We start from the raw sequence: 144179 nt of genomic DNA on the forward strand, positions 1-144179 counted from the left end.
TAAAGCTTTTGAACATATGAATAATAACTTCAAAGTGATGTGAAATATCTACTTCCATTCATTTTTCATTAAATAAGAAATGCTTGGCTGGGGAGGAAATCAAGATCAGTGAAGTGGTAAATCCCCATCCAGAAGTGGTGGTGTACTTGAAACCTGCAGCTAGCAAGACCAGGGGACCAAGTTCTGCGTGACAATGCTTCAGACTAGGCAGAGCAACATATTCTGAGAAATCACTGCACTGAGAACCACAAACTGTTAGAGAGGTGCTACGGTCTGAGCACCACACACAAGTGTCTCTCTATTTCTGCAGGTGGAGACATTTCTACAAATGACAGAAAGCTCAGAGTCCTCATCCCCATGGATCTTGAGGACTGGCTGAGGATTCTCAAAATTCCGTTGTGACCATGATGGTTTCTGGAGACTACTTCGTTCTTCAGATAAGACCACGTATCGAACTAAGCCTTCCTTGGAAACTCACTAAAAAGTGCAGAACTGTTTCTTCCTTTTATGTATTCTAACAACTTAAAAGGCCATGAAATTACTTTAAGTTTTATATTTTTTATAAGATATTATTAAATCTACAGTATTTTGATTTTTATACACTTTGAAAATTAAAGATATTTTTCTTTATTTAGTACATTAGAGGATTTGGCAGACCTGTGGAGTTGAACACTGGATTCTGAAGTAGCATGAGTAGCTGGTAATTGGCCTGTGGTTGGGTCTGAATTTTCCCAGTCTCCTTTAATTTGTGTCTCCTGCAGAGTGATCCTAGTGGTATGACTGAGCAGTATCCATCCTGAGGTAATGTGCTAACCAATCAGTGGATAGGTTTCCTTCTTATAAGTGGTTGCAGATCAGAGGCGGTTTCCCTACAAATGTCCGGAAGTGGTTTTACTGTGATTCTGCCAGGTGATGCTGTGTACCAGTCTCACCCACTGCTATCCATTGCTCTCATCCTCTATTTTATTTCACTCATGGAAACCTTGGACTTTCCACAATGGTATTGTTTCTCTCAAAGCTCTTCTATATTGTTAACATGTTGTAACTTTTTTCTTCTTTTATTCTTCTGTCACATCATCAGAGACAGGTCTGAACTCCCTCTGTTGTGGCCTGAGGTTTTGCTGTAGTTTTGATGCTGTCCTGTGACACTGAGTCCTTATGCTGCTCATCACTGGACCACTCAAGCACATCCCACCTCTCAACTCTTGTTCGTAACCACTGATTTTAACCACAATTTGTAATGCAAAATACAAAGCTAGAACTGTGATCAGAAGTGTCTAAGTTCTCATCTCTTCTCTTCATTTTATTTCTACATGTTTGTATGATCCTGGAGCTTGAGCTAAAAGTTGTTTTGAGCCTTCTAATAGTGGTACTAGAAGTCAAACTTGGATTCTCTGGAAAATTACTAATGACTTTGCCTGCAGAATCATTTCTCTAGCCCTTGTCATCTGTTCTTTTTCATTTCAGCATATAAATAAATGCAAAATGCCAGAAATAGGGCTTGATAATTCTCATGGAAATATTCTTTCTTTTAAACCTGTGGTAATGAGGATATGTAACTTCTATGATTTTTTTTTTTACTAAGATAGTTCTCTTTAGTGAACATGCTAGCCTTTCAACTCTTATTTATTCAGTATTTATTTGGTAGTATTGATAAAATAAAGTTCACAGAATCACACAACTTTAAAGCATTAATGTTCAATGGTTTCTAGTTTTTCCATCAAGAGTAAACAAGACTTCAAGTCATCTTTACATTCTAACCAGTTAAAAATCTAAATAAACTCTACACCCAAGGACTTATTTGTCAGCCAACTGAGGTCACAGAGCAAGCTGCTGTTTCTAGAGTAGAAGGGTAGACAAGTGGGTCCAGGGAATGGCATAACGGAGTACAGCCTCTCTGGAGAACCTCCATAGGCTGCAAGAAAGACTGAAGAAAGTTATACTCATGAGATGAGTAGGGGATCCTGCGGGGCAAGTCTGAGACAGACAGATTCCAAGGAAAACTCAGGTTGGTGAAATGCCCCTCCCACCTTTGTGAGTTCCACTCTGAGGAATTTTCAGATCAAAAAAAAAAAAAAAAAGGGTCCCTTTTCCAGTTAACATTAGGGAAAGTGAGCTACCAAACTCTATGGGTTTCTTTCACAAGACCTGTCCTGCCAAAGCCAATGTGATCATGGTTGCATAAGAGCCTAATTGAAAATGATGTTCATTTTCTTTCTGTTTCAGGTTTCCTGTGTGAGAAGCAAATATGGCGACTGAACTGTGGCTGCCCATTTTACACCTGCTATATGAGCAGGTACCACTTGGGAAGTTCAAGTCCAAAGGTGCAGGCCTTCTAAAAGACTAGGATAAAATTAGAGGATTATGGAATGTTTTATTCGTCCTGTACCCCACATTACACTTTTCACTACCTTAGTAAAGGGATGCTTGATGTAGGGTTTTAGAATGAAAAATCACTATGCAATTATAAAGTAAATTTTTACAAGGCAAAACTTGAGAAACAGTCTAAGGTTGGAAACAGATATTGATGTTGGGCATAATCACGTACAAGTATAAAAATGTATGAAAAATTGTTAAGGCCTCTGGTGAAAAAAGCAGATGATCCAGAATATTTGGAGAGCAAAGTGAAGTATTCTATCAAAGTGTTTGAAATAAGTTTTAGAGAGAAAAAAAAAAAAACAGCCAGGCATAGTGGCTAATACTGTTTCCCCCTGGCATACTATTTTTTTATTATTATTATTATTTGGGAATGTAGTATAAAGCACCCTGGTCACACTTGCTTCACATTCCTCTCATGTTCACCATCCACCACTGCACCTCCAAAATCAAGCAAACAAAACCCACCAAGTCCAGTTTGTGTTGCCCATACACTCATTGGAGAATGGTCAAACTCCCAGTAATCAGTTCCTAAAAGAAAACTGAGTCTCCCCCTCCCCCCAGAAACTATGACCTGTGAAGAGTTACACTTCAGCATCTTTATTATACTTGTTAAGGACTCTCATCCATAGCTTTTTGCTTAGACTGCTTTTCTTTGCGCAGGCAGGTGGAGGTTGTCACAAAGGCCTTCAAAATCTCCCATTCTCAGTTATGAATCTGCAGTCATCAACACCATTGCTAAAGTGTCTACTGTGTGGTACAATCCTAGTACTGGGAAGATGAAACAGGAGAATTTATGTTTGAAGCCAACGTGGATTGAATTCTAGTTCAGCCGGGGATACCAGGTAGACCCTTTCTCACAAAATGAGAGAGAATGACAATGAAAGAGACAGAACACTGAGCAGAAGGAAGTCCTGCATGGACTCCTTGGAGGATTGGTGTGCCAGAGAAAGGAATCTTTAAACAGATTTGCAGCAGTAGCAACTCATCAAACTAAAAAGGAGACAGAAAAATGACAGCAATACAGATATGAAATACATGTAGAAAAGTTAAAATCTCTAATAAGTTATAAAGTATAAATCTAAGCAGCAGCCTATTCAAGATTGTGGTTGATAAAACTTAGTATTACTGTCAATTTGGCTGTATTGTGCTGGTATACACAAAGAGATATCACCTAGATGCTGGTTCCTTAATTGAGGGCAGAGACAAAACTCATAAAGACGGAAAGTAAATTTTTAATAAAAAAGATATAAAAAACAAAACAAACAAATGAAAAAGATTAGATGAACAGACAAAGCACCAAAGATTAGATGAACAGACAAAGCACCAAGATCAGTTAACACAACATGAAAGGGGAAGAAGAACACATGGAAACTGGAAGACTAACATTTCCTGTAGAAGGTTGACAAGATACTTACTGATGCAAGAATGGCCCTAGGCAAACAGATTTTGATAGTTGTTTCTCTATTACTGTGATAAAACACGATGACCAAAAATAACTTATGGATGAGAAAGTTTATTTTGGCTGATGAGTTCAAGAGATGAGTCCATAAGTGGTACAGAAAACAAGCAAAAGGCAGTCAGAGTAAGAATCCCAGAGGTCAAATATTTAACTGTGATCAAGATGCAGAAAGAATGATCTGAAACATAGATGTGACTACAAACTCTAAGTGTCTGAACCCAGTGATACATTTCTGCCAGTAAGAAGGCACCACCTCGCTGAACAGTTAAACCATTTGAGGATCAAGTATTCAACTATCTGTGACTGTGACTGAAATATTCTTATTCAAATTTCACATCGACAAATGTAGCATAATAGGGAGCTCATAAGTAAACTCACATAAAAACCCTAACCATATTTGTCTTGGTAACAAAGTCACTACATTGGGAAAACAAGCCTTTTAAACAATATTCCTGAAATAACCGGATGTTCACATACAAACAAAGAGAATGTGTTTAAACATGGATCTTACATTCTTCACAACATTGACTTTAAATGAACAATATAAAATGATAAACCCCATGAAGTATTAACATAGGAGAAAATCTGATTAACAGTTAGCTCCGGAGACTTGAAGAATGGAGTAAATACTAATTAAAACAATATAATTGGTCTTAGTGAAATTAAAAAAAAAACACTTGAAATATACATTCATACAAAATGAAAAGATAAGCCTAGAGACATGGCTCAGCAGGCAAAGATGTTTGCTGCCAAACTTGGTGCTTGAGTTCAATCCCATTTTCCCTGGATTCTCCTAATATTACTCTCTCCCCCTTCTTTTTTTAATATTATTAATTTTCTTACCTCCCAGGAAGTACAATTATTGCTGGTGCTTGTACATGGGTGAGGGGCCATCCCCAGGTGAATGGGCAAACTACCTGTAATCATATTCCCAATTAAAATGAGTCTGTTTTCCCCAGTACCAACTGCCAATATCTCTTCAGCTAAAGGTGGAGCCACATGAGGCCCTCTCTGCTCTGGGCTGGAATGTTGATTGGCTTGTGTGGGTTTTGTGTAGGTAGCGCTATCTGTTGTGAGTTCATGAGTTCAAAGGCCATGTCAGAAAAATGTTTCACAGCACCCTTCTTAAATCCTGAAATGTAGTGAGGAGGCGAGTAGGCCTGCTTTTCATCCCACCCAACTCCCACATAGCTAGCTTTACACCCAAAGTAACAACACACAGATTGTATTCGTTTGAACACTGCCTGACCCATTAGTTCTAGCCTATTCTTGGCTAACTTTCACATCTTGCTTAACCCAATTCTAATAATCTGTGTAGCACTACAAGGTGGTGGCTTACAGGGAAAGATTCAGCATGTCTGACCTGGTGGCTGGCTCCATGATGGCTTCCTGACTCTGCTTCTTTCTCCCAGCATTCTGTTCTGTCTACTCCACCTATCTAAATCCTGCTCTATCAAAAAGCCAAGGCAGTTTCTTTATTAACCAATGAGAGTAACACATAGACAGATGACTCTCCTCCATCACTGAAAATCTTACAGTTTTTCTTTCACCTCTTTCATGTTTCTTGAGTATTAGAGATATTGATATTGTGTTCTCTGGTTTTATGTCAACTTTACATAAGCTAAAGCCATCTGAATGGAGGCAACCTCAGTTAAGAAAATGCCTCCATGAGGTCCAGACGTAAGGCATTCTCTCAATTAGTGATCCACCAGGAAAGACCCAGCCCATTGTCTGTGGTTCTATTCCTGAGCCAATGGTCCTTGGATTTATAAGAAAGCAGGTTGAACAAACCAGGAAGAACATGTCAGTAAGCAGCACTCCTCCATGGTCACAGCAACAGCTCCTGCCTCTAGGTTCCTGCCGTTAGAGTTCTATTCTATCTTCTTTCAGACTATGGCTTGAAAGTGTAAGCCAAATAAATCCTTCCCTCCCCAACTTGCTATTTGTTCTTGGTGTTATATCACAGTAATAGAAACACTGATTAAGACAAGATATAAATATCAGTTTTAGGACTGAGAATTGAACAATTACTTATTCTCTGTACTTTGGTCAATAATTAGTCTCTCAATATGTTGTTACCTAATGCTAAAAGGAAATTTGTAGTTCATTAGCCCAGGGGTGAGAACAGTCCGTATACATACATAATACATACATACATACATACATACATACATACATACATTTATACACACACATACACATATGGATATTTAAAAGGCAGTTTAACAACATGCTCATCTAGAAAATCAACTATAGGTTCACTGGTAGGGTTTGTGAACTCCCTGGCATTTTGTCTAGAATTATAGCAACAGACATGGAATCACTACTATGAAGAAGGACTGAACTCCAAAAAAAAAAAAAAATGATTATGGGGTTGTATAGAAGATTTGGCAGTTAAGAGCATGGGCTGCTCTTTTAGAGGATAAAGGTTTGATACCCAGCATACATATGTTCACTTACAACTACCATGTAACTCCACTTCCAGAGACTTGACACCCTCTTCTGAACTCTTTATGTGTTAGGCATGTACATGGTACATAGACATGCATGCTGACAAAATACCTGCCTTGTTTTGCTGATATCCCAGGAAGGCCTGGTCTTTTCTCACGGGAAACTGAGAAGTAGTTGATCTGTAGGTTAAAGAAGTATAAAACAGGAATTGGGAGGAGTGAAGGGAGGAGAAGCCACTTTGTAATGTATTGCATGAGAGAAGAATAAATAAAAAGCATAAAAAACTCCACAGGAATCCAACTGATATGTTTTAGATCTTTCACAGTTTTAGGAAGACAGTTTCAAGATCTTAAGTGAGGCAGTTGAAATGATTGCAAAAATACACATATATAATACTTATGTATATGTAAGCATAATTTCATAGGTTTCATATATATTTATGTGCATAGATTGTATTTATGCTTGAGAACTAAATTTCACACTAATAGATCAAATGAGTTTTGCTGTTTGAAAGCATTTAAGTCTAACTCTAAGATGGAGAGTTTCACTTATTCAAAAAAATGTTTATTTCTTATGAGTATGTGTGTCCCAGCATCTATGTATGTCTGTAGGGACCAGAAGAGGGTGTTTGTCAAATCCTATCAAACTGGAATTATAGGCAGATCTGATCCACCAGATGTGGGTACTCAGAGTAGAACTCAGGTACTTGGAAATGTGGCCAGTTTTCTTAACTGATGAGTCATCTCCTTAGAGCCATGATTTCCACTTTGTACTGCTGTTCTAAATATTTCTACTTTTTGAATTAAATAGGGAGAAAGAAATGACTGAAAGCAAAATGTGAAAAAAATCATCTGCATATGCACCATACTGCCAAATTATTGTTACAAAACATTTTTAATAGTTTTTATAAAAATAAATGACAAATGTGTTATAATTGTGTGAGATACTTCATCCCTGATGTAGTATATTGACATCATTTTTGACTTCCTAACAATTCTTATAACAACTCTTTAATTTTTCATATTCCAAACAAGAATAAACAGAAGTCAGCAAAGATACCAGCTTGAAAACAAACAGATAAATAAATAAAGCTCTGAATTGTTATGTAAGTTTAAAGGCAAAACTGTAGTAGGAGCTGCGGGCCGACCTGTTTTTCGTTCGCCCGGCTCCCGCATGGTTAGCTTTACACCCGAAATAACAACACACAAACTGTATTCATATAAACACTGCTTGACCCATTATATCTAGCCTCTTCTTGGTTAATTCTCACATCTGGACTAACCCATTTCTAATAATCTGTGTAGCACCACGAGGGAGTAGCTTACCAGAATGTATTCAGCATGTCTGGCTCCATTGCATCTGACCTGGAGAGGAGAGGCATGGCGTCTGGCTCACTTCCCTTCTTCCCAGCATTCTGTTATTCTGTTCTGTCTACTCCACATACCTAATTTTATAACCTATCAGGCCAAACAGTTTTCTTTATTGATTAACCAATGAAACAACAGATTGACAAATGACCTTCCCACATCACAAAACTATCCCAAAATTCTTGAAAATTAACTTTCCATACACAACACTTTGCAAAACAATATTTTTTGAAAAATAATATTATAAAACATTAGCAGACTGAGGAGGTAGTAAGAAAAGTTATTGTCTAGCATTCATGAGTCCCTTGGCTCAGTCCCAGCACCACATGGGTACCACAATAGTACTCTCTCAAGAGGTAGTTGCCGGAGTTCAGCACCATCCTTAGCTACTTAGAAAGTTTGAAGCCAGACTGTATTGCATGAGTTCTTGTCTCAACAAATAAATTAATAAATGAATAAGTTAAAATAAACAATTATAACATATTTTGGGTATGTTTGAGTTCCCAACATGATTTAAAAGCTTTATGCTTAAGATTTATTGATTTTCCTTTATATATAGAAACTAGAAACCATTTATGAAAATTAAAGACCTAATAATATTGGTAAGTATTTTTGAATCTCAAACTGGCAGGGAACACATCCAAATGGCCGGCAAACATCAGGGGAGCCCCAACTCTACCTGGGTTCAGCATGAGATGATAAGTATTTTTGATGCCCAGGTAGTTAGGTTTCTCAACCCATGCAGTAAGCCGAATTGAACTGAATTAAAAGGTAGAGGACCAGGTTTAATCTGAGCAAAGCACTCCTATGTGATAGTGGGGGTTGGGGAAAGGAAGAGGAGAACTCACATGGCAGGTCTATGGACAAGTGCTTAAATACCCTGTAAGCATGGTCTTGAGCAGCTCTGGGGGAAAAGTTGTCACCTGGCAGGCTTGCCGAGGGGCAGGGTTTGAAGAGGCAGGAAGAAGGCTGGGGTGAAGCTTCTAATGGAACAAATACAATGTTCATTAATAAGATAATGTAGAATATAGGTGATTGAAATGAGTTATTCTGAAAAGTAATTTTTGAACTCATCTTTCTCATGTAAAGTCACCTGATTGATACCTTTATGGATAAAACAATAACTCAATCATTGAAACAAAATTTGATGAAACTTACTCTACAGACAAATACAGGGACCGTGTTTTATATATCTAAGTGAACTGTTTTCTTTTAACAGTTATGGTACAATCATATGTCTATCAAGTTTATTAATGTATACTCAAACCATAATTATTTTTAGAAATATTTTAGTTTTGTCTTATTTTGGTACTGGGTGTACTGAACTTTTCTAAGAATGTGTCTTAAATTTTCTTCTATTATTATGTTTTTTTCTATTTACTTTTAGTTCTAGGATTTTAACTTTTCAAAATATTTTATAATATCTGATCACACACTAATATTATTAGTATATCTTAGTGTGTTAGGAAATCTTCTATAATTTGAAACTACCAGTTTTGGGGCTGGAGACAGAGCTCAGTTTGTTGAGTACTTGGTCCACATTCATAATAGTCTGGGATTAATCCTTAGCAAAACCAGGTGAGGTGGTACATGCTTTCAGTAAGTAGAGTCAGGAGTGTCACAAGTTCAGAAAGTTCATGTCCAATTTACATGGTGTTAGGTTTGAGCCCAGGGATTCATGAATGTTAGTCAATAGCTTTTTTTTTTTAATGCTGGGATAAATGTAAAGAATTTTAATATATCCTTTTTTTTAATTTATTTATTTATTAAGGATTTCTGCCTCGTCCCCACAACCGCTTCCCATTTCCCTCCCCCTCCCCCGATCAAGTCCCCCCCCCCTCATCTGCTCGAAGAGCAATCAGGGTTCCCTGACCTGTGGGAAGCCCAAGGACTGCCCACCTCTATCCAGGTCTCGTAAGGTGAGCATTCAAACTGCCTAGGCTCCCACAAAGCCAGTACGTGCAGTAGGATCAAAAACCCACTGCAATTGTTCTTGAATTCTCAGTATTCCTCATTGTCCGCTATGTTCAGCTAGTCCGGATTTATCCCATGCTTTTTCAGACCTAGGCCAGCTAGTCTTGGTGAGATCCCAATAGAACATCCCCATTGTCTTAGTGTGTGGGTGCACCCCTCGTGGTCCTGAGTTCCTTGCTCGTGCTCCGTCTCCTTCTGCTCCTGATTTGGACCTTGAGATTTCTGTCCGGTGCTCCCATGTGGGTCTCTGTCTCTGTCTCCTTTCATTGCCTGATGAAGGTTAATATTCAATAGCTTTTTGAATTCAGTTAATAGGCTACACAGAAAAGCCCTAAAGATACATAAAGTTCTGTTTAAGAGGACCTACTTACGAAAAAGCTCTCTTAACTTTTATTGTATTAAGTATAATGCATTAAAGTCTAATGAACAGAACTGAACCTCTTACTTCTGTTGGGGCATTAGATTCTAGCAAGATATGTATTTTATCTTACTCCATACTTAATATAATTGTTCATATATTGATGTTCAAGTCTCCCTTTCGTCTCTACTTCTTACTTGTTTTGTTTTTCCTAAAGCATGCTTTCATTTTAAAGAGTATTTTTAATGATGGTTCATAACCTTAATTTAGCATGCTAATGGATAATGCTTTTGGCTGGAATAACTTATCCAGATTTTAACTTGATTTTCATTCCATAAGCAGTTTGGGGTCAATTAGGGATCCTTGTATCTAAAATAATTAGATCTAGTTTTTGTTAGAATTCCTTGGGGCACTTCAAAGATTAGGCTATCAAGATGCTAGGTTCATTGAAAACAAAGTCCTATTTTCTTTTTTTTAATGTGTTTTTAAAAAGTATTTACATTGGTCTTGACATACTGATGGTGAAGTATTCTGAATGTTGTAATCTGGAAATTAATCAATAGATTTACAGACTCTACCTTTATAATTTTGTGCCATTGTTCATAATAGGTGACCCTGCTGCTGAAAAGACCAATTGAGGGCTATCATTGAAGAACATACCTTTTTCTTCCCCTTTCTTGCTGTCTGTAATAAGCACAGTAAAAATGCCTTTTAGGCATCTCAGGATCTCCACTACTCCCATGACTTCACCTGATAACCAGAACTTAGTGGTATTACTCACTCAAGATAACTGGACACAGCCTGAGAAGTCCATGATGGACAGTATATAAGCAGAAACTAAGCATTGCTATACTCTGCAGATCTGGAGAGACACCACTGTGATTTTTGCTGGGGGGGTCAAAGCCCCCTCCCCAGGGAGTTGCCTCGGTCTAAACTCCACCTCCGAGAAAGCCCATCAAATGGTAACCCCTCCCCAGGGAGGGTCAAGACCACTCCCACAGGCTATTTAAACTGCCTCCCAGAGAATGAACACATGGTCTCACCTTTTCCAACTCCCTGTTTTCCTGGGGGAGGCATCCAGGAGCACTGGCAAACATTAAACCTGGGCTTCTTCTACTTCAGTCTGATTTGGTTTGATTTGGATTATTGCATCAGCAGAGAGGTTTACCAGGCCGAAATATCATTTGGAGGTTCTGCTGAGTTGGTTTTTTTTTTTTTCCCCTCTGGCTCAGGGCTATGTGTTAGAAAACTACTTTCTCACCTGTGCTCTGTGCCAAGCTAAGATAGCTCCCCTTTTTCAAGTACATGTCCCTAGGGTCCTGGGCCCATATGTTTGTCAGGTCATCTGTTGAAGTCACGGTTGTGCCAGGCACCCAAACCTACCAGCAGCAAGGCAGTCCTTGCTGAGGTGGGACTGCCCGTGATGGAGGCATTCACCCATGAAATTCTCACACACTTCTTTTTTTTTTTTTTTACTCAAGATTCTTACCACAGTAGACACATTGTGGTAGGCATTGAATCCTGAGAATTGGCATAGATGTATAAATGGACACTTACAATTCAAGGCCTGATCTCCAAACACCCTTGGGCTGCCTTTTACAAAAATCCTTTTAAATTGGGGCTATCTAACACCTGACATAAAACAAAGTTTCATATTCCCATGGTTTCTGGATGCTATGCTCCCACTTCCATTGCTTTTCCCTGCTCCCCTTCCTAACTTCTCTGTTTATTGTTTGTCTCCATTCCTAGCATTAATCTGGTCACACTGGGACTCTACAATGGATCCAGATCCATGTATCTCCATCCTTCCCCTTTAAAACGGTATAGGTATTCCATCCTTTGTTTCTGTTCCCTCTTGCAGCCTCTGCTAATCTGGTCCTTAATGGGACCACCTGTGTGCTTCCCTGGCATCTGCCACCTGCCTACACCAGGATTTTTAAGATGGTCAGCTGGCACAGGTTCCAAAAAAGTTTTATTTGTTTCTCTGTTAAAGTAGTGTGGCCACACTATTATGTCTATATGTGTATTTGTGTTTGTTTCTATAGTATATTTGTCTTTTTTTGTGTGTGTACATGTGCATGTTTTAAGATTTTTAAAACTTGTCACTCCAGATTAAAACAGCTGTAAAAGATACAAACACGTGGGTAGCCTCCATTTTGACCTCACCGCCATCTTGGGTAAGAGTACCCAAGTGTGTGTGTGCTGGTATTCTTTGACTTACTAACATGTTTCTTTTAATCTTCTTACATTTATTAGCATGGGTAAGATGTAACTAATTGGATAAAATTCATGTATAAATTTAACTTATATGTCTAATTTAAATATAACTAAAAAGTAATGATACCTAATTGTCACATGCCTTTACAGATCTGAGAGTATGGCATTTAACAAAAAGACTTCTAACACAGAGACAAAGCAGCTCCTGCAGCATCCTATAGCTCCTCTAAGAAGATGAATGGTTACAAAAGACCTATCTGGAGGCTTGCCTTTGGGTATGGCAAAGTCACCCATACAACAAAAAACAGTCTTCCACCTCATTAGCCTTTTCTGACCTGACAAATTTGTCCCATGATGCAATAATCCAAATCAGACCAAATCAAACTGAATTGAAAAAAGCCCAGGTTTAATGGGTGCCAACACTCCTGGGTGGCCTTCTGGGAAAACACAGAGAGGGGAAAGGGGAAATCATGTGTTCATTCTCTGGGGGGCAGTCTTGACCCTCCCTGGCTTGGGGTCACCATTTGGTGGGTTGTCTTGGAGGTAGAGTCTAGTCTGTGGCCACTCCCATGGGAGGAGGCTTGGAACTTTCCACCAAACATTTAAGACTCCATATATATGGATGACAGTGGGCTGGGATGACACTTCCAACCAAACATTCCAGACTCATTTTGGATAAGGATGTTAGGGGATGGGTTGATGCTTCCAACCAAGCAATCTTCCCTATGTCTAGAGAATCACCCTCAGAACCCACACCCCCTGAATCAGAGACGTCTCTTAGGGATTATACCTGACCTTTAGATAATATACTTCATACAAGTGAGCAGTCTTGAGGAGACAGGCGTGGGACCATAGCTAGGAATTTAGAGTGTGAGCCTTGTGCGATGATCTTCAGCATAATAACTTTTGTTATATTAGCTATGTGTATTCCTTTCTTGTTTGTGACACTGTCTTTCTGCTTTCTTACTATAAAGAGGTGGACATCTTCCTCCCACTCATTCCTGTCAGGACAGTGCCTTAATATGTGCATCACTTGCAGCTTATTCCTGTTATCTGACTCCCTTTTGCAGCTGTATTTTATTTTTCTATGCTTGATATTCTTTGATTGGATTCCAGGTGTTATATTTTAAAATTATTGAACTAACTTGAGGTTATAGTATAGCCAATAAAAAAGTATACTATTTTTCCCCAGAGAGAAAGAGAATTTCCCTTTACTGGTAGTAGAGTTAAACTCTAAATACCACATTCCTGGAGAACATTGATGCATCTATAGAATACTTCCTTGAGCATTTCCTTGAGTCAATCTTGCTTGTAGGATCCTGACTTCAATGTTTGCTGTCCATACTCCATAACAAAAAATTTGTGACCCTGTTCTGCTAACCCTTTTGGAAATAGTGATTATTCAAGGGAAACAAATAATTTCTTTGGAATTCCAAAGCTACAACTTCCTTGCTGGCTAGGTTTTTTGATAAGTTGACGTAAGCTAGAATCATCATGGGGAAGGGAATCTTAATTGAAAAACTAAGTCTGTGTAAGATTGGCCTGTAGGCAAGTCTTTAGGGCATTGTATTCATTTTCTTGGTTAATAGTTCATGTGTGAAGGCACATCCTTATTGTGGGTAGTGTTACCCAGGTGAGCAGCCCCAGGATGTGTAAGAAAACAATATTGTTTGCCTGGAGTAGCAAGATAATAAACAGCAACCCCCCCCCCCACTTCTTCTTCAGGTCCTGCCTCCAGGTTACTGCCTTGAAATCCCCACCACCACTATCCCCTTCTCCTGGTCTTCCCTTAGTAAGAGACTAAGGTTAAGCAGAAACAAACTCTTTCTTTACTCTCCAAGTTAGGCTTGGTCATTGTGTTTATCACATCAATAGAAACTAAAGCAATCTGTAATCACATGTACATTGTTATTGAGGATAAAGCTTATTAAAACTAATTTTCTTATTAACAAATAAAAACTATAGCTTTTCATTCATTTTTAAGAGCAACATATTATACTTTTTATTTTGCTTCTAAATCTAGCAAATTTTAGTGAGTATTTTTAAAAGACTTACAAAGTGAGTAATTATGTTTTCAGGACATAAATTGAATTATTGAACAAATGTCTTAATCTCTAAACTAATTTTGATAATCTAATAAATTAATTTATATGTTAAATGGATTGAAGTTATATTAAATTTTTGAAACTGTTTAAGGGTCATAAGGTTACAACTTCAAATATGCACATTGATTTTTATTACATACTTTAAATTAGAATTACATGCTAATGTTATAAAGCAATATAACAAATCTTAAAATAACAAGTAATCACATTTCTGCATACTATAATATAGGAATAATTATACTAAATACTTTTTTACTAGCTTACATTAATGCATAGTTTTAAATCTTTCTACTGATATATTTACATATAATGTTTTCTATCTAAAATATTTTTAAGGTTCATTTTCTAGAAAATTGCTTGGGCATATTTGCAACTTTTTGAGTGGTATATTGACTGGAATTTTCATTTATGCTTACGAGTTAGAGTTGTAGATATAATGGCAGAAAAGCTGAGCCCCACTTTCAAGTTGTATGCGAACATAATTAAAAATCTTATACCATTTAAATAAAGTGTTCTGCATATATATTCCCAAGTAAAGAAACTATTTCATTAATATGCTTTAAGTAATATCAAAACCATACAAAAATATCGCCCTCCCCCCATTTCTATAGATTTTGTGTCAACAGCTCCAGTGATATATCAAAACTTCCTTAAGTTATTTTTCTCAAGCCGGGCTGTGGTGGTGCACGCCTTTAATCCCAGCACTCGGGAGGCAGAGGCAGGCGGATCTCTGTGAGTTTGAGACCAGCCTGGTCTACAAGAGCTAGTTCCAGGACAGGCTCCAAAACCACAGAGAAACCCTGTCTCGAAAAAACCAAAAAAAAAAAAAAAAAAAAAAAAAAGAAAGAAAAAGTTATTTTTCTCTTACGTTGTTTTCTTTCTTTCTTTCTTTCTTTTTTGTTTTTGAGGCCAGGTTTCCTTATGCAGCTATGGTCCATGTTATCTTTGAAATCATGATCCTCTGTTTTTTCAATTTCTCAATTCTGGGGCAAGTATTTTGTAATACAGGTACCAAGGTAGCCTCTCTAGTCTTACCATAAGCAGCCTGAAGAATTCTCCTAGAGTTTTAGGTGCCTAGATGCAGGCCAAAGCAATATTTGTGGTTTCAGGCTTAAAAAAGTTTCAGCACATTCCTGATTATGAAGCACAGTTGGAAACGAATACAGGTTTAAGCATGAGCATTGTGGGGGGAGGCACTCATAAGAAAGTAAAATTCCCCCATACTCACACCCAGAGTGTATGTGGGCTTCTCAAAGAGCAGTAGCAGCTCATTGCTTTACGACAGTCATATATAGGTCTTTACTTCTGTTTGAAGTTACTCTCTTATCAGTGGGTGGTTCCTGTGGGTATTTGTCTGGGAAAAGTCTAGCCTTCGGGGATGCAGGCTTTCTTTGCTGTGAACAAAGTTAAGTTTAGTTGTTGAGATTCTCAGGTAATCGTCATGGAAAGGATTGAGGCCCTATTCCAAGTCATAAAGATCCAGACCTTAAACTTGGCTCACAACAGAAAATGTGTATATAATAGGAATGTGGAGGAAGTCTTGATAGAAAATGTTGCTAATATGCTGGAGTTTTTGTTTCTCAACTATCAAAGTCTGCAATGAAGGGTCCTTCTCTTTTAGAATGCTTTCACAGTTTTTTTTTTTAATTTGTTTGATTTTTATCATTTTATCCTGTTTTACTGAGGTTACATAAAAAAAGAAAAATCGAAAATGGTACCATGAAAATACCATAATTAAGCATAATTTATTGTCTGAGGCATAGGGAAGACTAAGTCAAGAAGGCAATCAGTTTATCAAAATGATGGTCAAGCCGGGCGGTGGTGGTGCACGCCTTTAATCCCAGCACTCGGGAGACAGAGGCAGGCGGATCTCTGTGAGTTCAAGACCAGCCTGGTCTACAAGAGCTAGTTCCAGGACAGGCTCCAAAACCACAGAGAAATCCTGTCTTGAAAAACCAAAAAAAAAACAAAAAAAAAAACAAAAAAAAAAACAAAATCATCAGGTCTAGATTGCTAGCACAAGGAGTAAGTTTGGGGTCACATAGGAGGCCACCACTGCAATTAAGGTGTCCTGAGAAGGGAAAACTATTCTCTTGATCAAGATGATTTGCTGTGCACAGAAGAGAGGCCATGAGCACACCAGGGCGGGAAGTGTGATAAGTTTCTACTCCACACAGGATCTACTCCACGGTGATCCTGTCTTTTATTCATTGATGGCGTCTGTTCTCATCTTCTTTCCAGATTTGCTCTTTGCCCCCACCTTTTTTACCCCCCTTTTTTTGTTTTTGTTTTTAGAGACAGGGTTTCTCTTCATAGTTTTGTTCTTTAGACCAGGTAAACCTCGAACTTACAGAGATCTGCCTGTCTCTGCCTCCTGAGTGCTGGGATTAAAGGACTGCACCACCACTATTTGGACAGATTTGCTCTTCTTAAAGAGGAATCTGCACAAAGAAAATGAAGAAAAGAGGGAAAAGTTCACGTTTCTAGGTTATTGAGTTTTGGAATACAGAGGTAAAACAGGGGCATGTGAGGGGTGTGGGTAGGAGGAGTATAGGGTTGATGTTGTGTTAGATGGGGCACTGTGTAAATTATATTTATATATATAATTTTGTTTATATATAATAAATAAATATATATTTGTTTCTTTGAGACAAGCCTGTTCTGGCACTAGCTCTTGTATACCTGGCTGGCCTCAAACTCACTGAGATCTGCCTACCTCTGCCTCCCAGGTGTTGGGATTAAAAGCATGCACCACCACTGCCTGGCTCATAAATAATATTTTTATAGGATGCAAATCTTAAAACATTTGCATAATGATCTTACACGATAAGGGAGAAAAATTGAATTCTTTGTCCTAAACCAAAGTATTGTAGTGTTTGGCAGAAAATACTTAATATTTCTTGTAATAGGAAGTTGATGACATGGATTCTAAGTATACAGAATAAAATTTTGCAAAAGTGAAACATGAAAAAAGCAGTAATCATGTTGAAAGAATTTAATCACATTTTTCAGTATATCACAGATTAAAATCAATAAGGAAAGAGGAGAAATCACAGCTTGAAATTGAAAAACCCACAGACACATAAAAAGCACTAACAACAAAAGGAATCTATAGTTTTGCAAATATACACAAACATTTATCAATATTGACTACCTGGTTCTTGAAATATATTCCAGTAGTTTCAGAGGGCTGGGACAAGTCAAAGTATTATGAACTCCAGTACAATAAGTGATGTTGGGGGATGCTGTCCCTAAGCAGTCAGGCAAGGCCACTGCCCTTTTACACTCCCAGCAATGAGCTTACTTGCAGAATACAGAAGATTGAGCTCAGTAGTATTCTGTCACTGGAGGAGGGATTCTCAAGGCCCTCCTCTACCCAATTATAATCAAGGCAAATGTTTTTTGAAGGGAGGGAGATTTTCCTTCTATGGCTTAGCTATCATAAGTAGCCCGTACTTTTTAATGGAACTCCTCCCCTGTTTTACTGTAAGTAACCTCAATTAAACCCATGGTTTGCCTAGCTAAACTTTTTCTTTTTGTCTAGTCTAGACATCACTATGTATCTTATAGTTAGTGGATAGAGATGGCAACCATATTCACAAGTAAGAAACTTTTAAAGTTGTTAAGACATCAATCCTTTTCAGAGTGAGTTGATCAGACATTGATATACACAAAAGGAAACAAAACCCTTAGTCACATAAGAAGTACATTTCAGAATATGAAAAGCAAAGTATCAAAGCTATGGAGTGAGGTCAAACAAGACTAAAGTAGTTGGTTAGTTTAAATAAAGAGATTTAAGCAAAAAAAAGCAGTCAAATAAGCTACCCGCGTGTTTGAAGTTATTTACAATGAATCTATCTGGCAATTTTTCATTAGAAGACAGAAAGAAAGGTAATAAATCAAATAAAATGTGGACAAAGTAATATAAAGTGGACAAGTATTATATAGGTACTTTATAAAAAGAGCTGTCCATTGTGTCAATGCACATTAAAAAAAACAGGACTCAAATTCATAGTTATCAATCAGGAAAATGGAATTTAACAGTACCTCACAATACAAGTCCACATGGCAATGAATAGCTGCAAAAAAAGAGCTGAAAATGTCTTATGTTCCTGACAATGTAGAGCTAGTTGAAAGATTAAATATTGTCAATGGACTTGTTTAAAAATTACTATGGAAAAATATTTTTAGGATGACTTTTGCTAAATGAACATCCATGTATGTATGTATGTAAATGTATATAAATATATAGATATAAAGACCATTACTGTGATAATTTAACTTCTAGATAGATAACCTAACAGAATGGGCACAAAATGTTTTTCAACAAACATAGGAACATCATTACCACTAGTTTCAAACCAGGGCCTACCTCACTGTGATACATTTTATATATATATATATATATATATATATATATATATATATATATATATGCAATACTAAAGCAGTAAGATGAATGAGCCAATCACAGAAACACATTTATCACAAAGGCATGGATTTGAGCAAAATATGTGATACACAAAAGGATAGAAAATATATAGAAGAGAGTTCAAAAATAGTCAAAACTCATTAATGGTATTAGAACTGAAAAGAGTGTTTATGGTATTTCAACTGGTATATACCAAGGACTTTGGGACATAAATAATCTTTTATTTCTCAACATGAATACTTTATTTATGGAAATTAATCTATGTTTATGTTTCAATCTATGTATGAGGGTTTGTAATACAATTTAAAAATTTATAAATCAAAATATCAGGATTTTGTCAATGGGAATGGTCTACTTGCCTGTTTAAAGGATGACAACTTGGCAAAATATGTAAAATTGCTCTCTGAGACATTGAACTGCAGCAAGCATAGAATAATGTGCCTCTGAAAGGGAGTCAGGTGATGTGAGTCTTGTAATCCCCCAGCATTTTGCCTGCAGGAAGAGTCTAGTCATGTAGACCATGATATAGATAGGAGCATCCAAACCATAGCATGAAGTTCTTAAGAGACCTGAAGACAGATCAGAAGAAAGGATGGTGGAGATGCTGATAGTTATTAATATATCGTATTTCTCCTCATAGTATATCTACAAAGCATTGCTTTCTTTTCCAAATTACTTCTTCCATGGTACAAGCCCAACACTGAACACCCATGTAGATCATTCAACATACACAAATTATGTATCATAAATTAGTTTCTCTTAGCAATGAATAAAAGAGTTTAATGCTGAAAATATACTCTGCTTTGGACTTCCATAGGAATATGTTTTAAGGTTTGTGCAACTGATTTGCTTTTCTGAGGATTTATTTTTTCCAACATCTCAATACTTCATCAACCAAATAAATCAATCCCTCCCTGCCCACTGTGCACTTTGAGGGATACACAGCAGTGGCTTTTAATTTAGGGTCTGTGGCATCTGTAACATATGAATCAGCTGAGCATCAGAGAGACTCTGTGCCGACCTCAGTCATTTTGTTGTGTCATTCTTCAAAGCAGGCCAGGGGCTCACTGCTGAACACACTTAACAGTACTGATGCTTGTGAAATGAAAACATTTCAGAAGGGAATTCTATTTCCCTGAGTGAGTTTCTAAGCACTAAACTCCCTTTTGAATTATAAAAGAGGTTGGAGACTAATTTAGGAAAGAGATTCAATTCTTCAGTGTGTAATTAATAGATACAAATCAGAGATAAAGTACATGAACAAGGAAAACAAAATGGATAGTGGATTTAAAACTAGTGTTCTAATGGAAAAAAAATGATATTCTCTATAAGACGGTGGTATTTTTTAAAAATTTAGCTACCAATAATAGGATCATACATGGACAAAAAGTGAGCAATACAGTGCTATATAAGTTATTTAAAATTTTTCAGCAAAATCAAATAGACAATTATTTCTGTTTTCATCTCTCTGTTGTTATTGTGTACCTTCAGTGATTTCTGTGCACTCCATGTCATTATAGAAATAGTTACACCGAATGTTAAGCTGTTCTGTATCCTTCTACCAGTTATAGCAACAAAAGCAACAGGAAACAGCTAATAATCAACATTGTGAAACACCCAATTGTGAGGAAACATACCCAATTTTAGTTTTTATGTGGGCATATATAATGATAATTTTTGTGAGTATTTGATCAGTTTCATTAAAGTTCACAATTTTATTCATATTGCCTGTCTTTGATATAAGATCTCATAAGACACAAACCAAATGAAAGTTTAATTTTTTCATGAAACTAATAGATTCCATGGCAATACATGTATATATGGCCATAACCAATATGTTGATCTTACTTAGGTCATGAAACCTGAAAATGTCACTTGAAAATATTCAAGCTTTCTGAATTAATTTATAGAAAAAAGGAAGTTACTCCAGGGGATGACAAAAACAGACTCAAGATAGAGATAAAATTTTATCTCTCTCAAATTACAAGGGAAAATATACTTCAAATATCATAATTGGTTCTAGCATACAACGAGGCATAAGAACCCAAACATGCAAGAACCAACCAAAGGTTTGAGTTTGTTGTGAAGCAGTAGCTGTGACTGTTATATAAAAGGCCTAGAAGAAGAAATGAAGAGAAAATGAAAGTAGAAAAGTAAGAGAAAAAAAGTTGGACAAGAGAAAGGAATTAGAAAAGAGGTAATGCTAAAATAATGATAATCAGAGACACAAAGGAAAAGGACAAATTAGAAAAATATTTCCATCCCAGTCTATAAATATTTGTTGAAGCACTTGTACAATTTTTGAAGGAACAATTTATCAGTGGTTGCCATGATTTTACTATGCATGTTATTTCCTTCTGAGCAACTGAATAAACTAATAAGCACTCCATGGAAAGTGACTAAGTGTGGCATCAATTCAAGCATGAGAATCAGGAAAAACAGCAACAACACAGAACATTCCATGGTAGCCACATCTAAATATTAACACAAAGCATTTCAGTGTCTGATATCCATTGTGAAGGCTGATGTCAGTCCACTGGGTTAGATCTTACGGATGTTCACTGAAGGACTACACAGGACTAATGACTGTTTTTCCAAAGGACCCAGGTTTGGGTCTCATCTCCTGCAAAGAATCACTTATCTCTAATTCCGGTTTCAAGGGATGCAATATCCTCTTCTGCACCCCCAGAGTACCAGGCACACACATTGTACACAGATATACATGCAGGCAAAACACCCATACACATGAAATTTAAAAGTGAAAGATGAGACGGTTTGAAAATGAAGATGACTTCCTTTTGTGAGTTGCCCGCGCCCTGAATGCAGTTAATTTCACAGTATTTACCTTCCAAAATAACTTGCATTCTAGTATCCAAATTATTCATGCATTTCTCATTAGTGGTTTTTGGTTTAAAACCAAAAGTTGTAGTGAAGGTATTAATGCCATTGGATAAACTTACTATGTTTGCTTCCATTTAAATGTACCTATTAAAAGGATTTTGTTTGTTTTTTTGGCAAAGTTTGAAACATCTGTCATGTTCTTCTTAGAGGATAAACACCTTAATTTCTGCAAGCAATACCAATAGCAGAAACTGCACCCAAGATTCCATGAGATACAAAATTTGCCTGTAAGTTCATGATATGGAAATGCTTTTGGTTTCTCTGTCACAGGATATTCTAAACATGATCCTCTAACCACTTTTAACAGCTGGGCCATTTGTCCACCTCCCAATCCCCTAATTTTTATGTAAAATATTTGTAAGCTGTTAACATGATGACAGGTTTGTGTGTGTGTGTGTGTGTGACAAAATATCCCCTAGCATGCCACTACATAGGCACCCTCACTGTAGCTTCTGTTCCCTCGTGTGTGCCTTGGTGGTCATCTTAATCAGCACAATTCCTAAGTGCCAGGAATTCTTAGTTGTCTTGTATCTTCTGAGAACAGAAGAACTGATGAAACCACAGTCTTTCCACAGTTCTTGTCTCCTCAAGAACATGAGACTCTGATGTTATACGAGTAGGGGATTATTAAAATGTTTTCCAATTTTTCCCTTTTCTTTTTCAGTCTTGAACGCCTCACTTGGGAGCCTTACTATATTGCCCACTTTAGGAAGACTTTGGTCTTTCTAAGTGAAATAAATGTAAAGTGTATCTAGGCACCCACACCACTGAGCCGATCTGAGGTCATGCTACAACCTACCGAAAAGAGATCTGGCCAGGTAGGTTTAAATACCCTGACAGAATTAATGCCTTTCACAGGTAAAAGTGAAATTCCTCTCAAAGATCAGGAGACTAAACAATTAGGGCTTAAAGGCAGTATCAATGTGAGGAAAAGGAGTGTGCCTCTTCAAACAGCAGCAATAGTATTTAAAGATAAATTAAGAAAGAGAAAAAGCAAAAATGAATTCTAATAACTATAAAGAAACATTGGGTCAAATTTGTCACACATATACAGTCCTAGCATTCGGGATGCTGAAACAGGACAATTGGGAAGGCCCAACAAAGCTAAACAATCAGACTCTGTCTCAAATGATCCAGGCTGGAACACACACAGCACAGTGTTGGAGAACTTGCCTAGCATGAAGTTGTCCCTGATCTGATCAGCTTTGCAAAGATAACTAGTGCATTTATGATGGAGGACGGTCATTGGTTAATTAATAAAGAAACTGCTTGGTCTCATAGGTTAGGGCATAGGTGGGTGGAATAAACAGAACAGAATGCTGGGAGGAAGAGGAAGTGAGGTAAGATGCCTCAGACAGACTCGATAGCTCTCTTCTCTGGGACAGACACAATGAAGCTCCTACCCAGGATGGACGTAGGCTAGAATCTTCCCGGTAAGCGCACCTTGGTGTGTTACACACATTAATAGCAATGGGCCAAGCAGTGCTTAAAAGAATACAGTTTATGTGTTGTTATTTTGGGGCATAAGCTAGCCAGGCGGCCGGGAGCTGGGTGGCAGGAATGCAGCCTGCAGCTCCTTCAACACATTTAATTCAGCCAAGATGGAGATAAAAGAATGAATTGCTTTAGTCCTATGAAGACCCATATATGGAGAAACAGATAAGCCTTGTGCTGTGCCTTTCATGTGTGATGTACATGCTGTGCTGTATTTAATCAAGGGTTTGAAAAATAATGGTTTTTTCCCAGGCTTTTTCAGACCCAGGCCAGCTGGCCTTGGTGAGTTCCCAATAGAACATCCCCATTGTCTCAGTGTGTGGGTGCACCCCTCACGGTCCTGAGTTCCTTGCTCGTGCTCTCTCTCCTTCTGCTCCTGATTTGGACCTTGAGATTTCTGTCCGGTGCTCTGATGTGGGTCTCTGTCTCTGTCTCCTTTCATCGCCTGATGAAGGTTACCGGACTTGCTGAACATAGCAGACAATGAGGACTACTGAGAACTCAAGAACAACGGCAATGGGTTTTTGATCCTACTGCACGTACTGGCTTTGTGTGAGCCTAGGCAGTTTGGATGCTCACCTTACTAGACCTGGATGGAGGTGGGTGGTCCTTGGACTTCCCACAGGGCAGGGAACCCTGATTGCTCTTTGGGCTGACGAGGGAGGGGGACTTGATTGGGGGAGGGGGAAGGAAATGGGAGGCGGTGGCGGGGAAGAGACAGAAATCTTTAATAAATAAATAAATAAAAAGAAAAAATAATGGTTTTTCATTCATTTATACACTATCTTTAATCTTTTGAGGATGGTAAATTCAGTCTATTTATTGATTATTTATTTTTTCTCTATATTTTAATTATGTATTCTAGATGTTACTCTTTGTTTCATAGACAACTAGAAGTTTATCTTTGAGGTCATATGCATCCTTCATTCAGTTCATAGGGTTCTTTGCCATGCAGGTGGTTTTATATTTTACACAACTGCACTTGTTAGTTCTTCTTACTAGCTTCCAGGTTACAGGTAATCTCTTTAGAAGGTCCTTGCCTATGTCCACATCTTACTGTTTCTGCTGTTTCAGACACCACCTCTAACAACAAGGTCTTTCTCCTTTGATACCGATTTTTGGAGAGAATGGGAGATGGGAATGTGGTTTCAATTTTCCACAAGTGGAAGACTTCCCAGCATCCTTTGTCAAAGAGGATCCTTTCCCTATTATGCCTTTGCTTTCACTGTCAAAAGCAGGGGTTATCTGTAGTTGTGTGAATTTATTTCTGTGTGTCCTTCATCTATTCCATTGGTAAGTTTCCATACCAGTATATAAAGCTCAGTATTATAGTTTGGAAGGTTGCGATACTTCCAGCATTTTAAAAAGAAATTTAGTCTTTTCTAGGGATTTTTTTAATTTTATTGCAGTCTTATTGCTTCTGTCTGAATTTTATGATAGTTTTTACTTCTGTGGTGAATGTCACTGGAATTTTGTTGAATAATACATCGAGCCTATGGATTACTTTTGGTCTGATACCAATTTTGTGATATTAATTTTGTTGATCCCTATGTCACTGAATCTGTCTTTTTCAATCTTTTTCTTCAGTTTTAAAGTTTTCCCTGTGATGGACTTTCACTTCCTTGGCTGGGTTTATTCCTAGGCATTTTTAAAGCTACTGTGAAAGAAATGGCTCCATTTGTTTTCTTAGCGTGTTCATCATTGGTTTGTGAGAAAAATGATGGCTTGTATATGTTGGTTTTGTGTCTTCTTACTTCGCTGAAAGTGTTTATCAATCCTAACAGTTTTCTTGTAACATCTTTAGTATTTGACAAATAGATGATTTGATTTTTTCTTTCTTATTTTACTTCTGTTTCATTCTTTTTCCCTGCTTCTCTAGTTAATACTTCAAACACTCTTTTGAGTAATAGTGGAGAGTGGACACCTGTGCCTTTTTCCAGAATTTTATACAGTATGCTTTGAACATTCCTAGTTTGTATAATGTTGCTACATCAGGTTTATCACTATATATATATATATATATATATATATATATATATATATGTGTGTGTGTGTGTGTGTGTGTGTTTATGTATTTATAATCACACACACATATACACACACTTTATTTTGTTTTCATTTTTCTCCAGCCCCACTGTTGTTATTTTGACACCTAGTTAATAGGGCTCATATCTTTATTACTTATTTTTTGATAATGTAATTACTTCATTTTCTCTTTTACCTTCTTCTGTTCAAATCCTCCCATGTTCTTTTCATCCTCTCTTTCAAATTAATGGCACCTTATACATATTCTGATTAATGCCATACTCTTTAGCTCTCTGAAGACCATCTATCTAAAATATATCTGTTTGACATTGAAATTATATCTAACATGACTACAAGTTTAATTGTTATCTTAATTATTTTAAATAGTTTTTAATAGTAGCTTTCAAGAACTAGAACTTTACACTACAATTGTGAATGAGTTGCATAGGTACAACACCTTACATTATGTTGTAACAAAATAACCTTAAATTTGTATCAATATACAGAAATACATACCAATGCAGAATATTTGATATTAGTAGCCTAAAAGTAGATTTAATAACCTGCCATTTTATTCTATTGTTCCTAAATCCTACTTTTATTTATTTTTATTTTTATTTTTTTTTAGAATTAGGTCCCTGATTTTAATTTCCTTTGCTTAATTTCCTTCCTGACCATGACCAATAACAACTTGTGACCAACCCCCCTTAACTGATGACAAATATCCATTGAATGGCCAAGAACCACCCACTCCTACTTCTTGGGAATGTGGGCATTGTGTTCTTGGTTATTTCATTCTGACAAAGGGAAGTGGCATCTTTAGGGGACCTTGAAAAAACCGACATAAAGATCAAGTTCGGAGACAACTAACTATTGTCCAATTTTGGGGTGATGAGAGGGTGCAATGCATATCTGAAGTTTTGCCTGGAGGAGTCTACGAGGCTGGACCATCTTAACTAACTGTTTTGAAGTTTTCTTGAGCATCTTTAGTCCAAAGATGATTTTGGATGGTGTTTGTCAGCTTAATGGTATTACCACAATCCAAGTGGATTCATTATTGTGGGGTCCCAACAGAAATCAAGTCTGGAGGCATATTAAAAACCTAAAATTAAACTATCAGATAATACAGCATAACTACTTCCAGTAATATAACTTTTGGTTAAGGAATTCTAAGTGAACGTCCTAATGTAATGATACCTGCCTGTCCATGCTTATTGTAATGTTATTAGAATATCATTTTTATGGAATAAACCTAGATTATGTATAAGGGAAATGATGTCACTTGCAGGTAAGTGCATAGAACTGGACATTATCATATCAAATTAACCAAATTCAGAAACACTTATATCAGCCAGGCGGTGGTGGCGCACACTTTTAATCCCAGCACTTGGGAGGCAGAGGCAGGCGGATCTCTGTGAGTTCGAGACCAGCATGGTCTACAGGGCTAGTTCCAGGACAGGCTCCAAAGCCACAGAGAAACCCTGCCTCAAAAATCCAAAAAAAAAAAAAAAAAAAAAACAAAACAAAAAACAAAAAACAGAAACACTTATATCGGAAGTTTCTCTCATATGCGTCTTAGATTGTATATATACATAAAGTCATTTCTGTATCTGTGATAGATAAGTAGAAGCAAAACTATGGGAGAAGAAAGGAGCAGAGCAGGAGGGGAGAAGAGGAAATGAAGGGAAGGAGGCAGGGACCTAAAATGGCTTATACTCATGATGTACTTGAGTAAAAATGCCTTAATGAGAACTATCACCAGCAAGGTGAATAACTATGGAGCAGGAGAGAGAGTGCAGTCATTAAGAGTACTTGTTGCTTTTCCAGATGATATGGGTTTAATAACCATTACCCACTAAGTGGAGGCTCACAACTGCCTGTAACTCCAGTTCCTGAGGGATTTCATGCCCTCTTCTGGCTTCCATGGGTACCAGGCACAAAAAGGGTACACAGACTTATACAAAATAATTATTTTAAAAAGATGAATAAATACAAAAATTCTTTTAAAAGATATAAAAAAGTTATTTCATGTTACTTTCAATTATCTACACAAAAGTATTTGAAGTACTTTTCACTTCTACTTAGGTGTTTCAAACAGGAACAGTTGGTCTAGAGGTTGAATTTTTCAAACTTGTCTGTTGAACAGACTCTGAAATGAAGCCAAGCAAGTATTCTTCCCTTGAGCTGTCTCTTCCATCCGTCTTCTGAAAGATCTGGTTAAAGCTAGTCAAAGAACTTCTGGAGGCTTGCTTAAAGGGGCTACCATTTTACCTAACTTATGATAAATTGTTAAATGCATATCAGAGTTTCCCCAATTAAACAATAAAAATACCCCTTCACAAGAGGTACAAAAGCAAACTGCCTTATTTAGTGTATATTTCACAGTGCTATATATTCCAATGTACCTCTTTGGATGGACACCCTTTAAGTTGAGGTTATATTATCATTGACTACAAACAAGCTATAGAATATATCAATCATACAACAGAATAAAACTGACAGGCAATATTAATATGATCACCAAACAATCCCACAGACCATTGCTTTCTGCCCATGCCTGCACTTTATTGCCTGTGACCACAGCGTAAAGCTGTAAGATTTGAGAGGTCTGCACACGTAAAGCAAAGGAGGGATATGCGGGCTTAGAGCTCATCTCGCATTCAAAGAGGTAAACTAACTCTGCAATTAGAACAAAACAGAATGTTATGAAGAAACAACGTGCAGGTAGAACAAAGAAAACTCACCAAACTGTTCCCCTCTCCAACTCTCTTGTATGTTTTATGTGTATATATCTTTGTACATGCCAATATGTAGAAGTACCAGAATCGGAAAGTGGTGCCGTGTACATGTGCATGTGCGTAAGACAGAGGTAGTGATGAATCCTTAAGAATGTTACAGTTACCGAAATTCAACTTCCCGTTTTTTTCTTCTGATTTAATTTTTATTTTGAAAATTAGCATGGAAAGTATTAGGCATCATCATCGCATTTGCAAGGGAATGTATTATAGAGGGCTCTCTCTCCTAGCACCTCTCTTCTTTACCCTCTAATCCCCCTCAGTCAGCTTTATGGTTTTAACTTTTTTGTTCTTATCATACTTTTCATCTTCACCTTTTTCATTAGATTTACTTGGAAGGAAATCCTACTTGAACACTGATTGTTTTTTCTACAATAACCTTTTAATCTCAGAGACAGCAAAGCTTAAGACAGGAAATTCGTTTCACCCTGTCTCTCTGGCTTTTACAAGATGAAACCGATCATGATCTTTGGAAGGAGGCAATTGGTGAGTGTTACCTGAACTCTGTTATTATCACTGTTACACACATCATCCTGAGGTGTCAAAATCAGGCTAACAAGTGATTTTATGCTAGAAGTATGAGCCAACATCAAACATATAAAACCAAGGGTCAAGATGGCTGTGCCTGCACTCTTGTGGATATAATTATAACAACTTAACTTTCTCTGCCACAGGCTCTGAATATCTGCAAACCGAGACTAGCCTGTGTATTCTAGAAAATGCACTTCCAGGAGGTTAAATTCTTATTTTTTTTAAGCAAATGTGTAAGCATATTCATCAAAACTTTTTCTAATTTCTGTGTAGTTTTTCTGTAGTCTGGAATGTAGCTGAATTTAATAGGTCAGTAATAGTGGTTTATTCTCTACAATGTGCATTTTTGAAACAATGGTGAGAAACTGTAAATATGAGATATATGTTATGAATATGCAAAACAAAATTACTAGCATATCATTCACTTGTTTAGGAAAAAACATTTTGTTCTAAAGAATGTTCTTCAATTAAAAAGCTACTTTCTATTACCATAAACTGAGAGGCCATTTTTCCCTATACCAAATCTATTCTAAACAAAATATTTGAATGTGAGAGAAAATAAGATCACCATCTTCTTTTATCTGTTATTGTACTAGAAACTCTACAAAAATTGATCATTGCAGGCCAAGATCTGATAACATAGAAATTTAATATACACTCAGTTAAGAATTTAACAATTTCTAAACAGACATCACTCTGTTTGGCCCATGCGATCCTGCCATTTTTAGAAGCATACTTTTCTTGCTAATGGAACAGCTTGACAATTTTCAGAATCCCAGAGCGCTTGAGTGAAAATTCAATGAGAAAGTTAAGAATACAAATGGTAACCAGGCCTTAGGGAGGCTACAGAATTGAAACACAACTTTTTCTTGACAGTTTGTAGTGTAGCTCTGGTGGTCTGTTTCAAAAATCTGTCAGAGAAAATGATAACTGGACTTAGGAGTTTAGTTTGATTCTTAAACCAAATAATCGGACAGGCTGCCTGGCCTTACTGCCTTTGGCCATCAATGAAACAAGAAGGAAATTTGAGTTCAGAGAAGCAAAATGACTAAAATCATCCAATTTCTGATTTATCCTGGCAGGATCATTTCCTATGTTTCATGCTATGAACACACAGCCAGGGAAATCAGATGCTGAAGGTGTCTTCCTTGATGTCAACTGGGATCCACAGTGAACACATCCCCAAGGAAACACTCTTTAACACCCTTGTCATCCCACGTGGGAGCCACCTTTAGCCTCCACTCATGCAGTACTGAGTTTTCTCTTGGCTTCTCAACCTCTAACACATGAACTCACTCCACAGCTGGTGTACCACACCCACAGTTCACATTGAGGGACTGATGTGAATAGCTCCATTGTTTCTCAGTTCCGAGGGGTTGACTGGGACCAGATGGGGAAAGAGAAAATTGCGTTCCAAGTTCTCACTATGAATAGTGTGTGTACGTATTCAGAAGTGGAGTTCATAATACCTATCACAGAGGCTTTATACATAGGTTTTAATATGTCTTAAATGTTACCTAATTTTATAGTGTTTTACTTCTGTTTTCTACAATATTTGTATATATTTTCTATATTTAGCCGTGAAACAATGCAATTACTTTATTAGTTGAGAAAAATATCAACCCATGGTAGGTGATAGTTCTTACATTTCTTCTCTGTAGCGAATATTGCACTGAGTTGTCTCCATTTTCATTTGATCCTCAGATGGCTTCTATTAAATGACTTCTATTAATAACTGTATTCGCAGACAGACAAAGGACAGAGAGACTTCCTGACTTTGAAAGGTCACATAGCATTTCAGAGGTCATTGACTCATGGCTAACCTGGATGGCATAGAAATATTTAGTAGGTTTATGGAAGAATCATGCAAAAAAATATTTATGAAATGCCTATCCGATGCACTTTAGAAGAGATCTGAAGTGAACTTGTAAAATTAAAAAATAAAATCATTGTCTGTTTCCGTAGACATTTATATCAATTCAATAATATAAACAAATTATCAAGGAAGTCACCTGCCTCCCGTATTGCCTTCATACCCCAGTCCTGTGGCCATCACCCTCAAGGCACATGTCACTCATAGGAAGTAGGCAAGAGGGTGATAAATCTTAACTCAGGGGATTAGCATACAGAAACCAAGCTGGCAAACACAGTCATGGTGTGCACTTTGTGCACAGAGGGAGAAAGGAAGACAGCTGTAAGGGGACAGTAAGTTCAGGGCATGAAGGATCTTTCGGGAAGAAAGTGCCCTTGTTTTCCTCACGGCTGACAGTACTTCTTGCTCTACTCAGTCTGGGCTCTTTCTATGCACATTTGGATGCTGAGAATAGGAACTTAAGAAAATCATGTAGCTGTAGAGGGGGCCTCCCCACCCCCAAACTAGACCAGAGATCTCCAATGGCAGAATTGGAAGGCATTGTCAAGTATGGTAAGACTTAGCAGTTAACATCAGCAATTATTCCACAGTATACTGTATGCCCACATTTTACATCTGTGCCTACAAGTCTTATTAGAGAATGTTGCATATTGCATTTAAAATTTCACCAAGGATCTACATTTAAAAAGAGTATCTTGACAAATAAGGTGTGGAGGATTCAGATATTTAACGTGATTGTTTCAAAAGAAAGAAGGAAGGAAGGAAGGAAATAAATAAAGAAAAGAAGGAAGGAAGGAAAGAAAGAAAGAAGGAAATAAAGAAAAGAAGGAAGGAAGAAAGGAAGGAAGGAAAGAAAGAAAGAAAAGAAGGAAAGCAGGAAAAAAGTAAGAAAGAAAGAATGAAGGAAAAAAAGAAAAAATCTTAGAAATACAGGAAAGTGTTTTCCACAGGCCATAACATGAAGTATTAGATTGCATTATATACGTATAGAAAAGGGAAGATGATAAATGTGGCTTCAGTGTTAGACCTTGTGAAAATAATTTCTTTCAATTTATTAATCAGTGTTTAGATGACATATTTTCAGTGAAAACTTATGAAAAAAAAAGCATCTGTCTCACTGAGGAACCAGCTTAGCTATTGTTATTTCCGGGTAGGGGACTTCACCCAGAGCTCCTGGGAATCAAGCTGCTCCTGGCAATTGCTGGTCTTCGTTTTACTTTGCTGTGTGGGACCTTGATCTGGAAAGTGTTTGGACCAAGGAAAGAGCTTGCTATTCCAGAGCCGAGCAAGTCTTTCTTCCTCCTCCAGACACAGTGGAAGCAGTTAGGTGGTTAGACAAGGAGCCCCACTTCCCTTTCCTCCTCTGCTCTCCTCAGTACACTCCAACTTTCAAATCTTAATAGGATTTAAGTTGTGCTTTTCTTACACCATACGTACAAATTTCTTCATGCCAAATATGGATACAGAAATTTATGTAATCAGAGTGTGTGTCAGAAAAAGGCAATGAGCTGTTATGTTGGTTTAAGGGGTGTTGTTCCAAATAAACACCATTGAGTATGTCGTGGGCAGGTTGAGGAAAATGAAAACTTCCTAAAATTCAATTGCTTTTTAGGACTACAAGAATGTTTTGTAAAAAATTAAGCATTTTTAATTTTTTTTTTGACACGAGAAATTCATTTCATTTTAATATACTCCAGACAAATCTCATTAATCCATAGCCTGTCTTTCTCCTTCTTACCCCACTACTTCCTACCATGCATGTCTGCAGGTGTGTACACGGAGTCAGGCACACACAGTCTCATGAATATAGTCTTACTATTGATATCCCATTGGGTCATCAGCTCACTGAGTTTAAAACCTCCATTCTTCTCCCACCCCTCTCAACTCAACCTTGTACTCCCCAGTCTGTCCTTAGTGTCCCCTTAGCTCCCGTGTCCCTCTGTGCTGGCATTTTTAAATACGTATGTCCACAAGTCCTGTCGCTTCTTAAATTTCATACTTGCATTTTTCCATCATCTTCATTTGAGTGTGTCTTAGAAGTCTTCTAAGCAGGGCTTTAGCTTTAGTATCACGTTTCCCCTGATCCAGTCCTCAGGTTGGGACACGCCCACTCGCCACTCCCTGTACGAGACCTCTGGCTGCCCCCTCTCTCACACACCTTAGACAATGTTTACACCACCTGCTTCACACAGATCCTCACAGTCGGTTCGTTACCCTTAATCTTTCAGAGAAATTATTTGGAAACTTCAGAGTGAGGCTTGCTTTGTTCTTTCAATGTATTTTTTTTTTACATTAACTTCAATGATTTTATTATCTATGGTAACACTTCTATCAAGAATGACTTTTCTTCCATTTTCTTTAATATTCTGTGATTTTTCAACTATTTCAGTTACTCATCAGATTATATAGAAATGAGTTGTCAGTATTATTCAGAATGGATCTTACTGCATGTTGCTCAAGAGACAGTTTTCTTGTGTCTAATGCTTCTATAAATTTTAGCCCTCCATTTAAGGATTCACTTTCTGACTCCAACAAAAACATTGGTACATTTTAAGTATATTCTGATAATTTTAATTTTTTTCATAATTATTTTAGGCTCCTTAAATGTCATATGCAGGACTGGAGAGATTGTTCAGTGGTTGAGGATTCCCTGTTCAACAGGATCAGTTTGGATGCCAGCTCTCACACCTGGGAGCTCACAACCCCTGTTAACTCCGACTCCTGAGGAGCTAATGTCAGACATCTAACCACCATTATCATGCACACACACACAATGCACACACACACATGTACACACACATAATAAAAAGTCATGTGCTAGTAAAAAGAAGTTTCTTATTTGGATTGTAATTTTTACACACTCAAATGTATCTTTCTAATTCTTGTACCATTATTTCAAGTCCACTTGTCAATCAGAGCAAACGTGTTTTCTTTTCCACAGCTTTTCTTAGGGATGAATGTTATCTTCTGGGATCTTTGCTGAGGTGATGATCTTCAGACTCTTGTACATGTTGTACAAATTGCTAGTGCTTTTTCTTAGTCCCACAATCAAGTCATTTAAACATTTTTCTTAACTTTTTTATTAAAAAATATTTGAGATTTAGTTTCTCCCTTTTTTCTCCCTTCAAGCTGTCTCATATGCCTGTCCCTGCTCTGTTTTAAATTCATGACATCTTTTTGTAAACTTGAACTTAATTGCTGTTGCTTGCACATATGTTCATACATATATATTCCTAAATATGAACTAGTCAGTCTGTGTAATATTACTTGTATGTGTGTTCTCAGGGCAGACTTTTGGCACTAATTGACTGATTGATGGGCCCTTCCCTGAGAAGATCACATCTCCTGTGTCTAACTATAATCAGTTGCTTGTACTTCTTTGTATACGGTTGAGTCCTCATTGGCTTTTCTCCATCGAATTTGGCATGTTCTTTTGTGTCATTTAGTGATTGTATTCAATTGCTCATCATAGTTAGGACTTTTGGTAAGAATGAGTCATTCCCAGGCATCTTTCTGTCTGTTCTCTCTCTTCCATTTTCTGATTTTTTCATCATTTAAACCTTTCCATGAAGTATGGCTCTTAGAGCAGAGCAGAAGCTCCTCCCATAATGGCATTTAATTTTTTAATCTTTATTTATTTGAGAGAGAGAGAGAGAGAGAGAGGAAAGAGAGAAAGAAAACTTATGAGTGTCATGTAATACTTGTAGAAGTATTTTAAATTCTCTGTTTCCTCCATATAGGTTCAGGGAACAAGCTCAGGATGTCGCACTTGGTGGCCTCTATTAGTTCAGCTATCCCAGGGAGTCCAGAGTGATTTATTTAATATGGTTACATAGGGAAAGAGACAATGTTTTATTTTCTGGTAGCTACATTTAATTGTAAGCAAAATTTGATTACTGACTTAAAAGTTAATGCTTGACTATTTATTCTGGATTACTATTAATTTTAATTATTATTATTAAACTTATTTATAAGTTATATTTTCTTACATTATTGTTCATTCTGTTTAAAATTGGTTGACATAATATAGACAAGTGCCCTTTATCTTTAAAATTTTTGCTTATAGAACACATTTGCTTTTCTGAATTTTCCCTCTGTTTGTACAACTGTTTAATCATCCATATGCCATTAAAATCAATAACAAAATGCCAGATTTAGATTGGGGCAATCATATTTTTCATAATTTTATATTTTATCTTATCTTTCTTTTATGTTTTATTGTATCACATCACCAATTTCTCTAATATATTGAAATAAATGTTTGGACCATTAATGTTCAATCTTCTATTATTTTTCAATATAAATATTGTGTTTATAGAATCTTAGCCTGTAAACTTTTATTAGTAGTTATCCACAGGTCCGTATATCTGATGGCATTATCCTTTAGCCACAAGTAGTTTACAATCCTTATCACTGATTTCTTATTTAATAGTAGAATTTATTATTGTAGGGATGCAGTCCAAAAATGGAGTCATGTGAGGGGAATTCTGAATGCTTGTAAGAAAACTAGAAGATAACAAGTCAGGAGTCTTGTGACTAGTTTCTACAAAACACAGAATTCTTCTTGGAATATGCTCTCGAGCTCCTTGCAGGTGCAGCAGATAGGCGGGAGCTTACTTCAGCTATTGTTATTCATATGCCTCTACAGAAAAACACATTATCGCCATAAGTGGTTTATCCCTGTGATAGAACACCTTGCTCTTTTGTTTTTTCTTGATTTCCAGAGTATAAATTGCCTGATGCTCTGAATAAAGTTAACTATTGTGTGAGACTCTCATTGACTTTATATTTAGGCTTTATTTCCCAAATTCACAACAGTAAGCAAGTTAGAACAGTAAGCAAGTGGTGCCACATATTTGGGACCTGAAATCATCTGTGAGATGAGAGTGGTGCCTACATTTTGTCTCTGGGTTTTTACATTGCTCTATTCTATACACCTCTTTTTCCTTCTTGCTACATAATTGTCTGTGTGACTGGGTGTCGGGCCCCTGGCATGCCCTTCTTCTTCTTCTTCTTCTTCTTCTTCTTCTTCTTCTTCTTCTTCTTCTTCTCCATTCCTCCCTCCTCTCTCTTCTATTTATTCTCTCTGCCGGGTAGCTCCACCTATTTTTTGCTCCTGGCTAGCAATTAACAATTCAGCTATTTATTAAACCAATCAGTTATTTTAGGTAGGCATGGCAACACAGCTTTACAGAGTTGAACAAACACAATATAAAAGAAAGCCATGCAACTTTGCATCATTAAAAAACTATTCCACAGCAAAAATGAATGCAGCTTATCTCAAACTAACATTCCACAATAAACTGAAATTTCAGCAAAGACAAAAAAGGAGTTTTTCCCATTAAAACAAAATTGAAAGTAAAATCAGTGCCATCAACAACTACTCTGGTGACAACTCCTTAGGTCCCTTGGTAGACAGAGGCTGCTTGTTTGTTTCCTGGATGCCCAGACATAAAACAGTCACACAGAAACTATATTAATTACAACACTGCTCGGCCTAATAGCTTAGGCTTCTTATTAACTAATTTTTACATCTGAAATTAAAACATTACTTTTTTTTTTATTTTACCACAAAGCTCATCACTTTGCAGTGAAGTTCTGAGACTTCTGTCTCATTTGGCAGCTACATGGCACCTCAGTGACTGCCTTCTTTTCTCCACTATCTCTGCTTGGAATTTACTGCTTTGTTTTTTCTGCACTGCCATAGGCCCAAAGCAGCTTCTTTATTAACCAATAGTACTAAAAAATATTCACAGCATACAGAGTAAACACACATCACCTCCCATTTTCTGTCTAAATAAAAAAGAACCTCTTTTCCAAAGCAACATATCCTTAGGCCCTTATTTTGAAGTCCAGATACCTTTAAAGTATATGTAGGTTTAGCTTAGCAGCCCGTACAATAAAATATCTTTCTGTATTTAGCTCATTCACAGTCAAAAATTTCACATAAAACATAATAATATAGATAATCTAGGCTCTCTGTGTATTATTCATCTTTATATGGCTTATTTTTCTTTACTCCTTTAATCTATTACTGTACTCTATTTAAAGACTTTACTTTTTTTTTTTTTAAAAAAAAAAAAGAAAACCATTTACTTCTTTTTCTGACTACTTCTTCTCTCTCCCAAGCCTACATACATTTATCTAACATTGTGATCCATTTAGAGGTCTTTTTCATCTGAATCTGTCTTTACATTAAATGCTAAGCAGGCATGGCAAGGACCAGTTCTATGGCCCTGCATGTTGGCTCCACCTAGTCCAATACGGTGGAGGTATGCTCACTGCCTCTGTGAGCCATGCACACTGCCCCAGCCCCAGGGTTGCAGAGGTTCTAAGTTGTCATTAAGCAATTTGTAACACGCTGCTCACATACTCCATTTAAGTGTTTCACCTCCTGAAAGAGCAAGAGAGCAAGAGCTATTTATTCATGCAAGTAGCATGAACCAGGAAGTCCTCCCCTAAAGAAGAAGCTCAGTCTTTGCTGTCAATGCAGAGTCCTCTCTTAAAATAGCCGTGGCACCCCTGATCACTGCCAGCAAACAGAGCCCATCCAAAACAAATTTACCAAGAATCTGTGCTAAACTCTCTGTGTGTGTGTGTGTGTGTGTGTGTGTGTGTGTGTGTGTGTCTAGAATTCCTTTTTAAGCTCTCTCACATTTTATGTGGATGTAGTCAGCCCACACTGGCATACCAATTTGTACACAGAGACTGCTTGATCTTTTCCCTACCAACCAGACCTAGAATAATCACACAGAAATTATTTTAATTACAACATTGCTCAGCCTATTACCTCAGGCTTTTTATTGACTAACTCTTACATATGAAATTAACAAATTTCTATTATTTTGTATTTTACCACAAAGCTTGTAGTTTACCAGTAAGGTTACAGAGTGTCTGTCTCCTATGGCAGATAGGTGGCATCTCCCTGACTCTGCCTCCTTTTCTTCTCTATCTCTGCTTGAAATTACTGCTCTGCTCTATTCTGTACTACCATAGGCCCAAAGCAGCTTTTTTATTAACCAATGGTAATAAAACATATTCACAACATATAGAGGGGAATCCCACACCATCCTTTACTGGAGTCTCCTTTATCTTTTCTATTGCCTGAAAATGCCCCTGAAGTAAGTAGTGAAGGATTTTATAATCAATATAATTTTGAATTCTCTCCATTTTTTTGATGAAAACTTAGTAGAGCCTATGAAACAACTAACTTTACAACCTAGGCAAACTAGGTCATGACAGAGAAAAGGAATTTGTTTCCCAATTCCTCCCAGAATATATGAGTTGTTTTTGGTGTTTTCAGTGCAATTTAGCAAAATCAACATGTTTAATTTTGAACTAACCAATCTACTTAAAATGCTAGGAGAGATGGCATTGGAAAGTCCTCTCATATGATCTTGAGAGGCATAAAAAGAACTGAAGCTCCTTGAATCCAGACTAAAGGAGGCATTTGTATATTGAGTAGTTCCTTCACTGCCTTAATCTTACTTATTTTCCCCACTAAATTGTCTCCCACATATATTTTAGCACAAGAGGCTAAACCTTTGGAATGGGCTTGTTTACACCACAAGTGCCATGACATACTATATGCTTACCTTCCTCAATTAGTATATCAAGGACGGATTTAAAATCATGTCAACAATTATATGGTTTTGATCCTAGCTGTATTATATTAACCTTAACTAACAATCAATTTTTAAGAGTTTTATAGAACTCTACTGTTGTGTTACAAGCGGCAGGGCTGCGTCCCTGGCATGCGGCCGCCCGCATGGCTAGCTTTACCCGAAATAATTATACAGAAACTGTATTCTTTTAAACACTGCCTGACCCATTAGTTTCAGTTTCTTATTGGCTAGCTCTTACATATTGATCTAACCCATTTCTATTAATCTGTGTAGCCCATGAGCTGGCTTACCAGGAAAGATCTTAACCTGCGTCTGTCTGGAGTGGGAGAATCATGGCGACTCCCTGACTCAGCTTCTTTCTCCCAGCATTCCGTTCTGTTTACTCCGCCTACCTAAGGGTTGGCCTATCAAATGGGTCTAGGCAGTTTCTTTATTAATAAGAAATCACTCCCACATCACTCTACAAATTTTCAAATTACAGTTGCAGATTATCATGGAAGGATAGGAAATCATTATCCAGCTGGCAAGTAATAGGATTTTCTCACACATACTAAATTTGTGATTACAAAAATTACCTAACATTTCCATTTCATAGACAGATATTCATTTTATTGATGGTTCACCAAAAGACATAGGGGGTATTCATGGTCCAGATATTGATCAGCCTACTAGTACTTCTTTTTCATCACCACAATGGGTGGAACTGGATGTTTTGATTCATTTATTACAGTTAATTGATAAACACCTAAATATCATTTCAAAATCTGTTTATGTTGTAGGATTATTTCCATCAATAAACTTCAATTCATGTACATTCTAACCTCCCTAGTTTTATTGCAAAAGGAAATAAGCAAGCTGATATGTTAACTTGCCAGGTTTTTGCTTCTCCAGAGGAAAGCTGGAGAGGTATGCATCTGTCATTGCCAGTGGATTCACAGAAGTCTTAGGGATGCTTCTTCAGCTCCTCAAGTCCTGGGCCATCAAGGCCAGTGGCAGAGGATAAGCAAACAGTGGAAGATAGCAAACCTTCCATTAAACAGCAAGAAGACATATGGATCATATCATCAGAGATCAAGTCCACTCACCTGGACACCTAGTTAAGATCTAATGCATCAAGGGAGAAGCGACCCCACTAATGACTCTGTGTTTATGGTATATGATTGAACCTTTGGACCATGATAGACTCTGTCTTTCATCCGAAGAAGGGACTGCATTTAATTTTGCCTTGGAATTTGAATCACTTCCCATTTGCATAAGACATCATAACATTTGTATTCCTATTAAAGTGAAATATGGGTTTAGATTCTATCAGATACCAGAAATACTCATAATATGGGTTTTTTTCAAGCTATTATCTAGTTTGTTGTTGTTATTGTGTTATTGGTTTTTGGCTTTATTTTACTTTGTTTTTTTTTTTTTTGTTGTTGTTCTTTGTATTTTTTTTTTATTTTGAGACAGAGTTTCTCTATAGCTTTGGGCCCTGTCCTGAAATTAGCTCTAGTAGACAAGTCTAGTCTCAAACTCATAGCAATGTGCCTGCCTTTGCCTTCCAAGCATTGGGAAAAAAGGCATGCATAACCATAGCCTGGCTGTTTCCTAGGTCTTTTTTTTAAATATGATAATGTAACTAATAGTATCATACGTAGTTTAAATCTATGTTCTTAGTGGCAGAGTATTAAACACAAAGTTTTCACTGTTCTAGAGTTACAGTTGACTTGCTAATAGGACAATTATATTTATCTACTACACTTCAAAATAAATTTAAAAAAAAACCTCTGGATATCCTGCTATTAAGACATAAAAATGGGGGTAAATGTAAGAACATACTCCAAGACTGGATTTAAAAAATTAAGACATAAAAAATCTCAGGTTCTGAATTTATTACTCAATTTTAATTTTACTCACAATTTACCACTTGCTTTTGGCATTTTAGAGAATCCTTTGAATGTGTATTGATGTAGATTTATCCATAGTTCACTGTAACTTTTTGATAGTTTCATACACAGAGCATCTTCCCCCGAGTTCTTTATCTTTTTCAGCCCAGTTCTCAATGATCATGTTGCTGCTTGAGTCAGTCTGAAACTGATATCCTCTCCCCTATGTGGTTAGTGAAATATCATTAAATGTTAAACCTTTATTGTGCATCCCTCAAAGTATTAATATTTTAATGAACATTAATATTTCCACAATTATAGTGTTGTTTAATATTTTGCATAGTTCCCTTAGTGATCATTATACCTAAATTTCATCCTACACTTATTAAAATTGTAGATGTAGCCTCAGTTTCAGTAACACAAAACAACACAGACATTGAACCGTAGCTACTCCGCACTGCATTCCATCCATAACACTGTCTATTACTGGGCTTTTTATTCCCTTTTAATCTTCCTAAAACAATTATTCTTTGTGTGGCCAATATTTGTTTGAATACTATTATACATTTATAGGTTTTCGGCTTCTTTCTTAGTAAGTTGATGCTTAATATTTCAGTGTCAAAAAAGTATATTACTTTAGATTCTGTCTGAAATATCTTCACTTTTATTTTCTCTAATAACCATTTAAATTAATATTAAATTCTAGGCTGAGATTTTTTCCTCAGTATTTGAATTATTAATTTGTTTGGTTCCTGATATCTTTTTGTTTATAAGAATTATTCTTCATCTAATTTTCATGAATATTTTGTATTAAATTGGGGCTTTTCTAGTTAGATTTACTTTGAGATTTGTAGCTCAAAAAGTAAACAATCAATTAAACATGAGTTTAGTATAGAAATTGTTCAGGGGAGAGCCGTCTTGGGGTGAGTGAGTGTGGCGGCAGCAGGGATCAGGGAACTCAGACATTTCTCATCCCTCCTCCACTTCCTGGTCATCATGCAGGGGCTATACTGCCCAATACCTCCTCTCTTCTCCTATCCCACCCAGCTTACATCCAGAACCCCCTACCCTCTGTCTCCCTCCCTCCCTCCCCTCTTCATCAGCATAGCACCTCCCAGCTCAGCCTGCTCAGGCACTGGGACTGAACCCAAATCCGGAGGGCAAAAGGGAGGGCGGTAGTTCCTTTGTCTCCATAGCCTGCCTGCAGCAAGCAGGGTGGACCCTTTGCTTGTGAGCTACCCAAGCAGCATGGAGTTTCGATCTGGGCACCAGGAGAGCCATCATTGGGCTACCCAAGCAGCAAAGAGATCCGATCTGGACACCAGGAGAACCATCACTGGGGAGTGACATCACTGGGAAGGTACATCAGTGGGCAAGAAGACCTGATCCTGTAAAAGAAGATCCATAGGGGAGTAATCAGGGGAAGAGATGGGCAGGCGCCAATGCAAGAATTCTCCCAACAATCTGAAAAAACAACATGAAACAACCAGAACCCAGTGACCTCACAGCAGGAGGACATGAACACCTTAATTAAGAAGAAGTAGAAAAAAACTGACTTTATGAAAGTGATAGAGGCCCTTAAACAGCATATAAAAAACGCCCTTATAGAAATGGATGAGAAATATAACAGAAAGTTTGAGGAATTGAGTAAATTAGTGAATGATACCCTAGGAAACCAAGGAAAAACTATCAAGCAGATAATGGAAACAGTTAAAGACTTGAAAGCTGAAATGGAGGCAAAGAAGAAAACACAAACAGAGGGCCAGCTGGACATGGAAAATCTAGATAAACGAAAGGAGACTACAGAAACAAGCATAACCAGCAGAATACAATAGCTATCTATCTTCAGTTTCTGAAGATAATATAGAGAAAATAAACACACTGATCAAAGAAAACAGCAAGTCCAACAAACTCACATCAAAAAACATTCAGGAAATCTGGGACACAATAAAAAGACCAAACCTAAGAATAATTGGAGTAGAAGAAGGAGAAGAAGTGAAGCTCAACAGTCCAGAAAATATACTTAATAAAATTATAGAAGAAAACTTTCCCAACCTGAAGAAAGATGTACCTATGAAGGTTCAAGAAGCATACAGAGCACCGGATAGGCTGGTTTAAAAAAAAATCCCCTCGCCATATAATAATCAAAACACAAAGCATACAGAATAAAGAAAGAGGGGCTAGAGAGATGGCTCAGTGGTTAAGAGCATTTCCTGTTCTTCCAAAGGTGCTGAGTTCAATTCCCAGCAACCACATGGTGGCTCACAACCATCTGTAATTAGGTCTGGTGCCCTCTTGCAGCCTGCAGGTGTACACACAGACAGAATACTGTATAAATAATAAATAAATAAATAAATAATTACAAAAAAAGATTAAAGAAAGAATATTAAGAGCCGCAAAGGAAAAAGGCCAAGTTACTGATAAGGGTAAACCTATCAGACTTACACCTGACTTCTCTATGGAAACCATGAAAGCCAGAAGGTCCTGGATAGATGTACTGCAAAAAGTAAGAGACCATGGATGCAAGCCCAGACTACTATACACAGCCAAGCTTTTATTCACTATAAATGGAGAAAACAAAATTTTCCAGGATAAAAACAAATTTAAACAATATATAGCCACAAATCCAGCCTTACAGAAAATAATAGAAGGAAAATCACTAACCAAGGAGTCCAACATTGACCACAATAACTCAAACATCTTGAGACCCTTCACCAGCACAACTCAAAGAAGGGAAACACACAAAGCCTACTACTAAAAAAGTGACCGGAGTTAACAACCACTGGTCATTAATATCACTTAATGTCAATGGGCTCAACTCACCTATAAAAAGGCACAGGCTAAGAGATTGGATATGAAAACAGGATCCAACATTCGGCTGTTTACAAGAAACACACCTCAACCACAAAGACAGGCACCTACTCAGAGTAAAGGGCTGGGAAAAGGCTTATCAAGCAAATGGACCTAAGAAACAAGCAGGTGTGGCCATACTAATCTCTAAAAAAGTTGGCTTCAAACTTAAAACAATCAGAAGAGATGGAGAGGGACATTTTATACTTATAACAGGAACAATTCATCAGGATGAAGTCTCAATCCTGAATATCTATGCCCCTAATATAAAAGCACCCACTTACGTAAAAGAAACATTACTAAAACTCAAGGCAGCCATCAAACCACACACACTAATAGTAGAAGACTTCAACACTCCTCTCTCACCAATGGACAGGTCAATCAGACAGAAACGTAACAGAGAAATTAGAGAATTAATGGAGGTAATGAAGCAAATGGACTTAACAGACATCTATATATTATTCCACCCAAAGAGGAAAGAATATACCTTCTTCTCTGCAGCTCATGGAACCTTCTCGAAAATTGACCACATACTAGGAAACAAAGCTAACTTACACAGTTACAAAAAAATATTAGTAACCACCTGTGTCATATCAGATCACCATGGATTAAAGTTAGAATTCAACAACAATGCTACCCCCAGAAAGCCTACAAACTCATGAAAACTGAACAGTCAACTTCTGAACCATACCTGGATTAAGGAAGAAATAAAGAAAGAAATTAAAGTCTTCCTTGAATCTAATGAAAATAAAGAAACAACATACTCGAACTTATCGAACACTATGAAGGCAGTCCTAAGAAGAAAGTTCATAGCACTAAGTGCCCACTTAAAGAAAACAGAGAAAGCACATATTGGAGACTTAACAGCCCACCTGAAAGCTCTTGAAAAAAAAGAAGCAGACTCACCTAGGAGGAGTAGAAGAATGGAAATAATCAAACTGAGGGCTGAAATCAACAAAATAGAAACACAGAAAACAATCCAAAGAATCAAAAAATAAAAAAGCTGGTTCCTGGAGAAAATCAACAAGATTGATGAACCCCAATACAAACTAATCAAATGGCAGAGAGAGAATATGCAAATTAATAAGATCAGAAATGAAAAGGGAGACATAACCACAGACACAGAGGAAATTCAGAGAATCATTAGATCTTACTACAAAAGCCTATATGCCACAAAACTGGAAAATGTAAAGGAAATGGACACTTTTTTAGATAAATACCATATACCAAAGTTAAACCAGGACCAGGTGAACAATCTAAATAGACCTGTTAAATGCAAAGAATTAGAAGAGGTTATCAAAAACCTCCCTACCAAAAAAAGCCCAGGACCAGATGGTTTCAATGCGGAATTCTACCAGAACTTCCAAGAAGACCTAATACCTATACTCCTTAATGTATTTCACAAAATAGAAACAGAAGAGGCATTGCCAAATTCCTTTTATGAAGCTACAGTTACTCTGATACCAAAACCGCACAAAGACTCAAACAAGAAAGAAAATTATAGACCAATCTCACTCATGAACATCGATGCAAAAATCCTCAACAAAATACTGGCAAACCTAATCCAAGAGCACATTAGAAAATCCATCATATAAATAAGCTGAAAGAAAAAAAAAACCATATGATCATTTATTAGATGCTGAAAAAGCATTTGACAAAATTCAACATCCCTTTATGATAAATGTATTGGAGAGATTAGGGATACAAGGGTCATACCTAAATATAATAAAAGCTATATACAGCAAGCCGACAGCTAACATCAAACTAAACGGAGAGAAATTCAAAGCCATCCCGCTAAACTCAAAAACACAACAAGGCTGTCCACTCTCGCTATACATCTTCAATATAGTGCTTGAAGTTCTAGCAGTGGCAATAAGACAACATAATGGGATCAAGGGGATTCGAATTGGAAAGGAAGAAGTTAAACTTTCGTTATTTGCAGATGATATGATAGTGTACATAAGCGACCCCCAAAACTTCACCAAAGAACTTTTACAGCTGATAAACACCTTTAGTAATGTGGCAGGATACAAGATCAACTCCAAAAAATCAGTCGCCCTCTTATACACAAATGATATGGAAGCAGAGAGGGAAATCAGAGAAGCTTCACCTTTCACGATAGCCACAAATAGCATAAAATATCTTGGGGTCAATCTAACCAAGGAAGTGAAAGATCTATTTGACAAGAACTATAAGGCATTGAAGAAAGAAATTGAAGAGGATACCAGAAAATGGAAGAACCTCCCTTGCTCTTGGATTGGGAGGATCAACATAGTAAAAATGGGAATTCTACCAAAGGCAATTTATAGATTCAATGCAATCCCCATCAAGATCCAATCAAAATTCTTCACACATCGTGAGAGGACAATAATCAACTTTATATGGAAAAACAAAAAACCCAGTATCGTCAAAACAATCCTATACAATAAAGGATCTTCCGGAGGCATTACCATCCCTGACTTCAAACTCTATTACAGAGAAAAAGTAATGAAAACAGTGTGGTACTGGCATAAAAACAGAGAAGTCGGCCAATGGAATTGAATAGAAGACCCGAATTTTAACCCACAATCCTATGAACACCTCATTTTCGATAAAGGAGCCAAAAGTATACAATGGAAGAAAGAAAGCATCTTCAACAAATGGTGCTGGCACAACTGGATGTCAACCTGTAGAAGAATGTAAATAGACCCATATCTATCACCATGCACAAAACTCAAGTCCAAATGGATTAAAGATCTCAATATCAGCCAGAACACACTGAACCTGATAGAAGAGAAAGTGGGAAGATCCCTACAACAGATGGGCACAGAGATCGCTTTCTATGTATATCCCCAGCAGCACAGACATTAAGGGCAACATTGAATAAATGGGACCTTCTAAAACTGAGAAGCTTCTGTAAAGCAAAGGACACTGTCACTAAGACAAAAAGGCAACCTACTGATTGGGAGAAGATCTTCACCAACCCCGCAACAGACAAAGGTCTGATCTCCAAAATATATAGCGAACTCTAGAAACTAGACTTTAAAATGCTAATCAACCCAATTAAAAAATGGGGCACTGAACTGAACAGAGAATTCTCATAAAGGAAGTTCAAATGGCTAAAAGACACTTAAGGTCATGCTCAACCTCCTTAGCAATCAGGGAAATGCAAATCAAAACAAATTTGAGATATCATCTTACACATGTCAGAATGGCTAAAGTCAAAAACACCAAGGATAGCCTTTGCTGGAGTTGCTGTGGAGGAAGGGGTACCCTCATCCATTGCTGGTGCGAATGCAATCTTGTGCAACCTCTGTGGAAATCATTGTTTCTGTTTCTCAGGATATTCGGGATCAACCTACCCCTGGACCCAGCAATACCATTCTTGGGAATATACCCAAGAGATGCCCTATCATATGACAAAAGTATTTGTTCAACTATGTTCATAGCAGTATTATTTGTAATAGCCAGAACCTGGAAACAACCTAGATGCCCTTCAATGGAAGAATGGATGAAGAAAGTATGGAATATACATTAGAGTACTACGCTGCGGTAAAAAAACAATGAGTTCTCGAATTTTGCATGCAAATGGATGGAAATAGAAAACACTATCCTGAGTGAGGTATCCCAGACCCAAAAAGATGAACATGGGATGTACTCACTCATAATTGGTTTCTAGCCATAAATAAGGGTCATGGAGACTACAATTGGTGAACCTAAAGAAGCTAAATAAGAAGGCTAACCCATGGAAAAACATATAGTTATTCTCTTGGCTATGGGAAATAGACAAAATTGCTGGGGAGAAAATTGGGATCTTGGGGGTGTGGTGGGATGGGTTTAAGGGGAGATGGGGAGAGAAAAGTGAGACGGGAAGGAGAGGGGGAAGTTGGGGAACCAGGAGGATTGGGATAAAGGAAGGTTGGACAGGGGAGCACGGAAGCACAATTCTTAGTTAAGGGATCCACCTTAGGGTTGGCAAGAGACTTGACACTAGAGTGGCTCCCTGGAGCCCATGGTGATGTCCCCACTTAGTTCCTTGGGCAGCTGAGGATAGGGAACCTGAAATGACCCTATCCTATAGCAATACTGATGAATATCTTGCATATCACCATAGAACCTTCATCTGGTGATGGATGGAGATAGAGACAGAGACCCACACTGGAGCACTGGACTGAGCTCCCAAGGTCCCAATGAGGAGCGGAAGGAGGGAGAAGATGAGCTAGGAAGTCAGGACCACTAGGGGTGCACCCACACATTGGGACAATGGGGCTGATCTATTGGGAGCTCACCAAGTCCAGCTGGACTGTGACTGGAAAATCATGGGATAAAACCGGACTCTCTGAACATGGCGAACAATGAGGACTGATGAGAAGCCAAGTACAATGGCACAGGGTTTTGACCCTACTTCATGTTTGACTTTGTGGGAGCCTAGCCAGTTTGGATGTTCACCTTCCTAGACATGGACAGAGTGGGGCGGACCTTGGACTTTCCACTGGGCAGTGAACCCTGACTGCTCTTTGTACTGGAGAGGGAGGAGGAGTGAAGTTTGGGGGAGGGGGAGAAGGGTGGGAGGAGGGGGAGGGAAATGGGAGGTTGGGAGGAGGCGGATACTTTTCTTTCCTTTTCTCAATAAAAAAAATGAAAAAATAAAAAAAAAGAAATTGTCCATATTCACATTATTGCATTGTCTACTATTTATTGTTCTTATATATAACCACACCGTATTTTTAAGTCATTGCTCTAAGGGTTTGAATATAGTTTCTACTTTAAAATATTCTTTGATAATTTCAGTTATATTCAAAGTATTTGGGTCATATTTAGCCCCTTCAAATTCTGCTAGAACCTCACCTATATCCACCTCTCTCTCTCTCTCTCTCTCTCTCTCTCTCTCTCTTCCTCCCTCCCTCCCTCCGTGTGTGTGTCTTTCTTTTTAATACACTGAACACTTTCGTGCACCCTATGCATACATGTAAGGCCGGTCACTGAAACATGAACAATGTAATAGGGGCCACGCCCTTGAAAAGAACTGAGTCTCATTCATCCAGCAGCCATGATCTACCATTAACATCTCAGCTAGGGATGAGACACTTGAACCCCTCCCCATTCCCCATTCATGCAGGAATGTGACTAGTTTGATCATCTGCAGGTCATGGGCAAGGCTACCATAAAAGCTGGGAATTTATGAACAAAATGGCCTTGCCTTTTGTTCTACGTTTAGCAATCTAGGGACCAGTAATACAGTGAGGCTTCATGTAAAATGCAGGGGTCTCTTGCCACTCTGTAGGTGATTCAGTCCTGAGCCACAGAGTTGTTCAGACTGCAGCTGACTCCATTTGCAGGAGTTAGAAACCTAAGAAGATAATGATATTAACCTCCAAAGAGTCACTGTCACGTTGTCTTCATGCTTGCTCATTCAAGTTTAGTTTTAGATGCCGTTTTCTTTTGCTCTAGAAGGTACCTGTTAGATAAGAGATAAATGCTCTTGCCATTATCTAAAGATAATTTTGTTTTATATTAAATTAAATTTTGGGAAATTTTTCTCTTGTCACTATGTTTTGGCCTTTTTAGTTTATGGTAATGTGTTCCTAATTTAATTGCAGTTTCCTTGTTTGTGATATTTCACTTTGTTTTGTCTGCTTTCAAGATTTTTCTTCCATTTAGTTATGAGCAGATCGACCATGCATGTCTAGCCATGATTTAATTCCATTTATGCTGTCAGGGATGTACCCATTCTTTAAAAATATTTCAAAAATTTGCACCAAATTTGGGGACTGTTTAACAATTATATGCATCCCTATGTATCTACAGCTTTATGCTATCACTTCACAGTCCATATAGCTCCCTCTTACTTTTGAATGCCTTTGTACTTTTCAATTGATTTAATTTCTGTGATTTATCTTCAAATTTCCTCACTTTTTGGACATTATTGTCATTCTGATCTGAGACTTACAGTGTATTTTCTAGGACATTTCCACACTGTGCTGAAATTACTAAAAATATAATTATAAACATGTGTCTATGTACTGTCTTAGCTGCTATTCCTTGCTGTGAAGAGACACCATCTAAAGTGAGAAATATTTAATTGTGGGCATGCTTAATGTTTCAGACAGTTGATCCATGATCATCTTGGTGTCAAGCATGGCAGCAGGCAGGCAATTATGGTGCTGGAGCGGTTGCTGAGAGCTTCCATCTTATCAGCAAGATGGAAGCAGAGGGAGAAATTGGGCCTGACATGTGATTTTGAAACCCCAAAGCCGACCCCAGTGACACAATTCCTTTAACAAGGTCATACCTCCTTATCCTTCCTAATCAATCTACTAGTTGGGTCTCAAACAGTCAAGTTTATACACATATGGGGTGGTTCATTCTTGTTCAAACCACCATATTATACTCCTTGGTGCCCACAGGCTTGTATCCATACAATGCAAAATGTATTCACTTCAACTTCAAAAATCCCCGTAGTCTTTCAATCTCAACATAGGTTTAAAGTCCAAGATCAAAATATCTTCAGACACTCTCTTAACTGCAAAATGTAAGTGTACCTAAATCCAGAAGGAAAAGCTCCTCTTAGTGAGTTACATGACACTTCAGGTCTGCTCCTTCCAGCTTTGTTGACTGCAGCACCTGTCTGTCTCAAGCTAGGGCCACATCCTGTCTACTCTTCACCTTTCAAGTATCTCGTTCCTCTGCCATCTCCAACATCTTGGGGTCCAGGCTTCACCATCACCTCTTTCTGCAAAGGCCTCTCTGGGCCACCATACACATGTGACCTCAGAGGCTTTCCTTAACTCTGAGGAAGAGCCCACAACCACTTTAATTCTGTATCCTTGATGACACCAGAAGTTCTGCTGCCTGCTGCAGCTCAGTCCTGGCGCCATCCTTGAATCACACTGTTCTAGTTTTGAGCTTTTTCCTTCACAGTTTGCAGGATGAGCCATGTGGAGTCTAACCCGGAGGGCCCAACTCTTCTATTCTAGTCAGCAGTAGGCCTTTTTTTTAAAAAAAAAAAATCTTATCTTCTTGTGTGCAGGACTTGGTTCCAAGATTGCATGCCTGGTAGTTTTTTTCTCCTCAAGCTGTACATTTTGCATCTTCGTCCCTGCTTACTCTGTTTCATTGTAGATGAGCATAAGAGTGATTGCTAATAACCACAGGACACGACACAGTCAATAGGAGCATCTACTCTGCCAATACCACCTGTCCTAAACTCTTTAAGTGAGCTTCTGTCACAGCTTTTTGGGTGAGGCTAGAAAGCATCCACATCTTTTTTTTTAAAAAACATCACAAAAATGATCTCTAACCTGACTGATAATATTGCCTCTCTCTGAATCATCTTGAGTTGTATCTATATATTCCACATTGCTTTCAACACTGCTGTGTAGCGTGAGTGGCAGACTTGTTGGAGTTTCTGTCCTGCCAAGTTCCCGCAGCCATTTAGCCCCAAAGAAAATCACACAGAGATCTCCATAATATTATAAACTGATTGGCCCATTAGCTCAGGCTCCTTATTAGCTCTTATAGCCTATATTAACCCATTATTCTTATCTATGTTAGCTACATGGCTCAGTACTTTTTTCAGTGGCGCAGATCACATCCTGCTTCTTCAGTGGTCTAGGCAGTACTTGGAGGAATGGGCTTCCTTCTTCCCAGAATATTTCTGTTCTCATTTTGCCACCTCTACTTCCTGTCTTGTTTTCCTGCCTTTACTTCCTGCCTGGCTATCAATCAATCAGCATTTATTTAAAACATAACTGACAGATACAGAATCATCCTCCTGCACAAATGCTGTCTTCCATGCTTTTTCTTGGATGGCCCACTAAGACATGCTTACAATGTTCAACTGCTATTCTAGTCTAAAGTCCCAAAGTCTTCCCTACCCCCCCCCACCCAAACAGCATTTCAGACCTAACCCAGCAACATCCCAGTCCCTGGTACTAACTTTTATCTTAGTTACTATTAAATTGCTGTCAAGATTGGGGACCTTCTGATTCAAATCCTTACACATACATTTCTTTGTGGGTGTACGTGCACTTGAGTGCAGTTACTGGCAGAGACCAGATGAGGAGCTGGAACTACAGCTTGCTGGGAGAATCCAACATGGGTACTAGAAACTGAATTGAGGTCCTCTGGAAGAGGATTGTTACACTTAGTTTTTGTTAACTTGTTACACTTGAGAAAAGGGAAACTCAACTGAGGGTTTACCCCATTACCCTGGCCTATTGGCATGGCATGTATGGTTGTTTGAATGAGAATTACTCCATAGGCTTTGTCAAGTGAATACTTGGTCCACTGGTTGATGGGCTATTTGAAAAGGTTGAGTAGGTGTGACCCTGTTGGAGATTTGTCACTGAGGGTAGGCTTGAAGATTTCAAGCCTCAAAGACTCACACAATCCGTTCTGTGTCCTGCTCTGCCTGCTGTTTGTGGGTTGAGATGTGAGTTCTCAGATATTCCTGCTGACATGCCTCTGCTCCACAACCATGGACTTAACCCTCTGAAACCATAAGCCCGGGTAAATGCTGTCGTTCATAAGTCATGTTGGTCATGGTGCTTGGTCAGAGCAAAAGAAAAGTAACTAAGATGATATGGCTGTGGGATGTTGTAACCATTGACGTTGCATGTGGGGTGCTCCAATTCACAGTGTCAACTCTAGGCAAGTGGGTCCTGGGTTGAATAGGAAAGAAAGTTGAGCCAAATATGAGAGCAACCAAGCAGGCAGTATTCTTCTGTGTTCTCTGCTTTAGTTGTTTCCTTCATGATCCTGCCTTCATGAGCTCCTGCCCTGCCTTCCTTGGAAGGTGGACTGACTTGTAAGCCAAATAAAATTTTCTCTCCTCAAGCTGCTGATAAATACAGAAGAAAGCAAATGAGAATGCATGATGATTGCTTTTTAACTGTCAAACCATTTTGCTATCATCTGCGCTTTAACTTTTTAGCTTTGTATTTTATTTGGCAGTTTCCTTACGACCACCATAACAACTTATGGCAAAGTGGTGTCTTAAAACAATAGAAAGGTATTCTTTTTTACCCTTTAGATTAGGAATCTGAAATCCCAGATTTTGCAGAGTTAGGGTGAGAAATCCTTCTTAGACTCTGCTACCTTTTTACAACTGCAAATGTTTGGGCTTCAGGCCTCCACCGTCGTCTTTGCCACCATTCTTTGCTGGAACTCCCCTGCATCTTATTCTTTGCATGCAGATATCGGTTATGATTACATTTGCATTTGACCTGACCCTAGTCTGACTTTATTTTACTGAGCTGCCTCTGCAAAAGCCAAAATTCACATTCACAAAAACTGGGGGATGTAACTTTACTATATCATTCTGGTGACACAATTTTGTACAGAATTAATTTTTTTCCTGAGAATTTACCACCTTTTCCTTGATTATTAAATTAATTTTCTTTATATTATTGAACACTGTATAACAAAAGAGAGGGTAGCAAATACCTTGATTCATCTTGAGTTCTTGCAGTGGCTGGAGAACCTATGGGTTGCTCTTTCCATGTTAGTTCTACTGGTCAGCCAGAAATTAACAGAATTTATACACCCAAAACTGTAATTCCTCTGTCCTTCCCCACTTTCTGTCTTTTTTAGCCCTCTTATTTCCTTCCCTCTAACAGGTTTGTGTAAGGGTTCCATCAACACTGTGCCAGATTATCAACTGTCTGCCTTCAGGCCATGACACAATGACAGGACTTTCAGCTCTTGCATTTCTAGTGTTGTCTGTTCTCATCCAAAATAGTGTATTGGCGTAAATAATTGCAAAGGCAGATATTAAAGAATATATATATATATATATATATATATATATATAGTTTTAATATCTAAACAAACTTACAGCTTAATATCTAAACAACATGGAGCTGTTTTCCCAGGAGGCAGGAAAAAAGGGAGGGCGCAGCCCGAGGCAAACCCCACCTCCTAAAGGGGCTGACTTAACCCTACATCTCCCCCTTTTGTCTAAATAAGACAGAACTAAACCAAATATAACTATAAACAATAATAACAAATGATAAATATAACAAACAATATTGAGAACAAAAGTTTTGATAGACATTCTATCTCAAGGAGTCTAAATAATGTAGAGACTAACTACAATTAAGTAATCTTCAACTCCATCAAAGATCTGAGAAGGGAAAAAATATTACTTAACAAATGAGAGATATCCAAAAATGACAGAGACAACTGACTACCTGGGCAATCACCCAAAGTCTCATTTGCAATGTTGAGTCAACCAACTTTGGCTAAGGCCTAACATAACTGACATACCATTATCAAATGCAAGGAACTTTCTTAGAATTATCTTACCCTGTCTTGGCAAGATAAGACAATCCTGTTTCATATCTTAGTCAGTAGTTGAGGTATGGGCTTTTCTTAACCCAAAGGCCAGTTCTGCCAAGAAGACAAGCTCCCAGTGGAGTGTCTTTGGTGCTCAACGATCTCTCGGGAGTACAGTGGTGTTGCCAGGAGTAATTGTGTCTCGTTGGCACAGAATTCTCGGTTAGATTAAAGGCCATTTTCTACAGCTCTTTAAAGAGGCTGAAGATTATACTGTCTATACTAAAAATAATCTCTATGTATCTAAAAGACCTGATTAACCTAAGAATAAATATGACAAACATATAATTCTCTATGCCTATCTAATTTGAAAACTAAGAGAATAAACAACTGTGCAATGTGAAGACAATGATCTTCCCCTGTAAACAATGTCATTACATATCAAATGTAAACAATGTTATTACATAAATAGTATCAGAGGTAGAAATATACATTGTGATATGATAGATGTATCCATACAATATAAGCATACTCTTATACAAAAATAGAGGTAGGAACACTCACATTCAATATTCAATATATCAATATACAAGAAACAGTACCAATATAATTTTCTAAAAACAGTAAGTCACAAATACCAATCATCCCATCAAACCAGTTAATCCCTCCCTTTTTTTTGAATATACCCCTAATTTCATACAATATCTCCCCATCCCCTCAACCCTAAACCAACCACTAAAAGATGTCCCTAACCCTGTGGGCAAATTCTGTTGGGAGAGAGATGTCGTCCTCTTAGATTGCTTCATATATATATAGTTTTAATATCTAAACAAACTTACAGAACCGAGGTTCCAGTGTGGAGCCGTTTTCCCAGGAGGCAGGAAAAAAGGGAGGGCACAGCCTCCAGCGCTCTATTTATCTGTCAACAAACGCCGAGGCAAACCCCGCCCCCTAAAGGGGCTGACTTAACCCTACAAAATAGGTTCCTTTAGCTTCGGCTTCTGCTGCATGGGTAAATAGTTTTCTACTCTAGTGGCCACTCAGAATTTACGACAGTAAGTTTGGCGGTTTCAATGACCACTCCCCCATAGGTTCATACACGTGAAGGATTAGTCCCCAGATGGTGTAACTGTTTGGGAAGGAGCTGTTTAAGAAGTGTGGCCTTGCTGGAGGAGGTCAGCTCTCTGCCTCAAGCTTGGTGAGTATTTGGTGTTTAAAAATAGCACAGTTTATTACTTTCTATTTTTGTTGACTAATGGCAAGTAAATTTCCATTTGTGAAAAATTAAAAAGATAAAGGATGAAAAATTTAAAAGTGCTTTTCCTTTCATATTTCCTTCTTTTGTTTCTTATATCACATTTGGAGAAAGGAACACTGGTTTTCCAAGAGGGTTTCTTTGATCTTTTCAGTACTTTCGTCTTGATTTTACATAATGTCTATGCCCATAAACCAAACAATTTAAGAAACAACAGTTTATGTTTGTAAATATTTTTATGGGTGGGTTTGTGGGGAAGGAAGCAAAAGACGGCTAATGTAATTATAAGGTCAAAAATAAAAGAATTAGTTAAAAGATTATTGTGGTGCTACTAGTCTCATCTAAGAAAACTGTCTGGTCTGTCCTCACATGTAAAGGACTGTTATATAGAGATAAAGAACCCCATGTCCTGTGTCCTGTCCTTAACCTCACATGGCTTCTGTCTGAAGTCATCTGACTCCACTCAATGAAATCACTCCACAAATTATAGTCAGCATTCCACAGTGGTCATGGTTTTATTTTTGAATTTAAACAAAATAAATCATAAAGAAGAGACAAAAAATGAGGGCTACAGTCTACCTTTCATTAAATCTTTTCTATCCATGGAGTATAATGTGCCCATTTGTAACAAATGCATCTATTCATAGTAAAATCCTTATAACATTAAGCCCATCCTAAGTGTTTGAATGTTGTATGCCTTTCTCATGCGTTTGTCCTATGCATCTAGGTGATCTTTCTCTTTTTGCTTTGAGCCCTTCATGCTTTCACTAGTGTGTCCTACTTCATGTGTGAGGTTTAGATTTCTGTATGGAGCATTTGTCTCAGGAAAAGGGAGCCCAGATTTAGCAGCATAATATTAATCTTTCAGCTCTTGCTATTTACTTTTTAAATATTCATTAATTCACTTAAGATTCACAGAGTGCCTACCACAACCCATGGATTTGATAGTGAAATATGCTCATTTTTCTGCTTTTAATCACAAAGGCAGATGATGAAGATAAATATTGATATATTTGTGTCAACTGCTAAGACCCAGGTATACCACAGGAAGCTCATTGTCTCTGACTGTTGCCAACTAAAAGTCTAGTGTGATCCTGAGCCAGGTGGAAGGCTGTCAATAGCCATTGTTCACATCACAGAGTTACCACTTCCACGGCTCCTCCATTTCTGCCTTTTCTCACTGGCTGAAAATTATGTAAATTGTTTTCCGCATATGTTTGAAATGTAAGGATGATTGTTTCTCACATAAATTTTTTAACTTGTATGAGCAGTGTAAACAGCGTGAAAGGTGAGCCGTGCGAATGTCATATGTCACAGCGCATCAGGGTAATGAGATGTCTAACACAGTCTCATCGTCACACAGCCTGGAAAGCCTTTCTTCATATTCATGTTCTTAATAACCACACATTTATAACATGGCATAGGCAAGGCAAACTATTTCTTTCAGTGGGATCCTGGGTCAATTCAAGGTAAACCATTATTCTACAAAACCATGGTTCAGAAATAACCTAATTAGGTCTTATAACGGCATTTCAAAGGGCTACTCTTCTGTTATGGTTTGTAAGATAGAGAAGTCTTCCCCAATAAAGCAAAAATGAGGAAAAAGTGATATGAAATATATAGGAGTAGGCTAACAGCTTTCTAGACAACACAGTTAAATATTTTGCATTATTTTTCTGAAGACCTATAGGCTTTTATTCCTTGGGATTGCTTCCCCCACCCCCTTCCTAGCAATGCTGCAGTTAATTTTATCGGTACGAGAAATATGAAGCTAGGGAATTTAATAATTGTTGCACTAGGTAAGGGATGAAGCAAATTCCACTGCCTTTCGTTTGATTACAATCTTCCCTGCTGGTTTAATTAAAAACATCCATGTGAGAAAGAAAGAAACATGGTTGAGGATCTAATTGTTTGATTGTACTGGATGTAGAGTTGGAACAATGACACCGAGGCTTATACTTGTAAAACTTAAATGTTTCATGTAATCTAAAATGCAGACATAGGTCAGCCCTAGACAAATGTCACTAGACTAGATTCCAAAGGCAGTGCAGGCAGCAAAGATGACACTTATCAGTCATCCATACATCAGTAACTAAAACAATTTTAGGCTTGTCTAGACAGGCATGTATTATGTCTTAAATTTAAATCTTTAGTAGAAGGACAGCAGCAGGCACGGGATCTATATTTAGTTTCAGCAGAAATGAGAAAAGATCAAGGGAAAAAAAAGTAAGAACATTTTCAGGGCTCTACATGTAGAAAAGCCTGGCATTGCTGCCTTCTGAGCAGATTAGCTTTCTCAGCAACCGTGACATGGGCCTGCAATTTCTACCAAATTCTGCTATATGTGATCCAATTATCTGATTTTTAGATAAATTCTCAATCATGCTACTTTTTAAACTAAATCTTTACCACTGTCTTTGCAAATCTTTGTTCCTTTTTTTAAAGTGTTATTGAGTTTTTCTAAAAAATGTGTTCTTAATTGTCAACTGGGGAATGAGGAGGAGAGTAAATTCGCAAACATTGTGGCCCTGGGATGAGCACTGTCCTGAAGAGCCGACAGTGACAGAGTGGAAAATACAGAGGGGAGTGGTTGCTGCACAGCACCGCAGCTGGGGGTTAACTTCAGTCCTCCGGAGCAAATAACGAGGGAGGGAATTTTGCTTAATTTACTTAACTTTTGCTTAAATTTACTGAAATGGTTTACCGTACTCATCTACACCAGCTGACAGCACAAACTTCCTGAACGGGAAGACTAGTGAAATGCCATGTGTTCCAAGTCTGACAAACTAAAAATAACAGTAAAAAAATTAACAAAGGCTAAAAATACAAGCCAAAGAACAGCTGTACAGAAGTTGCTGTGGCTATTTCAGGACTTTCTTCAATTGATTTCTCCCTGATGCCATTTATTTAATTCCTTACCAGTACCTGTAGTTTTAGTAATCTAATTTTCTTCTTGTTTTTTGGGGGGTTTTATATTAATATACTTTTCTACACAGGTAGTCTCTAGTCCTAAATTACTTGTTTTCTATTATTTGAAATAGTCTAAATTTTAGCTTGCCTTTAAGAAATAATTATGGTATTTAAAATTATCCTGTTTGATTCCAATATCTAAAACCCTATCGCCGGCCCAGGTTTTCTATCAACGGTTTATTCTAACGTGCATTTGTGGTAAGCCAGTGAGGGCTTCTATTCTTTGACTCTGCGGGATTCTTATCGTTCACCCTCCCCCAGCACACATCCCACATATACATCTTCGTGATGAACATCATTGTCCTAAATATATTACACCGCACAGATTACTCCAGTCCACTGCTTCTACATCTTATGGCCGTAAATCACAGCCTTTAAATATTTATAACATTCCCTCGAACACTTAAAGGGAGAAAGACAAAATAAAATTTTTCATTTTCTCTTAGAGTGAAAATGTCTACTCTGCTTAAAAAAAAAATATTACCGTTTGCCTTAAGAACTTAAATCATGTGTGCTGACCACTCCCTGCCCACTGGGTTCCTAGCTTTCCTCCTGGTGGCACTGGAATAATTATGAGTAGGTTTTCCAAATAATCTACAATGCCTTTTCATCCTTTCTTTTGCTTTATTCGGAATTTCTTTTCACCTCTCTGATAATTATCAATATCTTTTTGCTTGTAATTTTTATAGAACTCACCCAGATTTCTCTCAAACCAAATAAAACAATTTTCAATACTGTTTAAAATTTTTCATATCTTCCCATATAAGACAATGTATAATTCACAGTTTAAATATCCTAATATGAATGCTTTTCTGTGCAGTGAAAAGCCCCGCCCATGGAGGCAAGGTTTGTCCCATAATACTTACATTGAGAACAATATCGTCAGTATAAAAAACATTTACAGGATCATCATATCATAGGATATCACAAATATATTGGGGTTTCTTGCAAGAATTTCATGACAAGCAGGTTTTGCTTTTAGTATTGAGGATTTCTTAGATTTTACTTATTCTACCTGCTCTGACAACAATATCCACTAGGTGGGGATATAATTATATTTTTCCTCCATGCTGCCTTAAAACTTCATGCTGTTCTGTTAAAGGAATATTCATCTTCACAATTTGAGCAAGTAACACTTAATTGGTGTTTAGTAAATACTCTGATATCAACCTACATTATTTTTATAAGAGATGGCAGTTCCTTTTGTTTCCACTTTATTAGAAATTCTGAAATCTAGACAATGGTTGCATTGGTTTCACTTGTGCAATTTCTGTCTACATGCGGGAATGCAGCAGCTGAATGAGGAGTCTCAGTTTCCGAGTACAGTTAATGTAATCCCCAGTATTATGTAGAGACGCTTTGCAACTAAGTGCAGGTTGTTGGCAGGGATTTAATTGGAGGGTTAGCGAAGGAGAGGTAGGAGATTTTCCTTTTTTCTCTAAGCCAGGTAAGAGTGATCCACTCAGAGGTAGAGCTGCCAGGAAGCAGAGGATGTGAAAGCAGATGAAGTGGCTTTACGTCCTGCAAGGTCTGCTCTTTGTAAAAGCCTACTCCGTTCTCCTGCTTGCTTCTTCTCTTTCCTCTTTCCTACCCTTTTCTTCAATTTTTACAAAGTCTGTCTTGCTTCTTAGCTTGTTTGTCTATATGTCAATTATCATTTATCTTTTAAACTATCATTTGTCCATGAGAAATGCACATGCAATCACACATGTAGGTTTTTTAATAGCTTTTAATATAACACAGTACATATGATGCGTATCAAACATGAACACACCCTTTAGCTTTACAAAAACAATAATAGCTAAAACTAGTGTGCACTCTAAAAAAAGATTCTATTTTTTTTCCCCTGGCCTTTTTGGTGGTATTTCTTTTACCAGATACCATTTGCAACCAATTGCATGCTTCTAGACAGGTAACCATTTGAATTCTGTGTTCTTCTTTGCGAGAGGACAGAATGTTTTGCATGATTTTTGTCCTTATGCTGTCCTGAAAGTCGAGTTCCTAAAGCTCTTGGATGAGGCCAGCTGTGGAAAGCTCTTCTGTATCTAGCAGCAGGCTCAGTTGGAAAGTAAAAACTGGGAGTAACCTTAAATCAGAGTAGCCAATTTAATGAGTGAGTTGAGGGCAAAGCTCCGAGTTTTCAGAGACAAAAACAAACACTTGGTCAACACTTCTCTCCCTATTCGCAAGAAATATAGGGCTAAAGTTCAAGGCAAAAATATAAAATGGGAAACTTTGAAGAAATCTCTCCTCATTCATTGGGATTTCTGAAGAAAGGGCTATGCCTTGACTATTTCTTTTTCTTAATAAGCCATCAAAAACAGAAAGAAGTCTGTTTTCCTTTGTTTGAGTCATTGGGCACATTGACTACAGGTGAATAAACCTGGTGTCCTTAGATTTCGAGGAAGTATTTTACTCCTACTATTCATCTTTCGTTTAGGCCAGGCATCTTTGAATTTTAAATATTCACGTTCGCAGTGGCATTAGCTGTGTTACAGGTTTTTCTTCTGCTCATTCTTCTCGTTCTCCTCCTTTTTCTAAAAATATTTAATGTGTACTGGTCAGTGAAACACAATCTTTCTCAATTTGGGTCTTTGACTAATCCATGTTGTTAAAATCACGGGTACAGTTGCCCTTAGAGTCTAAAGGCTTCCTAAGCCCAGGAAATTTAATACAAGTTAACATTTTTCAAAATTCTCAATTATTTCCAGTTGGCAACATTACAATAATGATGTTTGATAAGTATAGACTTTTTATTTAGTGCCAGACTAGAATGGAAACAAATGTTACTGATTATAAATACTACATTCTGTAACAAACAAGATAAATCATAAAAAAAGATGATACAACATTCCACCCTACATAATAAGTAACAATAGTCTGCTGTTCTTTTAAAGGACAATGCACTGGCTTAGCCATAAGATTTCTTAATCAAAATTTCCTTAAAGATTTTATGACATGGCAATAACTAAAGTGAAAGAGCAATAATACCTACAAAAATTGAGTCTGGTATGATGGGGCATGATTGCAATCACACTTCAGGGCTAGGAGGCAAAGATAGAAAGTGCGGGTTTGAGGCCAACTTGGGCTACGTAATAAGACCCATCTCAAAACAAAACAAAGCAAAAACAAACAAGTAACAGGACTGAGTCTGGAGTGCACACCTTTAATCCGAGCATTTGGGAAGCAGTAGCTGGTGGATATTTCTAAGTTCCTGGTTAGCCTGATATACAGAGCGTGTTCCTGACGACCGAGAATTCCAGAGTGAGGCAATGCCACAAAAATAAATATGTACAATGAAACATACAAACAACCCGAAGACTCACAGGAAGTACACATCTGCAAAACTCGTTTATTTATTTCAACAACTGTACTTTGAAACACAGAAGAATCTTCTAGGCACCCCCCCCCCCCCCCCCCCCGTCTTTGGTTGCAGCTGCTGTGGAAGAAAGGTCCACACTGCAGGTGCCTTTCTATTCCACAGAATCTAGAGACTCTGATGATGGCCTCTTCATTTATTTTGGAGGTACAGAAACCACAGTGAAACTGGAAGTTTCTTGGTCTTGGTCCTGCTTGTGCAGCTGCATGCGGATCTGTGCATGCTTGCATCCTCCCGTCCCACCCTCACTCCTCCCTCACCTCTGTCAGCTTTCTCCTGGGGTTATTGAAGCTTGGACCTTATCTTGAAGATAATCTGTTTCGGATATTCACACCCATCCTTGCTGAGCTATGATGTGGGGATTTTTCCGAGCAGGCTCTGTCTAGAGAGCCTGCGCTGAGCCATGTGAGGATGGCCACACGACTCACTAAGGTGATGTGGAAAAATTATTTAACACAATTTCTAATTACTTTTACTAGTAAAATTAAAAATTGGTGTTAAGAATTGAAAGCATATAAATTCATAAAAGGATATAGTCTTTAGAAAATAAGTTTGGAACGCAAATGGAAAATATCACTCATTTTTCTTGCTTTAGGGAACACAGAGAATCTTGTAAAGTTTAAAAGGTTTGGTAGTAGGATTACATAGAAGGATTAGAGTAGAGAGGTTTTTATTTTAAATTTTACACATTCTCAAACTTGATTTAAAAATACTGGCTATGGGGTATTGTGGTATATGAAAGAGGCCACTGACTTTAAAATTGCAGAAAAGCACTAGTTCCAAACCGGTCTCTCCATCACATAGTCTGAGTCTTTTTCTTTTCTGTCTTACATTTTCTCATTGAATAAATAACGATTTAGACTAGAGAATTTGAAAGTCCATTGAAGTTCTAATGATCTATTAGGAGCAGGAGCATTGGAGTATGTGTGTGTAACATACACACACAGTATTTGATACAGTATTTCACACTCTTTTATTGACATTTATTCTTATTTCAATGACAAAGGATGTCTTTTCATTGTTTTTTTTTTCAATTTAATCTATTTGTTTCTGTGAGGCATTGCAGGCTATGAGCAAATACAGTGGGGTATTCCCAGTTTTAAATCTTGTGGATAAAGTCTTGTCTCTCTCTTTTATAGAGCTTAAACCAATGAGTAATGTGCTAGGCTACTTTACTATGGATTCCACCTAAACATCACTACATGATGTAAAGGAGAATTTTTCTCTATTCCTAATTAAGAGACAAATGCCATCACTACTATAATTATCAAATGTATAGAACGATCCCGAATGTACAAATTTTTTACTTACTTTGTTCTAGTTTTAACACCACAGCAACTATCCGAAGAAAGCATCATTAGTCCCAAATGAAAAGAGAGAGAGAAAGAGAAAAAACAAAAAAAAAAGAAAGCAAAATAAGTCAGTGGAATCTTCAAGACCTAAATAACTCGTCAAGACTCACTTAGCAGGAAACAGAGGAAGTGTATCTGGGAGGCAAGGTTCCTATCTCCAATGCTCCTAATAGATCATTAGAACTTCAATGGACTTTCAAATTCTCTAGTCTAAATTGTTATTTATTCAATGAGAAAATGTAAGACAGAAAAGAAAAAGACTCAGACTATGTGATGGAGAGACCGGTTTGGAACTAGTGCTTTTCTGCAATTTTAAAGTCAGTGGCCTCTTTCATATGCCACAATATCCCATAGCCAGTATTTTTAAATCAAGTTTGAGAATGTGTAAAATTTAAAATAAAAACCTCTCTACTCTAATCCTTCTAAGTTGTCTGAATCTTTTGAGTTAGAAACATTAAGTTGTTTTCATAAATAGCGAGACTGTGTCATCGGTGGCGATTATAACATTGTGTAGAAGCTGCTCACGACTCACTAGCTGATGGTATAAGGGACCATGAAAATTCTCCCAACCAGAGGAGAAACAGAACTCAGAGAAAATATGAGAGATGATGGAGAGAAGACAGAACTTCCTAAAGTAGTAATGTTCTCCACACAACATTTGTGCTCTCAATTATTACCAAGAAACTAATTCCCAGACCCTACGCACAGGAGTGGAATAGAATGGGTTTTTGTCTCATAGCATCTTCCCTGGAGTGCCAAATTCAAATTATATCACTGAACTTGGAATAATTACAGTTGATCTCAATTTTCTGGCATGTGAAGCCACACCTATCAAAAACTTTAAAGATAAACAGCATAGAACAAACCCCAAAAGAAGACTTCAGCAGAATAAGCCCAGAATACACAGGCTGAGTAAAATGCAGTCCTCTGGAACATTGTTAGTTCTTACAAAAAAAAATGGTCATGTGTATTTATACTTTTAACAGTAACTTACTAAGACATTCAAAAATATCCAGCTTTGTGCTGGGTGCGACTGAAGAACAAACACATAAGCAAGTGTAGAGTGCTTTGCAAGAACCCGAGAGGAAAGAGATCTTTATAAAATTAGTTGCATGATAAAGCTGAAGACAGGGGAGGTTGTGATAGCTCATTGCAAAGTAGGTTTATGAGAGTGGAGAAGAAGCAATAGTGTGTTAATGCAATGGGGAATGAAGAAGAGAAGGATTTTGTTTAAGAAAGAGAAATTGACCTTGGTTATATCACAGTTGGTTGAGTGCTTTCATAGCATGAACTAAGATTTGGGCTTGGTTCCCAGCACTTCATAAATTGGTCGTGTAACCCTCTGATGATTCAGAAGGAGGAAGATAAAAAATCCAAGGCCACACTCATCAACAATATCATGTCTCCAGATAAAAATAATAACAACAACAGCAAAAGAAAAAATATCATGCATTTATGGAATCGGTGACCAGCACTTCTAAAGAGAACACCAGAAAATGAAAGTTCAAAGAAAACCAGATGAATAAATAAAGGGAAGTGAGGATTAATAAGTTACCTGTCTTACCTAGAACATGAAATTAAAACATCAAGAGAAAAGATTTGATGTATGCATATATATGTCCAGATGTATTTGTATGACCATGTATCTGTGCGTCTCTTTGTGTGTATTTGTGTACATCTATGTGTGTTTATGTGTGTATATATGCATTTGTGTGTATGTATGTATTTGTGTGTATTTTTATTTTAAATGAATTATCTTGTGCAAATACTCCCATAAACAGTGACATATGTAGAGAATGTCTATTGTGATAATGTTTTGTTTGTTTTTGCTCTTTTGAAACAGGGTTTCTCTGTGTACCCTTTGCTGTCCTGGAACTCACTCAGTAGACCAGACCAGACTTGAACTCACAGAAAACCATCTGCCTCTTCCTCCTGAGTGCTGAGATTATAGGTGTGGGCCACCACTGCCTGGCAATTGTAATATGATGTAATGTCAAATATTTGAAACATCTAAGTGCTCCTCAAATCTATCAGGTGTATGGCACCCGGCCCTGATCACCAGTTCCCCTTGAAAGTTCTAGTCTATACATACAATAACTAAAGAGCAGAGTGTAGGTTATTTCATAAAGACCAACATTGATCCTGTATGCCTGTATTTCTTATCAGATGCTGACACTAATGCTTTGGACACTGTGCATTTCACATAATGGTATGAAGGATGTAGGCTAAACATGATGCTTCAGTAAGCTTAGACCTGTTCTATAAGATGGTGTAGGAATGAAAACAGTTATTTTTGGGAAACAGATCTGTACTGCTAGTGGATCTGGGAGCAAGTGTTCTCTTCCACTGGCTGTCATGTTTTTTAAATATATATATATATATATATATATTCAAACATTTTATACAGCGTATTTAAAAAAATCTAGAAAACCAAGCTTGAATTGAATAATATTAATTCTTTAAAATATAATGAATGAAAAAAAAACAAATACATGCTACTTGTAAGTTAAAGTGTCTTTTTACTTTTAATAGTAAATGTCTGGGTGTGCTTGGAGGCAGAAACGTGGAGATGGATGGATGGAGTGGAAATGAAATAGAAGGTAAGTGAAAATTATAGGATTTAGGGCAGAAGTGGAAAGGCTGGGATCTCAGAAGACAAATGTCCTTTCTATGAGGCATCTAAACAGAGGTACTGAATCACATCTTTTGGGCAGAAGCTGATACACAGTTCTTTTGTTTTGATATCAAATCGCGGTGATTGGGAGAAATGTGTGAGGTGCATGGTACAACCAGTTCTCAGGGCAGGACACAGCCCCATGACAGGGGGCTTTCAGGTGACAGATCAGAACTATATTTTAATGGCATTCCCCTAGTGATCATTTGTCTAGGGAGATCCCTTTTTGTATGCAGAGGAGAAGGGGTCAAAGAAAGGGTAGGGTCTGGGACAAAGCGTTAGAAGTAGACTTGCTTGGCATGCGTTAGTGTGACATTCTTCTCATCAATACACTTATAACCTTGGAGTGATGATGCCACTTATTAGATAATTTCTTTGTGAGGATGGAGTTAGGTAATGTGGAAATAATATATCAGAAAAAAATTACTGAAAGACATAGTAACAAGAAACACAGATTTTTTTACAAAGCATTTTAGTATTTTCATTGGAATAAGTCACAATGACAGAGTTTGCAGTTTAACTATGCTCTTCTCATTCAGCATTAGATAAACAGTTTCAGATTTAGTGTAACTGAGGGCATTTTACTGCATTGACTTCAAAGTCAGATAAATAGAAAAATGTCTTAAATTTGTTTTAAATACAGACCATTTCGTCTTCTTTCCATGAATGTGTAATTTGAAAACCAGATGTTTGATACATCCTTACCGAGTGAAAGCTGCCATTGTTCAGGAGGGGTAGTCAGGGCCTGCATGCTCTGCAAAGAAACTAGAATGCCTCTGCCCAATTTCTTTTCCTTCTTTTCTCATTTCGTGTAAGCTAGAACCCTGGCCCATGGCTGGTGTCACTTGCATCAGAGTGGATCTTCCTGCTCAGTGGCATCCCTCTGGGAATGTCCTCACAAACATGTCTAGAGGTGAGGCTCCTAGGCAATTCTAAGTCCAGTAATGTTTATAATGTGTATTAATCAGCATCTAAGATGATGTAGTCATCATCTAAATGACAGTTGGTATTTTGAAAGGAGAATATGATGTATTTATTGAAAGAACAGCAAAGAAAAAGATATCACTATGTATTCGTCCGCCTCCCTCTTTCTACCCCTCCATTCCTCCTTCCTTTTTCTCCCTTTCTCCTTCTTTTTCTTCCTTCTTCCTTTTCTTATCCCTCCCCTTCCCTTTTTCTTTTATTCCATCATCTGCCTATCTAATTATCTCTCCATAAAGCTATCCATTCACGATTTATCAGTCATATGTGTGAATATCCATATGAAGTATTGTTGTTATTTGTGTTAAGACCAGCTTTATATTTTAGACGACGTGGAGCTGTCTGTAGAGCCAAGGCTGTTTTGTACATTTGGTGATCTTCCAACCTCAGAATCTTAGGGCTGGGATTGTGGGTTGTACCACAGTGACTATTTTATATGAACTATTATATCAGAAAACAAATACTTAGATAAAGTCATAAGGTAAAGCTCTTGTGATTGAATTACTGATGGCATTACCAGAAGAGAGAATCTTGACGTTACTGAAACACACACTCAGCACCTTTTACCACACCATGTCGTGCACTTCTTCAAAAGTATAGAAAGGAGAAAAGCATCACAAGAAGCAGACTCCTAAGCTTGGACCAGCGGAAGTAGAAGATATATTTCATTAGAAAACATCCTGCCTTGGACATTTCCCTAGAACAATGCCAATTAGAGATACCCTTTATCATCATTGGGTGTTTAGGCACAATGATGAGACTCATTCACTGAGTAGATTGTATACTGAAATAAAATACACCTAATCTATGCAGTATCTCCTTTGCACAACACGATCGGATGCAGAGCATGATTTGTTTCCTCTTATGAGAATGTCTCAAGAGTGGTGTACCTTAACACCACTACTCAGCTTCAGAACAGCGTCAGCCCACAAAAGGTCAGGGTTAAGTGGTTTTTACTGAATGTTTTTATTACTTTTGCAAGTAAAAAGAACATAAATATCACCATTGTAAGCTGCATATATGAAAATTATATATGTATTATGTGTACATAGAAACAAGAACAGCATTTTTCCTTACAGAGAAACATGCCATACTTAACATTGAGAACGTACACTGGCACTGGGATTCTAAATATTACAAAATTCATTTCTACAGGGTACGAGTAAAGTGAGGAAAAATTGATCTGGGCCTGACACATAGTAAGCTTCGGGGTCCACACAGCCACCAGAGGATAATTTTTAAGATTTGTTTTCATTATTTTAAGTTAAGCATATGTATGTGTGTCTGGCATGTATGTGTTTGTACATGTGAGCACAGGTGTCCTTAGAGACCATGGGACTTGGATCCATTGGAGCTGGAAATATCGGAAATTGTGAGCTGCCTAACTCGAGTCTTCTACAAAAGCAGCACACACTCTTAGCCTCCATCACACCTCTGTAGCTCTGGCCAGAGAATATTGTGGCAATGGCTTACCTCTGTGAAAGAATAGGAAATCTTCTCAAGGTTATGATACAAGCTATTTGTCAACACCCTCCCTGATTTTCAGTAAAGTTAGTTAGTTACACTTACATCTACTATATGCTAATATAAATAATCTATAATATGTACAATAATATTGTATATGTGTGTGTTTGTCTTAAAAAGGTATGCATAGATACTCTGAGAGGAGATGATGCCTGAAAAAATTCCATTCTCATTCTATCAATAAAATTAACTGAATGATTCTACTAATAGTCATAAGCCAAACCAAAGAATCCAGAAGCATGTATGATTAAGCTAAGCTATATTGGTTTATACATTCATTTGTGCACAAACAAGCACATATATGTACATACTTATTTTAATTTTTTATCTTTGGGATATTGAAATCTGCTAATTTACATTATGAATAGTCATGGTGGAGAAAGTATATCAATTATACCTCTTTTCTCAATTCTTTGTTCTGAAATACATTTCATGGGGCATGTTCTATAATATAATGTGCTATAATAAACCAGGTATCCTCACAGCCTCATACCATTCAGGGTTAGGACTTAGTCAATCTGTCATCTTAAAGTTCTTAAATTCATAAGTGATATGTTAAGCACTAGAAATATTTATATATGCTGGGCAGGGATGGTGCATATCTTTGATCCAAAAACTTGGGAGGCAGAGGCAGTAGAACCTCTGAGTTCAAGGCTATCCTGGTCTACAGAGTGAGTTCTAGGATGGCCAAAGAAACCATGTCTTAAATAAAAGGAAACCCACAAAAAATAAGAAAGATGTATTTGTGTTCACTTTTTAGGAATCATGTCAGGTGAACACATGACAAGTGATAAGTATGTGAAAGACTTGTTAATCTGAGCATCTTTTAAGAGCTACAGGCCACAAACTATGCTATATTACTCTTTACACTTGCAATTATTCCTAAGTGTCTTGGCCAGATCAAATAAATTTTTCTTGAAAAATGAAAAGGGAAGGGCATCTCACTCAGTCCCAAATGAGGCTGTACTTCCTGTCACCGAGGACCCTCAGGGCCCCATCTCTCTCCTAGTCCTCTTTTGGTAAATCACCTTCTACTATCCTTTGCTACTTTAATTTGAATTAATAATGCCTTTAATAAAACTTCTAGTTCCTTCAACATTCTATCAAATGATTGAGAAGTTTTACAAGTGACAATAACGTATTTTGGGGCCTTTCATCCTCTCGCCTAGACTTTACAGACACTATGAAGTTTCACACAATTTCCAGTCTGCATCTCATCAAGTACCGGCAAAATTTATTCAATTCAAATTAAATAGATGTAGCACGCCGTAATCTTTCTCTATTAACTATGTCACTTTCTGCAATTGTTTCTTAATATCCCTCACAGCTTCCATCTAAGATTAGCACTCTCTTTGCTGCCAGAGTTTCACTAACCTACTGAATTATTCACTGAAGCATAACCTTCAGATAGCAGGTTAGAAGGGCCCTGATTATGGCAGGAAGTGAACTGGATAAACCATTTTTCTTTAAAAGAATTTTTCTCAGCACTGCAGAGTCTGAAATGAGATAAGTATTAAATGTGTGCTGCAAAAAAATTAAGTTGATAATTGGTAGAAATGTAGCCAACTGCGACATCCATGCATTTTATTTATTGTAATGTATAATACTGGCCTGAGCACTCAAAGCAGCATAAAACATGTGCATTGTCATGGGGCTTATTTAGGCTAAACACACGGCTGCTGCATGCATGTCTACTAAACAACATTGTTGTGAGTCAACTCATATGATGTTTTGCAAAGGCTTTGAGTATTCAGATTATTTTTAAATTGTACGTCCTCTTTATTTCTTCCTCACTTTCGTTCCCTCCTCTCCAGCTTTGTTGCAGTGTCGTATGTGGTAGTAAAGTTCATGGCAGAGTCAGCAATTCACCAGGAGTGCCCCTGATGTAAATTGTATTAGTAGCATCTCCTGCTTTGTCTCAATTCAGGGCTGAAAGGTCATTAGAATACTGACTGAGGAGACAACACTCTTGGAACACCTTTGCTAGTGTTGAAATCAGAAGCCTCGCCACTCACAAATCAGCCCTTCTTGGCCATTCACTGGATGCTCAATAGCAAAGGGCAGCCCTGACTCAAAGCAGGCTGTGCACACTGTTTTCTACCAGATGAGAGGAAATGCACACATACAAAATTCTAGTCTATGTTTATCTATATTTACGCTACAAGCCACAGAAAGAGTTTTGTTTCCTGCTACAATGCATTAGACCTCATACACCACGGGACTTTCCTAATACACAAGTGGAAGGATGCATATTCTAAATTCCAATCCACGAATTAATGCTAGACTTCTCCTACCATTACTGATACTGTGAAGACAACACAATCTTTAGAATGTCAATACTGAAGGCTGATGCATTATTAAAAAATGTATTTTGATCATGTTTTGACACAAATTTTCTGTTTAGATGGAGGCAATCAAATAAGAAATATTTTTCATTATGAATCATTGTTAATGGTTTAGACATCAACCATTTTTTTTCTGGTATTGCTCTTCCTACTCCCTAATGAATATACCAATTGTATCCTCTTCTACAATTTTAATCTGGTTTAATGATTATTTGAAATGCTTTTTATAAGCACTTAGGGAAATAATAGATAAATACATGAGATGACAAGTTATCCAGAAAAGTGCACCAGGAGAGACAGATCCAAGAAGTGTGTTGACCAAGATATTTGTGGCAAAAGTCCTTCTTTAGAAAGACAGGGAAATCTTATTGTAAACCAAAGAACACTGATTTGCTTGTTGGTTCAAGTATAAAATTCAATTATTATCTGTTCCTCCCAATAAAATTACAGGAAGCATCAGAAATTAGGGATTTATAAGAAGTTGTATGTGTTTTTTTAGAGTAATGATGTATTTTTCCTTTTTACTCGTACTTCACATATTCAGTTTTTTTACCAGTTTATTTTATATGTCTGAGTGTTTTGTCTGCATGTCCGTGTGTTCAACATGAGAGTGCTTGTTGGCCAAGGAAGCCAGAAGAGTGCTTTAGATTTCCTGGTACTTGAGTTACATACTGGTAGCTGTGAGCTGCCAGGTTGGCAGTGGGAATTGACCTCTAGTCTCCTGTAAGAGCAGTCAATGTTCTTACATACAGAGTCATCTCTACAATCACTTCTTCATGGACTTTTATCCACTAAGCACCTTATTACTAAGAATGTATAGTCAAAGAAGAAGGAGGAAAACCTGTCTGCTTTTTATCAGATGTGTGTATTACCTTTTCCCTTTTATTTGCCATTTTTCTTACTTTTAACATTGCCATGATTTCTGAGTAGAATAAGAACTGAAGAGATAGTAGCCTCAGTGCTACAGAGATATTTCAGAGATTAAGAACACATGATGCTCGTACAAAATATAGAGTTGCAATCTCAGCATTCAGATTAGACTTCCCATAACTACCTGTACCTCTAACTCCAGGGGGAACCAATACCTTTCTTTGAATTCCACAAGTTTAGGTACACATATCACCACAATATATACACATAATTAAAAGCAATAGTAAAGAGATCAAGAAGAAGATTATAGCCTCAAAGTATTAACATGAAATGTAAAGGGAAGTGTGCTGAGATGGTCCATGCCCCTGATTCCCACACACTGGAAACCGGAGCAGGATGGGTGCTATAAGGCCAGCCTGGGATACACAAGGAGGTTCTGTCAAGTTTAGAATCTAGAATGTAATTCCCTATCTATCAATCAGTCAATCAATAAGTGTCAAGAGAGGAAGGAAGGAAAGTAGAAAGATACAGAGCTGAAAAGCACAATATGGCTGCAGTAATGGTGAAAAGAATAGTAGGTCATTCCTCAAGCAATTTCTCAACATACTTAGAAAATAGAAAATGTGAGAAATAGATTAATTATAAAGGGGACAATTCACAGTGAAGGAGTCTATACAACTTACTCTTTGTTTCTGAATATGAAATACTTATAAATTCAAGATTATGTCATTATCTAGATCTCAGGGAAGTTCCTTCCACAAAAGACACTCAGCCTGCTCACAGAGGATGCCCTCCTGGAAGAGGGATGGCAAATGGAGTGATTCTTTTTCTCCTTATATTCTGTCACATTTTTTTTAAGTTTTTTTGTTTATACTTCTCTCATATATGACATCCTGACCACTTCCTGACCCCTCCTTATCCCCCCCCCCCGGACTCCCCATCCACTCTTCTGTTTCTCTTCAGAAAAGGTCAAGCCTCCCAGGCATATCAAACAAGCATGGCATATAAATTTGCACTAAGACTAGATACCTCCCCTCATAGTAAGCCTGGGCAAGGCAACCCAGTGGGAGGAAAAGGGTCCCAAAAGAGGTAACAGAGTCAGAAACAACCCCTGCTCCTACTGTTGGTAGTCTCACAAGAGGACTAAGTTATACAAGTTAGTTATGCAAAGGGTCTAGGTCAGTTTCATGCAGGCCCCCTAGTTTTCAGGCTCTATGAGCCCCTATGAGCCCAGGTTAGTTGATTCTGTGGGTTTTTTTGTGGTGTCCTTGATATTTATTGCTCCTAAAATCCTTCCTCCATCTTTTAAGCAAGATTCCCAGAGATCCATGCAAAGTTTGGCTGCGGTCTCGGCATCTGCTTCTATCAGCTGCTGGATGAATCCTCTTTGATGACTATTAGCTAGGCCTGTCTATGAGCATAGCAGAATATCATTAGGATTCATTTCACTGAGTCTCTTTGCCACTAGTGTTTGGTTCTATTCTAGGTCTCTAGGCTATACAGCCTCTGGTTACTGGCCCTCCAGGAAGTATCAGGAAGTTGCTTCCTCTCATTGTGTTGGTCTCAAGTTGAACTAGTTATTGGGTGACCACTCTCATACTTTTTGTGCCACCTTTACCTCAACACATCTTGTAGACAGGACAAACTGTAGGTTTTGTGACTGGGTTGGGGTCTCAGTCCCTTTTTTGGAAGCCTTGCCTGGTTTTATTTTTTAATTTTGTTTCCGGGAGATGGTTGGTTCAGGCTCCATGTCATGGCTACCCTCAAAGATTCCTGGAGTTTTCACTCCACTGTCTGTACTTCACCTGCAAGTCACCTCCACTCTAGCTATGATGGAGGAGGGTCATCTGTCTATGTGTTACTTTCGTTGGTTAATAAAGAAACTGCCTTGGCCCTTTGATGGGACAGAAAATTAGATAGGCAGAGTAAACATAACAGAATGCTGGGAGGAAGCAGTGAGGCAGTCGTCATGATTCTCCTACCCAAGATAGACGTAGGCTAGAATGTTTCCTGGTAAGCCATCACCTTGTGGTGCTACACACATTATTAGAAACAGGTTAAGCAAGATATGAGAGTTAGCCAAGAAGAGGCTAGATATAATGCGCCAGGCAGTGTTTAAATGAATACAATTTGTGTTTTGTTATTTCAGGTGTAAAGCTAGCTGTGCGGGAGACAGGTGGGACCAAAAGCAGGCCTGCTCACCTCATCACTACAAATGGCGCCAGGCCCTCAGCTCACTACACAGCTGTCTCATCCATCTTCTCCTTATCCTTCTCTTCTACTCAAATCCCCAACTGCCTCCAGTCCACTGGCAAAAATTAGTCTATTCCCATTTCAATGGAGATTAGTGGATCCCACTATTCCTTAGCCTCCCTGGATCTCTGGATTGTGAAATTATTATCCTTTACTTTATAGCTAACATTCACTTATAGGTGAGCATACACCATGTTTGTCTTTCTGGGTCTGGGTAGCTCACTCAGAATGATATTTTTGTAGTGCCATCCATTTGCCCTTTAACAACTGAATAAAACTCTATTGTGTAAATGCACCACAATTTCTTTACCCATTCTTTAGTTGAGGGATATCTAGGTTGTTTCCAGCTGCTAGCTATTATGAATAAAGCTTCTATAAGCATAGTTGAGCAAAAGCCCTTGTGATAGATATGGTGTCCTTTGTGTATATGCCAAGGAGTGGTATAGCTGGGTCTTAAGGTAGATCAATTTCCAACTTCCTGAGAAATGTCCATATTGATTTTTAATGTCACTGTACAAGTTTGCATTCCCATGAGCAACGGAGGAGTGTTCCTCTTGTTCCACATCCTATCCAGCATAAGCTATCATTTGTACTTTTCCTCTGTAGTAGAGAGGAGTGGGCTGCATCTTGCTGCCCACCTTGCTTAGCCCCTGAAATAACCACATGGAAATTGTATTAATTAAATCACTGCCTGGACCAGTGATATGTAGCCTCTTTTTGGCCAGCTCTCACATCTTGCTTTAACCCATATCTAGTAATCTGTGTAGAACCACGAGGTTGTGGCTTACTGGAAATAATTTAGCATGTCTGACTCAGGTGACTCCATGGTGGCTCTCCCTGTCTGTCTTCTTCTTCCCAGAATTCTATTCTGTCTACTCTGCCCATTTAGGGGCTGCCCTATCAAAAGGCCAATGAAAGCAAAACACAAACAGAAGAACCTCCTACACCATTCCTCAGCTAATCTGACAGGTATAAGGTGGAATCTTATGATGGCTAAGAATGTTGAACATTTCTTTTTTTCTTAGTAATTTGAGATTTCTCTGTTGAGAACTTAGAACTGTATCCCATTTTTAATTGGATTATTTGGTTTGGTGATGTATAGTTTTTTGAGTTCTTTATATATTTTGGAAATTAGCCCTCTGTCAGATGCAGAGTTGGTGAAGATCTTTTCCTATCATGTAGGCTTGCCCCTTTGCCGTATTGTTGGTACCCTTTGCTATACAGTAGTATTTCAGTCTCATGAGGTTCCACTTATTGTCAGTCTCTCTGCTGGTGATACTGGTGTTCTATTCAGGAAATTGTCTCCTATGCCAATGTGTTCAAGGTTATTCCTCACTTTCTCTCCTATCAGGTTCAAAGTATCTGGTTTTATGTTGAGGTCTTTTATCTACTTGGAATTTTTTTGTTTTTTGTTTTTATTGGTCTTTCGAGACAGGGTTTCTCTGTGGTTTTGGAGCCTGTCCTGGAACTAGCTCTTGTAGACCAGGTGGTCTCGAATTCACAGGGATCCACCTGCCTCTGCCTCCCAAGTGCTGGAATTAAAGGCGTGCACCACCACCACCTGGCTCTACTTGGCGTTTTTTGCAGGGTGATAGATATGGATCTACTTGTAGTCTTCTGCATGCTGATATCCAATTAGATCACCATCATTTGTTGAAGATGCTTTTTTCCCTATTGAATAAATCTGGTTTCTTTATAAAACTCAGGTGACCATAAATACATGAAATTATTTTTTATCTTTGATTTAATTCCAATAGTGAGCCTGTCTGTTTTTATGCCAATATCATACAGTTGTTTATTACTCTATCTCTGTAGTAGAGATAGAAAACAAGGATGGTGACAAGGTTCTCTTATTGTAATTGATTGTTTTAGCTATGTTGCTTTTTATTCCATATGAAGTTGAATATTGTCCTATCAAGGCCTCTAAATAATGGTGTTGGAATTTTGGTGGGGATTACATTGAATCTATATATTATCTTTGACAAAATGATGATTTTATTATGTTAATCCTATCAATCCATGAGCTTGGGAGATCTTTCCACCTTCTGATATCTTCTCCAGTGTCTTTCTTTAAAGACTTGAAGTTCTTTTTATGTAAGTATTTAATTTACTTGAATAGAACTACAACAAGATATTTTATATTATCTGTGGCAAATGTTAAGGTTTTTGTTTCCTTGATTTCTATATACAAATGCTTGTTTGTCATTGTCTTGCTGTCTGTAAGACATCTTTCCAGAACCTTCTGGCTTTTAGATTCTCCGTTGAGAAGTTGGGTGTAAATTGAATAGGCCTATATTATATGTTTCTCTTTTTCTTTTTTAGATTTTAATATTCTTTCTTTGTTTTGTATGTTTAGTGTTTTGATTATTATGTAGGAGGTAGGGACTTTGTTTTCTCATCCAATCTATTTGGTGTTCTATAAGCTTCTTGTAGTTTTATAGACATCACCTTCTTTAAGTTAGAAAAATTTTCTTCTATGATTTTAGTAAAAATATTTTCTGGGACATTGAGTGGGCAATCTTATTTTTCTAATCCTATTAATCTTAGGTTTGGTATTTTTATAGTGTCCTGGATGCTTTGTGTGTCAGGAATTTTTTAGATTTTACATTTTCTTTTACCAATATGTCAGTTTTTTTTCTATTGTATCTTACATGCCTGAGATTCTTTCTTTTACTTCTTTTATTCTTTGGTGATTCTTGCATCTGTAACTCCTCTTTGGTTACTTAGGTTTTCGATTTTCAGATTTCCCCCAGTTATTATTTTCTTTGTTGCTTTATTTCAGTTTTCAAGGTTTAAATTGTTTTATTCTTTTCATACACCTGTTTGGGTTTTGCCAGATTTCTTTAAGGAATTTATTCATTTTCTCTTTAAGGACCTCTATCTTCACAAAGGTGTTTCCAGGTTTTTGTCTTTCATTTCAAATGTGTTAGAATATTCTGAAGTTGTTCTAGTACTGGGGTTCTGGTGGTAACATATTGCCATGGCTCTAAATGTCTTCTTACACTGACATGTAGTCATATGGGGTATATGGTGATTATAAGTCTAGAAGATGCTTTCACTAGCATGGTATGAACTTATGTAGTATATATCCATCTTCTTTTGTAGGGGTTAAGACAAGATGGTGGCCGTGGATGGTTTAGGAGGGTGTCAGCAGCTTTGGTCCTTCTTCTGTGGGTGGTTCTGAGGGTATGTAGGGCTCTTACATGCTCTGTTCAGAGTGACTTGCACATGAACAGTGGATATTTGTCCAAGCTGGGAGTGATATAAGGGGGATATTGCTCAGTGGCTTGAGTCTTTGTACTCTGAACTGAGGGAACAGGTGGGGGGCAGGTAATGAATGGGGATATTAGTGCTTGGGTTATTGTGCTTTTGGTGCTCTAAACCAAGGGAGTGGGAAGGTTCTGAGGGCAGGTGGAACTATTATATGCACAAATATTTCATAGGTCTGTTTTCATTGATCTAAAATGTGATTCCAGACATCTTTTCAGTGGAGAATATATTAACATTTAAGTATAAACTGCTCTGACATTCTTCATTTAGAGATGACTCCCTATTAGACAGTACTTCTCCTGTGCAGGAGGCTATGCATTCATGATTTATGTGGGCATACGTGTCAAAGAGTGTCAAAATAGATTGCCTAAATGATAAAGGATTTGATTACACCCATTCATTTGGAAGTTGGGAAATACAACTAATATTAGTCATAATTCAGGAGAGGTCCTCATTTAGATCTCTCTTAGGTCTCTTTCTAATTAAAATATCATATTTATTTTATAATCTTGAGCTCAGTAAAACTGAGCTCCAAGGAGTGTCTCTGTATTCTAGCTATCAAAGTACATTGTAATTTTCTAGGATTACATTGCAATCTTTCTAAAATTGGTAAGGGGGATGCTGTCAACAAAAAGGACTCAATATTTAAGACTTAGATTCTATTAATTTTTTCTTGTATTGCTGGAGTTTGAACACAAGGTCTTCTACATGACAATCAAGTGTTCTTCAATCTATTGACATCTCTAGACCTCAAACTATCCAATCTTAAGTAAATTCACATTAGAGAAGGAAAAGAAAAAGGACTCTGGAAGCGATATATATGTTACTGAAAAGTACAGAAGACATTTGACAGACCTCACAGAAAGTTAACGAGTAGGTTAATTGGCAGTGCATTTTCCCATGTTTTGAACTAGAGAAGATCTGGTTAAGTGCCTGTAGGAATCAAAATCCCAGGTTTCCTTTGAATTTGAGTACTATGGTCTTTTTTAAGGTAAAGACTCATTGTCTCCTTTAGTTTTTCATGCTTATTCTCATGTTCATTCCTCCTTAGAACTGAAATAATACCTTTGGGTGCAGAAAATGCATTGTAAGTGATGCTTGTTTTGTGACACCGAAACTGCACATGGACCACATAAGTGTTTGTCCATCGTGATTCTCCTTTCTCTAAACACATCTAAAAGAGATTCTGTGGTCATGCAGAGGACATTGCCCTAACAATTTGAGCAAATAGTCCTCCTTTCCAAATAATTCCTCCTCGCTGGGAATCTTCACAAAGTCAATGACTAAGGTTATGATACTGTCATTTCATTTAACTTCTTTTTCTAGTTTCTCCAGACATTTTGTTTACTTGCTGTAGAAACAATGACAGTTGCTGATTCATTAGGAGCTTTTCAAGAGCCGAAGATTGCTATTCACTGAGGCATCTTCTGCCTCTGTCCCGCTATGTCTTTCATCACCAATGAAAACTACACATTGCTACATAATGAGCAATGGCTATGAGTTTCCCTCAAGTACAGACAGCAAGAATGGTGAATGGAACTTTTGCTTCTGGCCATTGCAAAACACTTGCATGAAATCACACATGAGGACTTTGAGAGATGTTCCCAAGCCAAATAAATCACAGAGTAGATCAAATCACTCTTAGAAAAGTTACTCATGGCTGTGCTCCCTTTATCATTTCCTTGACTAGCCAAGTGAATAGTCCACGGGTGGGCTATTCGTGGGAACCCAATCAAGATTAGTGGCAGGTTGGTAATTTATTTCAAGTTTATTGCTGTATTCCCAGGGTATATTAAAGGAAGCAGCTTGCCCTTACTTCCTCATCTCAGTCCACATGGTGAGTACTGTCTCTGTCAGGTGACAGTTTCATGATGAAATCTGGGCTGCAGATGGACAGAGTAAGGAGCCACATGAGAATGATTTATGGGTTTTCAAAAGCACTGCCATGCTGATGTTTTTGTCTCAATGGATTACTATCATGCCTGAAATTTTCACAAAACACTTCCTTATGGATCTCAGGATGAAGCTTTTAGATACTTAAAGCAGGCTCCTTTGAGGAGGAGTAAGATATTGAATAATGAAGACTGAATTTTCCAGATCTTCATGGTTATATGGCTGTTTCTTTATGCTTCAGTCACAACGACCTTATTTGATCAATGCGCTAAGTAAACCTTAAATGAGAAAAGTTATATCTTGCTCTAACTACCACTGGGTTCCAGTATTTTCTTTCTAATTTTTTAGTAATAAATCCCTCTTTGTGTTCCAGACTGTGCCACAAATCTCATCTTAAAGCTAGTTCACAACTCAGTCTTCATGCTTCAAAAAGTACAATACATACCCAGTTTTACAAGCCCAGACCTTGTAGAGATAAGGGTTGCTACAAAAGATGTTACTGCTTTAAGGTACAGAAAGAAGTCTAAGTTAATTGATCACAAAGTTGAGTGAATGCATAGAAAGCAGTGGAAGATGATACCAGACAATTGTAGATGATATTGGGTATTAAATTTTATTTCTATAAGGCAATATTTGGTCAATTTAAGGGGACACATATCTTTACTCAATTTACATTTTCATACTTTCATTCTGAGTAAAGTAGAGATAATAGACACACATTTGATATGTAAAAACAAAAGTCATCAACAAGACAGCCCTGTGAAACACACATATGCTCTAAGAGCACTTGCACTTTCCTCCTTTAATTAGTAACTTACTAAATATTCTCCTTTTCATCCCTGTAGAGCCATAATAATATTATCTTCATGGTACTTATCAATTTTTCAGTTACCTAATTTATTTACTTATTTTTTCCTAACCCATTTCATGCAAGCTAAAACCTACTACTCTGTCTTGTTTATTTTTCCTAGAACAGATATGAAACAATTTTGTTAAAATTATGCAAACCAATTATGATTACAGTTGGGAAAGTGGAGAAAGGAGAGCAGCAACTTTCTACACTCCTACTTTGCCCCATGCATCCTTTCTAGTCAAGTGGAGAACTAATTTACCCAATAATTTTAAATAACCCTGATGTGTGAATTGGTGAATTGAATTATTCTATAAATGGAAATTAGCATTTGGATCTTAGCAACTTAAATACAATATTTAACAATTATTCACAAGAATTACTATGTTAGTTACCAGAGTTGTTATCCCATGAGGTAACTCTTAGACCAATTTTCACTATGTGTTGTAATGTTATTATCATCTTTCAGAAGGGAACATTGAGCTTTAGAACCAATTTAAATAAAAAAATATATATATTTATAGTGTATTTACGTATTTTTCCCACTTCTTTTGACCCCTCTATTGTCCCTTCTTCCTCCAATTCCCTCAAATTTATGATCTCTTTTTCTTGAATTATTATTGTTTTACACACATATACACATATTTAAATACAATGTACTGAGCACATTTAGTGTTGCTTACATACACGTTATTTAAAATATAATCTTGGATTTATTCCAAATAATTGTCGTTTTTGAAATGTTGTCAACCTGGGCTAGCCACAGGGATGCCAGAATTAAAGTATATATCAGCTCACCATAGCGTCTGCCTATTGATCTCAAGTGCATTCTATCCATCTTCCTTTTTATCACATAGTCCCTCACTTCACATTTATATTTAATCCAATGACATCTGTGATTTCTTTTATGCCAGAAAGCTTGTAAAACACAGAAGTAAATGAGTAGACATATTCACTTAGCAGGAGCTTCCTTCCCATTTCTCCTTCTTCCCAGCTGAAACTCCATTAGGCAAAAGTGCCTCTGGTATTAATCTAAGATGATTAGCTGTGAAGTGGAACACAAAAGCAAGCCCGAGGTGGAGCCATCTGAGGGTGGAAAGATGCTTTCGAGCAAATGAATAAGAGTTTAAAGAGGCAAACTTTCAAATAAAGCCAGGAGCTGGAAATGATGTTATCACCAGATAAAGTTGAATGGGAATGGAAGACAGATGCCAGGTAGGCAGGTAGAGAGAGAGAGAGAGAGAGAGAGAGAGAGAGAGAGAAGAGATGGATGGATGCATAAATAGATAGATAGATAGAAAAACCCATAGGATAGATAGATGATAGGTAGATAATGGATATTTATAGATAGATTACAGATACACACATATCTAGTTACACTAATACATAGCTATATATATAAATACATATATTATATATGGAGATAATTACTAGGTTTGAGTTAGTGTACTTAGTGTGAAGAAAACACCACATGTATAGTTTAATTTAATTTTTCTCTCTTTTTTTAATTTGCTAATTTATTTTTATCTGTAATTTTAACTCATAATACACTTTCACATTTTTATAGCATACCAGTATGTTAGAATCAACACTGATTACAAAACATACCACGAGATTCCATAAATAGGCTAACTTCCCCACAGGATGCTTGTTCTAGTGTTGCTAACTTATCAGAGACAATTTCTTTGCTACTGAATACAGCACATACTTTGGACACAGCACATACAATACTTTAGTTGAACATAACCAAGAACCTCCTTTCTGAGGACTTGCTTTCATAATGCTGGAATGTTCCATGAAGGCTTCAGCAGAAGACTTCTGCTTTACCAGAGATGAGGCCAGTTCTAGGAACCCAATGTAAGACATGGCCAGTTGCCCACCAATACTCTATAAAGCCTGCTCAGCATCAACCCTTCCCCTGGGCTCCAGAATCTGGTTCACACCTCTGACACTTTACTAGAAGCGAGATTGGTCCTAAGAATCCCAGTAAGACCCTGTCCACTGTCCTCAACATTCCTTAAAGTCCGTCCAACAGCACCCAACAACTCCATCTCCCAGGGCTACATTTCCCAACTTTCAGCTTCCATGGAAGACTTTATCTTTACCCAAGGTCAAACTGGTCTAGGGATTCAAGACACTGCCCAGTGCCAGCTAACACTCACTAAACCTGGCCTAACAGCCTCCAACTGTACCCCTCCTCTGATCCCACAACTTTGATGGAAACCTTCTACTTTACTTAAGAATGGCAGTACTTGGAATCCAGAGTACAAGCAGGTACACAGCACTTCAGAGGCCACACAGGTCCTTGTAACTCCAAAGCCAACACTGGCACTCCAAACCACAGATGTCCTGTAAGTTGCACAAACCACAGTGGAGACACACTGCTGGATGTGGAGACTTGTTCATCACCAGAATCCCTGACCACCTAGGTGGGAAGACAAAGAACAAAACATGCATCCAACAAAGACAAACATAGGAATCAACACCTCGACCTATAATCATCCCTAACACAGATGCCTACACACCAGTGTAAAAACATAATCATCAACAGAACAGACAACATGGCACCATCAGAGCTCTGCCTTCCCACTACACAGCAAGATCTGGGCATTCTAGGAAAACACAGGAAAATGACCCTAAAACCGACTTTATGCCTATGGTTGAAATACTTAAAGAGGAAATGAAAAAAAAAGGCCTTAAACAAATTGAAGAACAGACAAATAATTGGATGATTCAATAAATCCCTTAAAAATGACAAGAAAGCTAAAAAAAAAAAAAAAAAAACAAAAAAAAAAAACAAAAAAAAAACCCCTAACAAGTGAAGGAAAATGTTCAAGACCTAAAAATGGAAATAAAAACAATAAAGAAAACACAACTAGCAGAAATTCTGGAAATGAAAGATCTGAGGAAGTAACAGGAACTACAGATGCAAACATCACCAACAGAATATGAGAAATGGAAGAGAACATCTCAGGTGTTGAAGATATGTTCAGAAGAAATGGATTCATAGCTCAAAGAAAATGTTAAATCTTAAAAAATCCTAATACAGAACATCAAGGAAATCTGGAACACCATGTAAAGTATAAATCTAAGAAAAATTAAAACAGAAGATTTACAGCTCGAGGGGCCAGAAAATATTTTAAACAACATCAAAGCAGAAATTTTTTCTAAACTAATGAAGGACAGACCATAAAAATACAAGAATAACAAAGAACATCAAATAGATTGGACCAGAAGAGTCCCTGAGCCACATAATAATCAAATTATTAAACATATTAACAGAAGACAATTTTAAAAGATGCAAGGGACAAAGACCAAGTAGCATGTAAAGACAGAACTCCTATAATTACACCCTACTTCTCAATGGAGATTGTAAAAGCCTGAATGGCTTGAACAGATGTCTTATAAACTCAAGGACCTCACAATTGCCAGCCCAGGCAATCATATTCTGTAAAACATTAAATCACCATAAACGGAGAAAAAGAAGATATTTCATGATAAAGTCAAATTTAAACAGTATCTCTCCCCAAATCCAGCCCTACAGAAGGCACTAGAAGGAAAACTTCAATCCAAGAATGTTAACTAAACCCATGAAAACACAGGCAATAAAAAAATCTCATACCATCCAAACCCAAAGAGCCAACCCCCCAAAAACAAACAACACACACAAATACATATACATAACCAATACAAATAAGAGAGAACAATAATTATTGGTCATCAACTGTAGAAAATGCAGCATATTTTTATAATGAAAGTCATGGAGAGATCAGTTATACAAGGGACATACCCAAACAGAATAAAGGCAATTTACAGCAAACCTATAGCCAATATCAAATTAAATGGAGAGAAACTCAAAGCAATTCCACTAAAATCAGGAACAAGATAAGGCTGTCCACTCTCTCCATATCTATTCAATATAGTTCTTGAAGTTCTAGCCAGAGAAATAAGACAATTAAAGGAGAACAAAAGGCTACAAAATTGAAAGGGAGAAGCCAAAGTATTGCTATTTGCAGATGATATGATAGTATACATTAGCACTTCCAAAAACTCTTGTCAGTTAACTCCTATAACTGATAAATAGCTTTAGTGAAATGGCTGGATACAAGTTTAACTAAAAAACTAACAAACAATAATGAACAATAACAACAATAAAATTCTAAAGATCTGTTTCCCTCCTATATACAAATGACAAGTGGGCTAAGAAAGAAATCAAGAAACACCTTTCACAAATAGCCCTAAATAATATAAAATAACTCTAACTGGGCCAATGAAAGACTTGTATGGCAAAACTTTCAAATTTTTGAAGAATTAGAGATGCTATCAGAAATGGAAAATTCTCCTATGCTCATGGATTGCTAGGACTAACATAATAAAGAAAACCCATCCTGTCACAAGTTTGCACATATTCAATGAAATCCCCTTCAAAACCCCAAAACTATTATTTACAGACCTGGAAAGAACAATACTCAACTTCATAAGGAAAAATAAAAAACCAAGGATAGCTAAAACAATCTTGTACAATAAAAGAACTTCACCAAGAATATCACTGGCCCTGATTTCAAGCTCTCCTACAGAGTTATAGTATTAAAATTCACATGGTACTAATATAAAAACAGACAAGTTGATTGATGGAAATGAATCCAAGACACAGATTTAAATCTATACACCTATGAACACTTGATTTGAGATAAAGAAACTAAAATTATTCAGTAGAAAATGGTACTGATGTAAATGGTTATTTGCCTATAGAAGAATGCAAAGAAATCCATGTTTATCATCCTGCACAAAACTCAAGTCCAAGTGATTAAAGACCACAACTTAATATTAGATACACTGAATTTGATAGGAGAGAAAAGGGAGAAGATTCTTGAACATATTGGCACACGATACAACTTCCTGAACAGATTGCCAATCATGTAGGCAACAAGTAATAAATGGAACCTCAAGAAACTGACAAGTTTCTGTAAGGCAAAGATACCATCAATAGAAGAAAATGGCAGTCTACAGAATGGGTGAAGATCTCACCAAACCCACATCTGACAGAGGACTGATTTCTAAAATCCATAAAAAATTCAAGGGGCTAGACATCAACAACCCAAATAATGCAATTAAAAACGGGATACAGACCTAAATAGCAAATTCTCAACAGGAGAATCGTAAATGACATAGAGGCACTTAAAGTCATGTTCGGCATCCTTAGTTATCAAGAAAATGCAAACCAAAGAACTCTAAGATCCATCTTACAACTGTTAAAATAGCTGAGATCAAAGCCAGAAATGACAGATGATACTGGAGAGGATGTATATCAAAGGGAACAGCCCTTCATTACTGGTGGAATTGGAAACTAGTACAGTCAGTTTGGAAATCAATATGAAAGTTTCTCAGAAAGTTGGGAAGAGATTTACCTTAAGTCTCAGCTTTTCCACTGGGCACATAGCCACATGATATTCTATCACACCACAAGGACAATTAATCAGCAATGTTCATAGGAGCTTTATATGTAATAACCCCAAACTAGAAACAACCTTTTTGGCCTATGTCCATCAATGTACGAATGGATATTTGATACATTTATACTATGGAATATTACTCAGCTGTTAAAAACAATGGCATCATGGAATTTGCCAGCAAATGGATGGAACTATAGAAAACATTCTGATTTTCCCAGACTCAGAAAGACAAATATAGTATGTAATTATTTACAAATGAATACTACTTGTAAAAGATAATATGCTATGATCCACAGACCCAAAGATGCTAAGTTTTAAGGTAGATTCAAAAAGGCACACATGACTCTCACTGAGAAGGAGAAATAGAACAGATATCACAAGTGAATGGGGGAGGGATGATCTGAATGGGGCGACTGACATGGGAGCAGGAAGCATAAGTCTAGGGAGGATGGACAGAGATAGTATTGGGAAAGAAAACTGGAATCAGGACATCTCTGGGATAATCTAGAGATCTAGTGCGATGTAAACTCCCAGGACTCTATGAGGGTGACCAGTGCTAAGACTCCTAGCAATGGGGCACATGGATCCCTAATGAGTCCTCTCCTGTAACCAGGCAAAACTTCTAGTGGAGAGCTTGGGACCTCCTATTGAGCCACCTAACCTTTAACCTACAATTTGTCCTGCCTAAAAGGCATACTGTGGTAAAGGTGATGCAGAATTTATGGGAGTGTCTGATCAATGACTGGTTCAGCTTGAGACCCATACCTTGGGAAGCGATACTAACCCCTGAGAGCCAGGACAAAGGGGTGAAATGTCACAGTGACCTAGGGTAGAACCAACATGACTGACAAAAAGTAAATAAAGTGATTCCTATTGACATTCTACTGCACTCATAGATTTTTGTGAAGCCCAGTTGTCATCAGAGAGGCTTCACCTAACAACTGATGGAAGCAGATGCAGAGACCCAGAGCCAAGCATTAGTGCTTGGAGAATCCTGTGGAATAAGGGAAAGAAGGACTGTGGGTGCCAGAAGTGTCAAAGACAAGACTAGAAAACCCCCTGAATCAACTAAGCAGGGTCCATAGGGGCTCACAGAGACTAAGCTGCCAACCAAAGAGCTTGCTTGGGACTAGCCTATGCCCTCTGCAATAGTTACAGTTGTGTAGCTTGGTCTTTTTAGTGGACTCCTAACAGTTGGAGCATAGTCTTTCTCTGACTCTGTTACTTGCTTTTGGGACCCTTTTCCTCATACTGAGTTCCCTCATTTAATAGGAGAGGAGGTGCATATTCTTACTGCAATTTGATATGCATGGGTGTCTAATACACATGGGAGGCTTGCTCTTTTCTGAAAGAAAGGAAGAAGAGTGGATGTGGAGGTAAGAAGGAAGGTTGGGAGAGGCCTCAGAGGAAAGAAAGGAGTAAGGGAAAACGGAACTGGCAGAAAAGAGTATTTAAGTGATAATAAAAAAAGATGCCATGCACACATATTTAAGAAGAGCTCCAATACTACATTATGAGACAAGGAACCTCCAAAGATGACAGCAAATTCATTTTCAGTTGACCATCAACTGCTGAGTGTGCAGCCTACTCTTAAGAGTTTGTTTTCTTAAAGAGACTCACTTGGAAGAAACCAAATTTCTATTTGCAAGTGTTTATCACAGGAGATTGCTTCCAGATTAAGGATGGGGCATGTGTCCATTACTGCTTTCAGCTCCTGGATCCTGTATCATTCTGACACATTCCCATCTGGTTCAGACTCATTCAATCCTGCTGCATGCTGCCTCAGTCCATGTGAGTTCATAGTGTCTTGACCATGTTGATTTAGTGCGCCTTGTTTTCTTGGTTTCCTCCCTCTCCTCTAGCTCTTATACTCTTTATTCCTCCTTTTCCTCAGGGTTTCCTGAGCCCTAAGGGAAAGGATTTGGTGGAGGCCTATACTTTAGCACCAAATGTTTTAAGATTTCTAACTTTCTGCACAATGTCTGCCTGTGGATCTCTGTATTTGTTCCTACCTGATACAAGAAGAAAATATTCTTATTATGGCTGAGCAGGGCACTAATCCCTGAATCTAACAAGGCTTCATTCTTTTAGTAGGGTTTAACATAAATCCCTGAGCCATGTAGTGTCAGTTTTTGGTCAATTAGGTAGGCTATGGTGTAGGTTCCATCTCATAGGGAGGAGCACCTATAGTCATTTCAGATATTGGTTGGTTACTCCTACAAGCTCCATGACACCACTGCGCTAGTATTTCTTTCAGGAAGGACAGGATTATAGATCAAAGGGTTTGCAGCTCGGTTGATATTTACATTTCTCTTTTGGTAGTTTACAGAATTCCTTTCTTTACCAAAGACACTAATATCTTGGAATGAAGGCTCTATGTAGGCACCAGCTGGTCTTCTCCATTTTTAGTGAGTTGTGTGGGTGCTGTCTTCAGCAATGGGGCCTTGCTGTCAGTTTGTGGACAGCAACTCACTGTCTTGCAACAACCTGGGTTCTTTGGGGATTCTCATGGGACTCCTTTGGCCTACAGTTCAAGGCGATGTTGCTATTTCTGGTACTTGAAACTTCAGTGATGACAAGAAAAGGATAGTTGGATTGCAAACTAAGTCCTATTATTTGGTAATTTCATTTAGATTTCCTTCATATGTATAAATTTTAGGAAACTTCTACTGTATTAGGTTTATATGCTACCCTTCAAATGGCCTTTAATTTAAGCTGTGTCTCTCTGTATTCCACCCCTCATCCTCTTCTTCCCTTCCCTTCTCTACTTTATCTTCCCATTCCAGTCTCACCTCCATTAATCCATAACTGTCCATTCTATTTCCCTTTCCTAGGAAGATCTATCTGTAATTCACCGACATTCTTTACTCTCCACCTAACTTTTGAGGTTCTATAGGTTGTAATCTCATTAACTTGACAGCTAAGTAAATGCATAGCCTACTTGTCTTTTCAGGTCTGGGTTACCTCACTTAAGATGATTTTTTCAAGTTCTATACAGTCACCTGAGAATATCATTTATTAGCAGCTGAGTGATGATATCCATTGTGTAAATACACAGAAGCTCTTTAGGTTTTTTTTTTTGTTGTTGTTGTTTTGTTTTTGTTTTTAAATTTGGCCATTCATCTATTGAGGACCCTATAGATTGTTTACAATTTCTGGCTTCTATGACTATAATGGAAACAAATATGGTTTAGCAAGTGTCTCTGTGATAGGATTAAGCATCAGTTGGGTATATTCTCAAAAGTGGTGCTGTTGGATCTTGAGGTAAATCAATTACTATCTTCCTGGGAAGCAAGTATGCTGATTTCTAGAGTGTCTATACAAGATTTATTGAACACCTTGTGAAATACTAAAATTTGGTATTGGGATTGATTAAGCCTGTGGACTTCTTTGAACAAAATTTGCCTTTGAAAATGGAAAAAAGATGTTGATGTTTAACATAATGCCACTGGGAGTCTCAAGGGAAAGATTTTGGTGAGGGGATTAAAACTTGCAAAAATTATCCTAAAGTTATTTGAATGAAGAAATAGAGTAAAATGGTTTTTTAAAAATTATGATGCACCCTCTAATGTACATTTAGAATTAAAATTCAGTCCAAACACATATATGCACATAAAAAAGATAAAATTTTAGTAAAGCTACATTTAGTCTTAATACATGAAATAAAATCTAATCTTTTTTATTGTCTTTAAAGTACAATATATTCTAATAAGATAATTTGCAGAACATAACATGCATTTGAATAATATAAATTTAAAACACACTGCCCTATTAAATGATTACTTCATTTACAAAACTTGTAAATGAATTTCTTTATTGTATATTTTCTTTTTTTTTTTTTAAGAGAGTATCTGGCATCTTTTTTTAACATTTTTTTTTTATTGAGAAAAGGAGAAAAAAAAAACAAGTTTCCACCTCCTCCCAGCCTCCCATTTCCCTCCCCCTCCTCCCACCCTTCTACCCCTCCTCCCACCCTTCTCCCCCCCCACTCCTCTCCCCCTCCCTCTCCAGTCCAAAGAGCAGTAAGGGTTCCCTGCCCTGTGGTAAGTCCTAGGTCTTCCCCCCTCCGTCCATTTCTAGGAAGGTGAACATCCAAACTGGCTAAGCTTCCACAAAGCCAGCACATTAAGTAGGATCAAAACCCCGTGCCATTGTCCTTGGCGTATCATCAGCCCTCATTGTTCGCCATGCTCAGAGAGTCCAGTTTTATCCCATGCTTTTTCAGTCACAGTCCAGCTGGCCTTGGTGAGCTCCCAATAGATCAGCTCCACTGTCTCAGTGGGTGGGTGCACCCCTCGTGGTCCCGACTTCTTTGCTCATGTTCTCCCTCCTTCTGCTCCTCATTGGGACCTTGGGAGCTCAGTCCAGTGCTCCAGTGTGGGTCTCTGTCGCTATCTCCATCCATCACCAGATGAAGGATCTCTGATGATATGCAAGATATTTGTCAGTATTGCTATAGGATAGGGTCATTTCAGGTTCCCTATCCTCAGCTGCCCAAGGAACTAACTGGGGACCTCGGCTTGGGCACCTGGGAGCCACTCTAGGTTCAAGTCTCTTGCCAACCCTAAGGTGGCTCCCTTAACTAAGAATTGTGCTTCCATGCTCCCCTATCCAACCTTCCTTTATCCCAATCATCCTGTTTCCCCAAATTCCCCCCATTCTCCCCTTCTCCCTTTTCTCTCCCCATCTCCCCTTACCCCTATCCCACCCCACCCCCAAGATCTCAATTTTCTCCCCGGCAATTAAGTCTATTTCCCATAGCCAAAAGGACAACTATATGTTTTTCCTTTGGTTCACCTTCTTACTTAGCTTCTTTGGGATCACCGATTGTAGACTCTGTGAACCTTGTTTATGGCTAGAAAACAATTATGAGTGAGTACATCCCATATTCATCTTTTTGGTTCTGGGTTACCTCACTCAGGATAGTGTTTTCTATTTCCATCCATTTGCATGCAAAATTTGAGAAGTCATTGTTTTTTTACCGCAGCGTAGTACTCTAATGTGTAGATATTCCAAACTTTCTTCATCCATTCTTCCATTGAAGGGCATCTAGGTTGTTTCCAGGTTCTGGCTATTACAAATAATACTGCTATGAACATAGTTGAACAAATGCTCCTGTCATATGATAGGGCATCTCTTGGGTATATTCCCAGGAGTGGTATTGCTGGGTCCAGGGGTAGGTTGATCCCAATTTCCTGAGAAACAGAAACGCCGATTTCCAAAGTGGTTGCACAAGATTGCATTCGCACTAGCAATGGATGAGGGTACCCCTTCCTCTACAGCCTCTCCAGCAAAGGCTATCATTGGAGTTTTTTATTTTAGACATTCTGACAGGTGTAAGATGATATCTCAAAGTTGTTTTGATTTGCATTTCCCTGATTGCTAAGGAGGTTGAGCATGGCCTTATGTGTCTTTTGGCCATTTGAACTTCCTTTATGAGAATTCTCTGTTCAGTTCAGTGCCCCATTTTTTAATTGCGTTAATTAGCATTTTAAAGTCTAGTTTCTAGAGTTCTCTATATATTTTGGAGACCAGACTTTTGTCTGTTGCGGGGTTGGTGAAGATCTTCTCCCAGTCAGTAGGTTGCCTTTTTGTCTTGGTGACAGTGTCTTTTGCTTTACAGAAGCTTCTCAGTTTTAGTAGGTCCCATTTATTCAATGTTGCCCTTAATGTCTGTGCTGTTGGTGTTACACATAGGAAGCAATCTCCCGTGCCCATCTGCTGTAGGGTACTTCCCACTTTCTCTTCTATCAGGTTCAATGTGTTCTGACTGATATTGATCTTTAATCCATTTGGACTTGAGTTTTGTGCATGGTGATAGATATGGGTCTATTTACATTCTTCTACAGGTTGACATCCAGTTGTGCCAGCACCATTTGTTGAAGACGCTTTCTTTCTTCCATTGTATACATTTGGCTCCTTTATCAAAAATGAGGTGTTCATTTGTTTGTGGGTTAAAATTCGGGTCTTCTATACGATTCCATTGGCCGACTTCTCTGTTTTTATGCCAGTACCACACTGTTTTCCTGACTGTAGCTCTGTAATAGAGTTTGAAGTCAGGGATGGTAATGCCTCCAGACAATCCTTTATTGTATAGGATTATTTTGGCTATCCTGGGTTTTTTGTTTTTCCATATAAAGTTGATTATTGTCCTCTCCAGATCTGTGAATAATTTTGATGGATCTTGATGTGGATTGCATTGAATCTATAAATCGCTTTTGTAGAATTGCCATTTTTACTTTGTTGATCATCCCAATCCAAGAGCAAGGTAGGTTCTTCCATTTTCTGGTATACTCCTCAGTTTCTTTCTTCAATGCCCTAAAGTTCTTGTCAAATAGATCTTTCACTTCCTTGGTTAGAGTTACCCCAAGATATTTTATGCTGTTTGTGGTTATCGTGAAAGGTGAAGCTTCTCTTATTTCCCTCTCTGCTTCCATATCTTTTGTGTATAAGAGGGCGACTGATTTTTTGGAGTTGATCTTGTATCCTGCCACATTACTAAAGGTGTTTACCAGCTGTAAAAGTTCTTTGGTGGAGTTTTGGGGGTCGCTTATGTACACTATCATATCATCTGCAAATAACGAATGTTTCACTTCTTCCTTTCCAATTCGAATCCCCTTGATCCCCTTATGTTGTCTTATTGCTATTGCTAGAACTTCAAGCACTATATTGAAAAGGTATGGCGAGAGTGTACAGCCTTGTCGTGTTCCTGAGTTTAGTTGGATGGCTTAAAGTTTCTCTCCATTTAATTTGATGTCAGCTGTCGGCTTGATATATATATATATATATGTATATATATATATATATATATCTTTTATTATATTTAGGTATGACCCTTGTATCCCTAATCTCTCCAATACTTTTATCATAAAGGGATGTTAATTTTGTCAAATGCTTTTTCAGCATCTAATGAAATGATCATATGGTTTTTTTCTTTCAGTTTATTTATATGATGGATTACATTGATAGATTTTCGTATGTTGAACCAGCCCTGCATCCCTGGGATGAAGCCTACTTGATCATAATGGATAATTTCTAATGTGTTCTTGGATTAGGTTTGCCAGTATTTTGTTGAGGATTTTTGCATCGATGTTCATGAGTGAGTTTGGTCTATAATTTTCTTTCTTGTTTGAGTCTTTGTGCGGTTTTGGTATCAGAGTAACTGTAGCTTCATAAAAGGAATTTGGCAATGCCTCTTCTGTTTCTATTTTGTGAAATACATTAAGGAGTATAGGTATTAGGTCTTCTTGGAAGTTCTGGTAGAATTCCGCATTGAAACCATCTGGTCCTGGGCTTTTTTTGGTAGGGAGGTTTTTGATAACCTCTTCTAATTCTTTGCATTTAACAGGTCTATTTAGATTGTTCACCTGGTCCTGGTTTAACTTTGGTATATGGTATTTATCTAAAAAAGTGTCCATTTCCTTTACATTTTCCAGTTTTGTGGCATTTAGGCTTTTGTAGTAAGATCTAATGATTCTCTGAATTTTCTCTGTGTCTGTGGTTATGCCCCCCTTTTCATTTCTGATCTTATTAATTTGCAAATTCTCTCTCTGACGTTTGATTAGTTTGGATAGGGGTTTGTCAATCTTGTTGATTTTCTCCAGGAACCAGCTTTTTGTTTACTCGATTCTTTGTATTGTTTTCTGTGTTTCTATTTTGTTGATTTCAGCCCTCAGTTTGATTATTTCCATTCTTCTACTCCTCCTAGGTGAGTCTGCTTCTTTTTTTTCTAGAGCTTTCAGGTGGGCTGTTAAGTCTCCAATGTGAGCTTTCTCTGTTTTCTTTAAGTAGGCACTTAGTGCTATGAACTTTCCTCTTAGCACTGCTTTCATAGTGTCCCATAAGTTCGAGTATGTTGTTTCTTTATTTTCATTGAATTCCAGGAAGACTTTAATTTCTTTCTTAATTTCTTCCTTAATCCCGGTATGTTTCAGTAGTTGACTGTTCAGTTTCCATGAGTTTGTAGGCTTTCTGGGGGTAGCATTGTTGTTAAATTCTAACTTTAATCCATGGTGATCTGATAAGACACAGGTGGTTACTAATATTTTTTTGTAACTGTGGATGTTTGCTTTGTTACCGACTATGTGGTCAATTTTTTTTTTTTTTTTTTTTTTTTTACTTTTGAGGTTGATTCTTTTGACATAGAATACAGCTTGATCATCCCTAACACGAGAATCTAAATCTCAGTATTCCAAAATCTGAAACCAGTATGACAGTGTAAGTACAGAATTCCACACCTCACTTTATGTGTTATGTCAAATAAAAACACACATATTAAAAATATTAATGCAATTACTTTCACGTTACATAAAGGTCTGTGTGAGACATAAATGCATTTTTTATTTAGATTTATTTCATTCTGAGAAATCTCATTATGTCTTTGATTCCCTCCTCCAGAATCACTGTTTGGCTCCTGGTGAGAGAAAGCTAAACTACATGTTTAATGTTTCTAAAACTCAATTTTAATTTATTTTCTTTCCAGTTGATTTTAAGATAAAATAGACCATTTATAAATAATTTACGATGTGATCTTATTTTGCCAATAGATCAAAATGCTGGTCAATTTTTGAGAAGGTTCCATGAGCTGCAGAGAAGAAGGTATATTCTTTCCTATTTGGGTGGAATGTTCTATAGATGTCTGTTAAGTCCATTTAATTCGTTACCTCCATTAATTCTCTTATTTCTCTGTTAGGTTTCTGTCTGATTGACCTGTCCATTGATGAGAGAGAGGTGTTGAAGTCTCCTACTATTAGTGTGTGCGGTTTGATGGCTGCCTTGAGTTTTAGCAATGTTTCTTTTATGTACGTGGGTGCTTTTATATTAGGGGCATAGATATTCAGGATTGAGACTTCATCCTGATGAACTGTTCCTGTTATGAGTATAAAATGCCCCTCTCCATCTCTTCTGATTGATTTAAGTTTGAAGTCTACTTTGTTAGAGATTAGTATGGCCACACCTGCTTGTTTCTTAGGTCCATTTGCTTGAAAAGCCTTTTCCCAGCCCTTTACTCTGAGTAGGTGCCTGTCTTTGTGGTTGAGGTGTGTTTCTTGTAAACAGCAGAATGTTGGATCCTGTTTTTGTATCCAATCTCTTAGCCTGTGCCTTTTAATAGGTGAGTTGAGTCCATTGACATTAAGTGATATTAATGACCAGTGGTTGTTAACTCCGGTCATTTTTTTAGTCGTAGAGTTTGTGTGTTTCCCTTCTTTGATTTGTGTTGGTGAAGGGTCTCTAGATGTCTGAGTTATTGTGGTCATTGTTGGACTCCTTGGTTAGTGATTTTCCTTCTATTACTTTCTGTAAGGCTGGATTTATGGCTGCGTATTGTTTTATTTGTTTTTATCCTGGAAATTTTTATTTTCTCCTTTTATAGTGAATGAAAGCTTGGCTGGGTATAGTAATCTTGGCTTTCATCCATGGTCTCTCAGTTTCTGCAGTACATCTATCCAGGACCTTCTGGCTTTCATGGTTTCCATGGAGAAGTCAGGTGTAAGTCTGATAGGTTTACCTTTATAAGTAATTTGACCTTTTTCCTTTGCAGCTCTTAATATTCTTTCCTTATTCTGTATGCTTTGTGTTTTGATAATTATATGGCGAGGGGATGGTTTTTTTTTGATCCAGCCTATTCGGTGTTCTGTATGCTTCTTGAGCCTTCGTAGGTATATATTTCTTTAGGTTGGGAAAGTTTTCTTCTATAATTTTATTAAATATATTTTCTGGACCATTGAGCTGCACTTCTTCTCCTTCTTCTACTCCTATTATTCTTAGATATGGTCTTTTTATTGTGTCCCATATTTCCTGAATATTTTGTGATGAGAGTTTGTTGGACTTGCTGTTTTCTTTGATCAGTGTGTTTATTTTCTCTATGGTATCTTCAGAATCTGAGATTCTTTCTTCTAACTCTTGTATTCTGTTGGTTTTGCTTGTTTCTGTAGACTCTGTTTGTTTACTTAAATTTTCTATGTCCAGCCAGCCCTCTGTTTGTGTTTTCTTCTTTGCCTCCATTTCAGTTTTCAAGTCTTGAACTGTTTCCATTATCTGTTTGATTGTTTTTCCTTGGTTTCCTAGGGTATCATTCACTGATTTATTCAATTCTTCAAACTTTCTGTTATATTTCTCATCCATTTCTATAAGGGCGTTTTTTACATGCTGTTTAAGGGCGTCAATCACTTTCATGAAGTCTATCTTTTCTACTTCTTCTTGATTAAGGTGTTCATGTCCTCCCGTTGTGAGTTCGCTGGTTTCTGGTGGCTTCATGTTGCTTTTTCAGCTTGTTGGGCGAATTCTTGCGTTGGCGTCCGCCCATCTCTTCTTCCAAATGCTTGCTTATGGATCTTCTTTTACCCGATCAGGTCTCCTTGCCTTCCCAAAGCTGGCTCTCCCCAGTGTTGGCTCTCCAGGCGCTGAGAGATCAGGTCTCCGTGCTGGTTGGGCAGCTTGCAAACAAAGCGCCTACCCTGCTTGGTGCAGGCAGGCCATAGAAACAAAGGGACTCCCTCCCGCTTGGGTGCCCAGAGGTTTCGGACCCAGTGCCCAGACAGGCTGGGCTGGGTGATGTTATGTGCCGAAAGAGGGTGGTGGGGCCGAAGTGGGGAATGCTCTGGATGGAGCTGGGTGGGCTAGGAATAAAGAGGCCGTATGCAGGGAGTAGAGGCCCTGCAGAGAGCCCCAGAAGGACAGGGGGCCAAGGAACCTCTGAGCTCCCCATTGCAGGCTGGCTCCGCGGGGCCAGAAACTCACCCCAACGCTGGCTCTCCTGGCGCCGAGAGATCAGGCCTCTGTGCTGGTGGGCAGGTCGCAAACAAAGCGCCTACCCTGCTTGGTGCAGGCAGGCCATAGAAACAAAGGGACTCCCGCCCGCTTGGGTGCCCCGAGGTTTCGGACCCAGTGCCCAGACAGGCTGGGCTTGGTGATGTTATGTGCCGACATTGTATATTTTCTTATATTAAAAAGGTCTATACCTTTTTAAGTATGTGCTTAAAAATAAAAATTACTGAAATATATTTATGCTTACAAAGTAAATCCATTTACAATAAAGATACACACACAATTAATTGCAAACCCAAACAGTATAAGTATTAGCCATTTTCAAAAAGTCATATTTATATTATCATAAAATGTATATCTAAACAATATAAATATATTAATGATGCAGTTAGAAAAGGCTGAGGTACAAACAACTTAGGTGAATTGAACACTATCTAATTTGGGGTACCTAAGACTTTTTCAAACTGAAAGTCAAGTCAAGAATCTTTTTAAATATGATATAAATGGTTACTTGTAATATGAAAATGCTTGTATCTCAGAACCTGATAAGCAAAATTAGAATCCAAATGGCAATCTGAGGATAACCAGAACCATTCCGTATGCAAACTCTTTCTACTTTGGATGTGTGCCTCCCACGGTGCTTAACCAGTGCCAAGATGTGTAACCACATAAGAAACAAGAAAACTGAAACAGACTGTTAGAGAAACCTGGGATAAAATACTAATGAAAATTTTGGTTCTTATGAATTCAGAAAACACATTGTTTTACAGTTACAATGCCCACATTACAATGCCTAGCTGACCTTTGTAGTTTCGTCTATCAGTACTGTTGGAGATATGCAGCATCCCTTTCAATCTTTCTTTTAAAACCTCACAAGTAGATGCATAACTATTATTTCTATTTACAGAACTTATGTTTACAGTCTGAGATGTGTTGTCCCCAGTCATAGAGTTAATAAATAATTGAGTCAGGTATCAAAGTCAAAAAATCTGACATCCAAGTCCAATTTTTAATCGAGATTTGCTTTTATTTACAGTATTTGCAGAAATTTCTGCAAATGTAAAAGAAACACTTTAGCAGAAATATAAAACAGTATCATTTCTTTCTAAAGAGTACTTTTCCCAAATATCATTGGAAAACAAGAATTATGCAATCACATTTCAACAAACTAACTCAAGATGCAGCATCAAACCTGTGCAAACAGCAAGTTACATGGGTTCCATAAAACCTTTTCAAAGCAGAAGATGAACATGAAATTAGATTGAATATTTACTAGCTGAATACATTATCTGTGGCATGTTTGTATAATAGAATACCTTTCAGAAATTGAAGCACTGCCTTTGAGTTAGTGATAATGTAATAAATATAAAAACAAGATATAAAACGGTAAATAAAACATGGTTTTTGCTATATATTGTTGATTTTACAACTAATGACAGACTCCCTTTTTTCCTATTTTTTCTCTCTTCCCAGGGCACAAATTCTATCATCATGTTCTTATCCCCATCATCTTGGATTTGAAGAATTTTAGATCTTTCTCTCCAGAAGAAGAAATCAACAATCAATAACATAAGTAGGAGATAGTGTAATCCTTGAATTGAACATAATATTTTATTTCAACCACTAGGAAAAGAAACTGAAACACAGCTACTTAATAGAAGCAAAGAAGAATCTTTTTATTAAACTTACACATTTATTTGTGCATGGCATCTGTATGGCAGTCCGAGGTCAACTTGAGGAGACAGTTTGTTCTTTCTGGCATGTGAGATCAAACTTAGATTGTCAAGTCTTGGAAGAAAGTTTTTTTTTTTTTTTTTTTTTTTTTAGCTGCCCACTGAGTCATCTTTCTAGCCCAGAAGAATTCCTTTATGGTTTAGGGATGTTAAAGAAACATCTGAGAATAGATGTTCTTTTTCTCAGGAAATTCTTTCAATAGAATGATAGCCAAAAAGGTTGGTATGACAGGGAAGCAGAAGAAAAGAAATACCTTGGAATAAAAAGGAGAATTCAAGAGAGCCTGGAGGAAGGAAAATGGAGGGACAAAGAAGAGGAAAAACAGTGAGAGTTATATATGAAAACACCAAAGTGAAAAATATTCCTTTGCATTTTAATTAAAATTTATAGATAAAATTTGAAAATAACCAAATTTTAGGAAAAGAAATGCTTCAGTGTTAAATCCCTGAATGTGTTATATTATATGTTTATGTTTTTTGCAAGGTGTATTTCTTCTGATTAGTAACCGTATTGAAAATGTTGCTGTAGTGGAGTACTACATAGCAGAAAAAAATAACGACAACCTGAATTTTGCAGGAAAATAGATGGCGCTAGAACACATTATTTTGAGTGAGGTAACCCAGACACAGAAACACAATTATCAACATGTACTCACTCATAGGTGGTTTTTTAAACATAAAACAAAGAAAGCCAGCCTGCAAACCACAATCCCAGAGAACTTAGACAACAATGAGGACACTAAGAGAGACTTACATAGATCTAATATAAATGGAAAGTAGAAAGTAGAAAAAGACAAGATCTCCTGAGTAAATTGGGAGCATGGGGACTTTGGGGGGAGGATTGAAGGGGAGAGGGTAGAGGCAGGAAGGGGAGCAGACAAAAATATAGAGCTCAATAAATATCAATAAAAATTTATAAAAAAAATTCTTATTTTCCAGGGTCCTCTCTGTGAGGCTCCTTTGGATTCACTAATGTTTCCAAACTGACTTTTCACAACTCTTTTCCTTTCCACATGCCAATGACCATGTTCCTTTTCTCATTCCCTTGTAGTAATGATTGCTAATGACTCCTGTGGAATAAGTTTGAGATTGTGATACTTAACTTCGTAGATTTTTAATATTAAAACATTGTAGCTTCTCTCTTAATAGAAACATCCTTATATACCCATAAGAATGTGTTGTGCATTTAATATTGATCAAATTTTGTAGCACAAGATGATGGTTTGGATACTTAACGTCCATTAAAGGTCTTTGTGTTAAGGAATTGGTAAGAGGGTGATACAGTGGGAAGGTATGCTGGACCTTTGCTAGATGAGGTTTCATCTGAAGTCACCACAAACAGATACTCAGAGGGTATTGTGGATCTGTCTCCCCCACCTTTTTATCTCTCTGACCCCTTTCCCTTTTCTGTCTCTCTATCTTGACTAACGACTTAAGTGGTTTTCTCTATTTCTCTTGCTGTGATGTGCTGTATTCCTCAGATGTATAAGGAATTAAACCACCTGGGATTTTTTTTTACTGTAAAGTTCGGACAGATGAACCATAATAAATCTTTACCCTTTTGAAGTTAGTTTCCTCAAGCATATTGTTCTACTAGCTCAATATCACGGAGATAAAGAAAACACCTATAACCCTAATCTTAGGCTCAAAACAAGGAAGGCTAAAACATCGAGAATTCTTAGCATTTATTTTTTAGTTTTGGTTCATTGAGAAGTCCTGATGACTATATTTTGTAGCAAAAAGGTAGACGTCATCCAATATTACATGACGGTACAAAAAAAGTGGAGAAGGGACAAATTCTTGCTCCTATTCAAGGGACAAGACAATACTGTGTCTTGAGTTTAGACAAACACATGGGCATCCTCATGAATATTAACCTTCATCAGGCGATGAAAGGAGACAGAGACAGAGACCCACATGGGAGCACCGGACAGAAATCTCAAGGTCCAAATCAGGAGCAGAAGGAGACGGAGCACGAGCAAGGAACTCAGGACCACGAGGGGTGCACCCACACACTAAGACAATGGGGATGTTCTATTGGGAACTCACCAAGGCCAGTTGGCCTAGGTCTGAAAAAGCATGGGATAAATCCGGACTAGCTGAACATAGCGGACAATGAGGAATACTGAGAACTCAAGAACAATCGCAGTGGGTTTTTGATCCTACTGCACGTACTGGCTTTGTGGGAGCCTAGGCAGTTTGGATGCTCACCTTACGAGACCTGGATAGAGGTGGGTGGTCCTTGGGCTTCCCACAGGTCAGGGAACCTTGATTGCTCTTCGAGCAGATGAGGGAGGGGGACTTGATCGGGGGAGGGGGAGGGAAATGGGAAGCGGTTGCGGGACGAGGCAGAAATCCTTAATAAATAAATAAATTTAAAAAAAAAATAAAAAAAAACAAAACATAAAAAAAAGAATTACAAGTTTCAAAATTTTCCATTTTTAGTGCTTCCATTAATAGACTTTGAAGCCTTTTGAACAGGAAGGAGTTCTAGCAAGGTTTGTCTGACTTATGAGGCTTCAAGACTTGATCTGAAGCGTACTACTAGCACCAGAGGTTCATTTGGGCCCAGATGACTAGAACTGCTCAATTTCCATAGCAATGTCAGTCAATCCCCTTCAGATCTTCTGAAATACAATCTCTCTCTCTCCCCATCCATCCATCCATCCATCCATCCATCACTCCAAATATTAATTAGATATGCTTTGAAAGAACAAAGTTATTTTCTTAAAACATCAGAGGTAATCAACAAACCTTTGTCTTGCTTTTTTATTGGAACTAAAACATGTATTCAAAACTACCAGTTGATGGTAGTCAGATGTCTCTGGAAATGTTTTTTACCTTGAAATATTTGAGAAAAATTATTCCACAGGGCATGCTAAGATAAGGCAATTATTTAAAGTGAAAGCGAGGATACATCAATGAGAAAGGACCGATGGTGCAGGCACTCTTTGAGTCTTCTTCCCACACAGGCACATGTCTCTGGATTGAATCAACAAAGGCTTGATAATGAGTTGTGGCTTGAGGAGAGCTCAAGAGACCAACGTCTAGGAGGTTTTCTAAGACATCTCCAGGTCTCCTGTTTAGGTTGGTATATTTAGTCCATCATGACAGTCAAAATCACCAGTAAACAAACCAAGTCTGAAATTTTAGAGGCACTTTCTTTTCATTTAGTACAGTCATTAGTCAAACTCAAGTGCCCAAGATGCATAAAGACAAAATAGATCTTAGGAGAAACAATCCACATACACTTAGAAAGGCAACATCATTTATTTTTCATCTATTAAATTAAAACTGGATGATAGATGTAAAACATGGCTGTTTAATAATCACTTATAAATGAAGGATCCAAGCATTTTGTATGACAACAGTCAACACCAATAACAAGAAGATTTTTATGCCTCTCAATGAGAGAAGAATAGACTCAAAGAAATCACTCCTGAAATTGATTAAGTTTCCAGCTCAAGTGTCTGTTTTCAGGAAATATAGACCTGAGAGGAATATTTTAAACTGCATTTTAAGACCCCAGTAAATCCAAACTGATAGATTCAGGGCAAATGTTGGTATGTTGCTTAAAGGTCTTCACTTAGAAATGTATGGAAGTAAAAGGGAAAAATCAAGAAGTTTTCAGATTTTTACTTTTAAATCTGAAAGTAGAGACTGAGGAAAGAAGACCTTAAATTCAGCAGTGTTTATCATTAGCCAGGATGCTCCATGTTCGAGAGACTGGGCAGGAGGATCCTGAAGTCTCAAGGACTGCCAAGCTAGTAGAAATGGTGACGGATAGATTGAGTAAAAGAACTTGCCTCAAAAGTAAAATAAAATAAAATAAAATAAAAAAAGACAGTGATTGATAGAAGAAGCACTTAAGACCAACCTCTGGTGTTTATACTTTGTGTAGGCATTCACAAATCAGAGCATATGTGTGGCATCGGCACCCCCTACACACACAAACACATGTACCGACACACACACAAATGCATAAATATACTCACACATACACACACACATATCTACAGACATGCACAATATATACACATACACACACTTACCCACACATACACACATGCATAAATGTACATACACATATACACACACATGCACACACATACAGAGTCAAATCTTTGTTACATATTGGGTATGGCTCAGGAAAATCTCAAAATTAAGGCCAACATGGACCAGTAGCAATTTCAGGACAAACTGAACTCCATAGTTAGACTTTAAAAAAAAAAGTCACAAAAGTTATTAACAGGAGGGAACTGAGGTATTAAAATAGGGACAAATTGGTCAGCATTTCTTATATACATGAATGAAATTTCCTTAAGCAATATAGTACCATGTATAATAAACGTATACAATACAAATTAAACACAAGATAAAACAATGAGGCATATTAAGGTTAGAGAAAACTTGGTAAGCACAGTGGAGCAACAGAACCATACACAAACACAGGGCTTGAAAGCATCCATTGAAATGGAGCACAGGTGAGCTTTTCTAGGTGATCAAGTCATAGGTTTTGTGGCTATTGTTTTTTTAAGCTGTACCATGTTATATATACTGAGCTTTTAAATTGTATTCTTCTTTGATAATTTTTTAAAATGATTAGAATATTTAGGGCTAAGATATGTGTTGTAAATAAAATTTGATAATATGTAATTGTCTAGCAATTACCTTAAGTATAGTCATGTTTTGGCAGTGTATGCCTAATCCTGAACCCCAAGAGTCTTTTGAGAATAGATAGCTGCATGAATGCACCCATAATTTCAGGGGCCAACTGCAGTAGTACTTGGCTACTTTTGAAGACTCTAGAGAATATTTAATCTAGAAACTCTTGAAATAAACACCTAAGGTGGTGGAATTGTTAATTATCTTGTACTAATCACACAGCAAATATGTATTTAATAAATATTGTGCTCCACAAAAGTATATAATTAATTTTAAATAAGTTTTTAATTGAAAATACTAGAAAAATGTTTTGTAAATGTTTAAGTATCACAGACTTACATGAATGTTCACTATTAATAAATTAGTTAAGATCAGAATAGCCTCTGAATGCTAAGTATATTCTGTGATTTTTTTCATAACTTATACAACGTAACTGTAGATAGCTGAGAACATTAAGCTATCCCACAAATGAGTCTCTGCTTTAAGACACTTGTTGATTTTCAATTTACAGCTTCTCCCACAAAATAAAGACATTAACTTAAAATGAGAGATGTGATGTCATTATATAATGATTTGGTTAGAAAGCAAGCAAAGTTAATGTGGTTGTAAGTTTATTTATTGAAAAAGATTGTTAATGCCAAGGACCAATATATAAAAGCTGACAGCATTAGGTTTCCATCAATGATTGTTTTTTTTTTTAATTTTAAATGGAAAGAATAAGATGGAGATAAAGAACAATGGTAGCAGAAATAGCTGCTACTGAATGAATAGAAACATTATTTTTTTTAAAGCCAGAGTAAAAGGTATATGTTTGAGATAGTAGTTTGCAAGAGGGGGGGAAAAAGCTAACTTAATCTGAAAGAAGCAAGAAGCAAATGTGCAATTTATATAAAGAAAAGTGGCTCTAATTTTTTTAATTCTGAACCTGGGATGAAGGCAAATCTTTTCATTCAGAAACACACAGGTAATTTCACCACTGTTTTATGCAGGTAATCACAATAATTATGGACTTTTGGCATATAAAACACATTGTTTCCTTTTCTTGAAATGATGCTCCATTTCTGAAATGCCAAAAGTAGCATGTCAGGCATGAAGCCAGGTCCACAGTGCTTCTGCACAACAGCACGGAAGGCACAAGCTATTCTGTCTGAGCCAGAGAATTGTAGTGGCCTCACTCATTACACTCTGCTAATATCACAGGCTGAAGCAATAGATGGTCAGACTCAGCAATGTGAAAATAAAAAAAAAGTTAAATACCAGCCTAGATATGCTTGTGATATGCTAAAAATGAATTCCAAGTACTAAAAGCACGGCATACAAGGAAACTATCAAAAACTGCCAACTTTGAGATTTAGAAATGTCATTCACCGATGCTGTTTCCAAACAAAAAGCTTTTATTCTCCTGGCAGGTTTTCATAGCTTAACAGATAAGCCTGAGCTAGGGGTTTGCGTGTTGCTTCTGAGAAAGGTATTTTATGAACAAGGGCGATCGCTTGTGTGAGGGAAGGAGGCGTTAATGGGTTAAAAACTGTGTAAATGTTACTCCGGTAAAATTACAGCTTGTTGTTCAGATGAATACTCCCCACTTCGCATATAGCTTTAAATTGTGGACAAATGCTTGCAATTGTGAACTCCCCAGATTCTGCAGCCTGTTCCCAGGCTTCATCAACCAGGGCTGTCCAATGGGATTACTGTAAGCCTTCACGGCAGTCTGCCAGCCACTGATGAGAAACTCATAGCCCTGGATGTTAGATTGCTCTCTTTATTCCATCTAGTGACGGCTGTGATTGCTGTCATGGTGTTAGGTTAGAAATTAGCATTGTGTAGCCCAAATTTTGCCATCCAGAACATACTCAGGGGAAGGAAAAAATATCAAAGAATAGCAATTTCTTCTGTAGAAAGAAAGAACGAAAGACAGGGAAGAAAAGCATTCAATGTCTCCATAATACAGATGTCTGCAAAACTTGGGTCAGGAAATGCTGAGTGGTCCTAGTTGGCAAATTATCTAAGACAGGTGTGTTCTCTTGTTATCAGAGAATTACCTCTGCCAAAAAAAAAATAATAAATAAGTGTGGCTTTCTTTGATAAATTAGCTGACTGAGGCGGCTACGAGTGAGAGCTTGAGAGTGTTCACAATAGACGTGGCTTTTAACGGTGGTTTTAAGAAAAATATCCTAAATCAGTCAAGAGGCTTCTGAGTTCTAGGGTCAAGTCCAGGTTTTTGGTATCATTTCAGAATCCATATCTGGAAACAGTGAAGGCATAGCATTACTTCCTTGTGATAATTTCATTGTGACACACAGATCTCAGTGACCCATGAAAGGGATAATGTATGGTAAAGAAAAAGAGTAATGAAACATAAAATCCTAAATGAAATTATATATTTTTCATGTAATTTCTTCAATCATGATGAGAAAATTACTGAAGCAGAAGGGCCAGAACAACCAATGCATGAAGTGATTTGTCCTGTGGATTTGCCTAGTGTTTTTTTCTATTTTCTGTTTAATTATTCTTTTTTACTTAAAAAACAATAACTAAGTGCTTGCTGCTTGCTGATCTTTTAGTTTCTAACAAAATCACATCATTGAAAAAACTTATATTAATATCTCTTATACTAGAGATTAATTATAGCAAAAAATTGAAAGCTATTTAAATTTGAGCTAAAGAGGAATATAGGGTCCTTATCTTTTGACTCTTTCTAGGCTAGCCACAGACATGCTAATTTTTTCATGTCATTAACAGTGAGCAGGCTGGAAGGATTCTGACATGTGATGTGTGCAGACTCTGCTAGGAGTCTTGATTTTTATCCACCTACCCAAGCTTATCCGTCATCTTTAATCATGCAAAAGAGAGAATTACTTAATCATTTCATTTCATTGAAAAAGAAAGAGAAAGATTTACATTAAAATGATGACATGCACGAAAAAATAAATTGAAAATGATCATGATGGGAAGGAAATGTGGAGACTGAAGCTCCATTGGTTTTGTGATGCTCATTTAAATCAATGATTGAGTCAAAACCAAGATATAAAAGCAGTGATGGTGTTAGCGATTGGGGTATAACCACCTTATTCTCTCTATAGAAGATGCAGTCTGCATTCTCCATAAATTCTGTGAGAAGGCAAGACAAATAATTAAACATTTGATCCAGGTGTCTAACTCTCTCTCATCTCACATTAAATTATATATCAATGACAATATTAATTAGAGGGACTGAATAGAACCTCAAAATGTACATTAAGATCTTCATATAAAATAACTTCTAATTCCAATGTGCAAAATCAATCAAATGCTTGAACTTTAATTGCAAAGCAAAGTTAAGCTTATACACATAATATAACCTATTTTATTTTTATTTTAAGCATACTAATATACCCTAGTATATTAATACACCCTAGTATATTAGTATGTATATCATTTGTATTCTGGATTTTTATTGGTAGTAAGGCATGTTTTTTTAATGTAGTAGCATTTTTCATGTGCTTATATAAATTATATAAACTTGGGTTTGAAATCCAAAAAATGTTCAATTTTCCCCAATTTCCTTTGCTCATTCATTTTCTTTTATTCCCATATTTCTGTTGAAAGCTAGTAATGAATCCTTCAAAAGATAAGGAATTTCTAAGTGCTAGTGGTACCCATTGACAATTTAAATATCCTCTTTTTGTATCACATGAATCAACAATCAGCCCTTCTGCATTTTTCTTTCTTTCTTCTGAAATACATATTGTCTTGTGTATTTCAGTTAGCCTATTTGTGAAAACAATCTATACTTGAATGGAATTGTCTTTAAATATTCATTTGAGTTAAGTAAGCATCGCCATATACAAGAGAACAGAACAAAAATATCTTTGATTTTTTTTAAAAGGAAAATTGGTAAATGCATTTATTCTTGAACTTGTCTAGTAAATCACTGTTAAGAAGGAATTCTGTTCCAAGATGGTCCTACATATAGAATTCTCAAAATATAAGATGCTTAATTATATTCCCTTCACTGTGCTAATCATTTGATAAATCAGATAAAACGATTTATTCTGGATTCTGCTAGCAACATAATTGCCCCTCTTTCACAAATGCTGGGTATCTTTACATGAACAGCTGTGTAGTAAACAGGCCACACAGTGTTGTTACACTCCAATTCTTCAGACATTTATTTAGATATTATGGGACCTTTCAAATACTTTGAATTATATAGCAAAAGTTCAGGTGATCTAAAAACATTATTGCATCTTATGTAATCATACAACCAACAAACAGTTCAATGGGATTTCATGCAAGATGAAAGATGTAATTGATAGATTTAAATAATTTTCACATTTAAATTACAAAGATTCTATACAAGCTGAAGGGAAATTATGATTTCAAAACACATAAAAATTTGCATAAGATTAATGAGTACAAGATTGACGATACTATCATAATTATTAGATGGAGAGTATCATGTATTTTAAAAACTCAATCATTCTTTTTCCTCATCTACTGCATCTTTAAATTCCAAAAATATAATTACCACTTTATGCCATGGTCCTTTGGGGAAAGATAAAGCTGATTCTGCTTTACTTTTATTTAACTTCATTGGAGTCTTCTGTGCTAGAGATCACAAGAACTTTTCTTAGTATTTGTAGATAACCATATGAAACCATACACAATTTTTAATGAGTAGTAAAAATCATTAGAGTAGCACATTATAAAACTATAAATTTGAAAGTTATAGATACTCAGAAATTAGTTAATTAAATATACATTTTGTTCATGTATGTAAACAGGCGGCTGTAGTAGAAAAGTCAAATTAGCATTTTTCTTCAAAGAGGCATTGATATTAATGTATGTGAACATGTGTGGTATCAATTTATATGAGCATATGCTTTCAGTTGTCTTTGTATACTTATCATAAAATAAGAGAGAAATAAAATATATATCATGTTGTAATGTAAATATTTTATGCAAATGCAAATTGAAGAACTTATAAAATTACAGTTTTTATCACAGCAAAAACAATTAGGTTTGTATATTTCAATGATCTTCTGAAATGCATTAGTATATAATTTACCACAGATGAAATTATATTCTATTTATTAATGTTAGATGATGCGAAATACATATTAGTTCTAATTTTCGTCATACTCTACTGTAATGTAAGCTTTTAAAGACAAATTAAAATGTAAGCCTAAATTATTTTATTTTCATATTGCTTCTAGAAACATTATATATTTAAATTTTCAAATATATATCTAAAATTTATATCTAAAATTACATATTAGTCAGTATATGAACTTCGAATAACAAATGCAATCAGAAAATAAAAGATTTGGATCAAATATTAAGGAAGTGCTAACAACTGCGATACTTTAACTTTATAGCAATAGGTGGCACTGTTACCTAAATACTCTGATTTGAATTGAAAAACTGGAAACGCGTTGTCTCTGTGTGTAATTTCATATATGTAAACAAATGACAACTTAGTTGAAAACTAAAAATGCTGGTGATTGACTCAGTATTACATTTATACAGTCAGTAGTATCTCAAATAGAGGAAATGTAAATTAGAATGTAGGGCAATAAGTATGATTTGATTGGTACACATTTCATGAAACTCATAAACATTTTGATTTTTAGTACAAACAGCAATAATCAGTGTATTTTTCCTGCAAAAATTTTCTTTGTAAATATCAAATTATATGGGTTTTGTACTACAAAATTTTAAGGCGTTTTAGAAACCAAGCAACCAATTGCAGCACTTAGGTGGATCCATATGATGCATTTTTCAATGCAATATTTATCATGGATTGTGCGCGTGTGTGTGTAGGACCAATAAGAAAGTCCTCATGTAATCTACATGTTTGCTAAGTATCCAGTCTTTACTGCACATACAAGCTGACTGGGAAGAAATGCATTTCTTTGACCACTGCCAATTTGGTCATGGGTAGTATCTGAAAGAAAGAAATATAGGCATGTGTTTACTCTGTTGATATGAATATAAGAGAGACCAATAAGGATCTTGGTAATGTATACTTTAACTTAGTACAAGCTAGAAAATGCTAGCTTACCCTGCGGTAAGAGTAGGGGCAAGGACAGATTTCATTAAATATATTCCTCTTCCACCAGACAGTCTGCTACTAAGATCAGGAGATGAAGCTCAGTCCCTATGGCTTCATGACCATACATCTCTCCATGAAGATCAGTATAATCCAGTTTTCGCCACATCTTGAAAACTGATTAATGACCTGTGTGGTGGCCTTATCTTTGAATTTGAGAAATGTTACATGGATATATGATTTGGTGTTTTGTATGACTCTGATGTATTGTTCATAAGCATTTTGATAGAAAACTGCAAAAACAGTATAGTGACCTAAGTTACTTTGATTATCAATATGAAAGCTCCTATCTAATCAGTAAGAGATCATTGCATCACCAGATATAGTTCTGGCTCTTAATCCAGCGTGGTAAACTCTGCGGGGTGTATGATTCCAATCCCCTTCAGACTTATTTTCTTACTTGCTGTAAATACCACCTGAGATTGATACCAGCTTCCAGAAAGGTTTCTGCTCAACAGATGTTTTTGCTTACGAAGTCATGTTCCTTTCCCGGGGAGATTGGGAAACCCAGGGAATATCATGGAGGAAACTTGGCCCCAACTCTAGACAACTTGTTTCTTTTCTGTCCTGGAACAAAGAAGGATGAGCAGCAGTGTCCATTACAATATCATCTACTATCCCCACTATTGCCATCTTCAAGCTTGCTCCCGAGGAATCTAGTCTGTGCTCTGTACAAAGAGAGGTGACCCTGTGATAGTCCTCTGTACTTTAGTCACCAGCAAGAACCTAGATCGCAACATCAACAAACATAAATTTCAAAGTGGAATTTTTACCCTAAAAATAACTTAGTAACTTTAAAAGGCAAGAAAAAGAAAGCTCAATCAAAACATTAGTGGTAGTAGTTACCACTATATAAGAATACTTCTGAGGGGCTGTGTAGATGGCTCAGTAGTTGAGTACTGACTGTTCTTCCAATGGTTTGGGTTGATTCATAGCACCTTCAGAGTGGCTCATAGCCATTCATCAGTTCAGGGGATCTGATAGCCTCTGGTCTATGTGGTCAACAAGCACTCATATGATGTTAGGCATACATGCAGGATATGTGTGTGTGTCTGCAAAAAATGAATTGCATGTTGTATGAGCCGGGTAATATTCATCAATTTAATGTGTTCCTATTATTATGTACCACTTATTTCAGGCGCCATGAAAGAACCCACAGTTATCTAAGATCTGGGCTCTGTCCTCAAGAAGTTCCTGGGTCATCAGAGGTCCAAGACTGCCAACAGCCTGTATTCATGCTACTCAGTTTTCTCTGGAGAAAAAAAATAAATTTACAGAGCAAAACCTTTCCTGAAAATAAATCCCTTTAGGCCCATATGATGAAAACCCAAGATATTTTGTATATTTTTGAGTTTTAATATGTAAAGACATTGCTGTTTAATAAGTGACATCATATTGTATTTATCTTTCATCCCATGAAAAGATACATTTAAAAGCATTATTAAATATTTTATTTTCAAAAAAGCTACAGTATAGTTTATTTCTTCACACTGTCTCACAGGAGTGAAGAGAAAGAGGTGAACTATGACCGATTGTACCCTCACTTCATCTCCCTTCTCCCCAGAGTCAAATGAAAAGTCTGAAAATGAGGCTCGGCCCAAGATTCTCCAAAATCACTGTTAATTAATTAAAACTGAGTTCTGAACCTAACCAAATCACCCCACTGTATAGTAATGGAGTATACTGAGACTTAGGAATATGAAATGCTAGCATGAAAGGACAATGATATGGTTAGTCATGATATCCCATCCTACTAGCTAGTTCCCCTTTTATAAAACCCATAGGGAAAGTTTTCCATTGTTGGCCTTGCTATTTACGTGAGAGAACCAGTTTATAGATTACTTTTTGTCAAGTCATTTCTCTGGCATAAGCTAAAACACGTGACTTCATGATAATTGTTTTTAATATTGTGTGAATTAAATATATGGAGTCTACAACAAAACTCAAATTAATTCATTGAACATATTTTTATTAAGGAAGTGGTTTTAAAAGGCAAGGTCACACAGTGGTAAGCTGTAATCAAAAACCAGCAGGTACTTTTGGCATTACTGAAGTTTGTAATGAGTTGTTAAACTAAGAATCAAATGGAAAACTGTCTTACAGTTTTCTGGCTGAGCAATTGTTAGATTTGCTTCTTGTTATAAAATGTATACTGTTTTTAAGTAAGGCAATAGAATTTCAGTGTGTGACTTCCAATTCACCTTGCCACAATTTGCTCTTGAATATGTTTATAATACCAAGTGCTTTGTGGATGTATCCATCCCATGGAGTTCATTTAATGCAAGTGTGATACTTGCTATAACGTACAAACAAATCCCAATGGTTTCCCTCTAAGAGGAGATTTTAGAGCAATGAGATGCAATAACATTTAAAATTGAAAATAAATATGGTCAAAAGCAAATATTCAGATTTTTCAAAGATGCAAAGTATTACCATTATTTACTGTCAGTGTGCTCTAAAAAGAATTTCTTGAACTTAATTCTCTCCACCTGACTGATAAATTCAAGTCTTCAGCAACTCCATGATCCCAGAAATCACCAGGCTCCTCTCTACTTCAAGACCAATTTCTATAGATTCCACACAGACATAGGCACATGTGAAGTAAGACATGTGTTAATTAGTGACATTAATTATTCCATAATTTGATAGACACACTTTAAAATACCATTTTGTATCTGATAAATGGACAAATTTAGCAGTTAATTTGAAAAGCAATTTTTCTTAAAAAAAGAACAACCATGGTATCAATATCTTAAGAGTTACACTTTGTTGATGGCTGCAATTAATGTTTTAGACACCAGGTACAGTGTTCAGTGTCTTATGAAAATTTCTGTATAATTAAGCAATCACTTTACTCCATGCTTGGAAGAAGTAACAACCTATTTCTGACAAGAACAGTAATGCTTCCATGAACTCACTGACTGAGATGTGAGATTCTGTAGAAGGAGCTGCGGGTCACTTCCTGCCTCCCAGCTCCCAACTACCGGCTAGCTTTACCCAAAATAATTACATGGAAACTGTATTCTTTTTAAACACTGCTTTGCCCATTAGCTCTAGCCTCTTACTGGCTAATTCTCATATCTTGATTAACCCATTTCTAATAATCTGTGTAGCACCACGAGGTGGTGGCTTACTGGGAAGGATCTTAACCTGCGTCCATCTTGGAGAGGAGAGCTATAGTGTCTGCCTCACTGCCTTCTTTTTCCCAGCATTCTGTTCAGTCTACTCCACCCACCTAAGGGCTGGCCTATCAAAGGCCAAGGCAGTTTCTTTATTAACCAATAAAATTAACACATTGACAGAAGACCCACCTACATCAAGATTCAAATCCAGGTATTGTCGCTCTTTCCCAGGCCATCTGTGCCTCCAACCCAGCCACGATAATGGTAACAGCTGAGCACTGAGCATTGGGAAAAAAATTCCATGTGGATAAGACAAAGAAGTCTATGAATTGTTAGATAGGTCAGGAAGAGTCTTCTTGCTGCCTAATGTGACCAGATAATAGCAGGAAATGAAGCTAGAAAGAACTACCTGGAAGGCTGATATTTCCAGTTATCTTTTAGCTATAACAGGACGTTGGTATCAAACTGCTTTTGCAAGAAATGTAAGGAGACCACTTTGATTGCACCTTATTATGAAATGATGCCAACTGAATGGGTGTGTGTGCCAAGGAATAGCAACTGCATCTTTCCTCAAAATGAACCCTGATGTAAAAGAGGGGTATAAATTTTACTCACTGGAGGTGGAGATATTCTTTCAGAATGATGCTATTAATTATCCACAGTGCTTTGAAGAGCACCTCATTGCTACAAAATTTTGTTTTGTTGGACATGTTGTGGACATCAAGAGTCTTGTTACACAAGCAATTTTTGAAATACTGGAGAAATCCCAGCTACTCCAGAACTGTACAATGCTTGATATAAAGATTGGATTTGGTGTCAATGTAACTACCAAAAAGATTGCTCTTGCTGGTGTTACTGATATTGATTCCTGCAGACACTGGCCGTGGGGAGATTCAAGCCAGCAGAAGGACAGTTCTACTTTGACCTTGAATAAGTAGGTGTGGAAGGCCTTTGTGTGACTTGCAGGTGGAGTGGAGTTGTTTTGGAGGTCAATCTGTGCAGGGTTGTAGTGTTGATGAGTTCAACTTCTGACCTTGGTCACGGTGAAAAAATTAAAAAGGTTTGTAGACATTTTGGAACTCTACAACTTTGAGTAACACCTGCCCATAAAGGGCTAGATGAAACATTAAAGATTAAGCAGAATATGAAGGAAATATATTTGCTGACTATATTACTGTATTACTAGTGGCAGGTAGAAGTGGTCTGATTCCCCTGGTATCTGGAAATAATGTGTGCCCATTTATCAGATGATCTCCAATCACACCAGACTGGGATGCTCAGGGTGTGTGATTATCTCTTGTATTGATTGGTTGTCTTGGCTGTTCTACTTTCTCCAGAAGGATTAGGTCAGTTTGCTTGCTGCAGAAGTGTTTGGGTTAAAACAACCATTTTATGTGGGCCAAACTTTGAGCAAGCATATTGAAGGCGTAGATATCCTTAATGCAAGCAAACCAAAATAAAAATAAATAAAAAAAGAAGCCAAATCAAAAACAAAAAACAAAACATAAAAACAGAGAATGAATTTGTTAGAAAGTAATTTTAATTTCTGGAAGAAAAGTTACATATTCCTAGTTTGGATGAGAAAATTCAAGCAAGGTAGTATTGTATTAGTTTACTAGTGAACAAATGGTTGAGAAATTACCCATGGATATTCGGGTTTTTTTTTTGTTTGGGTTTTCTTTCTTTTTTTTTTGGCATTTTTAGCTCTGAATAGTGATGTATGCCTGCAACATGTAAATGCTAAAGCAGCAGAATTACTTTAAGTTCAAAGCCAGCATGGACTATGCAGTGAGGCCCTATATTGAATAAATAATCTTTATAGTTAGCAAAATTGGCATGATATTGCTAAATTATATCTCATCCACTGTATGGTTATTTGGGGTAGGTACACACCATTAACAAATGAATGTCATTTATGAGGCTGGAGCAATGTCTCCACGATTTAAGAGCCAGTAAGCCTCTCTTGCAGAGAACCCCAGCATCATGTGACTCTCAATCTCCTGTAACTCTGTCTCCAGGAGATTTGAGTCCTCTGACTTCCTTCTGAAACCACACCAAAATGTTAATATTCAAACACACCACACACACACACACACACACACACACACACACACACACACGCATGCACACCCAAAAATAATTTAAAATAATAATAAGAAAAATTTTTAACTAGGCTAATCAGTTTATTTTATTATTTTTATTATTAAAAATTTCCTCCTCCTCCCCTCCTCCCATCCCCCCCACGCTCTCCCTCTCCCTCCCTCTCCCTCCCTCTCCAGGCCAAAGAGCAGTCAGGGTTCCCTGCCCTGTGGGAAGTTTAAGGTCCTCCCCCTTCCATCCAGGTCTAGGAAGGTGAGCATCCAAACAGACTAGGCTCCCACAAAGCCAGTACATGCAGTAGGATCAAAACCCAGTGCCATTGTCCTTGGCTTTTCAGTCAGCCCTCATTGTCCGCCACGTTCAGAGAGTCCGATTTGATCACATGCTCCATCAGACCCAGTTCATCTGGTCTTGGTGAGCTCCGATTAGATCAGCCCCAACGTCTCAGTGGGTTGGCGCAACCCTCGAGGTCCTGACTTCCTTGCTTATGTTCTTCCTCCTTCTGCTCCTTATTTGGACCTTGGGAGCTCAGTCCAGTGCTCCAATGTGGGTCTCTGTCTCTATCCCCATCCATCGCCAGATGAAGGTTCTATGGTGATATGCAAGATATTCATCAGTATGGCTAAAGGATAGGGCCATTCAGGTTCCCTCTCATCAGCTGCCCAAGGAACTAGCTGTAGACATCTCCTTGGACTCCTGGGAGCCCCTCCAGAGTCAAGTCTCTTGTCAACCCTAAAATGGCTCCCCTAATTAAGATATATACATCCCTGCTCCCATATCTACCCTTCCATCCCAACCCTCCCATTCCCCAAACTCTCCCCATCCTCCCCTTTTCACTTTTCTCTCTCTACCTCCCCTTACCCCCCCCACCCCAAAGTTCCCATTTTTTACTTGGCAATCTTGTCTATAAATGCTGCTGAGGATTTTTTTTATAAAAAAAAGTAGCTGCTGCTTGATCATCTGTAGCTCTCGTTTTGAAAATTTGAATGTTTGCATCATGCATGCTAATAACAATTAAAAAGAAACCCCAACAAAACAAATCCAAGTAGTTCACCTTCCAAGGCAAGACTCCTTGTCACTGAGCTGAACCTGCCTCTGCATTTTCACATAAACATTGATGTGAGTATTTAAATAAATATATTTACTTAGATAAGGTATTTTTAGCTTTTCTTTTAAAGAGTAACTTTACCTAAAAATGCTCTACAAAGTCAAACAAATTACCGATTCATATTGTTCCTGTCCTTAGGATGGTATCTATCACTAAGCTCCCAGAACTGTCATACTCATGATTGGTAAGTTTCTGGGCTCCAAAGCAGTGATTTTTGAGGTATATACTGTATTTCAGTCCTCAAAAATTCAGAAAATGACTTGAATCCCTAAAACCATGTGAAAAATGCTCTATGGTATGCATAGAAGTGCATCTTTGTGGAGAATGGGCTCAAATAGTCAATTAAAGTCTAGGGCAGTCTTCCTGATGACACAGCCTTTTATATTGATACTTTTTATTTATATTGATACCTTTAAAGTGTTGTTTAAACCCTCATGTATGAACTGATATGAAAACACACAAGTACATATACAGATTTCTAGTAAATACAGTTTCATGTATGTTAATGAGAAGATAACAGTGTGCTTTGTTTTGAGTTGCTGTTTAATCTTTATTTACCACAATACCTATAACACAAAGGAAGACAGGTTCATCTAAGAATTATGTTCCTCCATATAGTTAAATAAAAAAGATTTTTATTTAAATATCTTACTTTAAAAGAAAATTCTAGTCACTTGTTGATTTGTACAAACCTCTACTAAGTCAAAAAGCAGTGTGTGTGTGTGTGTGTGTGTGTGTGTGTGTGTGTGTGTGTGCACGCACCGTGTGGTGTGGTTTATGCTTACTGCTTATATGCATAATAAGGACAACCTTTGAAAAATTTGGTTCTAAATGTCAAGAGCCAAAAAGAACTCTATCATGTGTGTTATTAATATGTTTCACTATCTAAAAGAGTATTCCATCATGTAGTAGGAATGTCACATTACCATAATTTTCTTATATCAAATGCATGCATTTAGCAAGTCTATTATGGCAGTGTCTGCCCTGAAAAAAGAAAAATCCTTTATGTCCGGAGGTTTATGATGTCCTGTCCATTTCACTTTAAAAATAGATCAATGTTTTAGGAGTAATTGCATTTTATATTTTTTGGTTTAGGATTCTGATGCATTTAAACAAACTACCTAGTGTCCTTCGAGTATAAGTAAATTAAAATGCTGTTGGATAATTTTGTTTATTAGGAACAAATTAAATATGATATAAAGTGGACAAAGTTGTATTTCTGATTATTTTTTTCATTAAATTATATGTTTTGGAAAAATAAAGCAGTTATTATTATTTCCTTTCACAGAATAGTTAAATCATTTTAAAAATACTTATAAATCAGATATGTTTTATGCACTTTTTAAGGACCTCTTTAAATGCACTTGTAAAATTGTATCTGTCATTCAAATAAAGTAAAAGTGAGGAATTCTTGTTCTGCTTTAATGACTTCAATTCTAAGACTTAGCAATCTCTTAAAGACTAAATTTAAAACATATTTGGAATCATAATTTTCTAAAGCAATTATTTAGAATCTTCAAATTTTTGTACATTACTATCCAATGCTCTGTCTATAAATATAGAGTTTCCAGTTACATAATTCACAATGCAGTTACTGTGGGATCATCTGCCTCCCACATGACACCATACATGAAAGTTTACATTTTCCCATTACTCATATTTCCTCAAAGCCTTGAATTCCATAGTTAGAAATTATATATTTTGCACTAAGTTTGCGAAACTCATAGGCACTGTAGAAACTCACTCGCTGTCTTCCTAAGTGACCATCTCTTAGAGAACAAAGATGAAGAGTTGGCAGAATTTCTCTTGTAGCCACCTGTTCAGATGACTGATGTGCGGCTCTAAGGTCACCAGATCTGTTGTTGGCCTCTATACAGGTTGTGACGCCATCTCACTCCTCCATACTTCAGTCCCTGGGATTTCTTTTATTTTTTAAATTTATTTATTTATTAAGGATTTCTGCCTCCTCCCCGCCACCGCCTCCCATTTCCCTCCCCCTCCCCCGATCAAGTCCCCCTCCCTCATCTGCTCCAAGAGCAATCAGGGTTCCCTGACCTGTGGGAAGCCCAAGGACCGCCCACCTCTATCCAGGTCTAGTAAGGTGAGCATCCAAACTGCCTAGGCTCCCCCAAAGCCAGTACGTGCAGTAGGATCAAAAACCAACTGCGATTGTTCTTGAATTCTCAGTATTCCTCATTGTCCGCTATGTTCAGCTAGTCCGGATTTATGTGTGGCGGTTTCTCAGGAAATTCGGGATCAACCTACCCCTGGATCCAGCAATACCACTCTTGGGAATATACCCAAAAGAGGCCCTATCATACAACAAAAGTATATGCTCAGCTATGTTCATAGCAGCATTGTTATTAATAGCCAGGACCTGGAAACAACCTAGATGCCCTTCAACGGAAGAATGGATGAAGTATTGAATATATACATATTAGAGTATTACTCAGCAGTAAAAAACAAGGACTACTTGAATTTTGCATACAAATGGATGGAAATAGAAAACACTATCCTGAGTGAGGTAAGCCAGACCCAAAAAGAGGAACATGGGATGTACTCACTCATATTTGGTTTCTAGCCATAAATAAAGGACCAATGAGCTTATAATTCATGTTCCTAGAGAAGCTAAATAAGAAGGTGAATCTAAAGACAAACACATAGGCATCCTACTGAATATTAACCTTCATCAGGCAATGAAAGGAGACAAAGACAGAGACCCACATTGGAGCACCGGACAGAAATCTCAAGGTCCAAATCAGGAGCAGAAGGAGAGGGAGCACGAGCAAGGAACTCAGGACCGCGAGGGGTGCACCCACACACTGAGACAATGAGGATGTTCTATTGGGAACTCACCAAGGCCAGCTGGCCTGGGTCTGAAAAAGCATGGGATAAGCCCCTGGGATTTCCTACTTGTCACTGGACAGCAAGGCCTCTGTGCTTCCACTCTAAGACAGAGACCTGCCTTTCTCATACCTCTGGCCTCGTGTTCCAACTTTCAGTGGAAGCATGTATCAGTGATTCCAAGACTGTGTGTCTTCCCTAAATGGCTTCACCAAGTCACGCAAAGAGTGCCATGGTCTTTTCAACTCGATTACATCATCTGTCACCGATTCTCTGATTCTTTCCTAGTTAATAAGTCATTGACAAGTATTCCTTGAAAACTTATTGCTGACAGGTTGGCCAACCCTGCAATTACCTGGCACCAGAACCAGAGTTTTGGGTTGCCCCCTCCAACATCCACCTGTCTATGATCTGCTGGAACACACGAAACGTCCAGTCCTGCAGTCCCAAAGATGTATGATTTACACAGCAAAACAGCAGGGTATCCAGAAGGAGTTCCAGGGAGGGACCAAGAGATATCAGCGGAACCCAGAGACCTCGAACCAGAGCAATGGAAGCTGGCGACTAAATACATGTGGACAGAAGGGTTTACTGCGTGACTTGCCGGATCACCCTACAGTTTCCATGACGAGATCCCTCTCCCGTTTACTTTTCTATACGTTTTGTCCTTTAATTTCATTGATGTGTGGGGTGGTGGCTGCTAGGCCAGAGACTGAATGCATAGGGACAGGAAATGAAAGCGATCAAGGTGCATGAAGTGAAGAAAGACACAAAGAGTAAATAAGAAGAAAGTTTTTTTAAAAAAGAAAATTGTTCATCATTCTGATTTCCTACTGCTCAGCTGAGTCCCTGGCAAGCTGCAGGAGACCCCCGCTTCCTTTCTCAGCTAGTGTCCTGCTCCCAGGCTTCACATCATCAGATGTGTGTCAGCATTCAGAGTTAAAATAACGCCAAAGCTCTTGATTCTCTATTAAATGCAAACGAAATTACTTTGTTTGGGGAAGGGAGCAAAAATATCAAAGAGCAGAATTGCAAGGCGGTGCATATGAATAAAACACTTGTTGCACATGGATGAAAATCTCATGGTGAGGCCCACTATTCGGCATGCTAACTAAAATGGATTGTTATGTAAGGCCTCTTAATTTAACTTTTGTGTTTCTTGGCTGAATTAGTTACTCACAAGGTGGTACCTCTGTCTCACTTGTCGCATTGCGCATAGAAGAATTTTGTCTCTTCTGCCGACTTACGGGTTATCTGTATCTAAACTGTCCTGGCAGTTATTCTCTGATTCATTGAGCAGGTTACTCTGGATAACCTTTTGATAATCTGTTATCATGTGAAATTACACATGATGAATGTATTGCTATTTACTTTTCATATTTTACTTCCCAAACTAGATTATGATTTCTTGAAGATAGATTATGTACCACCATTTTTGACCTTTCCATTGCATCATACTTCCAGTCCTGAGTAAGTCTAGGTATTTAATGTGAGTTCAAGAAACATCTCTCAATGTTATAAAGTAAAAAATATTAATTAATGCCATTTTATGTTTACAATCAGAAAGGACATGGTAAATTTATATTAGAACTGCCTGCATGTATTATAGAGTGTATCTGAACTGGAGTTTTATCATTCAATGGGCCAGGGGTAGCAGGATAATAGAGAGCAGGACTGAGACTGCACTCAAGCACAGTAGACTAACTGAATAAGCAGTGAGGCAAGCTATGATTCTAAGCATGAAAGAAAAGCTCACTAGAGGTCGAGTGAATGGTTCTGAGTACACAGCCTTAGAATGGCATTCCTAATTCAGTAAGACTGTTATCAAATAAATTGCAGTGTATAATTTTTTTCCACTCTTCTTGCAATTAAAATGTTAATAAGTCCGATGCAGTTCAGAAGGTTTTCAAAAATTTGACATAGGAAACTTTGATACAGACAAATCCAAAACAATTTATAAAATGGCCCTAGGAAGTAGACCCATTTAACATGTCTACATTGCCCATAATCCAACGTTTAGGAAAAACTGAAAGGAAATTAGTGGCCTACCCCTCACACAAGACAGATCCTATGTAAACGAGGAAAGCAGAGTCCTGTGGTATAACTTGGAAGCTGTTGCTAGTGCTTGTGATAGTGGTCCTGACTGGAGAGATGGGGAGAGCATGGTGGTGGTCTCAAGGATGTTGCTAACTTGGTAGGCTCTAAATTAAGTTAAAGAGAAGATCCCCAGAGAGATGTCAACTTTGTTAAGGTTCAATTTTAGCTTTTCTTAAAAATGTGTCTACGCTGTATGTGTGTTTGGGTGTGTGGTTTCCCCTCTTTCCTCTTTGAAGCAATGTGGTCATCTTGTTATCATTTTCATTTCCTAAATACCATTAAAAATTGTGTCCAAATCTAGGAAAGAGTATGCACTACAATAGAATAGAAGGAACGTCACCACAATAAAATAGAAATCAATTAAGTGCCAAGACTTCCTGGGTATTGCATAGTTTATATTGAATTTTACTAAGCAAGAATGAAAGAAATGTTAAGTTACGGTTTCTAGTGCCAAAGTTTTGTGTTGATATTTACTTAAAAATATTGAGAATTTCCCAACAAACACAACATTCATTTTCCCTCGCAAATCTAAATTAAATTATACTTAGATGAAGTTTTCAAAGATGAATAGCATTGTTTTTCATATTTGTGTCCTAGGAAACCAACCTGGGGACCCGAGTCACACTATACCTTGAGCGTATAGCTAGGAAAGACAGTGGATGCTTAGGCCAGGGAAATGGAGGGATGTAACCAGTGCGAACAGTGGGAGCAGTGTTTAAAGGCCATTGTCCTCTTACTGGTACACGAACTCCATTCAAAAGGCTTATTTTTTCCTCTTTCCTCTAAGTTGCTATATCACATTATACATTGATGACCTGTTATCTGAAAAGCAGTGACAACTTTCGACTTGTTTTTACTAATTCCATTTCATTTTTAATCTTTCTTATTGTTTTCAAACAGTATTTATTTGTTTTACTTCATACACACATATCAACCCACTATTTAGAAAAGGAAATAAGCATTTGTTCAATAGTGAAGCCCTTTGCATACATATTAATGTAGGAAAATGAGCAGTAAGAGGATGGAAGTGGAGGACTGCACAAATCTATTCAACGACTAAGTGGAGCATCAGTGTTTCCTGTGCTGTGCATTGCTCAGCATGTTTTTATTGAAATCACCATGGATGCAAAATCAGTAGGTGTGTTGATGATTTCCTGCCTTCCCCTCTACAAACTTTAAATCCCATCCCTACCCTTTCTATTTGCTTTGTTTCATTGGAGATGACCACTCATGAAAATGAATCTGTTCCGCTTATTTTTAGGCAGTAATGTTGGTGAAAAATTATGGGTATAGCTTTGGATATGACTAGCAAACCCAAATTCACTGCCTGACCTTCTGGCTCTTAACAATTTTTCCCCCCTCTTTTCTACAATGTTCTCTGAGTCTTAGGTATAGAACTTGTTTTGTAGATGTATACTTTGAGACTGGGCTCCACAACTCTCCATTTTGATTGATTGTAGTTTTTGATAAAGGTTTCAGTCTGTTTCAAAGAGAAGTTTCCAGGATAATAATAATAGATCTGCCAAAGTGTATTGACGGTGGTAGACCACAAGGTTTCATACATACAAAAGAACTATAGGCAGCTCAGGAACGCTGAGAGTGGGAGACATAGTCTTACCTAGGGAAGAGCACAGCAGTTGGTTATTCCACTGCAAATGGGCAGACCAGGCTCAGTCTCCGTCTTTGCCCCCCAATGGGTCAGGTTATAAGGTCTCAGCTACTGATCCAGCATCATGTCTACCGACTTCCAAGTTCCCCACCATAAAGGCCATGGACTTACCCTCTAAAACTGTAATCAAGCTCACAAATAAATGTTTCTATCGCTGTGATAAAACATCAGGATCACAGATGACTTGGGTAGGAAAACTTGCAACTCTCATGTCATACTCTGTCGCTGAAGGAAGGCAGGGCAGAAACTTGGTCAGTGCAGGGTGTGGAGCCATGGAGGAGTGCTAATTACTGGCTTGCTCTACATGGTTTGCTTTACCTGCTTCTGTGTAGTCCCCAGAATCACCAGCCCAGGTGAAACAACGCTCAGAGTGAACTGAGCCTTCTTCCACAAATTACCAATAAAAAACAATGTACCACAGACTTGCCCATAGTCTAAATGTAGGGGTGTTTTCTCAATTAAAGTTACCTGTTCCAAAGGCTTTTTGAGGCAGGATTTCTCTGTGTAACAGTTTTGGCTCTCCTGGAAGTCACTCTGTAGACGAGACTGGTCTCAAACTCACAGGGATCCACCTGCTTCTCTTTCTGAGTGCTAGGATTGGAGGTGTGAGTCATTACTGACTGGCTGTACCTTATTTCTTATCTGAATTTATTTTACCTGATAATGATCTTTTTGAAAACTCCAATCCCTTGTCCTCCTCCTATCTACTTCTTATATCTAATTATATGATGTCATTTGTTTAGCCTTATGAATAACTGAGAATGTGTAGTATTTGTTTTTAAATACGTAGCTAACTTCATTTAATGTAACTCTTTCCAGGCATATCTATGTTGCATAAAAGACAAGTTTTCACTCTTTTTTAGTTATTATTGAGTCACTTTCCACCACATCTACATGGCATATTATTTTACTAATATTGTTGTGGTGGATACCTATGTTAACTCTGTACCTTGTATAATTTTAGTAGTGTCCACTGAACATGGTTACCAATGCCCTTTGTGTCTGTCATAAACTTGGAATGCTACCTTTAGCATCTGAAAATTTGGAATAGAATAGCATTCGTATTTCTATGGTCTTTGTCATTGCATATGCTGTTTAAAAGGTACTTGTGCTACTCCGACTACACAGTTCGTTACTTCCCAGTAAAATGTGTTAATGCAAATATTTGTTGTAAATCATGGAGAGATGGCTCAGTAATCAAGAGCATTTACTAGAACCCCAAGTCAGGTAACACACAACCACCAGTTATTCCAACTCCAGGGGATCTAAGGCATCTCTGACTTGTGGACATGTGCACTTCCATGAACATTCTCCTTCATAAACATACACACACATGCATACAATTAAAATAGTTCAGAAAAATCTTTTAAAATATTTATTTTGGCCTCCTTATATACCTATTTGAAAGAGTTAAGTCTTCAGCCAAGTTGGCAATTTAAAATATAAAATTATAAAAGTTTCTAGAGTATAAGGAAAAGAAATAGATGCAAATATATTTTGGTAACTATATAAAGGATCATAGGCTACAATACTAGAGATATACCAACCTTTAATCAGAATTAATACAGTTATGTTGGCCACAGATCTTTAGAAGACCCTGAAAATAACCCTTGGTTATCCATCAAGGCAAGGGAATGGATAGGAAGTCCCTACACAGTTCAGAAACAAACATCAGAGGCCTCAGAGCTGGGACTGACCAGAATTCTCCCACCCTGAGGGTTAACTTTCATGGTATCCCAAATCACCATGCAAACATCTTTAAAAAGGAGGCAACCAAATTCCCACCTAGCTATGAAACCTTTGAAATATTTTAGCAACCAGCATAGTATGAAGGCATTAAGAGTGCTGTAGTGGCTCACATACCTAAGCAGTGACCAACTAGACTTAAGACATGCTCAGTAAGAGGGATATTCCTGTATAATAAGCCTAACTAATTAATTGTTATTGGAGTAGAGTCTATAACCACTAATGTACAAAAGCATCATAATCTCCAATAACAACCTAAACAACTGTTCTTATTCACATTGATAAGTGTTGTCTTCACCCTCAACCAAGAAAAATTCTCTTTACTACAGTTAGAGACAACCACAGAAAACTGCAAACAATAAATAGTCAGAGCTGTAGTGTCCAGTTCCAATGGATAAATCTACAAAACACTCCCAAAGCTAAGGCTTAGAGAACATTATAGAAGAGGGGTTGGAAAGATTATAAAAGCCAGAGGAACAGGGAGCTTTCTGAGAGATTATCTCTCCTAATAACATCAACATGATCTCCTCAAATATGAGCTGAAAAAGAATACAAACAAATGTCAAACTGGCCCACTAGTTCTTTCTTACACAAAGAACTACAAACAATTGAGCAAATCTGGGAGCAGGAGAGGTGCCCCTCCCCATGCAAGAGCATCCTGGTTGGTCATCCAGTGCCTAAACGGTCAGCTTTGAAAACATACATATGAGGAACAGTATGAGTTTTCAACAGGTTATATTTAGTAATACTTATAAATATATTTATACTTATATAAATATATACTTGTGTATATATGGAATAACAGTTATTAACATAAAGAGGACACGGATTTAAAAGAGAGTGGGAAGGGTATGTGGGAAGGTTTGGAGGGAAGGATTGGAAGGGAAAAATGTTGTATTTAAAATACAATCTAAATGATAAACACAACATCAATAAAAGAATAAAGTTAGAACCTGAAAATGTGGAAAATCAATCAATTATTATTTAAGTCAACCTCTTGATTCCTCTAAAAGGCAAAAATATTTTTAAAACGGCTAGAGAAAAATATTGTTTCCCTCTTTGTGCATGAACCATTTTCAACAGGAATGTGTTGGCCTAGTTCCTCTCTTTCCTTCCTTCCGTCCTTCCTTCCTTCCTTCCTCCCTCCCTCCCTCTCCCTCCCTCCCTCTCTCCTTTCCTCCTTCTCTTCTTTCCTTCCTTCCTTCCTTCCTTCCTTCCTTCCTTCCTTCTTTCTTTTCTCCTTTCTTTTGATTTATTTATTTTTTTAAAAACTATTTTTCTCATTTTACATAGCAATCCCAGCTCTGACTCCCTCCCTTCCTTCCATTACCTCCACCTCCCCCCACCCCCATCCACTCCTCAGAGAGGGTAAGGCTTCCCATGGGGAGTCAAGAAAGCTAGCACATTGCTTAGAAGAAGGAACAGAGCCCTCCCTACTATGTCGATGTTGAGCAAAGTATTCCTTCAAAGAGAATGGGTTCTAAACAGTCAGTACAAGCAGTAGGAGTAAATTCTGGTGCCACTGCCAGTGGCCCTGCAGTCTAACCCAGCCATACAACTGTCATCCACATTCAGAGGGCCTACTTTGGTCCTATGCTCGTTCCTGCCCTATCAGGCCAGTGTTGGTGGGCTACCATTAGCTCAGGTAAACTGTTTCAGTGGGTATCCCCATCATGGTCTTGACCTCTTTGCTCATATTCTCATTCCTCCCACTCTTCAACCAGACTCTGGGAGCTTATCCCAGTGCTCCTCTGCGGGTCTCTGCCTCTGTTTTCATCAGATGCTGGATGAAGGTTCCATGGTGAATTTTAAAATAGTTATCAATCTGACTACAGGGCAAGGCCAGTTCTGGCACCCTCTACACTATTGCTTAAGGTCTTAGCTGGGGTCATCTTTGTGGATTTCTGGGAATTTCTCTAGTGCCAGGTTTCTTATTAGCTCCATAATGGCTACCTCACGGAGATACCTCTTTTGTTGCTCTAAGTCTCTGTCCTTCTCCCATCTCGACTATCACATTCCCTCAAGTTCTCTTTTCCTACCTCTTCTCCCCTCTCCCTCCACTTCTGCCCTCCCTTGTGCCCCCAACACATGCTCTCAGTTTTCTCAGGAGATCTTTTCTATTTCCACTTCCAGGGGCATCTATATATGATTCTCTTAGGGTTTTCCTTGTTCTTCAATGGGATTGTGGACTATAGGCCTGTTATCCTTTGCTTTATAGCTACTACACACTTATGTGTGAGTACATACCATGCTCATTTTTCTAGGTCTGGATTACCTCACTCCATACGATTTTTTTCTATTTGTATCCATGTGCATGCAAGTTTCAAGAAGTCATTGTTTTTTTTTATCGCTGAGTAGTACTCCATTTTGTAAATGCACCACATTTTCTTTATCATTCTATTGTTGAGGAGCATCTAAGTTGTGTCAGGTTTCTGGCTATTACAAATAATGCTACTTTGAATATAGTTGAACAAATGTCCTTGTAGTATGACTTAACATCCTTTGGGTATATACCCAAGATTGGTATTGCAGCGTCTTAAGGTAGGTTGATTTCCAATTTTCTGAGAAATCGTCATACTGATTTCCAGAGTGGTTGTACAAGTTTACTAGTGGTAAAGAAGTTTCCCCCTTACGCTGCACCATCTCCAGCATAAGCTATCATTGCTGTTTTGACCTTAGCCATTTTGACAGGTGTAAAATGGTATTTAAAGTCATTTTGATTTGCATTTCCTTGATGGCTAAGGATGTTGGACATTTCCTTAAATATCTTTCAGGCATTTGAGACTTATCTGTTGAGAATTCTCTGTTTAGAACTGTACTCCATTTTTTAATTGGCTTATTTGGTATTTTGATCTCTAATTTCTTGAGTTCTTTATATATTTTGAAGATTAGCCCTCTGACTGACATGGGGTTGATGGAGATCTTTTCCCACTCAGTAGGCCTTTTTGTCCTCTTTCTTTCTTTCTTTCTTTCTTTCTTTCTTTCTTTCTTCTTTTATTCTTTATACCAGGCTGGCCTTGAACTTGAACTCACAGAGATCCAACTGCCTCTATCTCACTGAGTACTGGAATTTAATGTATGTGCCACCACTACTACGCTCAGTCTGGTTTCTATACAGGTTACAAAAATCTACTTTTATTTTATAGTAGATGGTTAATAGTAAAATTTAGTTCTTACAATATTTCCGGTAGAACTAGTGGAACAGGAAGATATGAGAATGTAGCTATCAGGCTAATGACTTTCAAAATGCACACATCTGAGCTAGAAAAAAACCATTCTGAAAGAGGTTACCTAGACTCAGAAAGATGAACATGGTATATTCTCATTCATAAGTGAATTCTAACTGTAAAACAAAGGAGAGTGAGTTTAAAGTTCACAACCCTAGAGAAGCTAAGTAACAAGGTGAACCATAAGTAAAACATATTTAGATACCCTGGGAAGTAGAAATAGACAAGATTCCCTGACAAAATTGGGAACCTAGGTTTGGGGGGAGAAGGTAGGATAGAAGGGGAAGAGGAGGGAAAATGGGAGGGGTGAAGAGAACTTGAAGGAATGGGATAGTCAAGATGGAGGAAGGACAGAGGAGAGCAAAGAAAGAGATAATTTGATTGAGGGAGCCATTAAGGGATAGACAAGAAACCTGGCACTGGAGAAATACTCAGGAATCCACAAGGATGACCTCAGCTAAAACCCTAAGCAATAGTGAAGAGAGTGCCCGAATTGGCCTTGCTCTATAGTCAAATTGATGATTATCGTAAATGTCACCACAGAACCTTCATTCAGCAACTGATGGAAACAGGGGCAGAGACCTGTAGCAGAGCACTGGATTGAGCTTCCAGAGTCTGATTGAAGAGTGGGAGGAGTGAGAATATGAGCAAAGAGGTCAAGACCATGATGGGTTTACCCACTGAAACAGTTTATTTGAGCTAATAGGAGCTCACCAGCTCCAGCTGGACAGGAAAGGAACCAGCATAGGACCAAAGTAGGCCCTCTGAATGTGGGTGACAGCTGTAGACCGCCTGCAGAGCAGACTGTGGGGCCACTTGTTAAAGTAGCAACAGGATTCATTCCTCCTGTTTGTACTGGCTTTTTGGAACCCATTATCTTTGAATGAATACTTTATTCACCCTAGATATAATAGGGAGGGCCTTCAAACTTCCCCAAAGCAATCTGCCTAATCCTTTCTGAGAAGTGGGTGGGGATAGAGTGTGTGGGGGGGAGTGGAGGGAATGGAAGTAGGTAGTAGAAGGAAGTGGTACCTGGGATTGTTATGTAAAATGAAAAAAAGATTGTTTTAAAAAAAATAAAATAAAATATGTATCCATCTGTTCATAGTGTTAGAATATATGGCAGAGGGATTTCATTGATATTGTTAGTTCTTCAATAAGTTGACTATGAGTTATCTAAAACTATTCTCTATCCTGTGTGGATATGATTACATCAGGTGAATTCTAAAAGAATATCAGAGAAGATCACGTTTGAAGTCGCAAGTGACCCTGACAGATCCCTTCAAGTCACGAGTGACCCTGACAGATCCCAACGCAGGCAGAGGACCGCTGTGGGTAAGGGACAGGCAGATATGCCATGCAGAGAGAGGTTGGTATGGATAGTTTATTTAGTGGATGTTGGGAGGGCATGGAAAGGGTAGAGAGTATGGGGGAGAAAGAGGAAGAGAAAGAAAGAGAAATAGAGGGACAGAGAAAGAGAGGGAGAAGAGGAGAGCAGGGAGGAGGGAGGCAGAGAGCTGGCAGAGAGAGGCAGAGAACAGGTAGTTTGCCTGGATTTGAAGGACAACGTTATTTTGAGGATGGTTACAGAGAAGGGAATATTACAGGCATGATGAGTGGACTCTCTGGGGATCAAGAACAGTGGGACAAGAAGCAAAGGGAATGGTGCTCTTTAGACATCGGAGCCAAACTGTTACCACTGAGTGAGCTTCAAGATGACCTTTGGTCCCTTGTTCAGCTCTTTAACTTCAGAATGCCATGAGTCTGAGAACTGGATCCAGTTAAACTGGACTGAAAACCCTAAGACACAGTGCGATAATAATTCTTTGCCTCCAAACCACTTAGCTTGTGAAAATTTTTATGCAGAAAAGCAAAACAAAACAATAGCATAAAATGGTTTGTGTCTAACTCACCCCCTACAAATATGCTTGTGCATTTGATTATGGAAAATCTTTGGGTATTGTTTGTGGTTTTATAAAATGGGTTCTTGCCGTACAGCTGTAACTGACTTTTATTATCTAATCTCCTGCATCAGCCACCAGAGTGCTGGGATTGAAACCAGGTACAAACATCTTTAGCTGCATGCTTCTTAAGGACCTCACAACTCAACCTTGACTTTCTAGGTCTTGTAGGACTGGGAAATGTATAGAAAAAGAGGGGAACAGTGCTTAGAGAACATGGCATGCAGTTATTTCAAAAGTTTTGCTTTAAAAAATCAATGTGCAGTTATGTCCTAATGTCTTATAGAATATAACAGTAAAAACTATAGATTATGCATTTCTGGCTGTGTGGTTAAAAATAATATTATTTATGAAACATCAATAATACTGTCTGGGTTCAATTATTTGGCCTTTATTCTGGAGTTTTTATATTTGTTCTATTAGTTTTGACAACCTAACAGGACTGTGTATCCTTGTAAAATATTTTGAGATCTAAGTATTTGACTAAAATACATAAATTATATAAAGGATAAGGATTGCTGAGGTGGTTCAGCTGGGAAAGGCACTTGCCTTACCTGAGTTCAATTCCTGGAAACCATGTGTTGAAAGGAAAGGGAAAATTCTTATAAATTGTTTTCCATTTTTTATATGTGCACTGTGACACACACACAAAAAATATGTAAAAAATTAAATATTTGCATGTAGTCAGATCCCAAATTTAGAAAATAAGTTTATAAATATTACATGGATTTTGTGTTTTTAGCAAGAGAAATACATTTCTTAGAATTTTTACTTCTCAGGAATCTATTTATTAGTTTTGTTTATTTATCTGTATGTGGGTTTTTCCTGCGTGTATGTCTGTGTAGTACCATGACCATTCAATTTCCACAGCCATCAGAAGAGGGTATTAGACCATCTGGCCTTGGAGTTACAGATGGTTGTGACCAGCCAGCCTGAGTACTGGGATTGGAACCCTGGTCGTCTGGACAGGAAATCAGTGCTCTTAATATTTGAGCCACAGCTCAGCCTTTTTGTTTACTTTATAACAATGTTTCTGACTTACACGGGGCACATTTGAGACTCATTTTGTTGGTTTCCTAGAAAATTTAAAGATTTTAATGGTAAGTTTTTGGCTTTAGTACAACTTAGCTTTGGTTATTACTGAGCATTTCAGTCTCATGCCTGAGCAGTTACCAGAGATGGGGTGGGGCCTCCAGAGTATGCTTCTCAGCTTGCTTGTACAGCTCCTTCAAGGAGGGTTGAGATCTTACTACAGGGCAGTTATGACTCAGCTTCCTAAGATGAGTGATGGCAGAGGCTGTGTGTGAACTACAGAAATAACCACAGAGACAGTCAGTCCTCCGATGCTTGACTACCCAGTCTTGGAGGAGAAAGCGTAGCACTTGGAGTACACTAAATGGCTTGCAGGTGAGTCACTTTGTCCATGCGCAGCCCTTACCGATTGGAAGAGATGATGATACAAGTGGCAGACCATGAGAATCTGTGACACTCTAAACACTGACCAGATTAGCAAAAGAGAAGAGGAAGGATACATACTGCTGAGTTCACTTTAGTGAATGCTTTGAAATCTAACTTCTATTATGTTCTGATAAATTTACCTAATGTGTCAAGGTGGTAATTTTTCTATAGCTGTCCATTTCTCTTTATTATAAGTCATTCATCTCTGGGTCTTTCACACAGTATTTGGTTTCCCAGAATAAAAGCTATAATTTCTGGTTTCTCCGGAAATACAATACTGCATCAGTGATAGGTGAAGAACTGTAGGCAGTTTTGATTCCATTTTTCACTTCTGATGGTTGAAATGTGGAAACAGAGCCATATGATGTACTCTAATGTAAAATGAAGAATCTTCCTCGGGTAGCCAGAGCAAGAATACAGAACAACAGAGATCAGAACCTGTGGAGATGCCAGCCTGTTTATTGCGGGGTAGTCAGTAAATCAACTTCCCTATGTCCAAAATTACTTTTGTTGTTGCTAGAGTAGCAATGCTCACATTCTAATTCTGTTTTTTTTTCAAACTTTTACGAACACTAGCCTTTCTTAAAAATACAATTTAAGTTGCAATGCAATGTGTATATTAATATGTGGCTAACTTATGTGGCTAACTAAAAGATATGGTAGTAAATCCAGGTATGTATACTCTGATCTATCCAGCATATCTCAATCTGATACTTTACTTCATTCCATTAAACTAATGAAGTTGTTAACAACCAAACTTTTTCATGAGTGAGTGTGCGTGCATGTGTGTGTGTGTGTGTGTGTGTGTGTGTGTGTGAGAGAGAGAGAGAGAGAGAGAGAGAGAGAGGAGGAGGAGGAAGAGGAGAAGGAGGAGGAGGAGGAAATGATAAATCTACACTCAGTCACAATGATCAGTTTAAAAAACACTGTCTAAATTATTGCAGTAGAGCAGAAGTGGTTTACAGGAAAGCGTGCTCTATGGAAGAGTCTCTCTTCTTAAGCAGAATCCTTAGTATATTTTAAAGCTGACAAATATAAACTTCTTATTAGTTCTTACACCTTGTTTACTGAAAGTTTGAAATGATTTAAGTATAAAATTCTGCTTACTTATCCCAATTATTATGAAATCTTCAGTGTGTACTCAATGCTTGTATTGAATACTTGTAAATAACTAAGACATCATTCTCCTAAAAAGCTAGTCTCTGTTGTAAAGAGATTAAAGCAGAGTGTACCAGGTGACAAAACTATACCTGTCCTCTTGCTTTTCCCTCCTCCCTAGTGTCTGGCAGCCATCTGAGGTGATTCCCCTTCTCCCTAGTGTCTCCCTAGTCATCTGGTGATCCCCCTCCTCCGTAGTGTCTGATAGTCATCTCAAGATGAATGGACAGTGGAAGTTAATTGCTAGCAGTCTAACTCAAAGCACAGAAAGTTGGAGGTGGCCAAAGTGTGAAAGCTCATCTGCAGCCAAGAAGGCGACGAGGAAAAAAAAAAAACAACAAAAAACAGAGGAATCATAGAAGCACAGTCACGAGCTTGGTCTGCGTTTGGTTGGCTTTTTTCTAAAAAATAGTCAGAAACAGAATGCTTCTGAATATAAGACAAAAGTTTTTTGAGCTCACCTTTCCTTGGATACAGAACTAAGGTTTTAGTGTGAATTGCAGCGAGAACAAGGACAACGGCATACGAACATTATCGAGTTGCTTTCAGTAACAAACCTGACATGTATATGGAGGCTTATGACTCTTAAGAAATGAAATCCTAAAAATACTAAAAATCCCTTTGCACTCCAATATCTTTGACATTTTAAGATAACTGATTTATGATTTTTTTTCCAAACTAAAATCTTAGAAATATATTTTCTTCCCTATTTTGTATTAACCTGGGCTTGAGCTGGGGAGACTTTCCTTATCTTGAAAGTTGCAGGAAGGTTCCCTTGTCACAAGTATCTTGGCAGTAAGAGAGAGTTCAGATTGCATGAAATGATTTCTTGTTCAGGTGGAGAGAGTCTGTGGGTATTTTATGCCAGCCTAAGGTCCAGAGTTGAAACATCTCTGTGAGAATAAGGACGGATTTTAAGGAAAGAAATAACGGCCCATAGTTGTGCTTACAGTGCACACAGAAAGAGGATGAAGTCAGTACAGGCTCAGCTCAGAGCTCTTGCTGGCTTCATGTTAACCACAGTTGCTGTCGGCACGTAATACCCAGGAAATAGACCCCCACCACACTTGGAGGATCTTATATAGGATGACAGAGAACAGGCTATTTAAGCAGTGGCCAAGAACAACCTGATGGTCTCTGCTACAAATTGAAAGTGAAGGTTACTTTCTTGTAGACTTTATCTTAAAGCAGTAAAACGGGTAACTGCAGCTACAACTGAAAGTATTGATTTTGTAATTTCAGCAAATTAAGAACAAGACAGAAAACCTATTAAACCTTTCCACTGATTGCCAGGGTACTTTTTGGTGATTCTGAGGGTGACATTAAAATTACATACACCTGTCTCTTTAAAATGAAATAAATATGTTTTATAGAAGATGGCTCCTGTAGTTTTTGTAAGTACATGGATTTTCACTTTTTAAATGTAAAATTTGCAAGGCCTAATGTTATGACTGTCATATAGTATATCTAATTTACATAAATTTCCAGAGGTTAAAGATAGATATACGTTTATCACATTTTGGTAAATTAAACTTTTCACAGACTCAAGACTTCTAAAATAAAAATAGTAAAAGAAACTCCAACAGTATTACATGTCAAAACATTTTGAGTAATGACTTCACAAAAATATATTATAAAGACTAATGAAAAAAAAAGATCCAATTATAGTCTTGTGTACAAGAGTAAAACAAACCTATTTGAAAATGTTATTGAATGCATCAAACTTTTAAAAATGTGATTTTAAAATTTAAGTGAATATATTAAAATTCACATTAATCATAATGTCAAAGAGGAAACTGGTTATGAAAAATATGATAACAGAATGGATAGCTTACAGTTAAAATAAATTCAGAAAATTTATATCTGTCTTTCTACACTCACTCACTCTAAATATTATATTTATTAGTTGGTAGATAACATTAGAGAAAATAAAGCTTGAAAAAGAAACCTTCATAAGTAAAACAAAACAAAAAACTGACAAATTAAGTCAATTCCAGGATTTTTCATTCGGTTGTGAAATCACAAATAAATTTATACTTTTGTTTATAAGATTTTGTTTTTGACTATGGTATAGTCAATATGTAATTTTTACCATATATGATACCAATCCTCTCATAAGATAGATACATGTTCCCTAAAAGAGAAGGACCATTCTCCCTCTTGCATGAAGTATCTTTTGAGAAGCATTTTACAGTTTCCTTAAGCACCATTGACTATGTCCACATCAGATCTTGACCAAGATAACATAAAATTATTACAATACCACTACTCTCTGGTAAAGTAGAAGGAGCCATCTGATTAGCTTGGAAACTCCATTGTGAAAAATGAACAGGAGTTTCCGGTGAAAGTGATCCCACATAGGCAACTTTGCATGAGGGAATTCCTGACCCAAATGATGATGTGCAGTTGGATTGGAATAATCAATCCCATGACTCACTGTCAAAACCACTAGTCATTACATTCAACACTATGATGAACATCATGAAATATTTTGAGATGCTCTCTGTAGCTAGCATACTGAAATCCAGCTTTTAGACACATGCAGTAAAAGAGGTAAAATAGTTATATGAAAAACCCGAAGAAATTCATATAAAACTTATATACCTTCCATAGAATGAACCAAAAATAATATGGTACACTAACATTTGTTATGTTTATTTGACTGTTTTTGATATATGAGAAAAATAATATTTCTGTTATAAACAATTTCTGTTATAAACAATTTAAAAGATGCAAAGATGAATCAAGTGATTATTTTCCTTTTTTAAACACATGACAATCTGGGAGGTCATCTGTTCAGGTATGGGAATCAGGACTGCGTGGTGATAACAAGTTTCCAGCTTCTACAGTGTGTTTGCTACCAGCAGTTTTCTCTCACTACATTTCTTTTTAATAATTTTCACAGCAGGAGGTAATAAAGTATGAAATTTAAAAACATTATTTTATCAGCTCGAGAATTCTCCAAATAAATAAGAAAAGATTGTTAAAGAATGAATGTGCACAAAACTCATAAAATGTGTACTGCTGAAGTACGGTCTTAAACTAGTAGAAATATTTTTTGAAGATTATTTTACTTTGGCTCAATGAACTGCGATAAACATTGAATTCAATACTTCCATAGTTGTTGTCAGAAAGATCATTGTATGTATCAAGTGATCATAATGCTATGTTATAAATAGCAGAAAGGTAAAAATCTATTAAGACAAAAATGCTTTAGTGTCCAAATGTTATCTTTACAGGATTGTGTTTGATTATGGATTTTTGCTAAGTATTTTGTTGAAACTGTCATGTGGGTCTTGTATTGATACATTTAGCTTGAAAGTAACTCAGACATTGGATGAGAGAAAACTCTTGTCAAAAGCCCTTGATAAGACTGCGATAAAAAGGAGGGCTATTATTCTAGTGGACTCTTATACTAAATAATATAACCTCTACTCTGTACACATTAAGTCTTGATATAGTGCTGTTCAGTATTCTGTTTTAACTAGTATCAACATATTTACAAACCTAAAAGAAAATTACAATTGCATCTTGGAAAATGCTTCTGAAATGTTCAGATCAAAACAGTTTCCTTAATTCTGAAGACATAAAAGTATCCCAGATGGCACAGATTTATTCTGTTTAATTTGAAAAAAAACCGAGGCATTTGGATAAGTTCAAATCCATTTTGGCATTGAAAAGCACTTGTCTTGAAGCAATATGAAAGACTTGAGAAAAAGATGCTCTGATGAGTTAACTAGCCGACACTCTGTCTTTATATCTAAACATAACATCTTCAGGGCAGTGCAAATGTAAATTGTGATCGTTGACCCAAAAGAGAAATGTGCTTAATTCAAGCTGTGCATCGCTCCATGTCAGATCAGTGTTAGTCAATACAAGAGGAGTGTCGGTCGTATCATCTCAGGAAGTCAGCATCATGCAGAAACTGCTGACATGGGAGAAAAAAAGGAAGGAGGGAATTAAAAATTTATGTCTTATAATAAAAGTGATGTTCTAACACATTTTTGCATAAACATATTCCTAGGTAAATGATGACAATAGAATTATACTTCTGTTCCTAGACATAATAGTATAGTAAGTGGTATTTAGAGGTCTTGTACCAAAATTGGTTGTTATTTAGACAAGCTAATTAAGGCCTACATATCAAACGTATGATCATACTTTTCTTTCAGATATTCATGGTATTTATCTCTTAATATTTATAAGAAGCCTTCACCTAAATTTTCAGAGAAGAGCTTCCAATCAAAGCCAGGTTTGTGTACAGAATTGTTCTCAACATAGTACTCCAATTACTCAATGCCTCTTACTACACTGAAGGTAAGTATGCTACTACTTACTACACTCTGCCCCATGTGGTTATGCATTTCTGCTCTTGATGGAGGAAGGTCATTGATTAAAAAAATAACAAACTGCTTTGCTGGCCCGCATAGGTTAAAACATAGGTGGGAGGAGTAAACAGAACAGAATGCTGGGAGGAAGAGAAAGTGAGCTCAGACTCGACAGCTCTGCTCTGGAGCAGAGATGCCATGCTCCCCTCTCACAGACAGAGGCAATAGCTCTGCTCTCTGAGGCAGATGCGATTCAGCTCCAACCCAGGATGGATGTAGGCTAGAATCTTCCCTGTAAGCGCACCTTGGGGTGCTACAACACATGATTGGAAATGGGCTAGCCCAGGTGCGAGAGTTAGCCTAGAAGAGGCTAGATATAATGGGCCAAGCAGTGTTTAAAAGAATACAGTGTCCGTGTAATTATTTTGGGGTATAAGCTAGCCAGGCAGCCGGGCTGCTGGGGACGCAGCCCCGCCGCTCCTATTACTACATGCTCTCTAGTGCACAGCATTTGAAAATTGTAATCCTTAAAAAAACAGAAAGAATTAATTTTAAAAGTTATGAAAATTTAGATGTAATGAGCCATAGATGTCTTTCTTTCATAGGTTGAATAGAGTTTTTCGGCTCATCCGCACATTCTTCTATTTATTTATGGTTAATATTTAGGAAAGGATTGAATGTTGCCAAATGAGAAAAAAAGCATCCTAACTATGGAACTTAGTCTTTGATTAAAAAAAAAAAAAAAACAACTGCTCACCTGTGCTAATTTCCAGTGCTCCTGTTAGCATCAAAAGCCATGCAGACACCCAGGATCAAGGGCCAAGTTAATATCTTGAACCATATTATCTCGGGGGCAGTGGTGACATACACACTCGGCTTCTGCTAGGGGCCAATGTTGTGGTCTATAGTCCTATTGGAAGTTCAGGTCCTGCATTGCCACTAATGGTCATAGAGAGGTTGGGACCAAAACCTGAGGCCTTGGTGGTGTCCAGAGACCACACAGTTGCCAGAACCATTCCCACCTAAGCAGCCATTCCTTCCACCCATGTCTGGGTCCATGGGCCAGCTGAAGCTGGGGACTGCGTTGATGTCTGTTACCAGTGTCATGTCAGGAGACCTTTGGAATCATGCTCGAAGTAATCAGAGTGCTATGCTGAGTCAGTCCCGCCTTTCACTGCCTTGGGAAAGCTGAACTTGCAGCTTGCTGGCCACTACAGCAAAACAACTGACTTCTATGCTGGGGAGAGAGGGCCCCTACCCCTTACCACAGGCCAGGCAAGGATGAACCTACCTTAAGGTCATGCATAAGAGGGAGCTGACTCTGACACCACACTCAAGATGAGTGGTTCCAGTTGCTCGATCTGACCTGCCTGGCTAACACTCGGACCCACAACTGGACCTTGGGTTGATCCACTGCAGCATCTACCCATTCTAGGTCCTACTTGAGCTTGTGAAGGGACCAGTCCTATGGAACAATACCTGCAAGATCTCCAAGACACAGGATATCCCAGAAGAGCTCCAGTGATAGTCCAGTGAGGATTCAGTGAGGTTTGGTGTACCAAAACCCAGAGGCCATGAACCTACCAAGGACTCATGCAACGAAGAATTGCTATTCAAGTTGATGGACAATGGGGTATACTATATGACACACCGAAGCCTCTAATGCCAGCAGGAGATGAAAAGGTGATGGAGAGTCAGGAGAGAAGAAGAAACAGATTTCTCTGTTTCTTGTGTGGTTTTTATTCTGGTCTTGTTTATTGTTTATTGTTGTTGCTTTATTTTCTTGCTTGCTTTGTTTCAAACTAGTGAACATCACAAAAACAAACATTGTGGGGGATGCAACAGGGATGGGTGGAATGTGAGGGTACCGGAAAGTGAACAAAATTGGAGTGCATAATGTCAAATCCCCAAAGATTCAATAAAGAAGTTTAAAGACAACAACAACAACAAATAAGAAGACAAAAAGCCCCTGCTCATCTGCCCTTATTCTACACATCTGTAATTTCATTCTAGGGAGCCTGAAGTAAATCTCATAACATGAGTTCAAGGTCAGTCTGGATTACATGGTGAATTACAGGCCAGGTTAAATAACAAAAAGACACTCTGTCTCAAAAAACAGGCAGTCCCCTGATATGCATCCACAAAACAGAACTCCAAATATGAAATCCACAAAAATCAAATGAATAAATGAAACTACCCTGTCCAGTCAATGCATTTATGTGTAATTGATGATCAAAGCCAGTGTTCAAAAAACATTTAAGATACAGAGAATAAATAAAATTGCAATTATAAAAATATATAAAAGATAATTATTGTTTTAGTACGAGAACAAACTAATAGCTCTTTCAAGTGTAGGGTACGGCTGTAGCATTGAGTAGTGCATGTGAGTGAAAAAGTCTCCTAGAGAACGCAGTGCACATCAGCAAAACTCACAATTCTGGGGAGTTTCATCTCCCACAGACCATTAGTTATGTAGAGCTGCCATTTTGATTGTGTAAAGGAACGGATATAACTGCTAGGTAGAACACCCTACACTGGTCCTCTAGCTCGTGGAATAAGGAGGCTATGGTGAGAGACAGAAGAGTGGAGGCTTCTTGAAATGGCCCTGTGCTCCACCACTTACATTAGGGTTTTCTTTCTCTTGTTCTGCACAATGTAAGATCAAAAATAACTTCCCAGGGGAAATAATGTGGTTGGTACCCACATCACTAAACAGGGATGTTCACATGGTGCTGTCTGGCAACATGGTCATTCCACCTTCCCTTTGGTCAGTCTTAGAAATGGCTGTGATTAGCATGAGCATTATGAAGGCAATGGCTTCAACTGCGGCTGCTCTTTAAGCAAACTGTGGTATTTACGTCTATGTTTCTGAGCAAAGGTCATAGCCTCTGACATCTTACATGCAGCTATCTATAAAATTTTTCTTTGTAAATGTTAATAAGAATGTTCACAAGTAGCTCATGTTTGAATAAGAGAAAGACATTATTATAATTTAACTTGCATTTACAACAAATGTGTATTTTCTCATAATAAACGGAGTAAGAATGTCAAGCTTCTTAGTATGCTAATAGGATTTGAGAAGCAGGAAAGTATAAATACTCTAAATATCTCAAGAACAAAATTTCCAGAGGATGAAATGGGCAGTCAGAAGAATTTATGGTGTCTTGAAACATCAGGGGAGTGACGTTTAGTTTTCTGTGACTTTCTGGATTAGATGATTGAAAAGCAAGTTCTGGTATTCTGCTCTACCTTTATCAAATAAGAAAGCATAATGCTTATTGGCTTTCTAGTTCTGGAGGCAATACGTACTATATCTGTATATGCAGTTTGCCTCTCCTTTTGTTTTTGTTTTTTTGTGATATCTATGAAGTTTCTAACTTCATAGTGGAACCTAGACAGTGAGTATTCTTTAATGCAGCCTATCTGAAACTAGGATAATAAAACCAATAATTTATTAAATGGATTTTGCACTTTTGGATGATTCCTGAAGCTCATAGTGAGACGTAGTTAGAGAAACAGTGGAAAGAATCACAATCTCTTTACTGTCTTCTGTCAGCAATTCTCTATTTGAGAAACAAGTCCAGTATTTGGACTCTGTAAGCTTTGTTACAGAGTTAACTCATATCAAGGCATAAACAGAGTAAGAAATCAAGCCATCTATCACTAGGATGATGTTTTATACTCCCATCAATTATGAAGTTGTACATGCTTGACCCCTAAACTTAAATGGTATATGAAGAATATGCCGTATTAGGTTCACAAAAATAGGAAAAATCACAACACTTGGTTGGACTCTTTACTTTTTTGCTTCTTTGTTTCTTTCTCTGACCTCTTTGAGCTTTGTAGTAGTTTTATCATCAATTAACAAAGAAGAACATTTGAAGGCCTGATTGATAGTTGGGTCCACATAGTATGTTTACTCTAGCCAGAACTGGATGTCTACAGTTTATTCTATCCAACAGTTCCATTCTTGGTAATTTTGAAAGAAACTGTGAAGTTAATTATTCCCAGTGGGCAAGGTTTTGAATAGAACACAGATGGTGTGGAGTTTCCTACAAAATACATTCTGTAGTTATATTAGAATGTAGTATATGGTATGATTTCCATTCTAGCTTTAACATTCAGAGACAAAAACCAAGGAATGGAGGTGGAGCTCTATTTTCCTATTGCACCCAGTGTCTTGCCGAATGATTCTTTGTAATCTTCCTGCCTTGGAACTCATATGTAGAGAGTCCCCCTTTTCCAATGGTGGAAACTTCCACCACAAACTGATCCCCAGGGTCATGAAGTTGAAACCTGATGCAGCTTCCTGATCATTTGTGGTCACTTATCTATAAATTAACAGAAGAGAGGGTTACTGAGTTGGCATAAATAATTTCTCATAGTTGCTAGCTTATTCACAGCAAAGAAAATGTGCCAACTCAATCATGAATGAATGGTAAAGGATCTCAATTCACAACTTGACTTATTCTATATGGTAAAAAATGTGAGCTAAGCTTTTGGTGGAGGTTGCTGGGCATTTGGTAATGAAGCTTTAGAATCTACCCTTGGTACCAGCACAAAACCGTAGATTAAAACTTCTCTAGCAACTTTACATTAAAACCTGTTTGTTTATTTTTATTTCAGAGGAACCATCAAAAATTAATTTAAAAATAAAGGAATTGAAGCTAAGTGATGCAAAGTGACCAGTTGATGGTCATACAGCTAGCAGACGCCAGGATGTCCATTTGCTGACCTTGTTATGCCCTGACCTTTGTTGCTCATTATTCTACTGTGCTGTTAGTGGCACAGCTGAAGATGAGAGGGGTCTTTTAAGGTACAGGCCCAGAGAAAGGGCACTAAGTGCCTGGACTGGAGACAATAATGTATACAGAGGTCTTCTCCAGTGGCCAATGTCAGCGGTAGTTGGACCAAGCTTCCTGAAATGCTCAAAGCTTGACTCTGATAAAGAAGCATGTGACTACATCTGCCATCAAAGAATGCCTATACTCTACTTCTATCTCCATATTTAAAATAATAATGGCTTTATTATTTCTACAAGACACTTTAATACTTACTTGCCTATCATTTTATAATTGAGAGGTTTCCATTTTCCACAATTAAAGGTAGTCCATACCATGAAATGATGCTTTATCTGTGGTATCAACATTATATTTCCTTAGCTTCAAACATAATTTTGTCACAACTTATCTATAATTCTCCCTTTCCTGTTATTATAAAATAATATAGCTTTATCATGATGGTCACATCCAAGCATTATCATTTATTTCTTTTTTGTGTTATTATCTTTACTGTCTTCATAACAATTTAGAGTTGTTATTTAATAACCAGTGGGTATTGCTTCTAGTTGAAAAATAATTTTAATATTGTAAAAATATTATCAGAATGTTTTATATTTGTTTTTTAATTTTTTAATTTTTTTATATTCATTTTATATACATTGATAAGTAGGACGTTGAAGTAAAAGATTAAAGTGCATTATTATTTATAGGAGTATGTATTGTTGTAAATGCTTGCATTAAACTATAGATTATGTTTGTTCAATATTAATATGTATTCAATGATGCAATATTTCTCTTTATTCAGTTATCCTTTTATGTCAGTTAATAATGACCCATGGTTCCTTTTATGTAAATGCTCTGTGTTTCTTATTTAGTTTATTTCTAACTGTGTCCGATATTCATTATTATTCTATACAGAGTTTTTTAATCATGTTTTCAAATTACAATTTATTAGTACAAAAGGATGAGACACTGATTTTTAAATATGTATTTGAAAACCTAGCTTCTCCTTTGGGATAGCTCTCTAAAATATATTTAATTTAAGTAAGTTTTCTAAATTCCTTTTACTCTCAGTGTTTCATGTATCTAATTTAATACATATACATATATATATATCCACACACATATCTATATATAGTTTGAAAATGTATATGTATTATTGGCATATATATACTTATATATGTATACAAATACATATACTAACTTAACTAAGTACATAATTCATTGACCACAATTTTTCATTAGGATTCTAGGTTCATGTATTTTATTTAGACATTATTCTATGATCCACTACTACTAAACCAATTCCATTCATCCAAGGGCCTGTGTAATTTCCTGACTTTGATTATGCTTACTTGCCTTTCTTTCTGTAATCTTGTGATAACTTTTTCTCCTGCCACAACCAATTTATGATTTGGTCATTATAGCTTTATCAGCAGTTAACTTTGATCTTCAGTATAACCTGCCTATTTCCAGGATCTTTTGGGACGTGAGAAGTCTATACTACAGCCTTGAATGGTCTGTGTCTGCTCCATGGGCTCCCTTCTTACCTAAACAAGGATTCCTTTCAATAACAAAAGACATGGAGTAGGTCATATGAAAATACCACGATAGTTGTGTGAAATGTATTTGTCATAGCCTGCTGGCTGCTTCATGTTTAGACAAAAGAGGAGGCTCAAGATTTGTCCTAACATTCTAGTCCACTCTATTATGAAGATTTTATAAGGCTAAAGTTTTGTAGATTTTCTTGTATTGAAGGAAGAAACCTTGATTTTACTCAAGGAAGTTGGAAAATATAGTAAATAAAGATTAAGGCTTTCTGGCTGATTTTTTTAAACAACAACTACTCCATTTCTATGTGTAAGAGGACTCATAACAGGTATTTGGAAATGTAAACAAATATTGTTTAGACACAGTTAGTGGAGGTATAATTTACTTGTGCCATTGTGGAAACTAGTGTGGGGATTGTTCAAACAACTAAAGAAAAAAAAGAACTGTATTCTTCAACTACCTCAGTTTTAGATAACTATTCAAATAAGTTGAGATCAGTACATCAAACATGTAACTGCATAGTTATTCTTTTGTGGCTTCATTGAACAAATCAAGGTACGGAATCAAACTATGTCTGCAAATGGATAAAGGGGTAATAAAATGTGTCACACATTCACAATGGACCACTACTCAAGAATGAAAGGGAAGAATATGTGTGTGTGTGTGTGTGTGTGTGTGTGTGTGTGTGTTACTATGAATGGTGATAGAAAGCATCACACAAGGTGTGATACATCAGTGACAGGAAAATGTGTTCAGTACCAAAGAAATACACAGTTTATATTAGTTATAAACTGATTGGCCTGGTAGCTCTGGCTTCTTATTAACTCCTACAACTTATATCAGCCCATAATTCTTTTCTGTATAGCCACGTGGCTTGGTACCTTTTTTGGTGAGGCAGTCACATCTTGCTTCCTGTGAGGCTGGGTCAGGACTGCAGACTGACTCGTTCTCTTACCAGAATTATCTCATTGCCCTGCCTCTAATTCCTGCCTCGTTACCCAGCCTTTATTTTCTGCCTAGCTACTGGTCAATTAGCATTTTATTAAAGAGGTACAAGAAACAAGTCTTCACCAGGTAAAACCATTGTCTCACAGCAGCTTCTTGTTCTTACTTTTGGGGAGGGGATGGAGGTAACAATTGTCAAGGAAGCCTTTTATATCTTTTTCAACTAGGAGTCTATAGTCATTCATACCACTGCAGAAGAAGCTTCCTTGCCCTTTATATTCAGCAGGAGTGCTTATCACAGACTTCCACATGATATCTGGCAATAGTATGGACCACAGAAATCTACCTGATCTCTGGCATCAGTATATGTCACAGACCTCAGCATGGTCTCTGGTGGCAGTTAGGGATAACTTCAGGCAGCAGAGGAGACCACAGATATTCATCTGCATGGCATTTGGTGGTAACAAGGGCCATGGATATCATTAACATGTTTCCTGACAAGAAGACATTGGACCCTGACATGGCCTCCGTTGGTAGGACAGATTATGGAAATCCACATGTCCTTTGGTGGTAACATGGGCAACAGATATCAGCACAGTCTTCTGCTGCAATGAAGCAGGACAATGGACCCAAACATGATCACCAGAGGTAGCACAGACTACAGACATCAGCAGGGCCTCCAATAGCAGCCCAGGCTTTGGACATTGACAAGCTTCTGCTTATCTCCACAGCATATGCACTGTTTTCATCCTCCATTCTTCCCACCCCTCAATTGAAAATTCCTTCATCACAGTGGCTTTAGATACTGCAGTTCAACACTTAATATATTTTGTTGCCCATATAGTTCTGCATGCAAATATTCAAGGCCATAAGTCATTGGTCTAGGTCAAGGCCTCTGGTGTGTGAAGCACCATAAAATTGCATCATCAGCTAGACTTCTTCAATTACAGCCATGCTTCAGATCTTCACTTTCATTGGTGATGACAAGCTCCTGGATTCGGATCTGCAGTCAAGACTCCTAGTGGTTTAGAAGCTCAAACGGCTTAGCTGTATGTTGATAGACTCAGAGTGCTAGATCTAGGCCCAGATGGCAGCTGGGTTGGTCAGGCCTTCTGGGAAGGGATGGTAGGTTCAATTGCTCCTTTTCCCTCCTCCCTTCAGTTTTCTTGTCTTGATCAAATACTAATAAAGCATCTCTTGCCTCTATTCAGAAAGCATATGGCATTTGCTTGCAGTTTTCTTTCTATCTTGTATTTGTATTTTCTATCACTTCTTTCATGACTTTTCTAAATTATATACCTAGTTTTTCAGTTTTAACTAATTTAATTTTTTGAATATTTCTGAAAAAAATCTCCTAAAACGTATTTGAATGCAGGACTTGTAGTTTTTTTCATAAATACTATTGTGACATTCTCCATAGTATTTTTTTAAATTTGTTTCTTTCATTTATGTGTGATCCATGGAAGGAGACTGAAGCAGAGTTCTTAACCTCATTTCAGCGATGCAACTGAAACAGTAAAAGAGTTAAATTATGAATAATACAATTCTCAAGTGATATACCTTGGAAGGCACACATGTTCATGTCTTGCCTAAGAGCAATGAACACTTTTGAGGTGGGAGACAGTGAAAGGAAGTTGGTTCCTGGGGCTCTGTTTGGATGAAGTAATGGAAACTCATACTTCTATTTATTTTATCATATTTCCTGTAAGCCAGGAAGCAAATAGTTTTACTCATTCCCACCTTCAGGGTGCTGCTGTATTTGACCATGAGCAAAGGTGATGAGGCTAACTGACCACTGAATGGAGCCTCTGAAACCAAGAACCAAGATAAAGCTTTGCTTCCTAAGGTTTATTGTCTCAGGAGTTTTGTGTTGGCAATGGAGAGCTAACTGGTGATGACTAAAGCTTGATCGCTGTCACTCTAAATTTTTCTATTGCACAAAGCATACACTGGATTAAAAAGCAGAAATATTTGGTAATTGAACCCAAGGTTTATAACTGGAAAAACATTTTACAAGTGAAAAAGATAAACCCTACTCTTCTGGGTAGAATAAAATTCTGTAAATCAAGGGGTAATTAAGTTGAAGAAATGATGACCATTTGGGGGATTGCTTTCCTTCCAGTTTATTCAGAACTCTAATTCTCTTGTGTTTTACATTCAGAGAGAGTCCCTTTTTTCTTTCTTTTTGCCTATTTCTGCTTTTTGTCACAGCTTAAAACATTCTGTTTCAAAGGCAACATCAGAATTCTCCAGGGAGTACTGTTGCTCTATTGAGTAATCTTTGATCATATTGTAATGAAAAAATCCCTGCAGGTGTTATAAAATGTGTACATATATTTGAATATATAAAATATGTATTTTTTTATTTTATCCTCTTCAACACTTCTAAACATAGACTTCTTTTGTGGACTGACTCCAAAGTGATGGATCATCTTGGAGAAAGGTTTCAAAGCATGACAATTTTGTATATAGATGGTGAAAAAAATTAGATTTATAAATTCTTTTGCAATCTTGAGTAATCCTCAGCAGTAAAAATGAAAATATCTATGAGTTATAGAAATATAGAAATACATGGAAATCCAATCAAAACAATGTACGATTTTTTATTTTATAAAATTTATACGGTTTTATTTTATAAAAATAAATTATATAAAATTTACTTTATTTTATAAAATTTATACTGTTAAGTTTCTTGATATTTATAATATTAAATTACTAAAAATATTGGCTATTAATGTAGTTATTTATTTCAAAATCTGAAAGACAATTGTACATAAATGCAATAAGTG

General features: G+C 37.4%; 1 pseudogene; it reads left to right on the forward strand.

Annotated features, from left to right (window-relative positions):
• Window positions 1-404: 404 nt before the first annotated feature.
• LOC121458313 lies at window positions 405-111707 on the forward strand (annotated as a pseudogene).
• Window positions 111708-144179: the final 32472 nt, after the last annotated feature.

Source organism: Microtus oregoni, unplaced genomic scaffold (genome assembly GCF_018167655.1).
Source record: "Microtus oregoni isolate MIOR12 unplaced genomic scaffold, Mior012 000017F_ref0000208, whole genome shotgun sequence".
NCBI lineage: Eukaryota > Metazoa > Chordata > Mammalia > Rodentia > Cricetidae > Microtus > Microtus oregoni.